The sequence below is a fragment of the Trichosurus vulpecula genome, chromosome 2 (assembly GCF_011100635.1).
Source record: "Trichosurus vulpecula isolate mTriVul1 chromosome 2, mTriVul1.pri, whole genome shotgun sequence".
In the NCBI taxonomy this organism is placed as follows: domain Eukaryota; kingdom Metazoa; phylum Chordata; class Mammalia; order Diprotodontia; family Phalangeridae; genus Trichosurus; species Trichosurus vulpecula.
In genome coordinates, this window is record NC_050574.1 from 165,622,319 (window position 1) to 165,744,214 (window position 121,896).

At 39.4% G+C, this 121,896-nt stretch overlaps 4 protein-coding genes across 10 annotated transcripts; 3 read left to right on the top strand and 1 right to left on the bottom strand.

Annotated features, from left to right (window-relative positions):
• Window positions 1-22,058: 22,058 nt before the first annotated feature.
• Window positions 22,059-82,435, top strand: FAM118B (family with sequence similarity 118 member B). Of its 3 annotated transcripts, none has more exons than XM_036742480.1 (9): window positions 22,059-22,130; window positions 22,281-22,334; window positions 34,148-34,240; window positions 43,285-43,537; window positions 55,380-55,607; window positions 59,999-60,127; window positions 68,994-69,279; window positions 81,504-81,560; window positions 81,911-82,435. In XM_036742480.1, exons 2-9 carry the CDS (start codon window positions 22,312-22,314, stop codon window positions 81,922-81,924), a joined length of 1,083 nt encoding a protein of 360 aa, XP_036598375.1. In that variant the 5' UTR covers window positions 22,059-22,130; window positions 22,281-22,311; the 3' UTR covers window positions 81,925-82,435. The 3 variants fall into 3 exon arrangements, with proteins under 3 accessions (XP_036598375.1, XP_036598377.1, XP_036598376.1); XM_036742482.1 differs by lacking the exon at window positions 22,059-22,130 and adding an exon at window positions 24,417-24,460 and having other exon boundaries at window positions 22,299-22,334; XM_036742481.1 differs by lacking the exons at window positions 22,059-22,130; window positions 22,281-22,334 and adding an exon at window positions 24,241-24,460.
• Window positions 82,436-82,909: 474 nt separating this feature from the next.
• SRPRA (SRP receptor subunit alpha) lies at window positions 82,910-89,904 on the bottom strand. Its single transcript, XM_036745434.1, has 14 exons — window positions 89,661-89,904; window positions 89,131-89,214; window positions 88,674-88,837; window positions 88,228-88,391; window positions 87,610-87,769; window positions 87,292-87,445; window positions 86,430-86,521; window positions 86,166-86,284; window positions 85,874-85,960; window positions 85,446-85,618; window positions 85,096-85,309; window positions 84,480-84,643; window positions 84,305-84,403; window positions 82,910-84,119 (listed from the first exon to the last, which is right to left on the bottom strand). The coding sequence occupies exons 1-14, from the start codon at window positions 89,775-89,777 to the stop codon at window positions 83,991-83,993; spliced, it is 1,920 nt and encodes a 639-aa protein (XP_036601329.1). The 5' UTR covers window positions 89,778-89,904; the 3' UTR covers window positions 82,910-83,990.
• Window positions 89,905-90,095: 191 nt separating this feature from the next.
• FOXRED1 (FAD dependent oxidoreductase domain containing 1) lies at window positions 90,096-96,831 on the top strand. Of its 3 annotated transcripts, XM_036746675.1 has the most exons (12): window positions 90,096-90,245; window positions 91,670-91,890; window positions 93,118-93,228; window positions 93,519-93,637; window positions 93,904-93,998; window positions 94,181-94,282; window positions 94,633-94,709; window positions 94,935-95,095; window positions 95,200-95,329; window positions 95,628-95,732; window positions 95,971-96,240; window positions 96,424-96,831. In XM_036746675.1, the coding sequence occupies exons 1-11, from the start codon at window positions 90,161-90,163 to the stop codon at window positions 96,223-96,225; spliced, it is 1,461 nt and encodes a 486-aa protein (XP_036602570.1). In that variant the 5' UTR covers window positions 90,096-90,160; the 3' UTR covers window positions 96,226-96,240; window positions 96,424-96,831. The 3 variants fall into 3 exon arrangements, 2 of the variants coding, with proteins under 2 accessions (XP_036602570.1, XP_036602569.1); XM_036746674.1 differs by lacking the exon at window positions 94,633-94,709 and having other exon boundaries at window positions 90,129-90,245; window positions 94,935-95,329; XR_005009615.1 differs by lacking the exon at window positions 90,096-90,245 and adding an exon at window positions 90,661-90,801 and having other exon boundaries at window positions 94,935-95,732.
• Window positions 96,832-105,620: 8,789 nt separating this feature from the next.
• Window positions 105,621-109,581, top strand: LOC118838587 (TIR domain containing adaptor protein). 3 transcript variants are annotated; one of them, XM_036745929.1, is made up of 4 exons: window positions 105,621-105,691; window positions 107,097-107,250; window positions 108,078-108,656; window positions 108,962-109,581. In XM_036745929.1, exons 2-4 carry the CDS (start codon window positions 107,244-107,246, stop codon window positions 108,979-108,981), a joined length of 606 nt encoding a protein of 201 aa, XP_036601824.1. In that variant the 5' UTR covers window positions 105,621-105,691; window positions 107,097-107,243; the 3' UTR covers window positions 108,982-109,581. The 3 variants fall into 3 exon arrangements, with proteins under 3 accessions (XP_036601824.1, XP_036601825.1, XP_036601826.1); XM_036745930.1 differs by lacking the exon at window positions 105,621-105,691 and adding an exon at window positions 105,746-106,302; XM_036745931.1 differs by lacking the exon at window positions 105,621-105,691 and adding an exon at window positions 106,431-106,448 and having other exon boundaries at window positions 107,167-107,250.
• The last annotated feature ends 12,315 nt before the right edge of the window (window positions 109,582-121,896 follow it).

The window sequence follows — 121,896 nt, forward strand, 5'->3', positions numbered from 1 at the left end:
GTCAGAGTTAGGATTTGAAAGTATCACTTCAAGGATATGTACTACTTGTTCTGTAGCTTATTAATATCAATCTTAGGAAGAAGACTGAAAATAGATGCTTGGGCTTACTATTTGTTTGTTTTGCTCTAGTTGAGAAAGAGGAAACTTAAGGGAGAAAGAAAGACACCTCTTCAAGAAAAGGTAAGAAAAATTGGTTATTTGGGAGGATTTAAATCTAATTTGAATAAATAGCACATGTGTTAATACTAAGACCCTTTTTATTATATGACTTCAGAGGGGAACAACTACCGTCTGATAATTTATCCATTCTTATATCTGCCATCTGAAAGTCAAGATTAAAGATTGAGAAATCCTTGTGCATGTACTCTTTAAATAGCTTATTATGGTTGTGTGACAGCTTTTTGCCGTGTCTTATGACTGAAAAATACTTTTCAGAAGGATATTCTGTCTTGTTGGGTTTTTGCACATATACAACAGAGGTAGGTATTAGACTTCTGAAAAACTCCATCTACTAATGCAGCTTGGCACCTTCTTTATAATGTATAGTTGTACAGAGTTCCCTTGAGCACTGAGAGTTTAAGTAACTTGCCTAGGGTTACACAGCTCGTATATGGTAGAGGTGGTTCATCAACCCAGGTCCAATCTTCTGGAATTTATTTAAAAAAAAAAAAGCAAAAAAAAATTGAAAATTATCAATGAAACTGACTTTGGAGTTCCAAAGATTGATATTCTTTGTTTTTCAAAATTTTATTAATTTTTTTTATATTCTAAATTTTGAACTATCTTCCTCCCCACGCTGCATTAGAGAGGACCACCATTTGACACAAATATATAGATAAAGATATATGTAAAACCATGCTATGCATACTTAAGTTTATTGCTTTGTTCTCTGGAGGTGGCTAGCATCTTCCTTCTTAGGTCCTTTGTAGTTGATTTGAGTATTCATAATACTCAGAATAACTTAGTTGTTCAGTTATTCTTTGAATGATATTGCTGTTACTATATACAACGTTCTCTTGGTTCTGCTCACTTCACTCTTCATTATTTCATGCAAGTCTTTCCATGTTTTTCTAAAAATCAGCCGCTCGTCATTTCTTACAGCATAGTAGTATTCCATCATAATCATATACCATGATTTGTTTAACCATTCGTCTCAACTTCTAATTCTTTGCAACTGCAAAGACAGATGCTATAAATATTTTATCTAGAACATATAAATTCTTTTTGTTTTTCTTCTATCTCCTTGGGATACAGACCTGATAGTGATATTACTGGGTCAAAGTATATACACAGTTTTATAATTCTTTAGGCATATTTCCAGATTGTTCTCCAAAATGTTTTGATCAGTTCACAATTCCACCAACAGTGTATTAGTGACCCAGTTTTTCCACATCCCCTCCAACGTTTGTCACTTTCCTCTTCAATCATTTTAGCCAATCTGATAGGTGTGAGATGATCTCTCAAAGTTGTTTTAATTTGCATTTCTCTAACCAATAATGATATAGAGCATTTTTTACATATGACTATATAGAGCTTTGATTTTTTTTTTATTGAAAAACTGCCTGTTCATATTCTTTGACCATTTATCAATTAGGGAATTGCTGATATCCTTATAAATTTGACTCTGAGATGTGAGACTTTTATCCAATAAACTGTCTATACAATTTTTTCCCCAATTTTCTGCTTTCCTTCTAATCCTGGCTACATTGGTTTTATTGATACAAAACCTTTTTAATTTAATGTAATCAAAATTATCCATTTCATATCTCACAGTACTCTCTATTTCTTGTTTATTCATAAATTCTTCTCCTATCTATAAGTCTGATAGGTAATGTGTTCTATATTCTCCTAATTTACTTATGATCTCTCTCTTTATATCGAGGTCATATACTCATTTTGACCTTGTCTTGGTAAATGGTGTAAGGTATTGATCTATATCCAATTTTTGCCAGACTGCTTTCTAGTTTTCTCAACAATTTTTATCAAACAATGAATTCTCATCTCACAGGCTTAAATCTTTACATTCATCAAACATAAGATTACTATAATTATTTATTACTGTGGGTTATATGTCTATGCTGTTCCACTGATCCACTTTTCTTTTTCTTAGCAAGTACCAGATAGTTTTGATAATTACCATCTTATAATACAGTTTAAGATCTGGTACTGCTAAAACTTCCTTCCTTTACTTTTTTTTTTTTCATTTAATTCCTTTGACCTTTGGTTTTCCAAATGAATTTTATCATCTTTTCTAGCTCAATAAAATAACTTTTGGGTAATTTAACTGGGATGTTGTTGTTCATCGTTTCTTCTTGAAGAGGGCCAATGACATCATGAGCATAAGGTCTTGACTTGCATGTGAGTTGGATTTGAGTGAGGTAGAGCTGCGCAGAATTATCAGCCTCACTTTCTCCTCCAGAGTCATTGAAGTCCAGTGGCAAGACAAAGATCAAGATGACTGGTGATGGCCCCAGGATGTAGTGGGTGACCTTGGCTTTTTTAAACTAAGACCTTTTGCAGATCTCAATTTGTCTGAGGCCATACGGGTTAAGTAAGAATTGAGATAAAAGATGGCCCAATTTGCATAATTGAGATGGCATTGAATAAGTAGATTAGGTAGAATTGTGATTTTTATTGTATTGGCCCTGCCCACCTGTGAACAATTAACATTTCTCCAATTATTTAAATCGGAATTTATTTAAAAAGTGTTTTATAATTATGTTCATGTAGTTCCTGTTATCTTGGTGGATATACTTCCAGGTATTTTATGCTGCCTATGATTATTTTAAATGTGGTATCTCTTACTATCTCTTCTTACAGGGTTTTGTTGGTGATATATAGAAATACTGATAATTTATGTGGGTTTATTTTATATCCTGCTACTTTGCTAAACTTATTGTTTCAACTAGCTTTTATTGGTAGTAACTATAATCTTTAAGATTTTCTAAGTATATCATCATATCATCTTGCAAAAAAGAGGTAGTTTTATTACTTCATTGCCCATTCTAATTCTTTTACTTTCTTTTTCTTATTGCTATTGCTAGCATTTCTAATACAATATTGAATAATATTGGTGGTAATGGGCATCATTGTTTCACCCCTGATCTTATTGGGAAGGCTTCTAACATCCCTATTTCAAATAATGGTTACTGATGGTTTTAGTAGATGCATCTTATCATTTTAATGAAAAAGCCATTTATTCTTATGCTTTCAAGAGTTTTTTAATAGGAATGAATGTCACATTTTGTCAAAAGCTTTTTCTGTATCTATTAATATAATCATTTTTTTACCTTTGTTATTGATATAATCAATTATGTTAATAGTTTTCCTCATGTTAAATTACCTCTTCATTCCTGGTATAAATCTTACTTGATAACAAGGTGATGATATATTGTATATTTTTTTGTGATACATTGTTGTAGTTTCCTAGTAAGTATTTTCTTTAGAATTTTTGCATCCATATTCATTAATGAAATTGGTCTATAATTTTCTTTCAGTTTTTGCTCTTCCTGTTTTAGGTATCAGCAGCATATTTGTTTCATAAAAGGGGTTTGTTAGGACTCTTTCTTTGCCTATTATTCTAAATAATTTATTTAATATTAGAATTAGTTGATCTTTAAAAGTTTGGTAAAATTCACTGGTAAATCCATCTGTTCCTGTGGCTTTTTCCTTAGGAAACTCATTGAGGGCCTGTTCAAATTTTTTTTTTCAAGATAGGTTTATTTAGATATTCTGTTTCTTCTTCTGTTAATCTACGCCATAGGTTCTCAAAGTAGGTAGTACCACCCCCTGGAGGACACTGGAATGATGGGGGGGTGCACAGTAGTAGCCTCTGGCACAATTGGGGGGCATTAAATAAAAATAAGGGGGTGATAAGACAAGAAGAGAAAATAAGAAAATTTTGAAAAACCATTTGTAGCATGTTTCATCTGTTGTGTAACAGAGGTAAAGTCATAGTGATTACATTATTTTCCAAATAAACACACAAAACCCACAAATTTACAATAAATTATTAAATTTAGGATGTGTCATTTTTAAAAAGAATTTTTTTTTGAAATGATGCAGTTAAAAAATACCATTAAAGAGGTAGATTTCCAGGGGGTGTTGAGTAATTTTTTTTTTTTTTGAAATGGGGTGGTAGGCCAAATAAGTTTGGGAACCTCTGATCTAGGCAGTTTATGTTTTTGTAAGTATTCTTCCATTTCACTTAAATTGTTAAATTTATGGGCAAATAATTGGGCATAATAATTCCTAATAATTGTTCTGATTTCATCTTTATTAGTGGTATAGTCACCATTTTCATTTTTTATACTACTGATTTGGTTTTCCTCTCTTTTTTAATCAGGTTAAACAATGTTTTATCTATTTTATTGGGGTTTTTTTTTTCATAAGACCAACTCTTAGTTTTATTTATTAATTCAGTGGTTTTCTTATATTCAGTTTTATTAATCTCACCTTTAATTTTTAGGATTTCCAATTCTGTGTTGAATTAGGGATTTTTAATTTGTGCTTTTTCTCATTTTTTTAATCTGTACTTTTTCTAGTTTTTTTTTAACTGCATACCCAATTCATTGGTTTGTTCTTTCTCTATTTTATTGATGTAAGCATTTGGAAATAGAGATTTTCCTCTAATTACTGCTTTTGCTGCATCCCATAGGTTTTGGTATGTTATCTCATTATCATTCTCTTTAATAAGATGATTGTTTCTGTGACTTAATTCTTTAACCTATGCCTTCTTTAAGATTAAGATATTTAGTCTTCAGTTAATTTTTAATCCTGATTTCCATGGTCCCTTATTAAATATAATTTTTATTGCATTAAAATCTAAAAAGGATGCATTTAATTTTTCTGCATCTAACTATAAATTTTTTTATGGTTAATTTTTGTAAAGGTACCATATACCCCTGAGAAAAAGTCATATTCCTTTGTATTCTCATTCAGTTCTCTCAAGTATCTATCAGATCTACCTTATATAAGATTCTATTCATCTCCTTCCTTGTTTATTTTTTGGTTAGATTTATCTGGTACTGAGAGTCCCCCACTATTATAGTTTTGCTATCTGTTTCTACCAGTAATTCATTTAGCTTTTCCTTTGAAAGTTTGGATACTATAGCATTTGGTACATATACGTTTAGTATTGATATTATTTCATTGTCTATGGCTCCTTTTATCATAATGTAGTTTCCCTGTTTGTCTCTTTTAATTAAACCTATTTTAGCTTTATTTTGTCTGTGATCACGTCTACCACTTTTTTTTTTGCATCAGCTGAAGGAAATAAATTCTTTTGTTTTTTTCTTTTGTTTTTTTTTTTGAAGGAAATAAATTCTTTTCCAACCCTTTATTTTTACTCTGTGTCTGTCTCTTATTTTTAAATGTTTTTATTTTAAATTTTATTTTTTAAAACAATTTATTTTTCATTTTCAGCCTTCATTTTTATAAGATTTTGAGTTATAATTTTTCCCCTCCCTCCTTTCTCCCTTCCCCAGACAGCATGCAATCTAATATAGACTATACATGTACAATCATATTAAACATATTTTCATATTAGTCATGTTGTGAAAGAAGAATCAGAACAAAAGGAAAAAACCACTAGAAAGAAAAAAAGAGAAAAAATAGTATGATTTGATCTGCATTCAGACGCCATAGTTCTTTCTCTGGGTGTAGATAGATTTTCCATCATGGGTCTTTTGAAATTGTCTTGGATCATCATATTGCTGAGAAGAGCTAACTAAATCAGTTGATCATCCCACAATGATGCTATTACTATGTACAATGTTCTTCTGTTTCTGCTCACTTCACTCAGCATTAGTTCATGTAAGTTTTTCCGGATTTAAATGTATTTCTTGTAAACAACATATTGTTGGGTTCTGGTATTTAATCCATTCTGCTATTTGTTTCTGTCACATTCAAAGTTATATTTTTCCCTCCATCCTATTTTTTCTGACTTTCATCCTTCTCTTTTTACCCTATCCCTCCTCAGATTTCTAATTTATTTCTGACCACTGCCTCCCTAATCCGTACTCCTTCTGAGAATCCCTCCCTTATTCTTTCTCTTTGCCTTCCTATTCCTTAATCTACATATCCTTATAAGATTCCCTCCATTATCCTGTCCCCTTATGCTCCTATTTCTAAATCTGTAAACCCTTCTGAGAGTGCCTTTCTTATCCTATCCTGTTACCCTCCTATTTCTCTGTAAATTAAGACTTTTGTTCCCTTCTAGATGTATATGTTATTTCCTCTTTAACCCAGTTCTGATGAAGATAAGGTTTCCGTGCTGCCTGCCTTCCACCCCACCCTGCCCTCCACTGTAACATTTCTTTCATTCATTCCTTGTTGGGTGATAGAATTGTTCCATTTTACTTTTTCCTATCCAGTTTTATTTTTTAGGATCCACCCATCATATTCACCCCAACCCCAAGCTTTCTATCTATGTGTGCTCTTTCAAAATACCCTAGTAATGATAACATTCTTAAGAGTTACAGATAACATAGTTCTCACATGAGAAGTAAATAGTTTGATCTTATTAAATCATTTATGATTAGTTTTCCATGGTGTTTGCCTTCTTATGTTTTTCTTGATCCTCGTGGGTCAAATTTTCTGTTCAGTTCTGGTCTTTTCCTCACCAGTATCTCAAAATCTTTTGGTTCATTAAATAGTCATTTTTTTTCCATGCAGGATTATACTCAGCTTTGCTGGGTAAGTGATTTATAGTTGCAAATCCAGCTCCTTTGTTCAGAATATTTTATTCCATGCCTTTTAGTATTTTAACGTATCAGCTGCTAAATCTTGTGTTATCCTGACTCTAGCTCCACAGTATTTAAATTGTTTCTTTCTAGTTGCTTGTAATATTTTTTCCTTGACCTGGAATCTTCAAAACTTAGCAATAAGTTCCAATAAGTTTTCATCTTGGGATCTGTTTCAGTTGGTGATTGATATATTTTTTTCCATATCTGTTTTAGTCTCATGTTCTAAAACTTTAGGGCAATTTTCCTTAATAATTTCTTGAAGTATAGTGTCTAGACACTTTTTTCGTCATAACTTGCAGGTAATCCAACAATTCTTTTTTTAAAAAATTATTTATTTAATATTTTAGTTTTCAACATTGATTTCCACAAGATTTTGAGTTACAAATTTTCTCCCCATTTCTACCCTTCCCCCCATTCCAAGATGTCATATATTCTGATTGCCCTGTTCCCCAGTCAATCCTCCTTTCTGTCACCCCACTTCCCTCCCATCCCCTTTCCTCTTACTTTCTTGTAGGGCAGGATAGATTTCTATGCCCCATTCTCTATATATCTTTTTTCTCAGTTGCATGCAAAAACAACTTTTTCTTTTGAGCCTTTGATTTTAAAACTTTGAGTTCCAAATTCTCTCCCCTCTTCCCTCCCCACCCACCCTCCCTAAGAAGGCAAGCAATTCAACATAGGCCACACATGTATCTTTATGTAAAACAATACTCGTGTTGTGAAACACTAACTATATTTCATTCCATCCTATCCTATCCCCCTTAATTCAGTTTTCTCCCTTAACCCTGTCCCTTCTCAAAAGTGTTTACTTTTGGTTACCTCTTCTCCCAATCTGCCCTCGCTTCTATCATCCTCCCTTTTTATCCCCTTCCACCTACTTTCCTGTGGGGTAAGATACCCAATCGAGTATACATGTTATTCCCTCCCCAAGTCAAATCCAAGTAGAGCAAGATTCACTCATTCCCCCTCATCTGCCCCCCCCTTCTCTTCCAACAGAACTCCTTTTTTTGCCACTTTCATGTGAGATCATTTACCCCATTCTATCTCTCCATTTCTCTCTCTCTCAATATATTCCTCTCTCACCCCTTAATTTAATTTTACTTTTTTAGATATCATCTGTCTATATATATATATACATATATATACACACACATATATATATATTTGTGTGTATATATATATATATGTATATTCCCTTCAACTATGCTAATGCTGAGAAAGTTCTCATGAATTACACACATCAGCTTTCCATGTAGGAATGTACACAAAACAGTTCAACTTTAGTAAGGCCTTTATGATTTCTCTTTCTTGTTTACCTTTTCATTCTTCTCTTGATTCTTGTGTTTGAAAGTCAAATGATCTATACAATAAGGGACATAAGAAAATTTCTACTAAAATTTCTATGGAAATACTTCTGTCCTGTCTTTCGAGAGTGAGACACAACAATGAAAGGAGGCCAGGGAAATTAAGTCACTAACAGAACCTTTAGAGGAGAAATCTCAAAATAAGTACCTTAGAGGCTTCAATTCTATAAGGAATACAGAGGATAAAGAAAAAATAAAAAAGTATAAGGACCCTGAATCAAAGAATAAAAGTCTAAGATAGAAAGGGATGAGAAATAAGACAAAGAGGAAAAGAAAACTTTTTCAGATAAAGGTACAGAAAATGAAATGTCGAACTAATAAAACAAGTTGGAAGGGGCTTTTACTTAACTACTTAACCAAGAAAAAAATAAAGGAGAATTAGGTAACTAGTCACTAGGAAGAAAGAAAAAAGGAATTAATATATTTTGTAAAACTCCAAAGCTATGGAAGGGGGTGATAAATGGGGCAGGACAAGGGAGAGGAGTGCTTCAGAGTGAGGGAGAAAGAACCAGTTTAAATAGGGTTGCCTTGAAGTAGATCACACTAAAGTAACTGAACCAAAATAGTGAGAAGAAAAAAATCCTAATTAAATAATTTGAGATAAATGGAGGAAAATAAAAACCTAACCCATAATTTTAAGCGGGAATGGATTAAACAATTCAATAAAATGAAGAAGAGTGACAGATTGGATAAGAAAAAAAGACCACATAATCTGTTGCTTATAAGACACACATTTAAAAAAAAAAGTGTAGAGAAAAAATAAAGAGCTGAAACAAAATTTACTATGCTAGTTCACTGTCAGGTGAATTCAGAAAAATAGATGTTGTGATCATGCCACCGTGCAAATCAAAAGCAAACATTCAAAACACAAAAAGAGATAAACAAGGAAACTACATTATTATATTGAAAGAAACCATAGACAGCAAAGCAATATCAGTAATAAAATTATACTGCAAGTGCCTTAGCATCTATATTCATAAAGCAAAAATTAACCAAATTATCAGAAGACAAGACATTATTAATATAATAATGGTAGGAGAGTTTAATGTCCCTCTCAATTTTGCATAAATCTAACAAAGATAACTAGAAGGGAAAAAAATGACATTGAATAAATTGTTGGAGAAACTACAGCTAAAAAATTTATACAGCGTCTTCTAAATGGGACTGCTAAAAATATCCCCTTTTTTCCAGCACTACCACAGTTTGCAAAAATTGACCATGTATTAGAGCAAAAGTACTGTCAATAAATGTGAAAAAGAAAGAGTAAATATATCCTTTACAAACCATAACACAATAAAAATAATAACTAGCTCAGGATGCATAAAAGAGATTCAGAGCCAAATCGTGACTTAACAGTGAAATCCTAAGTAATAGTCCAGGTCCAAAAGTCCAAGTCCAAGAATAAATCATAGAAACATTAATTATGTGAAAGAAGATGATGATGAAACAACATGCCAAAATTTCTTGGTCACAGCTAAAGTAGTCTGGGGAGAGGGGAAGGAATTCTATCCCTAAAAACATACATTAAAATTAGAGGAAGGGGCAGAGCAAAGATGGTGGCTGGAAAGCAGGGACTTGCTTAAGCCCTCCCCCAGGTCCCTCCAAACATCTGTAAAAAATGGCTCCGAACAAATTCTAGAGCTGCAGAACACACGGAATAACAAAGGGAAGCAGGGCTCCAGCCCAGGACAGCCTGGATGATCACTGGGAAGGGTCTATTGCACAGAGCTGGGAGCAGAGCACAGCCCAGAGTGGGCTGCGCCAGGACCCACCAGACCAGGAGCCCGGCAGAACAGGCCATAGTGCCCTGAATCATTGAGCTGTGGCAGTTACCAGATTTCTCAACTCACAAATGCCAAAAAAACCAGAGTAGGTTAGTGGAAAAACTGCTAGATGGGAGTAAGAGGAGTGTGCAATCGGCCCCGGTCTGGGATGGCGGTGGAGATGGTGCAGCTGCAGTTGCTTCTGGTCCCAGTCGCACCTGGTGGGAGGAATTAAGCGGCCGATCAGAGTGGGAGTGCAGAGCCTGTTTGGATCTGGGTCACGGTCCTGGTTGGTGGTTCTTGGGAGAGGAGGAGCGCTGCTGTGGCAGAGCTTGCTGTGTAGAAGTAGCTTTGAAAACAGCAGCACAGCCCCTAAAGCTTGGGACAGGGTACTCTCTACTCTACAAGCAGTTATACCCCCATGAAAAACTCAAGGGTCAAGTAGTTGGCTGGGGACATGGCCAGGCAGCGAAAACGGACTCAGATTCAGACTCACACTCTAGAATCTTTTTTTGGTGACAAAGAAGATTAAAACATACAGCCAGAAGAAGTCAACAGAGTCAAAGAGCCTACATCAAATGCTTCCAAGAAAAATATGAATTGGTCTCAGGCCATGAAAGAGCTCAAAAAGGATTTGGAAAAGCAAGTAAGAGAAGTAGAGGAAAAATTGGGAAGAGAAATGAAAGAGATGCAAGAAAATCATGAAAAACAAGTCAATGACTTGCTAAAGGAGACCCAAAAAAAATACTGAAGAAATTAAAACCTTAAAAAATAGACTAACTCAAAAAGCAAAAGAACTCCAAAAAGCCAGTGAGGAGAAGAATGCCTTGAAAGGCAGAATTAGCCAAATGGAAAAGGAGGTCCAAAAGACCACTGAAGGAAATATCACCTTAAAAATTAGATTGGAGCAAGTGGAAGGTAGTGACTTTATGAGAAATCAAGATATTATAAAACAGAACCAAAGGAATGAAAAAGTGGAAGATAATGTGAAATATCTCATTGGAAAAACCACTGACCTGGAAATTAGATCCAGGAGAGATAATTTCAAAATTATTGGACTGCCTGAAAGCCATGATCAAAAAAAGAACCTAAATATCATCTTTCAAGAAATTATCAAGGAGAACTGCCCTGATGTTCTAGAGCTAGAGGGTGAAATAGAAATTGAAAGAAGTCACTGATTGCCTCTCAAGAAAGATCCCAAAAAGAAAATTCCTAGGAATATTGTCGCCAAATTGCAGAGTTCCCAGGTCAAGGAGAAAATACTGCAAGCAGCCAGAAAGCAACCATTTGAGTATTGTGGAAACACAATCAGGATAACACAAGATCTACAGCTTCTACGTTAAGGGATCAAAGGGCTTGGAATATGATATTCTGGAGGTCAGTGGAGCTAGGATTCAAACCAAGAATCACCTACCCTGCAAAACTGAGTTTAATGCTCCAAGGCAAAATATGGATTTTCAATAAAGTAGAGGACTTCCAAGCTTTCTCAGTAAAAAGACCAGAGCTGAATAGAAAATTTGACTTTCAAACACAAGAATCAAGAAAAGCATGAAAAGGTAAACAAGAAAGAGAAATCATGAGGGACTTACTAAAGTTGAACTGTTTTGTTTACATTGCTTCATGGAAAGATAATGTGTGCAATTCATGAGACCTCTCTTAGTATTAGGGGAATTGAAGAGAATATAGATAGAGGGCGCAGGATGAGTTGAATATGAGATGATATCTGAAAAAATGAAATAAATTGAAGGGGTGAGAGAGGAATATATTGAGAGAGGGAGAAAGGGAGAGATAGAATGGGGTAAATTATCTCACATAAAAGTGGCAAGAAAAAGCAGTTCTGTTGGAAGAGAAGAGGCGGCAGGTGAGGGGGAATGAGTGAATCTTACTGTCATTGGATTCAGCTTGAGGGGGGAATAACATATACACTCAATTGCATATCTTACTCCATATGAAACTAAGGGGAAGGGAATAAAAACTGGGAGGGCAGATCGGGGGGGAGGTAATCAAACGCAAACACTTTTGAAAAGGGACAGGGTCAAGGGAGAAAATTGAATAAAGGGGGACAGGTTAGGATGGAGTAAAATATAGTTAGTCTTTCACAACATGAGTGTTGTGGAAGTGTCTTACATGATACATGTGTGGCCTCCATTGAATTGCTTGCCTTCTTAGGGAGGGTGGGGGGGGGAAGAGGGGAGAGAATTTGGAACTCAAAGTTTTAAAAGCAGATGAGATGCTCAAAAAAAAAAGTTGTTTTTGCATGCAGCTGAGGCATAGATAGATATCTTGCCCTACAAGAAAGTAAGGGGAAATGGGATGGGGGGAAGTGGGGTGACAGAAAGGAGTATTGACTGGGGAAGGGGGCAATCAGAATATATGCCATCTTGGAGTGGGGGGGAGGGTAGAAATGGGGAGAAAATTTGTAACTCAAAATCTTGTGGAAATCAATGCTAAAAACTAAAAAATATTAAATAATAAAATCTGGAATTAAAAAAATTTAGAGGAAAACTAGATAAACTGGAAAATCTTTAAAGGAACTATTAAAATGATAAATAAAACTAAAAGTTGGTCCTTTGAAAAAACTGATAAAATCGATAAACCTTTAGCCAACCTGACTAATAATAGCCTAGCATTTATCTATGTGCTTTAGTGTTTAGAAAGCATTTTACAAATGTTAGCTCATTTCATCTTTGCAACAGCCCTTTGAGGTAGGTTCTATTATCCACATTTTATATGTGATGAAATGGAGGTCCAGTGAATTTAAGTCATTTGTTCAAAGTCACATGTCTAGGGAATGACTTAGACAAGATTCTGACTCAGGTCTTTCTGATTCCAAGTCTTGAGCCCTGTGTTCTGTCTACTGTGACACTTCAGTACATCATTAAAAAGGGGAGGGTGGAAAAATCATATAAACAGAAAACAAGCAATGTGAAATCACAGTAAAACCAAAAGAAATAAAAAGAATGATTAGAACCTACTTTGCACAGATGTTTGCTCCCAAAACTGGGAATACAAATAAAATAAGTAAATGTATGCAAAAATGTTAAATACTCAAACTAACAGGGGACTAAATAGTGATCTTAAATAATTCAATCCCAAAAAGAAATAGAGCTAGCTCTGCAGAAATTAGCAAAGGAAAAACTCCTGGTTCTGATGAGTCATTTGAGAATTCTGTCAACTTTTAAAGAACAAATATCACCAGTTATTTTCACTACATAAATTATTTTCAGAAATTAAGAAAGCATTTTACCACATTCCTTTTATAAGACAAATATAATTCTGAAAGCACAAAGGCTAAACCACAGAATTATAGACTCAAATAAGTATCAATTAAAAAATTTAGGTTGTGTCAGGCTTCAGCAAGTCATTCAAGAAATCATTCACTGTGACTAAATTGGATATATACAGAGAAGCAAGTATAGTTCAACATTAGGACAACAGTCATAATTAATCACATTAAAAATAAATATCCATAGCAACATAACTATCTCAGGTGATTCATAAAAGACATTTCATAAAGTATAACACTCATTTAGGATTGAAACCCTACAAAATATAAGCATTTTTTTAACATAATAAAAAGTATCTAAAACCAAAAGGAAGCATCATATGCATTGCGGTTAGAACAGAAGCTCTGTCAGTTAGCTACAGGAGTAAAACAAGGATGCCTATTTTCCCCACTATTATTTTATATTGTTCAGAAAATGATAGCAGTAGAAATCAGACAAGAGAAAGAAATCAAAGGCATAAAGATAAACAAAGAGGAGAAAAAAACTTTGCTGATGATATTATGGTTTATTTTGATGATCTAGGGGATCTGCAAAAATCCTCATTGAGAGAATAGTTTCATCAAAATTGCCAGCTACAAAATAAACCCTCAACAACAACAACATTCAGCAGCATCTCTAGGGAATGTGACAAGAATAAAAGAATGAACTTTTATTCAGCATCTAGTATGTGCTAGATGTTGTGTTAAGCAATTTACAAATATTGCCTCATTTGAGCCTCACATTAATTTGATGCTGTTTTCCTCTCCATTTTACTGTTGAGAAAACTGAGGCAAAAAGAGCATAAATGACTCACCCAGGGTCATATATTTGTAAGTGTACGAGGCTGGATTTGAATTCATATATTCATGACTCTAGGCCCAGCACCCTATCTACTGTACCACATAGCGGCCTCTTACAATATATACAACATATTATAATAAAATATTATGTATAATAATAATAACAAAATCCAAAAAGTAATTTATTAAAAGTATTTGGTGATCATTTCACCAAAGCACAGAAAATATTTGTATAAGTTCAATTACAATATATTCCTTAATGAAATAAAGAATAAGTTAAATAGCTATAGGAATACTCAATTCTCGTGGCTGGGCTGTGTCAGTATAATTTTAAAAACAATACTACCAAAGTTGATTTATAGTTTTAATGCTATACTAATGATATTGCCAAAGAAATGCTTTACAGAACTCAAAATAATATCAAAATTTATTTGAAAAAATAAAATATCTAAAATATCACACAAAGGTTCACTAGCACTTCGAGACTTCAAAATGTATTATCAATCAATGGTTATCAAAACCATCTGATATTATTTTAAAAAAGCTAATGAAACAGACTAAACATTGGAGAATCAGAAAGAAAACTCAACATTCTAATGTTCACTAAGTCAGAATGTATAATTACTTAGCTAAAACTCCCTATTTGAGGAAAAACTGCTAGGAAAACAGTCTGGCAGAAATTAGGTTTAGATAAACACCTTACACCATATTTGACAGCACATTCTAAGTGGACATGGAGTTACGAATATTAAAGCTCATACCACAGAAAAATTAGAAGGGAAATGGATCTTATACCTTTCATAGTCATGGGTAAGAGGTATATACTTAAACCAAATGAGAGAGAATCAGTTATCAAAGATAAAATGTATAACTTCGATCACATGAAACCGAAGAGCTCCTGTAAAACAAAGTTAATGCACCTAGGATAAACAGGAAGTCAAATGGAAGAAACCTTAATGTCAAATTTCTGTAATAAGTTTTCAGAATCCAAAATAAGCCATTAAAAGACATGTCTAAGACCAAAAGCCATTCCCCAATAAATAAGTGGCCAAAATATGAACAAACAGTTCTCAATATAATTGTAAACTACTAACAGCTCTATGAAAGAGTGCTCCATGTCATTAGTAATAAGAAAAATGCAAATCAAAACAACCGTGAGATTTCACTTTATAAACCCTGCAACTTGGCAAAGATGATGAGAGATGCAAATATTTAGTGTTGGAGGGGATAATGATGATGATGATAACAAGTAGCATTTATATCATGCCTACTGTGTGCCAGGAACTTTGCTAAGCATTTTATGAATATCTCATATCCTTACAGCAATGCTGGGAGGTAGGTGCCATTATTATCTTCATTTTATAGTTGAAGAAACTGAGGCAAGCGGTTAAGTGGACTTACCCAAGGTCACACTGGGAAGATAGTACAAGAAAAAAGAAAAACAGTCCTGTCTTCAAGGAACTTACATTCTAATAGGGGAGGCTGCACATGGAGGGGAGGGAGGTTTGGGGATAGAGAGGTATGTGGTATAAGGATATGGTAAAGAAAGAAGTCTAGAGAACAGCCTGGTGGGAAGTGAAGAGGTGGTTGTCCAGGGTACTCCAGGTATGAATTCCAGAGCTGAAATGATCTTACAGGTTAAAAGGTTTCTGGGGCATGTTCCAGAAGTCTGGATTGCAGCTATAATATCCCTAAAATACTGTGTACTTAATTTGTCTACTAATAATATTGTTAACCCAGTCGTTAAATGTAATATTTTGACTTTTCATATCAGCAACCTAAAAAATATTTCCTGGCAGAAGTGCCGATGTATTCAATTGTTAGGGGAAAAATTGCTGATATAAGGGAGACATTCTCATCAACTGTGGTGTTTTTGAACATGTATCTAGCAGAATGCCAAAATTTCCTGATAGACACACAAGTGTATTATTGATAGAGCTGTGAATCATTACAACCTTTTAGGGTTTTTTTCTTTTTTATTTAATGAAATAATATTTTATTTTTTTCCCCAATTAAGTAAAGACAGTTTTTAACATTCATTTTTTTCAAAAATTTTGAGTTTCAAATTTCCTTTCTCACCTTCTCCATCCTTAAGATGGTAACCAAATTGATTTAGGTTATACATATGCCATCATACAAAATATATTTCCATATTAGTCATATTGTGAAAGAAAACACAGACCTAAAAGGGGGAAAAAAACCTGTTAAAAAATAAAGAAAATGAAAAATCATATGCTTTGATCTGTGTTCAGACTCCATCAGTATTTCTCTGGATGTGGATAGCATTTTCATCTTGAGTCCTTTGAAGTTGTCTTGGATCATTAAATTGCTGAGAAAGTACTAAGTCAGTCATAGTTGATCATCACACTATGCTGCTATTACTGTATACAATGTCCTCCTGGTTCTTTTCACTTCACTTTGCATTAGTTCATGTTGAGTCTTTACAAGTTTTCAGAAAGCAGCCTGCTCATCATTTCTTATAGCACAATATTATTCCATTACAATCATATGGCACAACTTGTTCAGCCACTTCCCAGTTGATGGACATCCCATCAATTTCCAATTCGTTGCTACTACAAATAGAGCTGGTATTAATATTTTTGTAAAAACAGGTCCTTCTCCTCCTCCCCCTTTAAAAAAAAATCTCTTTGGGATATAGACCTAGTAGTGGTATTGCTCTATCAAAGAGTATGTACAGTTTTATAGCCCTTTGGGCATAGTTCCTCATTGCTCTCCAGAGTGGTTGGATCAGTTCACAACTCCACCAACAATGCATTAGTATTACAATTTTCCGTGTCTCCTCCAACATTTATCATTTTCTTTTTCTGTCATATTAGCCAATCCAGTAGGTGTGAGGTGGTACCTCTGAGTTGTTTTAATTTGTGTTTCTCTAATCAGTAGCGATTTAGAGCATTTTTTCATATCACTGTAGATAGCCTTGATTTCTTCATCTGAAAACTGCCTGTTCCTATCCTTTGACCATTTATCAATTGGGGAATGACTTGTATTCTTAGATATTTCACTCACTTCTCTATACATTTAAGAACTGAGGCCTTTGTCCGAGACTTGCTATAAAAAATTTTCCCAAACATCTTTCCAATTTTGGTTGCATTGGTTTTGTTTATGCAAAAACTGTTTTTCTTTTTTACTAAATTTATTTATTTATTTTTCATTTTCAACATTCACTTCCATAAGATTTTGAGTTCCAAATTTACCCCCCCCTCCTCCCACCCCAAGATAGTGTGTAATTTGATATAGGCTCTACATATACATTCATATTGAGCCTGTTTTCACATTAGCCGTGTTGTAAAGAATTAGAACCAATGGGAGAAACCATGAGAAAGAAGAAACAAACAAAAAAAAAGAGACTCCATGGTTCTTTTTCTGGATGTGGACGGCATTTTCCATCATGAGTTTTTTGGAGTTATCTTAGATCCTTTCATTGCTAAGAAGGGATAAGTCTATCAAAGTTAGTCATTGCACAATGTGGCTGTTACCATATACGATATTCTCCTGGTTCTGCTCACTTCACTCAGCATTATTTCATATAAGTCTTTCCAGGTTTTTTTGAAGTCAGCCTGCTCATCATTTCTTATAGCACAATATGGTATTCCATTATATTCACATAACACAACTTGTTCAGCCATTCCCCAACTCAATTTCCAATTCTTTGCCACCACAAAAAGAGGTACTATAAATATTTTTGTATATTTGGGTCCTTTTCCCATCTGTATGATGTTTTTGGGATATAGACCTATTGCTGGGTCATAGGGTATGCACATTTTTATAGTACTTTGGACATAATTCCAAATTGCTCTCCAGAATGGTTGGATAAGTTCACAACTCCATAAACATTTTCCTTTTCTGTTACTTTAGCCAATCTGATAGGTGTGATGTGGTACCTCAGAATTGTTTTGATTTCCATTTTTCTAATCAATAGTGGCTTAGAGCATTTTTTCATATGACTATAGATAGCTTTAATTTCGTCATCTGAAAACTGCCTGTTCATATCCTTTGACCATTTATGAATTGAGGAATGACTTGTATTCTTATAAATTTCACCCACTTCTCTATGCAATTGAGAAATGAGGCCTTTATCAGAGACATTTGCTATAAAAAAGATTGTCCCAGTCTTCTTTCCTTCTAATCTTGGTTGCATTGATTTTGTTTGTGCAAAACCTTTTGAATTTAATATAATCAAAATTATCCATCTTACATTTCATAGTGTACTCTGTCTCTTGTTTAGTCATAAATTCTTTCCTTTTCCATAAATCTGACAGATAAACTATTCTTTGCTCTCCTAACTTGCTTAAGGTATCACCCTTTATGTTTAAATCACATACCCATTTTGACCTTGCCTTGGTAAACAGTGTGAGATGTTGATCTTTACTTAGTTTCTGCCATACTGTTTTCCAGTTTTCCCAGCAATTTTTGTCAAATAGTGAATTCTTGTCCCAAAAGCTGGAGTCTTTGGATCTATTAAACACTAAAGTATTATGGTCATTTACTACTGTGTCTTGTGTACCTAATGTACCCCACTGATCCAACACTTTATTTCTTAGCCATTACCAGATAAGTTTTGATTATCACCACTTTATAATACAGTTTTAAATCTGGTTTGGCTGCTCCTCTTCTTTCACATTTGTTTTCATTAATTCCCTTGATATTCTTGACCTTTTGTCCTTCCAGATGAATTTATTACAACCTTTTTGGAAAGCCATTTGGAATTAAGCAAAGAAAGGAATTAAACTGTTCTCATTCTTTCACCAGGGATTCTACTACTAGACTTATACCACAAAGAGACAATTGATAAGAAGAAATCCCTATGTAAACCAAAATATAGCAGCATTTTTTGTGATAGATACCCATAGATTGAGGAATGGCTAAACATATTGCAGTCTATGCATGTGATTAAATATTATTGTGCAACAAGAAGTGATGAATATGACACACATAGAGAATCATGGGAGGATTTACATGAATTACTACAATGAAGTCAGCAGACAAGAAAATTATACACATATTGACTACAACGATGTAAAAGAAACCAAAAAAAATCAGAAGTGTATGCTGGAAAATTTCATAGAACAAGTATGGCTACAAAAGAAAGATATGGGAAGATATTACCTCCTTACTCCTTTGCAGAGAAAGTTCTGATATTGTTTTAAAAAAACCTAAGAATATAAATAAAAACTTATTTGCAAAAAAAAAGGAGGGAGGGGATGGGGTGCCTTAGCTTTTGCCCCTTAGATAATTGTGGAGTGACTGAATAAACTGTATATGGATGCAGTGGAATATTTTTGTGCCTTAAGAAATTACTAAAAGATGTATTCTCAAAGATTCCTTAGTATCATGAAGTGATATAGAGTGAAGTGAACAGAACCAGGAAAACAATTTATACAGGGACAACAATATTGTAAAGAAGACAACATTGAAAGACAAGAACTCTGATCAAAGCACTGAATGTTTCCAAAGGACCTATGATGAAGCATTTTACCCACCTTCTCACAGAGCTGTTGCGGGCCGCGTTAGAGCTGAGCCCTGTCCTCCTCGGACCTCCAGGCCCAGGGGCCTGCTGAGATAAACTCAGGGCTTTGGGATGTGGGTGGAGCCAGAAGGAGGGGTCTCGCCTTTGTTGCCTCCCTAGCAATCCCAGGTCTTTGCCCGGGCCTGCCTGACCACGTGGAACTTCCAGCTCTCCGGCAGAGCATGTGGAACTTCCGGTTCTTTTCCGGTTACTGCCTGACCGCAGGGAGCTTCGGGTAGCCAGGGAAGAGAAGGGGAGGAGAGTAGGCGGAGTTGGGGCGGTCCTAGTTACCCAGGTGTATAGAGTTTTACCTGTCCTTCACCCACATAACCAAAGATTGTACCTACGTCACTAAAGATATAAATGTGCTGCTTGCTGAAATAATAAATGGAGTCCTTCACCATCTTCTCGGCTCCCGCCCCGTTCATTGTCCGCGAGATCAGGTCCTTTGCTTAGGCAGAGGCCTGGGGCTTGGGGGAAACCCCGAGCATAGTTACGAGGCTTCGGCAGCCCGTAACACAGAGCAGTAGCAATAATGGACACAAATTGCAGGGGCTTATGTTTTGGGACATAACCACTGTATAGATTCATTTTGCTTGACTATGCTTGTTTGTTAAAAAAGGTTTTTAATTTTCCTTTTTTTGTTCTCAATTAATGTGAAGAATGTGAGAAGTGGGAAATTAGCAATGATGATGCAAAAAAAAAATTAACATTTTTAAATGCAGAGAAGAGAATAGAAAGAAATTTATAAGGAAGCACAAACAGAATATTTTTGAAAGCAATGGGAAGGATAGATAGACTATGTGTGTGTGTGTACACACACACACACACATAAATGGTATGAAATAGATTCATGGTATCATAAAAAGTCCTTCTGTGTGTGTAAATGGAAATGATGAGGGTTTGGGGTGAGAGGTGCTTGACACCCCAAAGTACCGACACGCCGGGTCCTGCCGAAAGAATTCGACTCAAGCCTTCTCAGCCAAGGGAAGGGATAAAGTTTATTAAGAGTTAGCCAAATAAGCCTGCCCCAAGAGATCCCACCCCTTGCGACGCCTGTAAGGAAAAAGGGCCAGACCCATCTGAGCTAGATTGGTTCTGACCACCCTCATGGAGGCAAGATGGAGATTATATACACAAAGGTTGTGGGAGGGATTAAGGGGTGGTCTGGGGTGATCAGAAGAGGGGTCTAGGGAGGGACTTAAGGACGAGGTCAGACTCCAGGGTGGGGGAAATAGCTGAAGGCCATATGGAAATGACAACCCATCAAGGGCTGGGGTAACAGAGCTAGGGTATAGATATTTTGATCAGGATTAAGGATGGGAAACAGGATTAAGGGTGGGAAACACCTGGACAATAGAGGACTGGGCAAGGTAGGCATTTGGGCTTAATGGTTATAGCCTCAGGCCAAGGCCAGGTCGAGTGGCAAGATTCAAGGAGAGTTCAAGGGTTCAAGGGGTTCCCAGAGACTGTGCCCTCATCAGAAATACTCTCTAGTTAGTATTTAAGTGCAGAATAAAAGTAACATTTTTTAAAAGCTGAAAAAACTCTAAGCATTAAAACTAAGTAATAAAAGTATAAATTGGTATAGCAGTAATTCACTTACAAAAAGAATTTTAATTACTACTGCATAAATTAATATTGCCAAATATTTGTCTTTCTTTTTTTTGGTTACAATTTTGATAAAATACGAAGCTGATCTACTGTGTATCTTTCTAAGATTCAAAAACTTTAGTATTCTGCCTTTTGAAATTAATGGTATTAAGCCTCCAGCCATTTGAGAATTTGGTTTATATGTACACTCTGTGGGGAGAAGTTTCTCTTGGTGAAAAATGTGGCTTGTGTCTTTGTCAGGGTGAATTTTAAATATGTTACTTTTGATTCTGCAGTTTACACCTGTTTCTTCTTTAGTCCCAAAAATAATTCAGGGTGCTACTAACTGTCAATTCTAATGTTACTTATACTGAATGTAATTTAAGGCAGCAATAGAAGGCTGAAATTGGGTTTGATATTCTGGCTAAATGAAACCATTTTGACTTGCAAGATAGCTAAAAAGTCTTCCCTTCCATCTTCAAATTCTGCTTATACAAGGACGTTTAAGAAGGAAGAAGTCTTCCCATATATCTCTCCAAAAATTGCTATTTCCTATATTGGCTGGTAATCACTTTTAAGTTTATCAGATTTAATTGTTGAAATTAGAATTAGAAGATCATAGAAATATGGAAAGTTTCATATTAAGTGATGTAAAGTAAAATAAACATAACGAAAACCACAGTATTTTTACAACCATGTAAACAAAAAGATTACTAAAAAAGGGATTGAATTCTTGAGTATTGGGAAACTCAGTTAAAGTTCCAGAGAAGAGTATCATGATTCCACCTTCACGGAAGAAAGTTGGGGGAACCAGTAGTGTAAACTATTGTATACATTTTCAGATGCAGTTATTTTTGCTTAATTATTTTTCTTTGTCACAAGGGAAAGTTCAGTCTGAGCCAAGGCTGAAAAATTATTTATATAAAGACAGAAGATATTAATAAAGAAGGTTTTTTTTTTTGTTAAAAGTCTGCTTCCTTAGCAACATATCTTATTTTTAGGAAATACCCTCTCTGAAGGAATGTAGGAGGGGAAGCAGTGACAAAGAGGGAAGTGATCACTTTTCTTAAGGTAAAATCACCAACTCCTATCCCAAGTCATATTTGAATTTGGGTACTTTATGCTTCCTTTTAGAAACAAGCTATCTCTGTGAGCATGGTTTTTCAGTTTATCTTTGCAACTTATAATTCACGTTTACAAACTATATCTGTTCTCTGACAGGAGGCAGATACAGTATTACACCAATGGAAGAATGGGGTCTCAGGACTTTGGACTGTAAGTTTCTTATAGCAATTTGTAGAGACATGCTCCTTTTCTCTCTAGGTCATTCTTTTTCATCATTTTGATCAGATCTTTCCAGTCTTTGCTGCAGCAATACCAGAAACCAGTAGAATCATTCCCTGGCATTTGTGTTATTAGAGAATTGTTGAAACATCTTTTTAGGAATCTAGAGTATGACTTAGGGACCTAGCATGAGTGAGGACCCTGGTAAGACTAGAAAACTTGAAGACGAAACTAGGAAAAATCTTTCTCAATGACTAGAAATATGCGGGGATTGTTCCCAGGCATAAGACCCAGTGAAGTTAAAATACGGGTATCTTTTTATTTAGAAACAATTCTTAATGTGGTTGGGGTGGAATAGGAGGGATGGGGTGGGGGGAAGGGTGGATGCAAAAGCTAAAATAGACCATTTTAACACATACAGGTATCTGTTGTGTAAAACCAAATGGAATTTGTCCAGTTACTAAAATAGAATGTTTCCTACAATTTACTAGTTATAAACAAACTTGCTGAGTCCTGAGAGTATATAGCACCCTATCCTAGGTGCCCACCCCAAGTAAACAGGAACTCCTGAGAGCAGTTTAATCTCATTCTAAATTGGAAGGTGATCATTCTCTTCCTTGATGCTTAACTCCTATTGTAGTATTTATGCAGGTCAAACAAACCACTTTTTTAATTAATTATTTTTAGTATGCCTTTTTTTGGAAATTTGCCCTTTGTCCATATGTTCCCTATAAAGCAGGATGTATAGCACGTTTCCAAGGTGTTTGTCCTTCCTGGAAAAATGCCATCACTGTGAACTTTTTTCCCCATTTAAATTATTCTGCTCTCTCAAAACAAAACAAAAAAAAAACTTGTGCTTTAATTCATTTTTTACATCTTAATTACTTGTTTAATTGAAAATATAAATATAGCATAAACAAGTTCAGAGGAATATAGCTAAAGATAAGAAAAGCAGGCTAGTCGTAGTCCTTGCTCCCTCAAAGTGGAAAGAGAAGCCAGATTCTGCTTTCTTAGAATTGAGCCCACATTGTTCAAGCCATTTCACATGTGTAATCTATATCAGTGGGGTCAAACTCAAATAGGGATGGAACTTTGCAGGCCCACCTGTTGACTTAGGAACCCACAAATTAATATTATCTTTGTTGTACCATTGTTTTATTTAGTTAAACATTTCCCAATTACATTTTAATCTGATTTAGGTTATGCCAAGAGTTTGTCAGCTCTTGTGTATGTGTATGTGCATAATCACAATATAGATAGGACTTAGAACGACATATTTTAAAATTTGCATTATCCCCAGCTTGCAGGTAAAATATAATTTCATCTACTCACATAACTAGCCTTTACTTTCTTTTTTTTAAAATTAGTTAATTAATTGATTGATTTTTAGTTTTAGTTTACTACATTCAGTTCCTCACATTTTTGAGTTTCAAATTTTCTCCCCCTCCCCTCCAAGATGGCATGCAATCCAAAATAGGTTCTACATATACCTTCACACTAAACATATTTTCACAATAGTCAAGTTGTAAAGGAGAACTATAATCAATGGAATGAACCATGAGAAAGAAGAAACAAAAACAAACAGCAAATAGTTTGCTTCAATCTGCATTCAGATTCCATAATTCTTTCTCTGGATGTGAATCACTTTTTCCATCATGAGTCTTTTGGAGTTGTGCCAGAACTTTGCATTGCCAAGAAGAGCCAAGTCTATCAAAGTTAGTCATTGGAGATACCGTATGTCTGTAATCGTGTATAATGTTCTCCTGGTTCTATTCCCTTCACTCAACATCAGATCATGTAAGTCTTTCCATAGCCTTTTCTTTCTTATCTAATTCCTGAATTTATTAGTATGTTATTCCTGAAAGACTCTCCTTGATTTCTCCCTTTCCCTCATCAGATATGTGAGTTTCATTTCCTACCAAGTAGATGAATTTTAAAATACAAAAACACCAACTTGTGTAAAATCTGAGACCTTTAAAAAGAAAAGGAAAATATGTAAATGAAGTTGCTGCTCTTTTTCTTGGGATTTACCAAGTGTCTGGCTTATTTATAATCTTGTACTTCCCTTTGAAGGATTTCTCAGTGGCTTAGTAGTAATTGGAAATATATAGCCATAGGTAAGTTTTTGTTTTATTTTTATTAGTTTTTATTGATGTTATTTATATATTTATAATATTTATTATATTATGGTATTGATGTAATATCCCATGTATCTTTCCCTCCTGCCCCCACCCCAAAGAACCATCCCATATAACAAATAGTACTTTTAGAGAGGAAAAAAAAGTCAACACAGCTGATTGATACATTGAAAAAGTCTAAAAACACATGTAACATGTAACTTCTGTGGACCTTTCATCTCCTTTGATTTGAGTTCCACTTGAGCCTTTTAATTTTGTTACATTTACTTTTGATTTTTTGGTATGTCATTCCATTTACATTGTGTATATTGTTTTCTTGGCTCTACTTAATTTGCATCAGTTCGTATGGATCTTCATCACACACATCATTTCTTATAGCACAGTAGTATTCCATTACATTCTTGTATCACAATTTGTTTTACCACTCACCAATCAATGGGTATCTATTTTGTTTCTTATTTAGCTATCACAAGAAGTGATGCTATAAATATTTTGGAGTATGTGGGGACTTTTTTTTCCTCATTGATAGATTCCTTGGAGTATAAGCCCAGTAATAAAGTCTCATCTTCGAAGGTATGAACATTTAGTCACTTTATTTGTATACTTCCAAATTGCTTTCCAAAGTCATGGTGCCATTTCACAGCTCCACCAATAATTTATCAATGTTCCTGTCTTCCCACACCTCTTCCAACAATGATTGTTGCTGTTTTTGCCAGTTTGTAAGGTATGCAGCAAAACCTCAGTGTTATCTTGATTTGCATTTTTTTAATGTGGTTGGAACACTTTGCAGTTCATCTTTTCAGAAATATTTGTTTATGTCCTTAGACCATTTATCTATTGGAAATGGCTATTCATCTTATCTAGCTAGCTAGCTATTAATTATTTATATATCTTAGATACCAGACCCTTATGAGAGAAATTTGACATAAAAGTTTTTTCCCCATTCAACCACTTCCTTTCTTTTCCTAGAAGCATTAAGTTTCAAGTAATCAAAGTTATCTGTTTGATCTTTTTGTAATGCCTCTATTTCTTGTTTAGTTAAGAATATATCTCTTACCTGTAGCTGCCAGAGATACATGATCTAATTTCTTAATAGTGTGATCTTTTATATTAAAGTCTCGTGTCTGTTTACAGTGTATTGTGGAATGTGGTGTGAGGTGTTATTCCATGCCTAATTTCTGCCAGACTCCCATCCAGTTGTCCCAGTAGTTTTTATCAAATAGGGAATTTTTCCCTAGGTAATTTATGTTTTCTACTTTATCAAATAGTTGGTTATTGAGTTGTGTTTTTTCTCAGTCTCCTTTGTCTGGTCTGTTCCCATTAATCAATCTCTATTCTTTTACCAATACCAGATAGTTTTGATAACTGCTTCTGTACACATAACATAGTTTGAAGTATGGAAGTGCTGTTCTCCCTTTTTACTTAACTTTTCACCATTTCCCTTAACATTCTAGATCTTTTGTTTTTCCAAGTGAATTTTGTTTTTTCTTATCAAGCTCTGTGAAGTTTCCTCTTGGTAATTTGATTGATACAGCATTAAAAGTGTAAATTAATTTTGGTAGCACTGTCATTTTCATTATATTGGCATGGCTTAGCCATGAGCGCTGAATATTCCTTCAGCTATTTAGGTTATTTAATTCTTTAAGGAGCACTTTGTAATTGAATCTATTCATGTCTTTTGTGTGCTTTGGGAGATTGATCCCCAGATAATTTTATGTATTTTGTAGTTGTTTGGAATGGGATTTCACTTTTTATTATTTCTTCTTGTCTTTTCTTGTTATCTAGAAATGCCGTTGAATTTTACTTTAGTTACACAAAAACAAAACTTCTCAAAGGCAGAATCAAGTATTGCAATAGGAATGCTAATAGTTACTCCCAGTGAAATCTAAATATAATTTTCCTGATTAGCTCTGAGGTTGTTCAGGAATAATTGCAGTATTTTTTTAAGGTGAAATCTTTAACAGGGAAGGAAGGAGAAAAAAGCACATGACATTATTTCTGAAAACAGAAACACAATGAAAGAAATAAAATATGATCTAATCTTAGTTGCCATTAGGAATATATTTGAGTTTGTATAACTGTTCTGGGAGTTATTCAGTTAGCTGAAGGAGAGGTGTTGTCTGAACATCTAGAATGGGTATGTGGGTGTGGGTGTTTGAATGTAGTATTGGCACATTGAAATAGTTCTGATAAACAGCGTAAATGAGGAGACATGAAACATCCTAACTTTGAAGTTTGTCAGAAAATATAAACCAAACTAAATTTTCTTAGTCTGTAGCAAATTATTGTGCTGGTTAGCTGTTAATGACAAATGACACCATATTAGCGGTTCTGAAATGCAATTTTGTATCCTCTAAGGTTACTAAACTGCATGCCGTTTGACTCACTCATACCACAGCTATCTACTATTTAATATAGGCTATGGCTTCAACTAAGATGTAAATTATATAAAGTTAGTTGAGTAGTGGATGTTGAGAAGACACTGATGCTGATAGCCAAAAGAAAAAAGGGAAAGAACTCATGTACAAAAATATTTAGAGCAGCTCTTTTTGTGGTGTCAAAAAACTAGAAACTAAGGAAGTAGGTATCCACCAATTGGGGACTGAACAAATTATGCCATATGTGTATAATGGAATTCTTTTGTTCCATAAGAAATAAGAGAAAGCATAGTTTCAGAAGAACCTGAGACAGCCTGTATGGAATAATGTGTAGAGTGAAGTGAGCAGAATCAGGAAAACAACATTATAAAGAAAGTATTGGAAGACTTAAGAATGCTGGTGAATGTAATGAACAGCTATGATTCCAGAAGACTGAAGATGAAGTATGCTATCCCCCTCCTGACATGTGATAGATTCATGATGAAGAATGAGATTATTTTTTTCTTGAAACTACTAGTGTAGGAATTTGTTTTGTTTTGCCAATTTATTACCAGGGTTTTGTTTTGCCTTTCTTTTTCCCCCTAAAAGTCAGGGAGGAGGCCAGATGTGCTAGTCCATACCTGTAGTCCCTGCTGCTGCTACTAGAGAGGCTGAGGCTGGTTCACTTGAGTTTGGGAGTTCTGAATTACAGTAGGGTTAAAGTCAATCAGGTGACCACACCAAGTCCAGCACCAGTGTGGTGAATCTTCCAATAGTGAAGGGGTAGGCCAGCAAGCTGCTTAAGGAAAGGCAATGAAGGAAAAGGAAATGAAGCAGATCAGCATTTCCATGCTTAGCAGTAGGATTGAGCCTGTGAGTAGTCGCTGCATTTCCACTCTGGGCAAGAGAGACATAGTCACAAACAAAACATATGTAACACAAACACATGCAAGGTAGGCAGAACAGAGGTGGGAAGAAGGGAAAATGGATACTTGTTAACTGAAAAACAACCTTTTTTAACCAAATGGCACAACAAAAAGAAAGATCAGGCAGCATAAGTGCAGTAATAGATTTCAAATACTTTGGCCATCTATCAGGAATGGACTCCAGCAAAGGAGCCTTATATCTTCACTGGAAGTGCTGCAAGCTGGGTCTGGATGTTGGTAGATTCGTAGTGATTGATAGAATATGACAGGGATAAATGCAAGAGATTATCATCAAGAGAATAAAAATAGTTCATCCAATCTTCCTAAATGATTGACCACCATTATAAAATGATCTTAGCTCTCAGTTGTGTATGATCTAAGTACAAAGCACTGTGTAGAAGTAATCCAAAGACATCAGTCCTGGCATTCCCATCTAGATATGCATAGAAGAACAAAAGAAAAGAATAATAGTGTGTCATTTGTCAAGATTCTAAATCTTTTAAAAATAACTTAGAAACTAAGAGCATACTTTGAAGTAGCAAAATGCTATTATCTGTTTAAAAGAATCAAGGTCAGTGACTGCGAAGCCTTTTTAAAGTAGTAGATGGGCAGGGAACTCAGCCTGGTTTCAGGTAATGAGTTTTTACAATATTTTAAAGGAAGAAAAAATTAACAATATACATGTGTATACTAGCTAAGTGTACTTAGGTTGGTTTTTTTTAAAGTATCCCACTCAAAAAAAGTTGATGTACTATTTTGTAACAGATTATCAGTCATCATATTTCTCCACTCTAAAGCGCATATTTTAAATATAGGCTGTGGCTTCAACTAAGATATATCATATAAAGTTAGTTGAGTAGTGGTTATAACTATTGGGAAGATTCTGCTATGTGGTAAATAACACATTTTGAAGAGAAAAATATTACTGAATAGTTTACCTCACTCAGCAGAACGTTTTGTTGGAATAAATCTATACTTAGTGAGTATGTATGATTTCTCTGGGCCTCAGTTTGTTTATCTCTAAAATGAATGGGTTGGACTTAAGGCTCATTCCAGCTTTAAAATTCTCTGATTTTGTGAATTCTATGTTCCTATTGACTTTCAGTATAATATTAGAGAAACATTCTAATCACTTCCTGGTAAAACAGTACATCTTTGAACTTCAAAACATCTTTGATTTCATTGGTTTGACTAGTCTCTCCACTAATAGAGATTGCCACCTCTTCATCTACTCCACTTAAACCTAGTAACCTATTTCTTGGACACAACATACCATTTCCAGTCTTCACACAGCCTATCTCTGATGCCCTTAAAGTGCTGCCACCTGGCTTCAGTCTCTCAGAATACCTAATTTGTTTCAAGACTGATGGCACCTGCTAGGCTAAATCTTTGTGACTCTTCTACCCCAGTTATTAGTATTTTTTCCCTTCTCAAATTCTTTAGCATTTACTTATCTGTGTACATGTCCTATCCTCTAGTAAAATATAAATTCCTTGTAACCAAGTCAAGTCAGCAAATTTTTAAGTGCTTGCTATGTGCCAGGTGGGAGGAGAAAGTGAGGCTGGTGACCTTGCACAGCCCTCCCTCCCTCCCTCCCTCAAATCAAAATCAACTGCAAGTCATGTCATCATTTCCCTGATGTCATGGTCCTCTTCAAGAACAAAGGACAAACACAACCTGTGGGTAGCCTCTTCCCTCCCCTGCCCTCCCCTACCTGGAAGGTACATTTTGACAAAGGCTGCCTCTTTTACTTTGGGTTTATGGGCTAGATTTCTTTCTCAAAAACCAAGCCTTAAACCCACCTCACTCTGGAGCTCATAGATTGGACAATAGGTCCCTGCCCTCCTAGAACAGAGTGAATGTAAATACTGTGTAGTAACTGTTTCTCTTTTGGCCAGGAACCCTGAGGGTCTTCCCCTCCCAGTTTGATTTTTTTTTTATGAGTTTTTGATTAAAGGGGCCATCCCTTGGTTAACTTCTTAAAGAGGCCTATTCACTGAATGGGTGTTACCTCACTCACAGTGAGTGTGTCCTGGTGAATATCAGGCCACTGGACCCTGATGGCTCGGGAGGAGAAAGTGAGGCTGGTGGCCTTGCACAGTCCTCCCTCACTCAAATCAAAGTCGACCGCAAGTCATGTCATCATTTTCCTGATGTCATGGTCCTCTTCAAGAACAAAGGACAAACAACCTATGAATAGCCTTTCTTTTCCTCTTCCTCCCCTTCTTTCCCCTTCCACAGGATAAATTGGAGATAATCAGAGGGAAGGCACTAGAATTAAGGATTAGGAAAGACTTCTTGTAAAAGTGGGATTTTGGCTGGCATTTGAAGAAAGCCAGGGAAGCTGGAAGACTTAAATGGGGAGGCAGAGAATTCCAGGCATGAGGGACAGCCAGTAAAAATGACCAGAGTTTGGAGATGGAGTGTCATGTGTAAGGAACAGCAAGGAGGCCAGTGTGGCTGTATCCTAGAGACTGTGTAGAAGACTGGAAAGCAGCCAGGTTATAAAGCTCTTTAAAAGCCAGATGGAGGGTTTTTATATTTGATCCTGAAGGTAACAGGGAGCCACTGAACTTAATTGTACAAGGAGGGGATAGCATGGCCATATCTTGTAGGATTTTAGGATCATCAATAAGTATTGATCAAATTTAATCAGTTGCTATGATCAAAACAAAAATTGATCACCTCTTAGGTAATCTTCCACAGATGAAACTTTTTGAGTGTAAGTAGGGTGGTCTTCAAGTGATCATCTGTCACCAAGCCCTCTTCCTATTATCTGATTCCTTATTGAATGCCTTCAGACTTGCCTAAGTTTTCCCCATCAAAAAAATCCTCACTATACCTTTCCATTCCCTCAAGCTACCATAGATCTCTAACCTTTCTCAGCCAAACTCCTTGAAACTTGTCTAAACTTGCTGTCTTTATTTCCTGTCCTCTCACTTCTCACCCACCTGAATTGAAACTACTCTTTCCAAAGTTTCCAGTAATATCCTAATTGCCAGATGTGAAGGTCCTTTCTCAGGCCTCATCCTTCTTGACCTCTTTGCTGCATTTGACACTGTTGACCACCTTTTCCTGGACACTCCCTTCTCAGGGACACTCCTCTATTCTGTTCTTTTCTCATCTATGACCAATCCTCAGGCTAACCATTCCCTAACAGTAGGTATTCCCCCAAGGTTTTAACCCATGCCTTCTTCTCTTCTGCTCTATCTCTCCTTTGTGACTTCCTCAGCTCCCATGGGTTTAACTATCATCTCTATGCAGATGACTGTCAGAGAGAGGAGATAAGTAAGTAGATCAATATCTGGCCTTAGTGCCTCTCCTGAGCTTCAGTCCCCCATCACCCACTGCATGTTGGACATTTCAAACTGGATGGCCTAGAGACACTACAAACCCAACATGTCCAAAATGAACTCATTTTTCCCTGTAAAAACTCCACCCCTTCCAGATTTCCCTATTTCTGTTGAGGGTGTTACTCACTCTCAGTTCCTAGTTCATGACCTATGTCTATTGTCCTATCTTGCTTTTTCTACCTCCATACCTTTCACATCCAATCTCTTCATTCACATAAGTACCACCCTAGTTTGAGTCCTCATCACCTCTCACCTAGATTATTGCAACAGTGCCTTTTAATCATTCTTTTTTGCCTTAATTCTCCCACCACTCTAGTCTATCACATACACTGTAGCCAAAGTAATTTTCCTAAGTGATAAATCTCACTGTGTGATTCCGCTACCCAGTCACTGGGTTCCAGTGGCTTCCTATTGATTCTAGGATAAAATATGAACTTTTCTTTTTAACTAAAAAGCCATTTGCAACCTGGCCCCAACCTCTTTTCAACATCATTGGACATAATCTCCCTCCTGTATTCAGCAGTTTAGTCAAATTGCCTTTTCTGTGTTCCTTGCTCACGACACTTCACCTCTCCTCACTTTGTCTTTGCACCGGCTGTTCCTCACACTTGGAATGCATTCCTACCTTTCCTCCACTTCAAAATATCTGTCTTTAAAATGCAACTAAGGCAACGATGGTGATGCACTAGAACAAGGGTGGGGCACCTATAGCCTTGAGGCCACGTGTGGCCTTCTAGGTCCTTGGGTACAACTTTTTGACTGAATCCAACTTTTATAAATCCTTTTATTAAGGGGATTTGTTCTGTGAAGTTTGGATTCAGTCAGATGGCTGCACTTGAGTACCTAGAGGGCCATATGTGGCCTCGAGGCCACAGGCTCCCCACCCCTGCACTAGAACCTTTTCTAATAAATACTCCCTCTCTCAGCTCCTGGCATTCTGTCAGGCTGTCCATTACGTCTAGAGCTCTCTTCCCTCTTCCACTCCAACTACTGACCTCCTTGGCTTAAGTCCCAACTAAAATCCCACCTACTACTACTTCTTCAATCCCTCTTAATTCCAATGCCTTCCATCTGTTAATTATTTCCTATTTATCATATATATAGCTTGCTTTGTATATATTTATTTTGAATGTTGTAAGGTCTTCGAGGGAAGGAACTATCTTTGTCCTCTTTTTGTATCCCCAGCTCTTAGCACAGTGCCTGGCACGTAGTAGGCTTTTAATAAATTGATGCAGAGTAAAGTAAGGAGAGCCAAGAAAACAACATACACAATAATTACAACAATGTAAATGGAAAGAACAACACACCAAAAAATTTAAAAGTAAATGTAACAAAAATTATAAAGTTCAATTAACAGTCAAATGAAGAGTTTTGAGAAGATATCCCCAACCTACCCCTTCTAGGAGGTGGGAGAGCCACAGATGTTACATATTATACATATTTTCAGACTTTCTTGATGTGTTGATCAGTTGTGCTGCCTTTTTTTTTCTCTCCCTCCAAAAAAAGTACTATTTGTCATATGAGATGGCTTTTAGAGAAGGGGAGATATACATGGGATACTGTAGTGATACAAGAAACAGAAAAACAGTGATAACATTTTTTTTAAAAGATGCAGCTGAAGCACAATCTTTTTCATGAAGCCTTTCTTTATCCCCACCAATTCCTAGTGAGTACTCTCCAAACTACCTTATGCTGAACTAATTTGTTATTCACTTTTTATCTATACTATATATGGTTTTTATATGCAGTTGTTTTCTCCCTCCTTATAATATAAGCTGATTGTGAATATGAGTTGTATCATTCTTTGTACTTGTATCCCCAGGACCTGGCACAGTGCTTGGCATATAATAGTAGGTGATTAATAAATGTATTGATTGATGTGGTTTGATAGGGCCTAATTAGCTTTTACTCCACTGCTTTCAGTAACCCAGAAGCATAAAGTAATGTTATTTAAAAGATTAACAATAACATAATGGTCTTAAAAATATTAAAAGGGTTAATGTACTATGGCCTAGATTGTCTATATTTTGTATGTTTCAGCAAAAATATTGTTCCCATTGTGTAAGTATCAACCCCTAACATGTTAGCAATTTGCCTAAGTTGTTATTGTTGTTATTATTTTAATCAACTTTAAACTATTTTAATATATCCAAATTTTGCTTCTTTGGTGATTTTTCATACCTGTTTTTTCTACTTACCTCATTATGTAAATTACTGATTTGTTTCTGCAATTTGTACTTGACAACATCTGTATAGTATACTACAGAGGAAGGAAGAGCATATGAAACCAACTAAATATTCAGTCTTTTCTTTTCTTTTCTTTTCTTTTTTTTTTCTTTTTGGCAGGGCAATTGGGGTTAAATGACTTGCCCAAGGTCACACAGCTAGTACATGTGTGAAGTGTCTGAGGCCGATTTGAACTCGGGTCCTCCTGACTCCAGGGCTGGTGCTCTACTCACTGCACCACCTAGCTGCCCCAGTCTTTTTTTTTTTTTTAAGGAGACTTATCCCTGGGTCTGTATAGTCATGTAACTATCTAGCAACTGGGTATTGTCTTAGGAGTAACCAATTTGTATATTGTGACCATTCTATTCCTGACCTACTGGTTTCTTTAACTGTTAACAGATGGCCTGATTGGGGACTTTTAGCATATCCAGAAGTCTTAAGGTTGGCAGAATGTTGAATATTTGTGGATCCTGGCCATTTGCCAGAATTTAATTGGGCCCTTAAGTAACAGAGATAAGTTGGTATCATGAGACTCAAAAATTCTATAGTTTCAAAGAAGTCTATTCCTTTCAATGAATTTGTGGTGTAATTTATGCATTTTTTCATTTGGAATATTTGAGGCAATTTTGGTTCAGAAAAAGATCTGACCTAATCTACCAAAAGTTTATGGGTAGACCCAGTAAAACCTCCAAAATAGTAACACTTCTGAAATCTGGCATATGTTTATCCCTGGATTTCTCAGTGGCGTGCTTTTGGGTTGATCTGATCCTTCATGTCTTAGTTCCTATGTTTAATCTATTTTAGAAACTGGATGGCTTCTACAGGGAGCCAGCCCTCTGATATAGACAATATTTTTGGATTCTTCAATGATGGAGCACCCCCCACCAAAAAACCCAGGTAAGGAAGAGAATAGAACCTCGAGAACAAAGGTAATGGTTATTGTTGTCTGATGCAGAAGAGCAACCTGTTCATGTTGCATCTACTTGGCATGTTTGATTTTTCATCCAGTTCATGTTGTCAAAAGCTATCAAAGCAGAGATGATTCCTCAACTTGACCCTTATTTTGGTACTGTGTTTTACATGACCAGGTAAAGGGAGAGAAGGAGCTAGTGACAGTAGTAGTTGATTTTTACCCCAGCACCACACTTCTCAAGACTAAAAGGAATGTGCTCGCCTTCTTGATGTTTCACTAAATCAGGGAGAAAGGCAATAGAGGCAGGGACAGTAGAGAAAGCTCAGTTCTTTTCCCCAAACTCTAGGTGATACGCCCAAAACCAGACCACTGTGAGACCATTTGAGAACACCCCACTTGTTAGAACCTTAGAGAAATTCTAGGGAATTCCAGCTTGTTTTGCCAGGCTCCCTTATTAATTTAGTCAATCATTGTTTTTCCAAAAATTACAGTGTCCTCAGCACTGTATTAAATGTTGCAGTTTCTTGGGTAGGCAAGCATTTCTTCTGTAGGGTAAAAAAAAAATTATTAGTATACCAGGTACTTAACTTACACTTTGGAAGAGAACTCAGCAACATCTCCTTTGAGGTTCATTTCATCACAATATATCATCCTATCTAAACCTTCGTGGCAGATACCTACTGGACCTTTAATGATTGGCCCTCTTTTCTCAAGAATCAGTCTTTCTCTACCCCAATCCTTGTCCTTTACATAAGGACTTCAATATGTATGTTGATGTTCTCTCAAATACCCTGGCTTCCCAATACATCAACCTTAACTCAGGTAGTTACAGAATTGAGTGTTGGGAGGGACCTCTGTGGACATCTAAAACAACTCATATCAGAATAATCTCCACTTTAAGATTCTCAACAGGTAGTTGTCCAGCCTTTCCTTAAACCACCAAGAAGGGGGAACCCACAGCCTCTTGAGGCAAACCATTCCAATTTTAGACAGCTCTGATTGTTAGAAAGGTTTTCCTGACATTAAACCTAAATTTACCACTTTGCAACTTACAGCTATTGCTATCAGTTCTGCTGCCCTGGAGCCAGATGGAACAAGTTTATCCCTGGTCACATGACAGCCAGCCCTTCAGATACTTGAAGACAGGTCCCTAGGTCTTATTTTCTGCAGACTAAACATTCCCAATTCTTCACCTGATCCTCATATCATGGACTTGTCCTTCACCATCCTGGTTGCCCTCTTCTGAATACTCTTCTGTCATATCAGTGTCCTTAAATTGTGATTCCTATGACTAAACACAGTACTCAAGATGAGATCTGAAAGTCAGTGAGCAGTAGAACTATCATTTCTCTATTCATGGAAGCCCTATCCCCTTTGTAATGAAGCTCAAGAATTCATTAGCTTTTTTGGCTGCTACTTCACTTTGTTAACTCACATTGAGTCTGCTATCCACCAAAACCCCAGATCTTTTCTGAAACAACTTCTGTCTTTCTATGCCTCCTCCTCCTTCTTGTGCTCCTAGAGCTTATTTTTTGTACACAAGAATAAAGCTTTACATTTAGCCCTACTGAATTTCATCTCACTGGATTCAGCCCAATGCTAGCCTGTTATCCTTTTGGATCCCAATTCTGTCATCCACTGTCTTAGCTATCCCACCCAGTTTTGTGCCATCTGCAAATTTGATGAACATATCTTCTATGCCTTTACTCAAGTCATTAAGATCTCTGTGATATTCTACTAGAGACCTCTTGCCATAGTTTGAATCCATCTGATTGTACTATCATCTAATCCACATTTCTCCATCTTCTCCACAAGAATAGTACAACATAATTTTATAAATCTAATTTACTTAAAACTTAAGTAAACTATATTCATACCATTCCCCTCATTTACTGGTTTAGTAATCCTATCAAAAAAAGAAATGAAGTTAGTCTGGCATGACCTGTTCTTTATGAAGCCATGGTGGCCCTTTATCATTACCACTTCCCTTCCAAATTTTCACCAGCCATCTCTTTAATGACCCTCCAAGAATCTAAGTGAAGTTCAGTGAGTGACCTTTAGTTGGCAGATTCTTTCTCTTCCCTTTTTTAAAAATTGGGCCAATGTTTGCCCTTCTCCAATTATGTTGTACTTCTGATTTCTGTGATCTTTCATATATCACTAATAGTGGCTCAATAATCATCTCTACCAGTTTTCAGGACTAGAAGATGTAGTTCATCTAGAACAACTGACTTGAACTCACCAGGGTAGCTAGTAAGGTATCTCCTTACTTTCAGATACCAACTCCCTAATAGAAATGTTTTGTTCTGTCATTTCCAGTGCAAAAGTCATCTTAGAAGAGAAATATTCAAATAGATCTATGATCTTATCACTTTAGGAATTCCTTTCAGTATCAGCTCACTGTTAGTCATTTTTGTTCTGTCATTTCCAGTGTAAAGGTCATTCTCCTTGGAAGAGAAAACAGATTCTCTCTTTTGTCAGTTATCATCAGCCTGTCCACCCCAAGCAAAGGTCCTATCCTTTCTTTAATCCTCCTTTCCCTCCCAACAGAGCTTTAAAAAACAAAACAAAACCTTTTTGCCATCCATAACTTCCCTTACAAGCCTGAACTTATTCTGATTTTTATCATTCCTGATACTATTTTTACTAGATTCTGTCATGCATTTATGCTACTCGTCTTCCGTTACCAAATGTTGTTTCCGTCTTCTTTATATTTTTTCTTTTTTTTTTTTTACAACATTCATTTTTTATAAGATTTTGAGTTTCAAATTTTTCTCCCTCCCTCTGTCTCATCTTCCCTCCCCAAGATGGCAAGCAGTCTGATATAGGTTATACATGTGGAATCATGTAAACATTTCCACATTAGTTATGTTGTGAAAGAAGAAACAAAACAAAAGTGAAAAACCACCAAAAAAAAAGTGAAAATAGTATGCTTCAATGTGCATTCAGACTCCATAGTTCATTCTCTGAATGTGGATAACATTTTCTGTCATGAGTCTTCTGTAATTGTCTTAGATCATTGTATTGCTGAGAAGAGTTAAGTCAGTCATAGTTGATCATTGCACAGTGTTGCTGTTACTGTGTACGATGTTCTCCTGGTTCTTCTCTCTTCACTCAGCATCAGTTCATGTAAGTCTTTCAGGTTTTTCTGAACTCTTCCTGCTCATAATTCCTTATTGCACAATAGTGTTCCATTACCTTCTTATACCACAACTCTACCAACAGTGCATTAGTGGCCCAATTTTCCCACATCTTCTCCAACATTTATCATTTTCCTTTTGTTACTTTAGCCAACCTGATAGGTGTGAAGTAGTACCTCAGAGCTGTTTTCATTTCCATTTCTCTAATCAGTAATGACTTAGATAATTTTTTCATATGACTATAGATAGCTTTAATTTCTTCATCTGAAAACTGCCTGTTCGTATCCTTTGACCATTTATCAATTGGGAAATGACTTGTATTCTTATAAATTTGACTAAGTTCTGTATTTATTTGAGAAATGAGGCCTTTATTAGAAATACTTATTGTAAAAATGGCTTCCCATTTTTCTGCTTTCCTTCTAATCTTGGTTGCATTGGCTTTGTTTGTGCAAAACCTTTTTAATTTAATGTCATCAAAATTATCCATTTTGCATTTCATAATGTTTTCTATCTCTCATTTGGTCATAAATTCTTCCCTTCTCTATAGATCTGACAGGTAAACCATTCTTTATTTTCCTAATTTGCTTAAGGTATCACCCTTTATGTTTAAATCATGTACCTATTTTGACTTTATTTTGATATACAGTGTGAGATGTTGGTCTATGTTTAGTTTCTGTCATGCTGTTTTCCAGTTTTCCCAACAGTTTTTGTCAAATAGTGAGTTCTTATCCCAGAAGCTAAAGTCTTTGGGTTTATCAAACACTAGATTACTGTGGTCATTAACTATTGTGTCTTAAGTACCTAATCTATCCCACCAATGCACCACTCTTTTTCTTAGCCAGTACCAAATAGTTTTGATGATTGCCAATTTGTAATATAGTTTTAGATCTGGTACAGCTAGGCCACCTTCCTTTGCAATTTTTTTCATTATTCCTCTTGATATTCTTGATCTTTTGTTCTTCCAGATGAATTTTGTTATTTTTTTCTACCTCTATAAAATAATTTTTGCTAGTTTGATATATGTCTTTTAAAATCCAAGTTGGTTAGTGAGTTTTCTGTTTGTTCACATTGGTATCTTTACATAAATCCTATATTTCCTTCACATTGGAATTCTTTTCCTTTATGTCTTCAGAATTTAATTTTCAAGCATCCCTCATCTCTCTTGGGCTGACTTCCTCTAAAGCATTTTAGTCCCTGGGAACCTACCTTCCTTCCTCTGAGCCTCGTTAAAATCTGCTTTCCCAGTATATAGAATACATGTCAGACTATGTCTGGCTTTCTTCTTCTCTGTCACAAACTCTAGAAGAAGTGATCTCTTCCCATGCCCTCCCTCTCCCTGCCCCAAGATTCTCATTCTTTCTACCCCAACATCCTTATTGGTGAGAATAAGATCCAAAATAGAATTTTCTGTTGTTGCTTCCTCCACCTTCTGAAGAACAACATAACCACTAAGGCAAGTCAAGAAGTTATTAGCTCCTTTGCTTTTGGCAGAGAGAAAAAGCCACAGCAGATAATCTGGATATAATTGAACTCCCTCATCACTACTGTGTTATACCTCCATGCCAGAATTGTGATCTGATTCCAAATCACTTCACCTAATTCTTCTTTCTATCCAGGTCTCCTGTAATGTACAGGACAATTTTGTTGTTACAGTGACAAAATTATTTTTTGTTTCTTCTCCTTTTAACCACTCCAAAACTTCTGTGTCATACTTCCTGGCCTATTTCCTCATATGACTATACTTTGTTAATATCCATACAATACCCCTATTTTTACCCATCTTGTTTCTTTTGAGTAAGATATACCCATCGAGATGCATAGTCTCATCTTGGGTTACATCTCACCAGCTTTAACTGTGAAGTCAAATTGCCCTCTTGTATTAGGAATTTGGCTTCTCCCATTTGTTGCCTAATTTTTAGATATTTGTGAACAGGCACTTGAGACTATGGGTTTGAGTTCCCTTCTTGTATCATATTTTCTATGAACTTCTAGATTCCTTATTTGTTATTCTTCCTTTGTAACTATTCGTTATAATATGTAACTTAGGGAATATACATAAGCAATCTTCTTCCTCGTCTTTTTTAGTTTAAAGCCCTTTTGACTAGATTTATATAACACTTGGAAAATTCTTACCGGCCTGTGTTAGGTTAATTTCTTCTCTGGCCAGGAATCTCTGCCAGTCCTATATTGTAAGCCATGATCTAAATCCTATTTTTAGATACTACCTTATTAGCCAGCTGTTCACTTTCCGACTTAATTTTTCTCTTCTGCATCCCTTGTCTTCGCTGGAACAGTGTTGAATACAACCTGTGCCCCATGGTCTTTGATTTCTTCCCAAAAGCTTTATAATCATTGGCAGTACCTTTTACATTCATTCTGGAAGTATCATTTGTGACAACATGAATCAGCCAAAAGTTGAAGGATTGTCATCTGTTTAGAGCAACGTTTTGGGAGATTTTCTGTTATCTCTCGTGCATATGCCCCAAAAAGACAACAGACATTTCTATTGTTATCAGGTTAACAGATACCTGCTTCTCTACCCCTAAACAGGGAATCACCGACTACTATTCCTCTTCTGCTTTTCCTCTGACTCTTACTGAATCATCTCTTACCTGATAGCTTCTCTGGCTCTGTTATATCGTTGTTGGTATCACAAGCAACTTCTTTCTCCTCAGAAGATCCAACTCTCTCTTCTGAAAGAAGAGTCTCAAATCTGTTTTTAAGCTCTAATTATACAGCTGTCCTTTTCATTCACTTTCTCCTCTGTGTAACCCTTTCCACTCTCTCATTTTGATAAAGGTCAAGTCTTCTTTTGTCCATCTCAGGACCCTTTTTCCCCATCAAAGTTTTACTTCTGTTTCCTTTAGGAATCCTTTATTCTTCCTCACAGCTTGCAATATAGAAAGGTATTCTTCAAGTCCCTTCACCTTCTCCTCCAGAAAGATCACCGTACATCTGGAACATATAACAGTCATTTAACAGAAATACAACACTTGTAATTGCACAAGTTCTTTTATTCTCTATAATGGTTGAGATTTTAATTTTGTTTTTGGAATCTGTTATTTAAAAAATCTGTTATTTAAAAAGATATTTACCCCTTCAACCCTAAACACCTAGCTAAAATATTTATATCCATTTATCACTTCTTAATAACTTGACAGCCATTCAGATCCCTTTCCTTCATCTCAACAGTTTATAAGACCACATCCACCTTACAGTAGTCTCTGATCTGTTTCAGCAGTTTGCCCTACCTCACTCACTGGTGGGGTTACCCAGAGTGGGATGAGACTGACTTCACAACAACAACAAAACCCACCAATTCATGCTGTCAATTAATTAGTTTAACCCTCTGAGTCTTCCATTTACCTTTTCTTATTTACCTTGCCTTCTCTTCATGACTCCATTTGGGGTTTTCTGGGCAAAAATACTAGAATGGTTTGACATTTCCTTCTCTAGCTCATTTTACAGATGCAGAAACTGAGGCAAACAGGGTTAAGTGACTTGCCTAGGGTCACATAGCTGGTAAGTGTGTGAGGCCAGATTTGAATTCAGGTCTTCCTGACTCTAGGCCCACCACTCTGTCTATTGTACCTTCAATCTGCATTATCTTTGCCAAATACTTTATCCTCATCATTCTTGAGCCTACCTCTTCGGGTTCTATCCCGTAATCCTCATTGCTTTTCCTTAATTGACCTTGAATATAGTTTTCTCATAACCTAGAATCTTTAGCCATATATGGTCCTGGGTATTGTTCTTCAGATTTTACTTAATTTCTCACCCTCAAATTCAACCACTGACATACTTTACTAGTACACATCTCTCCCCATCACCTACAAGATTTTCTTATAATTTTCTGACTTATACCCTTATATCTTTTTCCTTTCCTTCTCCCATGGAAGTTCCTCCCATAACCTTCTCCCAGGTTATCCCTTGACTCCATCACATACAGCAGTGATCATACCAAGTTAATCTCAATACCAAGTTGTTCACCGCTATTATCCTTAACTCTGAAATTAGTTTATCAGACCATATCACACTATGCTCCCATCTCTCCCTATGCAGTGTGAGATAGTAGATAGAGAGCTGGACTAGGAGTCAGAAAACCCTGCTTCTGATGCTTATTAGCTATGTGACTATGGATAAGATACTTAAACTCACTGCGTTTTCTCATCCGTAAAGAGAGGATTGGATAGTCTCTAAAGTCCCTTCTAGCTCAAAATCTATAATTCTATAACTTATGTATGTAGTCGTTGTTTAAGTTCTAATTCTGTTCATTTCTTATAATTTAGGAAAAGATGTGGGAGAAGACCTCTTGGATAAAAGTGCCTTTACCAAAAATTAAGTGGCAAGTTGGCCTTTAGAGAGTTTTTAGCCTTGTATATTTGAGATCCTAGAGTAAGAAGTGTATTGCAATGTAACTAGGGTCCTAATCTGCCCAGCTAAAAAGCTGTTATTCTTATGTTTAGTAAATTGGTTTGTTGTATGTTTCAAGGCAGATTCTGCCTGCTTTCCCTAGAAAAAATGTATTGTTATGCAGCACATATTTTTTGATCAGATGTGTGAGTCCTCAGTTCTTTCAGAGCCTTAGTAATTCCCATTCCTTCTCAGCCTCCATTCTGGATTCCATAAACACAGTAGAGGCAAATTTATTCTCATCTTTATCCTAAGGTTAATTATTTTTTCCTTCAAGATCCTTATAACATAATATGGGTTAAAATCCCCATGACTTTATCAGTCTGGTGTCTAATAAGGAACTAGGTCACAGGGTTGGTTTTTTTTTCTCTTGAAATTTAATTTTTTCTTTTGTGTTACTTTTTTTCTGTTTATTAAAAGTCATATATTCCTATATTACCCTACTGAACTATAATTTTGAGATCTTTATCCTTTTTGTTTTGTCTAAAGTATGAATGATATAAAGGAGAGAGTCAACTTCAGGATTACTTTTAATTCCTAAAGCTGGGTCTTTGTTGCTATGTTTTTTAGCAGACACTTTTCCTGATATTCCGCTCTGCCTCATGTACTTTGGAGTGAAATGTTTTAGAAATTAGTATTTATCATCTTTAGCTTATGTGAAAGTTGTACTCTTAGTAGTTCATTTTTTCCATCTGACCAAGGTCTTTTCAATCCAACAAAAATGTATTAAGTGTTTAATATCAAGGTACTGCTATGTCAGACATAGTATGGCATGGTGGAGAGAATGTGAACTTGGAGTCAGGAGAAAACTAATTCAAAGCCAGTCAGTGGCTCTGTGACCAGGAACAAATCATTTAATCTCACTGAACCTTAATTCCCTCATCTATAAATTGAGGATAATAATACTGTAGTTCTTCCCTCATGGGACTTTCAGGATGATCAAATGAGATAAATCATGTAAAATGCTTTGTAACCCTAAAGGAGCATGAACCTAATGGGGGCATGTAACATGTGCAGGAATACTAGAATGCAGGGTAGAATGAGATAAGGGCAAAAGAGAGAGCCAGACAAAATTCCCTATGAAAATTTGAGGAGAGAGAAATCACTTTCACTTTGAGGATAATGTAGATTAGGGCAACCTCATGGAGAGTGTGGAGCTGGGCCTTGAAAGCCAAGAATTTCAGCAGGCAGAGATGTGAAAGGTGTTGAGTGAACAGCTGACACATCCTGAGAGTTAGGCAGAATATAGGATATAGTTGGGGAACAGCTAGTACTCCAGTTTGGCATAAAGGGGAATAGTGTAAGATCAATTAAAATAGGTAAATTGGAGCCAGAGCGAGGAGGGCCTGAAGTACCGAAAGAATTTGTATTTTATACTTTGGGCAAAAACTCCTGAGGATTTTTGCCTAGAGGAGTAACACTCTCAGGCCAGTGCATTAGGAAAACAAATTTCTCAAATGTGCTTTTTTCTACAGGAAGCTGCTCCCAAGTTTAAAATCCAAGAAACCCCGGGAACTTGTGCTTGTGATTGGAACAGGCATCAGTGCTGCAGTTGCACCTCAAGTTCCAGCTCTGAAATCATGGAAGGGACTAATTCAGGCCCTGCTAGATGCTGCTATTGATTTTGATCTCCTTGAAGATGAAGAGAGCAAAAAGTTTCAGAAGTGTCTCCATGAAGACAAGAACCTCGTCCATGTTGCACATGACCTTATCCAGAAACTGTCTCCTGTGAGTGTCCCTATCCTTGGACATTCTGCACTTCTCAAAACCCTTAGTGGTACTCTCACTAGAGAGCAAAGCTGTCCAGTTGCAACTGATAAAGCTTAATCACATCAATAGCCACTAGATTCTTAAAGATATCAAGAAGCTAAAATGTTGAGGCAAATATAATTAGATGGAATAAATATAAGTATTACCTTTGAGTGATAAAGAATCAGCTTTAGAAGTGTAATATGTAGGAGGCATGACTAGATAGTTTATGTGAAAATTATCTGATGGTTTTAAGTAAATTGTGAGTTCAATATGAGTTTATAGTATAACCCAGCCAAATTAACTGATGTAATCTTAGGTTTCATTAATAGATATAGTATAAAATTAGAGAGGTAACAGTTGATGTAGTCTGCCTTCTTCAGACCACATCTGTTCATTTCTGGGCCTCAAATTTTAGGAAAGACATTGATAAATTGGAGGTTATCCAAAGGAAGATGACTAAAATGTTCAAGAAACTCAAGGAAGGAACCAGAGATGTTTAGCCTCAGGAGATAGTGGATTCCCTTCACCAGAGGTCTTCAAACAAAGAATGGTTGGCTACGTTTTGTAGAGGAGATTCTTGCTCAGGTGCAATTTGGATTAGGTGGCTTTTGGGAGCCCTTCTAACTCTGAGATTCTGAGATTATTCAGTAAGTTACTACATATAGAACTTCTATAATAGTTTATCTTGACCCCATTTTGGTTTGCGTAGTCTTGAAAATGCATGGTCTTTTATATATTAAAATCACTTTACTGATATCAATGCAGTGACTGCTTTGGGTTTTTCCAGTAGTAGTGATGATTCGTATTGATTTTTCAGCACTCAATATAAACTGTATACCTCTTTCACCCAAGCCAAAATCTCTTTAGGAAGCCCTAATACAGGGGCAGCTAGGCGGCACAGTGAGTAGAGCACTGGCCCTGGAGTTAGGAGGACCTGAGTTCAAATCCGGCCTCAGACACTTGACACATTTACTAACTGTGACTTGGGCAAGTCACTTAACCGCAATTGCCCTGCTTTCCCCACTCCAAAAAAAAAAAAAGAACCATACAAAAGAAGTCTTAATACAGAGAGATTCTCACCATTTTACAGGTGAGGAAGAACCATGTTTGTTTTTTGTTTTGTTTTTTTCTGCTTAATGAGCACCTTTTCACAACTTTAGAGGTAATGTGATTTGCTTTTTTTTGTTTTGTTTTGGCTAGTACTGAGTTTACTAACTCCAGAAATGAGTGATGGAGTGTCATCTTCAAGAAAACAACTAAGACTAGTGTCCCTGGATGACCAAGTATGTGGGGTAGTATGAGATTTAAAAAGACTGGAAAGATAGAAAGGGACTAGGTTCTGAAGGACTTTTATAAGCCAAACAGAGGATTTTATATTTTATACTGGAGGTCATAAGGAGCTATTAGAATTGATTGCCTTGCTTTCCTGAAAATCAGGACTCACTTGCGTAGAAATGCGGAATATCTGGAAGAAGCAAAAGATATAGAATGTGTTATTTTTCACTTTGTCAGATGGATTTATAAATGAGAAAATACAGCCCCTTTTTCCTTGTAAAATTAGTTGCCAGCGAAAAACCTTTTTGAAAATCTGTGGCAGAGAGGTTGTGTTGATTTTAAGTTTAACCTAAAAGAGAAGCACATAAAGTTATTTACTCTTACTTTATTATTCATTGACTGTGCTTTTGGGCCTTTTTCACTTCTTTATTCATTTTCTTTTTTAAAAATGAGGATAGTCTTTACTGGCATTGAGATGATATAAAGACTAAGGTTTGTAAAGAGTCATACCTGCTATGTGCGAGGCACTATGCTAAACTCTGGGGTTACAAAGAAAGGAAAAGATAGTCTCTGTGAGCTTGCATTCTAATGAAGAGGCAACCTCACAGTACTATGTATAAGCAAGATATGTACAAGATAAATTAAAGATAACCAGCTATAGGAAGGCACTAGCCCTAAGGGAGATTGAGAAAAGCTTCTCTTAGAAGGCAGGACTTTAGCTAAGACTTGAAGGCAGGCAGGGAAGCCAGGAGGCAGAGATGAAGAACGAGAGAGTTCCAGGCATGGGGGACAGACATGGAAAATGATCAGAGTGACTGATGGAGTGTCATCTTCAAGAAAACAACTAAGACTAGTGTCCCTGGATCACCGAGTATGTGGGGTGGTATGAGATTTAAGAAGACTGGAAAGATAGAAAGGGACTAGGTTCTGAAGGACTTTTATAAGCCATCAGAGGATTTTCTATTTTATACTGGAGGCCATAAGGAACTATTGGAATTGATTGAATTGGGGGGAGAGGGCAGAAACATGGTCAGACTTGTACTTTACAAAGATCACTTTGGCAGTTGAATGATGGATGGACTGGAATGGAGAGACTTAGGCAGTAAGACCTACTGGTAGAGTGTTGCAGTAGTCCAGGTGTGAGATGATGAGGGCTTGCCCGGTGGTAGTAACAGTATCACAAAAGAGAAGGGGACAATAGAAAAGGTGTTACAAATGATTGGATTTGGCAACTGGTTGGGTATGGTGAGTGAAAGCTTTTACGAGAGCAGAATACTATTAATTTGGTAAATGTAGCTGGATGGATCAGAGAAGGCATATTTTAGGTTGAGATCCACAATATTGTCTTAGCTGTGACACTCCCAATAGTATTAAAGAATATGGCTTGGAAGAGACCTCAAAAACCATCCAGTCCAATTTGTTCCTGAACAGAAATCCCTTCTATAATATCCTAGAGAAGTGGTCATCTAGCCTTTGCTTGAAGGCCCACTATTTAAGGGAGAACTCACAATTTCTCAGGGCAGTCCATTCTACTTTCAGATAGCTCTCTGATGGATTAGGTTGCTTGGGGAGATAGTGGATTCTCCCTCCTGTAAAAATCTGAAACGTACTAAAGTGCCCTTTTGGCAACATTAAACTATGACTGGATGGGCTCATTGGGTTTGTTGTGCTTCAGAGTGAAGAGAGAAACTTATTTCTTAAAGCCACTAACAGTATATTCAATCCACTTTTCTAAGAAAATACATCCAAATAAAACCAGTATCCCCTTGCACTGAGTGAATAAGGACTTGCAGACTGCCTTTATATAAAGCTTATATAAATCTTTAGCCTAGACAGAGAAAAAAAATTTTAAGAAAAATCACAGGTTTTTTTGTTTGTTGGGGGATTTTTTTGAACAGTAACCAGTAGAATATAGGTGATAAAATACAAGTTTAAAGAAAATGTAAAATTGGATTTAGTGTGACATACTAAATGAATGAGGAAATGTAAAAAAAAAAAAAGTTGCGTGGGAGTTTGGTATTTCTGTTTCTTTGACCATTTAAACATCTGTGTTTGTATTCCTAAATCCCCTCATATAAAGGCCATTGGTGGGAAATTAAATCGGTTCCAGTGTCACCAGCTTTAGGGGAGGAAAAACATTTTTTGATTCTGAAGAAATCATTCCAACTTACAAAAAAAAGGCCACTTTCCTTTCCTTACATATTCATACTCACAGAAATCACAACTCAAGGAGATTTGGACTAAATAGTAATTAGTTGTGAATGGATGAATCAGAGCATTTGTTTCTAGTTTTTAGCCTTTACCCTCTGTCTCTTGGAAGCAAGAACAGGTATTCCACAGCCTAGTGTCTTTACCTGATTAGCCACAGGGTACTATCACCTTTTAGCAGGGTAATAAAACTAGATAGCATAAAATGAATAAGTAGTGTCTGTATGTGATGAGTCCAAATACACTGTGACTATAAAACTCAAGAAGGAAGTGTTATGTGTGTTTTTAAGAGTTATTTACATGCTTGTCTGATAAAGTTGGATGATAGCCATTCTAAATACTGCTATGTCTGTTGCTGTTGAGATTGTTCCTTTTGATTAGACATTGTTTCCTCTTAGCTATTGTGTGTACAGCTTTTGGGTCTCAAAAATATCTATATTTTGTTGCTGTATGCAAGGAACAGGAGTTTAAAAATTGGTATACATAACCAGCAGTGGAAGAATATATTAACTAGAGCTTCACTTAGCCTTGACCCTCTGGTAAGATCTGATGTTAAAGTGGGATAATAAATAAGAAAATCCAATTCATTTCATAGCTGCTTGTCACCAGCTGAACATGTGACCTTTGACAATATTTCATCTCTTTACTATAGCTTATCTATAGATCACTTATCCTTTTCATAAAGAATAATGGTGTTTTGTTTTTTAATTTTGAAAATCCAAGAAAAAAGTGATTAGGCAAATAAAAATTTCCCTTTGAATCTACTGAGGTGATACCATGGCAACTGAGCTACTTCTGAGAAATACAGTATCAAGAAAATATGGAGAAGGGATCTGGTAATTTTTTTTGAGGAAAGACTAAAGAAGCTAAATATTGATCATCCATCTACCTAGTTCAGAGACATGAAGTTTAAGCAGGAAAACTTGAGGCCATTAGGAAATAATTCTTGACCCTGACATGTTAAGTTGAATGCTACTGGAATGGAAGGTACAAATGACTTATTTGTTTTAGGACATCATCCCCCATACACATTCTAACATTTCCATTTTCCTTACCCTCTCCATTCAGCAAATATTAAGCTCCTCCAAAGTGTACTACATCACTGTGCAAGGCACTGAGGGAGACTGAAAAATAAGACACAACTTCTGCCCTTAAGGGGCTTATAGTTGAGTGCGGGGGGGGGGGGGGGGGGGGGGGGCGGTGATTGGGTGATTAAATGCATACCCAAAGAATTAGAATTGGGGGAAAATAGACTATTAGTACCTGACAGGTGCAAAGTGCTATGTTATGAAAGTAACTTTTCAAAAATTAATGTTCATAATAATAACATTTCTTTCCTTCACATCACATATTCCAGATGGATTTGATAAAGTTACTAGTTTAATAAACATTATTTTAAGACTTAGGGAAGTCCTTAAATATTTAGAACTAAGGATTAGTGATATTATTATTTAAACTATAGGCTGGTGACCAAATGTTTTATTTACCAAGAATTTACATAAATTTTGGCTTCACTTTAGTGTTTCAAGATCCTATCTTAAAGCATAAGTTTAAATACTGTTGCACGTTTACAGAATTGTAAGTTTTTCGAGGGAGGAACTCTCATGTTCATCATTATATTTCTCATAGCCTCTATCTAGTACAGTATGTTGTATGTAGTGCTTAATAGATATCTGTCAAATAGCAATAAATCCAGTTCAGACACTTATCAGGTGCAGATTGTGCTATATGCTATGCTGAGCATGGAGATAAAAAATTTAGATAAGATATGGTTTTCATAGACCTTAAAGTCTACATGCTCTAATTAACCTAATGCAAGTATAAAAACTGCTTTGTGCATTCTAAGTAAGGGAAGATAAAACTTTTGACTGAGAAGATCAGAGGTGCAAAAAAGTGGCATTTGAGTTAGTCTGTAAAAGATAAGTAGGAATTATGATGGAGAGTGAACAGGGATCAGGGAGCTACCCCTGGCATCAGGAACAAAATAAGCAAAGACAGGGGCAGCTAGGTGGCACAGTGAGTAGAGCACTGGCCCTGGAGTCAGGAGGACCTGAGTTCAAATGCGGTCTCAGACACTTGACACACTTACTGGCTGTGTGACCTTGGGCAAGTCACGTAACCCCAATTGCCCTGCCTTCCTCCCTCCAAAAAACAAACAAACAAAAAAAACCTACCAAAATAAGCAAAGACAGGGAAGTAGGAAAGTGCAAGAAGTATATTGGGAGATGGTGAAAAGTATGATTTTAGCCAGAGTCTAGATTATATGGAAGGGAATAGTATTGAATCATAGAAGTTGAGAGTTAGAAGGGACCTGAGCAGTTATCTAGTCCAGTCCATAAATGAAAGGAATCCCCATTCTTACATACCCAATATTTGATTATCTGTCCTCTACTTAAAGATGTGTAAGGAAAGGAAACCCACTACCTTGGAAGACTGAAGAACTATAATGGTACCAGATTGTGGAAGGTCTTGAATGCTAAAGTTGTATTAGATTGGGGGAGGGCGAAGAGAGAGATTAAAACTTTATGAGAACTCATTGAAGGGTTTGGAGCAGAGCATTGAAGTGACCAGATCTGTATAAAATAGGATCTTGTATTTAAAGCTTGAAAGGACCTTCGATGTCATCTAGTCCAGCCCTGTCTTTTACATATGAGGAAACCAAGGCCCATAAAGATTATCTAATTTGCCCAAAGTCATACAAGTTGTATGTGGTAGAGCTAGGCAAATCTTACTCCTCTGATTTTAACACTCTCCGAATCCAGCACCTACTATGTCCCAGGTAGTATACTAAGCACTGGGGTTGCAAAGAAAGGTCAGAGTCTTCCTGCTCTCAAGGACCGTACAGTCTAATGGGGGAGACAGCATTCACATAACTATGTACAGACAGGCTATATACAGAATAAGTCAGAAATCATCATCAGAACGGAGGCACTAGAATTAAGAGGGATTGGGAAAGGATATTCCCTTCCTTACTTCCTGTAGAGAGTGGGATTTTAGTTGGGTCTTGAAGGAAGAGAATCCAGGACACAAAGATGAGAAGGAAAAGCATTCCATGGTTAGGGGATAGCAGTGAAAATGCCCAAAATTGGAAGATGGGGGTGTTCTTGTTTAAGAAGGCAAGAAGGCCAGTGTCACTGGATTGAAGAGAACATGACAGGATATGAAGTGTAAGAAGACCAGAAAGGTAGAGAGGCCTTGGTATGACAAGGTGGTTGCTGAGTCAGGAAGAACTAGATTCATGTCCTGCCTCTGACACACACTGGCTCTGTGACTCTGGGCAAGTTATTTAACCTCAGTGTCCCAGGTACCTCTCTGAGATTATAAACTACAAAGCAAGAGCTAGTTTGTACTTGTAGAAGTTCCTCACTGGTTGCAGGAGTTCCTACACCAAAAAAGAGCCCTTGGTAACTGATTGAATCTAAGAAATGAGGGAAAAGGAATTGTCTAAGGGGTAAGCCAGTGTTTCAAATTGGGGAGACTGAGTGATTGACAAAGATACAAAGTAAAAAGGACCAACAGGTTTTGGGGAAATGGAATAAATTTAGTTTTGAACATTGTGAGTTTGGGGGCCTATTTGCAAAGGTGTTTTTGATTTACTGTAAAGAAAAAAACTTCATAACAAGGCTCTCCAAAAGTAGAATGACTTGCCTCTACAGATAGTGAGTCCCCTCCATGCTATAGGTCTTCAAACAAAGGCTAGATTGCCACTTGTCTAATGTGTTGTAGGTAGGTCTCCTGTTGAGGTACAGATAAGGACTACCTAGTCTCTGAGGCTTCTTCCAATTCTGATTCCATGAGATGCTGTTGAGACAGATGTCCTTTAAACATTTGGAGTTGTGGTTCTGGAAAGAGCTGGAGATGTAGCTGTGGGAAGCATCTGTATAGGTGGCACAGTGGACAAAGTGCCTGGAGTCAGGAAGACCTGAGTTCAAATCCAGCCTCAGATACTTATTAGCTGTGTGACCTTGGGCAAGTCACTTAACCCTGTTTGCCTCGGTTTCCTCATCTGTAAAAAATGAGCTGGAGAAGGAAATGGCAAATCACTCTAGTATCTTTACTAAGAAAATCCCAAATGGAGTTCATGAAGAGTCGAACACGACTGAAACAAATGAACAACAAAATGGTTGAAGCAATAGTGGTGAAGAAATGTGCCAAGAGAGTAGGGAGAAAAAAACCAAGGACAGAAGAGAATACATAAAAGTTAGAAAAGATTATAACAAAGCAGCAAAAGAAACATAAATAGAATATCCAAGAGAATGTGGTGTCAAGGGAGGAGTGAATATCAGTGTCAGCTGCTTGAGAGAGGTGCAGGAGTATAAGAATGACTGGACAAGGGGTAAACTACTAAATTTGGCACTTGCAGTCATTGGCAACTTCTGAGAGAGCAGTTTCATTTGAATATTGGGAATTGAAGCATAACTTAAGGGATTGAGGGGACAGTAAGTAGTGAGGAGGCATTGACTTCAGTTGTAAACAACTTTTTCAAGGAGAAGGAAGATACTGTACAGTAATGGGATGGAGTAGGTCAAGAGAAGGCTTTTTTAAAAAAAAGGATTTCAGACACCTGAATGTGTTTTTAGGTAGTTGGAAATCAGTCAATGAGACATTAATTCAGCATTTACTATGTACTAGGCACAGTGCTTAGCACTAGAGACACACAGAAAGGCAAAAATAATCCCTGCCCTAAAGGAGTTTATAAGCTAGTGAGGAAGAAATATATAAATTCATATGTGTATATACTGAAGGTAGGGAGCCTGTGATGACTTTGGTTTTAGTGACTAGGGGAAGCCTTTCTGTGAAAGTGGCATTTGAGTTGAGTCTTGAAAGAAGACAGGGATGTGGAGGGGCAGAGATGAAGAGAAAGATCATTACAGACATGGGAGGTAGCCAGTATAAAGGCATGAAGACCAGGAGTATGAAATAAATGTCTTTGGCAAGGAACAACCAAGTAAGTGAGTCTCCCTATATCATGTGTGGAGTATGGAAAGGGAGTAGGAAGAGGCCAGATTGTGAAGAGTGCCAGACAACTGCATATTTGATCTTAGAGGTCATAGGGAGCTAGTAGAGTTGGAGCTAGAACAGGGGGTGACATTGTCAGACCTACTTTTTAGGTCTCTCTACTTTGGCAACTGAGTGAAGGGTGGTCTGGAGTGGATAAAGATTTGAGACAGGGAGACCAATCAGATGGCCACAGTCCAGGTGAGAGATGAGGGCCTGAATTCAGATGCCACATAAGTGGAGAGAAGGAAACACACACAAGAGATTGTAAAGAGAGAGATAACAAGATTTGGCAACTGATTGGCTATGTGGAGTGAAAGTAGGAGCCAAGGAGCTTTCAAAACTGGCAGATTAGGAGGGTAGGTGGTAGGCCCACCTACCCACCAGGGAAGTTCAAAAGAGTAACTAGGCAGTTTACCAGACTGGTAGTCATGAAGACCTAAATTCAAATCCTGTCACAGACATTTTATAATTGTGTAGCCCCGAGCAAGTCACTTAACTTCTCATGTAATATTACTTGTCTCACAAGGTTGTTGTGAGAATCGAATGATACAACATGTAAAGCACTTTGCAAACCTTAAAATACTATATAAATGCTAGCTTCCATTCTTATCATTATTACCAAAAGAATATGAGGGGGAAAGACAGTGAGTTCTGTTTTGGAAATGTTGAGATGCCTGTGGGTTAGCTATAGTAGTTCATGGAGTTGGTGATGAGTGCCTGGAGTTTAGGGAAAAAGAGAGAAGGTAGGACTGGTATGTAGATCTAGGAAACATCAGTGTAAAGATGATTATCGAACCCACAGAATTTGATGAGATCAACAATAGAGATAGTATAGAGAAAAAAGAGAAGAGGGCCCAAAACAGTCTTGGAGAATATCCACAGTTAGGGGATGGAGGGAAGAGAGCAAGCATTTATTAAGCACCTACTATTTATCAGACATTGTGTTAAGCACTTTTTACAAATATTAACTCATTTGATCCTCATAACAGTCCTGGAAGGTAGGTACTTTTATTCCCATTTTTCAAATGTGGAAACAGGCAAACAGAAGTTAAATGACTTGCCTTGGGTCACACATCTAGTAAGCGTCTGAGGCCACATTTGAACCCAGATCTTCCTGACTCCAGACCTGGCACTCTTATCTGTGCACTATCTAGCTGTCCCAGGGCCTATTGGATGTGATTGCTGAGGTCTCAGTTTCTTCATTTGCAAAATGGGGATAGTAATAGTACCTACATCACCAAATTATTTAAGGATCAAATGAGATAATATGTAAAGCACTTTGCAAAAACTGTATAACCTTGGTTATTATTGTTGTTGTTACTATTATTAAAAGCTTAGGAATTTTTAATTGGGGATAAGAAGATGATCAAAGAAGTAGGGCTGCTGTTGTTATGGTAGGATGATAATAACTGACCTGGGAGAAGGCAGAACTGTTCAGATTTTATTTTGCTTATTTTCTCTGCCAAGGAGAATTATCTCTGGACTGGACAAGTAAGAACAAATATAACTAATGGGGAGTTTTGACCCAGTAATAAGTAAAGAACTAGTGAAGGACTATCTAGCTGCCCTTGATGACTCAGGTACTAAGCCGAGCTGAACTACATCCTTCGGTACTAAAATCCATGGCAGACATGATTACTGAACCACCATTTGTGATATCCGAAAGATGATGACAGATGGAAAAGGTATAGCAGATTAGGGAAAGGGCAAATGTGTGCCAGTTTTTCAGAAAGGAGAAGAGTGAAGCCTGCAAACAAAATCCTTTTTTATTGTTCAGTTGTTTTCAGTTCAACTCTTCATGTCCCCATTTGGGATTTTCTTGGCAGAGATACTGAAGTGGTTTGCCCCTTTGCTTCTCCAGCTCATTTTATAGATGAGGAAACTGAGGCAAACAGGGTTAAGTGATTGCCTAGGGTCACACAACTAGTAAGTGTCTGAGGTCAGATTTGAACTGAGTCTTCCTGATTCCAAGCCAGACACTCTATCCACTGCACCATCTAGCTGTCTCAAAACTCTGCCAAAGTATTAAAGGGATCATTAATGACCCTCTAGAAAAGGAAGTCATGATCACAAAGAACAAACACAGCTTCATTAAGAACAGACTAAACTTTTTTTCTTTTTTAGGCAGGGTTATCAAACTGGTAAATCAGGGGAATACCACAGATACAGTTTACTACAAAAACATTTTTGATGTCTCATGCTATTTCTGAAGAAAGGATGGAGAGATGTAGGCTAGATAAAAGTACAATAAAGTAGATTTAGACTTGGTTGAATGGCTAGGCCCAAACAATAACTATTAATACTTCGATTTTAGTTTGAAAAGAGGTTTCCAATAAAAGGCTCTAGGAATGTTCATTTGGTCTTATGTTTAACATATTTTATCAATGATTTGGATTAAAAAATAGATGTCATGTTTACCAAATTTTCAAATCATGCCAAGTAGATAAAGATAATACACTGGATGAGTAAATCTAAGTTCAAAAATTATCTTGACAGGTTAAAACATTGGAGCGAATCCAGTAAGATGAAATCTAGTAGGATTAAATGCAAATTTTTATACCTGGGTTCAAAAAATCAGCTTCACCAGTTCAAGATGGGGGACATATGGCTAGATAGCAGTTTGTCCAAAAAGATCTGGGTCCACTGGTCCCCAGCTACAAGCTTACTATGAGTTAACAGTATATTCTGGCAGCCAAGATAGCAGTCTGGAATCTGGGCACCCCGTTTTAGGACAGACGTTAATAAGCTATAAAGCTTTCACAGAAGGGCAACTAGGATAATGAAGAACCTCTACTTCATGTCATATGAGGAACAATTAAAAGAACTAAGGTGTTTAGTCTTGAGAAGAGATGACTTAGGCAACAGCTGATAGTTGTCTTCAAATATTGAAGAACTGTCACACAAGAGCGATTAGGCTTGTTCTAGTTGGCTCCAGAGTTCAGAATTAGGAGCAGTGCTTGGAAGTTCTAAAGAAGCAAATTTAAGCTTGATATTAGGAAAAAATTCCTAGCAGTTGGAGCTATTAAGAAATGGAATGGGCTACCTTTAGAAGCTGCAGGCTTTCGTTCACTGTAGATCTTTCAAGCAAAGCCTGGCTAAGAATTTGTCAGCTATATTATAAAGTGAATCTTTTTTCAGTACAGCTTAGGCTAGATATTATCCCAAAACCTTTCTAACTCTGAAATTCTTGGGTCATTTAGAAATTTTAAGTAAAAAGCTTTATGCATAAATAACAAGTTTTTTTTAGAGAAATATTACAATGGTAACAGGTGACTTGCCAACATAGACTTGATCTGTTATTACCTATTCTTTTTTTTTTTTAATCCTTCTATAGCGTACCAGCAACGTCCGTTCTACATTTTTCAAGGACTGTTTGTATGAAGTATTTGATGACTTGGAGTCAAAGATGGAAGATTCAGGAAAACAATTGCTTCAGTCAGTCCTCCACCTGATGGAGAATGGAGCCTTGGTATTAACCACAAACTTTGATAATCTCTTAGAACTATATGCTGCAGACCAAGGAAAACAACTTGAGTCCCTTGACCTTACTGATGAGAAAAAGGTAAAGAATAAAAAGTAGTAAAGTACTACTCTCTAGGGCAAAGGATTATTTCTTGATCATTGACAAATACCCCTATTTCTTTAATAATGTATCCAGCATTGGTACTTCTGCAGAGATGAAGAGATAGCATCTGGACACCTCATTCTACATTATTGAGTATTACAATAAATCTTTTTGAATTGTAGTGGGATTTTTTTCATTCATTATTTAAATACTAGGTGAGTATGACACTGAATCAGAATCAGCTCCAAAGATTTAACTCCAAAAAATATTTATTACATACCTATCTGTGTAGGGTACTGTGGCAGGACCTCGGGGTACAAAGAAATATATGAAAATTGCCTCATTTTGTCTCAAGACAGATTTTTTAATATTTATACTAAATTAACCCTCCACAGAGATGCATGCCTCATTGTGACCAACATGAAACCCTGGCTTTTCAAAGGCTATGTCAGTGGAGCACAAGCTCTGATACGAAAGTAAAAGACTTTGTGTTTTGGTCCAACCAGGCCCCATGTGTTGGGCTTCAACCTAGCCAAGTCTTGAAGTGGAGCAACCATCACTAAGGGTGTTGAATTTTTCTATCACAGTAACTCACAAAGATAATCCACTGAATGGTTGCCTACCCCGTCAGGAGGGAATGTTCATACTGACAAGAAATATTAAAGAAATTGAATAACAGTAGGTTAGATAGAAATGTGTAAATATGTAAATTTGTATAAATATGCATAAGTGGAAAGATAGAACTAAAAGAGTCACATCTTAGAATCTTAAGAGTTGGAAGGGGCCTTGAGGTCCAAGTAGTCTCAACACATCCTTGGACAGGAATGCTTTCTATAATATATCCAACAAGTAGTTGACTTATCACATGACTCACATATCACATAGTAGAATTCATAAGACATCATATGGTAGAATTCATGATAATATTCTGGGTAATACACAAAAAACTTTCTAAATGTAGTCTTCTACCTTCTGGCAGGAGTACACTTAAATTAGCTACTAGAATTTAACAACCAAGAGAGGGTGTGGAACCATGGTTCTTTTGAAGTTTTGAAAATAAGACTGTACCTTGAACATTTCTGTGAATTCAGAAAACTGATTGGATGAGGTCCTAAAACCCCATTTATCCCACTGTATGATTCTGTGACTTTACATCCTCATTTTGCTCTTCTAAGGAACCTCAGTCACTCAGTAAGCATTTTTAAATGCTTATTATGTGCCCTAGATTTTCCTGAGTGATGGGGATACAAATCCAATTTAGCAATTATGCTAATATGTCCAAATTAGGGAATTACAAAGTCTCTTCCATGACCTTGCTCCATCAGTCATTCTCTTTTTCTCTTATCTTGATACTCTCAGTGTACCTTCAAATATAAGTAAACAATAAAACAAACCCCAAAAACCACCCTTCCCTTGACGCAGCTACATGTACCTTAGGGTATAATTTTTTATCTCCTTCCCTTCACTGCTAAACTTAAAGAAAAGAATAACTTAGCTTTCTCTTTCTGTTTCCTCACCACCCACTTTTCAGTTCCAGCGGTTTAATTTTTATACCCATCATTCTTCTGGCTCTACCTTCCCTAAGGAGTCCAGTGATGTCTTGTCAAATCCAATGGCCTTTTCTAAGTCCTCACCCTTCTTTTACCTTCTGTAACATTACATACTTTTGACCAACCCTTCTTCATTATGCTCTTTCTTCCCTTGGATTCCATGATACTGTCTTCTTATCACACCATCTTCATCTCCTTCACTCGTTTTTCACCACACTACCTGCCAAATGTAAGCAGCTCCCTAGGGCTCAGCCCTCTTCTCTTTCTACACTTCTTCCTTTATCTGTTTCATGTAATTAAAAAAAAATTTCCATGCGCATTGCAGCACACAAAAAATGATTCCATATGAGTCTTGAATCTCCATTTCATACCACTTCCTTAAAAAAAGTATATAATTCTACATGTTATTTTCAAAACTACCCTGCTTGTCTCTGCTTTTTTCTGAACTCTTTTTCTCTTCTCTGCATTTGAAAAAAAAAATGTTACAGTGGCCCTCTTTTGGGGGACATCACTATTGTTTACCTCCCTTCCCCCCCAAACAGACTATTGATATAATCACTGTGGGGCTTTTATGGCAGCTAAAAACAAAACAGACAGATTGACAGTAGCTTCAGCTGATTATATGCTATAGCTATAGATGTAACATCATTCTTATAGTTTACCAGCTTAGTAAATAAGTTTAAAAAAAAGAAAAAGTCACTTTGGAGAGATGGTGGTACCAAGAGATCCTCAAATGCAGGACAAATTGATGCTTAAAAAAGATTTTCTATTTTATGTGATACCTCTGAATATTATGGTATAATACAAGTGTCTACTTGTATGTTCAAGGCACTGATTGCAAAGACAAAAATAAAATGGTTCCAGAGTATACATAAATTTAATAATAATTGAGGAGAAAAAGGAGGGAGAACTATAAAAATGGAGGAGGCAATGGTGAGGATTAGGGAAGACTTCATGGGGGAAATCATATCTTTGATGACCTTTGAAGAAAGATAAAGATTCTGAAGAGGCAGACATAAGGAGAAAGTTCATGGGGTTGGGGTTGGAGTTGGGGAGGCAGGGTCTGGCAGAAAAGAACCCTGGAGCCATAGAACCAAAGACTTAGAGAGGGAAGGGATTTAGGAAATTATCTAGTCCAACTCCTTTATTTTACAGATGAAGAAACTTAGGCCCAAAGGTTGAGTGACTTACCCCAAATCACTATACAGTAAATGTCAGGACTGGAACTTGGATCAAGGTTTTGTGACTCCAAATATAATTTTTTTTCTAGTATTCTACACTATCACTGACCCTTAATATTGTCTTAATGCAATTTTTTTTTCTGCCTCAATTATGAAGCCTATCTACAGTAGCCTTTATAAAAAATCATGCAATCTCCATCTAAGTATCTCCACTTAAAAGGAACTCACTATCCCACTACTTTAATACCAGTCCTCCAATTCCATTTTTGGATGACTTTAATTGTTCGAAAGTTTTTTCTTATATTGAGCTGAAATTAACTTCCTATAAACTCCATATATTGATCCTTAGGTCTGCCCTCTTGACCCAGGTATGTGTAACAAGTCTAATCCTTTTTCCACATGACAGTCTCTCAAATATTTGAAGAGTCATCTTGTCTCCTTTAACCGTCTCTTGTCCAGGTTAAACATGCACAGTTCTTTCAACTGATATATGATGTTTTGTGTACCCACCCACTTCCCCCCCCGCAAACCCCCGCCACCCTGGTAACCCTCTTCTAGACGTGTTCTATCTTTCTATGTCCCTGCTAAGATGTGGCACCCAGAATTGGAGCCACTATGCCTCTTATGGTCCAATCAGGACAGACCGGGGAACTGTAATCACTACCTTCATCCTGACCCACATCATAAGAGCAAGGTAGCTCTTTTCTCTATTACATTATGGTGCTAATTCATTTTGAGTTTTGGGTTGGCCAGAATCACTAGGTCTGTTTCACATTAACTGCTTTCTGTACACATTTCCTTTATCTTGTACTTATACAATTTATTTTTTTAACTTAAGTAGGCATTTTAGATATAAATGGTTCCTGTGTTTGAGATCTGCAATATTCCTGAGAACAGTACTATAAAAGTTCAGAGTTGGATTTTTTAAATTGGTGTAGAAAAGTACTTATTTGGAGTTACCTTCAAAAACTTACTTGTACTTAGGGCTAGACTTAAAATAATAATTTTTTTTTTTAGATCTGTAAGGTGACCTTCAAGATTATCTAGTCCAGAGATGTCAAACATGCAAGCCACATGTAGCCCACAACACTCCAGAGTACAGCCCAAACGAGATGAAAATGTAGTTCCTATCTGATTCCAATGTGTTCATTTATATATGTGTGTGTATGTATGTGTATGTATATGTATACATACATATACATATATATGCACATATATGCATGTGTGGTTTTCTGCATCAGTATGTGGCCCACAGGGATCCATACGTATCCTTATAAATCCCCATTTCTGTTTCGTTTTGACACCATCATTCTTATCCAACCTTATCATTTTATAGATTGGTAAGCTGAGACTCAAGGGGGTAAAGTGACTTGACCAGTCATACACCTAGTAAGTGGCAAAACCAAGATTTAAACCTAGGTCTCTTGTCTCCACATTCATTATTATTCCTAATATACCAGATTTGTTGATATTTAGCCAGACAGGGAGATGTAAAATAGAAACTTTTGTCCTACATTACTGCCTTTAGAGGTCAAGAAACTGGAAAGATGCAAATATCTGGAAGCCAAGCCTTACAAAACAACCTCTTGCCCAGTTATGGCCTCTGAACAAATGCTGGCCTTTACTATCCCTACTGAGCTGTATTTGTGTTGTATAGGTCATGGAATGGGCTCAGGAGAAGAGAAAGCTGAGTGTATTACACATCCATGGAGTCTATACCAATCCTAGTGGAATTGTACTTCATCCAGCTGGCTATCAGAATGTACTGCGTAATACTGAAGTCATGGTGAGTGCTTGGGGTCCTGCTTGGCATGTTGAGAACTGTTTTCTGAGAAACTTCTCTGAACATGAGTCACAGGTTTTAGAAAAGGGAGTGTTATTTCCTCTGGCAGTAGGAAAATGTTGGAAGGTCAAGCATTCCTCTTCTCTTCTTCACAGCTGGTGGTGTCAGCATTGTCCTGGGAAACTTAAAGCTTCTCTTGGGATACCAAATTAGAGGGGTTTTCTCAGCTTCATTTTGGAGACATTTAAGACCCAAGTAGAATATTTTGTACTTGGTTGCCATCTGTTGGTTGTATAAATAATACCATTTATCTATACAAAATGCATTATTAAATATTATCTTCAGTAGAAACATGTGCTTTGAGGAATTTTTTGGTTAATAATGATGGGTTTGTATGGAGTCATCCTCACTTATTTACCTGGGCCACCTTTTAGAGAGTATTAGAAGACTGCTTCCCCCAACATTTCAGAAATAACTTACTAGAACTAGGCAGTGCAGTCTCTAGATATAGAATAGAGTTTTCCCTATACCTGAAACTAACCTTTTCTGGGATGTGGCTTATAGCCTTGACCCCATTAGCCATTTTCTGAACTCACGATCAGCTCTATTCTCTAAATAAAGCAAGTCATTGACAATAGATATAAAAGAAATAATACTGTATCTCCTCCAACCCAGAGACTGGAATTAATTGACTTGTCCCAGGATCAGAAAGACAGAATTATAATACCTTTTTTATGGTGCTTTCTTAAAATCAAATTTCCCAAAAGGTAGAAAATATTTGTATACTTTTCCTTGACACAGTCTTTAATTCTGTTATGTTCCATCATAATTTGTGGGGAATGATACCTTAGAGTCACTCCCCCTTTTCTGTATTTCATTTCCTCTTTGTATATATGACTGAGGTATGTTCAGTAACTCATATGGATGTGGGAGAGAGAGTAGATTTTCTTTTAGCCAGTTAGGAGCAAGTAAGCCTAGTAGCAGTATCATTTGTAATTCTTTAACTATTAGATCAGAATTCAGAAGTATGAATGGGGAGTTTCTTAGTCAAAAAAGATAAAAGTGATCAAGAAAATTTAAAGTAGAATGCAACTTTTTAAAAGATAAACTATCTAACAAGTTCATCATTTCTTATGTATTATCTTTTTTTGTATATATAAATGTGTTTAATAAATTCATAAGAAAAAAATTTATTTAAGAAAAAAGAGTACAAGACTGTGTGACAGGTATACTTACTTGAAGTTTCCCCCTTGAATTCTACAAATATTCTGTAAGCAGATGGATATGGATGCTGTTATCCAAACTATTAGTATTCAAACTTACCTTCTCTAGGACCAATAGAAAAGATCTAGTCAGGGCAGAGCCAAGATAGCAGCTAGAAAGCAGGGACTTCCGTGAGCTCCCCACCAGGTCCCTCCAAAAACCTATAAAAAATGGCTCTGAACAAATTCTAGAGCGGCAGAACCCACGAAATAACAGAGGGAAGCAGGGCTCCAGCCCAGGAAAGCCTGGATGGTTGCGGGGAAGGGTCTATCACCCAGAGCTGGGAGCAGAGCCCAGCGTGGGCTGCACCAGAACCAACCACACCGGGAGCCAGGCGGAACAGGCCCTAGCACCCTGAATCAGAGAGCTGTGGCAGTTACCAGACTTCTCAACCCATAAACACCACAGACAACAAAGAAGGTTAGTGGGAAAAGCTGCGGGGGCAGAGTGAAAGAAGTTCAAGGTTCAGCCACCACCCTGGGGGCAGCAGAGGTGGTGCAGCTCTGGGAACAGAACTACAGCTGCATTTGCTTCTGGCTCCAAGCCCACCTGGTGGGAAGAATTAAGTGGAGGATCAGAGGGGGAGCCTGCTTAAGATCTTGAGTCGAGGTCTGGGTTGGCGGTTCTTGGGGGAGGAGGGGCGCTGGTGTGGCAGAGCTTGCTGTGTAGCAATAGCTCTGAAAACAACAGTGCAGCCCCTCAAGCTTGGGACAAAGTACTCTCTACTCTACAAGCAGTCATACCCCCACGAAAAACTCAAGGGTCAAGTAGTTGGCTGGGAACATGGCCAGGCAGTGAAAATGGACTCAGATTCAGACTCAGACTTTGGAATCTTTTTTGGTGACAAAGAAGACCAAAACATACAGCCACAAGAAGTCAACAGAGTCAAAGAGCCTACATCAAAAAGCTCCAAGAAAAACATGAACTGATCTCAGGCCATGGAAGAGCTCAAAAAGGATTTGGAAAAGCAGGTTAGAGAAGTAGAGGAAAAATTGGGAAGAGAAATGAGAACAATGCGAGAAAACCATGAAAAGCAAGTCAATGACTTGCTGAAGGAGACCCCAAAAAATACTGAAGAAAATAATACCTTAAAAAATAGACTAACTCAAATGGCAAAAGAGCTTCAAAAAACCAATGAGGAGAAGAATGCCTTGAAAGGCAGAATTAGCCAAGTGGAAAAGGAGGTCCAAAAGACCACTGAGGAAAATACTACCTTAAAAATAGGATTGGAGCAAGTGGAAGCTTTATGAGAAATCAAGATATTATAAAACAGAACCAAAGGAATGAAAAAATGGAAGACAATGTGAAATATCTCATTGGAAAAACCACTGACCTGGAAAATAGATCCAGGAGAGATAATTTAAAAATTATTGGACCACCTGAAAGCCATGATCAAAAAAAAGAACCTAAATATCATCTTTCAAAAAATTAGCAAGGAGAATTGCCCTGATATTCTAGAGCCAGAGGGTAAAATAGAAATTGAAAGAATCTACAGATCGCCTCCTCAAAAAGATCCCAGAAAGAAAACTCCTAGGAATATTGTTGCCAAATTCCCGAGCTCCCAGATCAAGGAGAAAATATTGCAAGCAGCCAGAAAGAAACAATTTGAGTATTGTGGAAACACAATCAGGATAACACAAGATCTAGCAGCTTCTACATTAAGGGATCAAAGGGCTTGGAATATGATATTCCGGAGGTCAATGGAGCTAGGATTAAAACCAAGAATCACCTACCCAGCAAAACTGAGTATCGTGCTCCTGGGCAAAATATAGACTTTCAATAAAATAGAGGACTTTCAAGCTTTCTCAGTGAAAAGACCAGAGCTGAATAGAAAATTTGACTTTCAAACACAAGAATCAAGGGAAGCATGAAAAAGTAAACAAGAAAGAGAAATCATAAGGGACTTACTAAAGTTGAACTGTTTTGTTTACATTCCTATGTGGAAAGACAATGTGTATAATTCATGAGACCTCAGTATTAGGGTAGCTGAAGGGAATATACATAGGGGTGGGTGGGTGTGTGTGTGTGTGTGTGTGTGTGTAGACAGAGGGCACAGGGTGAGTTGAATATGAAGGGATGACATGATATCTAAAAAAAAAAACAAAATTAAGGGATGAGAGAGGAATATATTGAAAGAGGGAGAAAGGGAGAGATAGAATGGGGTAAATTATCTCCATAAAAGTGGCAAGAAAAAGCAGTTCTGTTGGGAGGGAAGAGGGGGCAGGTGAGGGGTAATGCTCTCAGCAGATTTGACCTGAGGAGGGAATAACACACACTCAATTGGATATCTTACCCCACAGGAAAGAAGGAGGAAGGAGATAAAAAAGGGGGGACAATGGAAGGGAGGGCAGATAGGGGGAAGAAGTAATCAAAAGCAAACACTTTTGAAAAGGGACAGGGTCAAGGGAGAAAATTGGATAAAGGGGACTAGGATAGGAAGGAGCAAAATATAGTTAGTCTTTCACAACATGAGTATTGTGGAAGGGTTTTACATAATGATACACATGTGGCCTATGTTGAATTGCTTGCCTTCTTAGCTAGGGTGGGTGGGGAGGGAGAGGGGAGAGAATATGGAACTCAAGGTTTTAAAAGCAGATGTTCAAAAAAAAAAAAGATTTTGCATGCAACTAGGAAATAAGATACACAGGCAATGGGGCATAAAAATCTATCTTGCCCTACAAGAAAGTAAGGGAAAAGGGGATGGGGGGAAGTGGGGTGACAGAAGGGAGGGTTGACTGGGGAACAGGGCAGTCAGAATATATGCCATCTTGGAGTGCGGGGAGGGTAGAAATGGAGAGAAAATTTGTAATTCAAACTCTTGTGAAAATTAATGCTGAAAAGTAAATATTAAACAAATAATGATTTAAAAAAAAAAAAGAAAAGATCTAGTCAGTCAATCAACAAGCATTTATTAAGCTCCTGTTCTTTGCCAGGCATTGTACTAGGCACTTATGATACAAAGATACAAACAAAGCCGTCGCCTGTCCCCAGAGAGCATATATTCTCTCAAGGGAGACAATCTGTACCCATATAAATTTATACAAAATACATATGAGTTAATTCTAAGGTAGAGACACTAGTGGTTGGGAGGATCAAGAAAGGCCTTATATAGGAAGTTGTATTTGAGTCGGGCTTTGAAGTAAACCAGGGATTCTCAGAGATGAGGGTTAGGAGGGAGTATATTCCAGGCACAGGGAAGTGAGAGATGAAGTGTTATCTGTAAGGAATAGCAAAAAGGCCATTTTTGGTTGGATCAAAAAGTACATGAAAGGGAGTGATGTATGTGGTCACCACCTGCTGGGAATATTTGGTACTTGGTACTATGGCCATTGCTTTCTATTCCAAATTAACTAAGTGTATGAACACTCCAGAGGCTCCAGATAATGAGAATGGATTATTGCATGTTTTCTCTGCCTGATCAGTATTTGTCAAACACCACTTGGAATTAAGTAGTACTTTCTTTTTATCCCTGTAACCCCAAAATTTTAGAATCTCAAAATGGGAAAGAGGCTTTCCAATCCATCCTTGCCTGGAAGAAGGAGGTCCCTTCCAACATCCTTAGTAAATGGTCATCCAGGCTGCCTGAAGACCTCTAGAAAGGAGAAACCCTCTGCTTCCTCAGCCTTAGGAAATTATTCCTGATGGCAAGCTTACATTTGCCTCTTTACAACTTTCACACACGTTGTTCCTTTAGTTCTGCCTGGAGTCTAATCCTTCCTCTATATAATAGCCCTTCAGATATTTGAAAACAGCTTATTATATCTCCCCATGACTTCTCTTCTCTAGACTAAATATCCCCAGTCCCCTCAGCTGATCTTCATATTGCATCGTCTTGATTTCCTTATCATCCTGGTTTCCCTTCTCTGGACACTTTTCCAGTTCATCAATGTTCTTCTTAAAATATAACACTCAAAACTGAACACAAGACATGAGATGTAATCTAACTAAGGCAGAAGAAAACAGGGCTTATAACTCTCTAGGCCAGGATACCATACCATTCATGTAGCTCAGGTCACAGTAGCTTTTTGAGTTGCCACATCACATTGTTGATTTCATTGAACTTGTGAGCCACTGATACTCCTCAGATCTTTTTTTTTTTAAATATACTAACTGCTGCCTATAACTTCCCCATCTTATATTTAAAGATTTGGTTTAGTTTAACCCAAATGCAAGCCTTTACCTTTGTCATTATATATTGGCAATCAAAATGGGCTCTTAGCACTTAATTCAACCAAGTGCACTTGAAGAGTTTGGCCTTTGTTTCCCTTGATTAATTCAGTGTCTTTGATTGAGTCTTACTAGGTGCTAAGCCTATGTGAGTGTGAATTGGTAACTAAGGTGGAGCCAATGAAGGGAGGTGCTAACTCCAGAGCCAATAGTAAGAGCCTAAGTTCTGGTCACTCAGATAATGTTTGATGACGTCTGAAGCTGTATAAAAAGAGAGAAGAGAGTTATTTGCTTAAGGCTCTCACTCCTGGAGGCGTGGGACTCTGGGCAGCCGCTCTAAGGGCCTTCTGGTTGAACTCAGATGTTGATGGTTTTCTTGGTAACTATGAATTATATTTGGTCTGTTTGTAATTTGATTGTATTTGCTTTGAAGTTCAGGGTGCTGGCTTTTCCCCCTGAACTAAGCGAATGATATTTGTATGCTGGGTTAAAGTAAGATTGTTAACCCCTTAACGTTGCTTTGCTTAGTAAAGCAGATCAAAAGAATCTGAGCTTGCAGCATTCTGTGAGGTGGTTGTTGTTGGTTTTACACCCCCACAGCAGCTGCTAGCCGGATTGTTGAAACACATTATTAAGTTTAATTTTACTAGATTTGGCCAAGCATGTCCATATATTCTTTGGATCTTGTCTCTGTCATCTCTCCCATCTTTGTGTCATTTGCAAATTTGACAAAACATGCCATTTATGCCTTTGCTGAAGTTACTGATAAGAATGTTAAATAGAACAACCTAAGCACAGCTCCCTAGAGCACTCCACTCGAGACTTTATTCATTGACTTTGAACCTATTAATGACTATTTTCGTAACCAGCCAGGGAGTTCTGAGTCTGATGAACTGTACAGTTGTCCAGCCCAAATCTCTCCATCTTGTCCATGAAAAAGGCATGAGAAACCTTGTCAATGCTTTGCTAAAATCTAGCTAAAGTATACAATATCCTCTTGATCTACCAATCTAACATTATTTTAAAAAGGAAATGAGGTTAGACTGACATAGCTTGTTCTTGAAAAACTCATACTGGTTCTTTGTGAGCACTGCTTCTTTTGTTACCATCCCTTTATTTACTATCTCTTAATTATGTTTTATAATTCTGCTAGAAACTTTGTCAAATCCATTGACTTGTAGTTTGCACACTCTGTTCTCTTCCCTCTTTTGGAAATGGGGACATTTGCCCTCTGCAGTGCCCCTGCTGTACCTCACCTGGTCTCTGCCATCTATCAGAGATCACTCACAAAGGCTGCATAGCCTAATGTTTGCTACACATGGAGTCAGATGTTTTCCAGCTGTGTGACTGTAGGTAAGTCATTGAATCCCTCAACCAGTATCAAATGAGATAACATCTGTGAAGCACTTTGCATATCTCAAGGTACAGTATAGTTATTTTAAAAACTCACTGATATTCGCGTAGTGGTAACATCTGCCTGTTCTTTTAGTACCCTGAGATGCAGTTCATTTGGTCTAGAGACTTGAACTCATCAAGAATAAGTAATGCTCTCTTGCTATCCCCCAACTCAATTTCAATACTAGCTCCCTGCTGACCATTTTTATTCTGTCCTTTCCTGACCAAAGATCATTCATTCTCCTTGGCAGAGAAAACAGATTCAAAATAAGAGTTCAGTAGCTGCCCCTTTTTTATGGTTCAGTATCATCCAATGTACTCAAATTATGTCCTCCCACATAGCTTTCAAAAACAAAAAAAAATTCTTGTTTATTGTTCTTATTCCTTACTAGTATCAGCTCCTCCTGCACTTTAGCATTCCTGAAACTGTCCTGTCAGGACCATGCCGTACTTTTCCATTTGTCCTCCATTAACTGCCTTTGATTTCATCTTTTATATGTATCTTTTAAAAATATAAAATGGTTAATAAGTCCCTAGGACATCTACATTAGTCTCTTTACACAACTTCCTCTTTCTTTCTCATTAAATTCGTTTCTTTTTGTCTTCAAAATTTCTTTTCTGAGCCGACTTCCCCCATAGAATTTTAGTCCATGAACCTATCTTGTCTCTGAAACCTTGGAATCTGTTCTCCTGAAATCCAGGGTACATGTCAGACTATGTCCACTTTACTTCTCTTCTGTCACAAAACCTGGGCAAGCAGTCACTTCCTACCAAGGTTCCCCTCTGTCATATTCATACCAACAACCAGATTAGCCCTTTATTGTAGGTAAGGTCCATATACAAAATAGAATTTACTCCTTCTGAATCATGTATTTAAAGCCTGAAATTTTTAAGGCAAATCAAGAGATTATTAGCTGTTTTGAGCAGAAAAAGGGCTTCAGCAGGCATCTAAATAAATGAAGTGCTTCTTCACTACTCTAGCATGATTTCATAATAGTGATCTCTTTCCTAAACTTCTTATCTATGTCCTCTTTACATCCAGGTAGTTTATTGTATGGTCTGATCCCACTGATCTTCACCTAAATGCTCTCGACCATGTTCCCTTCCTTATGATTCCTGAATTTTCCTCACATGAGAAAATTTTCCAAATTTACAGTGCTACTCAGTTCCACTCCCTTTTACCTATTCTGTTCATTTTGAATCAGATATACCCTTCCAAAGCTACAATTTAGACCTGATTGTTATTCTACCAAATCTAGGGCTTATTAGGTCAAATTTTTTCATCTTGGATTAGCTCTTTACCCCTATTTTATGTATTTCTATATAGTACTTCTCTCACCAGAAGTTATATTACTGGCTCCTTTCTTAGAAATTTTTCTTCTGTAAATTTTTGGTTATATTTACTGCTGTTTATCTTCTTACATTATAGTTACTTTCTATGGTCCAGCTTGCTGTATATAAGTAACCCCTTTTCTTCTTCTCTTTTCCATTTCAGTTTATAGCCATTTTGATTAGATTTGCTAGAATCATGGCAAATACATTCTTACCAGCACTTGTTAGGTGTATTCTGACCCTAGCCAGGAGTACAGCATTTGAGAAATCCTTATCCTATTTTCAGACATTATCTTCTTAACCAGTTGTTCAGTTCCCAAAACAACTAGCTTCTTATCTTTTTTTATGCATTTATTACCTGAAGACTTCTGTGTACACAGCCTTAGAATATAAAATAAAAGATCTATGCAATGACACATGCTAGACAAACCCTGGTAAGAGAGTCTATGGGGAAGGTCAGTTAAAGAGAAAACCTTATACTAGCAAAACAAAAACAAAAAAACAAAAAACTTTGCTCTGAATAACCAGGAGGTAAAGATCTTTCACGGAAAACCAATCCTCTTAGCTTTGTGAGGTTTTATGCCTGGTCTTATTTAATAAACTATGTAAGTTTTCTGATCAGTCTGAACACATGCGTCACAGATTGTTTTTAGCATGAGATGTGTTTTCCCAGCTGTCATCAGACACTCACTGATATCTGTCTTCCTTCTAGAGAGAGATTCAGAAACTCTATGAAACCAAATCATTCCTTTTCTTGGGTTGTGGCTGGACTGTAGATGACACCACCTTCCAGGCCCTGTTCCTGGAGGCTGTCAAGCACAAATCTGACCTAGAACATTTCATGCTGGTTCGGAGGGGAGATGTAGATGAATTCAAGAAGCTCCGGGAAAACATGCTGGACAAAGGGATCAAAGTGATATCCTATGGAAATGAATATGCTGATCTTCCTGAATATTTCAAACGTCTGACCTATGAGATCTCAACCCGGGGCAGAACAGGTAAGAAGCATTTGAGATTGAAGACACAGACAATGTAACTGGATAGGATCCCACAGCTTTTAAATCAGGATTATTGCAGAGATTGTGTGGTAGCCTAGCCCAGCTTCCAGGTTAGATTGGAGCTGCCCTCAAAATGAGATTAAAATTCCATTTAGGATACATTATTATTTTAGAAGAATCAATAATTGCTGATATGTGTGATTTTTGTTGTCATGGGACATTTTTAATCCAAGGTGTAGATAATAGAAAATAATAGGAACTTTGGAATACTTTGATATTGAGTTAGGGAAAAAGTATTGCATAGAGATCCAACTCATTTGAAAGGTTTGAGAAATGCAAAAGGATCTTGATTTACACAGTAAACATGCCTCTAAAAAGTTGTGTATAAATTCAGTGCTTGTAAATTAAATCATTTAAGATGCACTAGTGTAATTGGCAAGAACTTTTAGTAGTAAGGATTTTTATGACTTAATCACCTCATGGTTTCTTATGAAAATCTAGATTTTTTGCAATTCAGACTTAATTAAAGTACAGGTAATATACTATATAATATACTATACTGATGAAAGATGATCCATGAATTTTGTTATCCACAACTGTACTTTGGTATAAAGTGATAAAGCACAATACTTTTCAAGAAGTGCTTCCATAACTGACTTGAAAGCTCATTGGTTTAGTGGATAGAGTGAGTTCAAATCTAGCCTCAGACAATAACTAGCTGTGTGACTCTGGACAAGTCACTTAAATTCCATCTGCCTCAGCTTCCTCATCTGTAAAGTGGGATTGATAATAGCACCTGCCTCTCAGAGTTGTTGTGAGGATCAAATGAGATAATATTTGTAATTGTTTAGTACAGTGCCCTGCACATAGTAGGTGCTTTAAAATGCTTGTTTCCCTCTCTTCTTTACCTATAAGACATGTACAAAACAATCTTACAGACACCTTGAAGAACCAGATTCAGTGAGACAGGCTGTCATAGTGGAATGAGCTCTGGACTGGGAATCAGGAGACCTGAGTTCTTAGTGTTGACTCTGTTACTAGCTACACCTGTGAGAATAGGCAAGTCACTTCTTTATTCTGGGGCTCAAATTTCTTTAACTTTAGAAGACGAAATTGAACTAGACAGTTTCTCAGCTGCTTTAAAGTCTATGGGGAAGGTCCTAGCCTAACAGTCTTCTTCAGAATTCTTGGGCTTCTGAAAAAATAACTAGTTAAAATTAATTAAATTGCTTTAAGATTTTTATCTTTTGTTGATATTAAGCTTTTAATGAATTTATTGCTTCTCAGATTTTTCCCATAGCTTAAACTATCTTAACCAAAAAGTGATTAGAGTTGGAAGGAATGTCAGGGATAATGTAGTTCAACTTGTACTTAAATAGAAACCCATCTGCAAAATCTCCACAGTCATCCATGACTTCTACTGGTAGAATATTCAATATCACTATTTCCTAAGGTACAGCCTGTTCTTTTAGGTAGCTTGGATAATTAGGAAATTCTTCTGAACAGAGCCAAAGTCTGCCTCTCTGAAACTTCCACACATTGATTGCTTCTGTTTCTAACCTTTCCCTCTTAATCCCTCTTTCTAATAATAGGCTTCCATATACTTGAATGCAGTATCAGGGCCCCCTAGGTCTTTTCTTCTTTGGGCTTAACATACCCCAGTTTCTTTAGCAGATTGTCCTGCTCTGGATATATTGCAGCTAATCAAAGTTCTCCCTAAAATGTGATACAGGAGGAAATCTAAGCAATGTACAAACAAAAGATATCAATTAAAATCTATTTTTAAGCAATTAGATATAATTAAAAACTTAAAGTTTTTTTAATATAATACTCAAAACTGAACCCACTAATTTCTAGTGTGTGGTCTGACAAAGGCAGAGTATATTCATCTCTTTCATTCTTGACTTTGCTTCTATTAAGGAACATAATTTCAACTGAACAAGCATTTTTTTATGCATCTACTTTGTGCTCACCACTAAAGTTAATGACACACTAATAAAACAATCCCAACTAGCAGGGAGCTTACAGTCTACTGGAGTACATACATAGATAAGATAAGAGGAGAAAAGAGATCACAAAGACGTGAGGGGATTGTGCAAGGCATCGTGGAGATCATGAATGGGAGGGCTTGGCAGGAATGTAGAGTTCTTAGATGATATGAACATGAAATAAAGCTAAAAAGGTAGTTTAGAGCCAGACCATCCATGATCTGAGGAATCCGGTGAGTGATATGGTCAGCCTTAAGAAAATTATTTTACCATCCAAGTGAACGATGGATTGGAGAGGGGAAAACTTGGAGGAAGGGCAACTACTTAAGGGGCTATTATAATATTCCAGATGAGAGGTGATGGTCTTCTGAACTAAGATTAAGTTGAATAAACATGGATGATGATCCAGCAAAGGAGACAGAGTCATAGAAGAAATAGAAGAGAAATGTACCTGAAGCCAGTGGTCACTGACTTTTAGGGAGAATAGTTTCAGTTGAGTAGTAGGAATGAAAGCCAAATTTTAAGAGAGTGAGAGATTAATTGAACATAAGGAAATAGAAGCAAGATGACTTGCTAGGAGTTTAGCTATGAAAGTGAGAAGATATATAGGATCCTCAAGTTAAATGAAGTTGTTTTTTTTAAAGGATGAGGAAAACCCAGGCAGGTTTGTAAGCATGGAAAAGAACCAGTAGATAAAGATTGAAAATAAGAGAGAGGTGCAGTGAGGTACAGTGGAAAGAACACTGACTTTGAAGTCAATAGACTCTGGTCACTTAATCAGCAAGTGGTTTATTAAGCACCTACTATGTGCTTAATTATTGTGCTGGAGATACCAAAAAAAAAAAAAAGGCAAAAACTAGTTCCTGTTCTCAAGGAATTCAGTCTAATGATGAAAACAACTTTGTAAAAACTATGTACAAACATGTATAGGGGACAGCCAGTAAAAATGCATAGTCAAGAGATGGAGAGTCTTGTGCAAGGAATTGCAGGGAATCCAGTGTCACTGGATTATAAAGTATATGGAAGGTAGAAGAAGATTGGAAAGGTAGGAAGGGACCAGGTTATGAAGGGCTTTAAAACCCAAACACAGGATTTTATATTTGATTCTGGAGGTGATGGGAAACCATTCCGTGAACAATGGAGTTTACTGAATAGAAGAGTGATAGTCTGACCTGCAATTTAAAGCTGAATGGAAGACTGTCTAGAGTTGAGAGAAACATGAAGCAAGGAGACCAAGCAGCAGACTATTGCAATAATCCAGGTGTGAAATAATGAGGGCCTGCACCAGGGTGGTGACAGTGTAAGAAACGTGAAGGGAATTCATAAGAGAAATACTACGAAAGTAGAAATGACAGGCCTTGGTCATTTTGAGAAGAAGAACAGGGTTTGGGGTTGCAAGACAGAGGAAGAGATGAAACAACATTAGACTGTGATCAGATAAAGGAATTTCACAGTTATTAGCATGGAAGTGGAAAGTAGATAAACAGTAGACTGAAGGATGAGAAAAAAGTTAGTGTGGTACAGTGTAAAAGAGCACAGTGGTTTTTGAGTCAGTGGAACTAGGTTCACTTTTATCATTACTAGTATGACTTTGAGCAAATCATGTAACCTCTCTGGAGCTCAGTTTCCTCATCTTGAAAATTATGGGGAGGTGAGCCATATGAGCTTCCAAGGTCTCTTCCAGCTCTAAATCTGTGATTTTGTGATCAAAGGGACAAGCTCCCCAAGAGGATGGGATCAAATGTACAAAAAAGGAAAAGACATTAGCAAATGTCACGTGTTCCTTGGTGACTGAAGCAAAGGAAAGAATAGGGGACCAGATAGGGAAGAGGCTTTGAGGTGTAGAGTATGGGAGAAGCCCATACTCTTAATGACTGGCCTTAGTTTTTTCTTGGATCAAAGTAAAGGGTAAGCTCTGCTGAGAGGAAAAGAGATAGGGATGATTTAGGAGTGAAGATCATAGGAGGATTGGAATAGCTGCTGCAAGAAATGTTAGCTTTTTTTTTTTTGGCTGCCTTACCCATGTTGCACTTGAAGTCAGCTGAAACTCCCAGGTGCTTTTCACAAGAACTTCATTCTAGCTAATCTCCCTTATCCTATACTTGTATAGTTGATGGTTTTTTTTTTGTTTTGTTTTGTTTTTTTACTAAATACTAGGTTCTGTGCTATGTGCTCCCACAAGGAGCTTATATTCTGTTAGGGGAAACAAATATACATAAAAGTAAATACAGAGAGGTAAAACCAAGATGACGGAATAGCAGGAAGAAATATAGCAAGTTCCCCCCAAAACTCCTTCATACATCTAGAAAATATACCAGACTGAATGAGATTGGGAAATCAAAGAAAAAAATTCACAGGGGGGCTGAGCCAAGATGGCAGAGTAAAAGTAGGGACTTGTTTGAGCTCTCCCCCAAATCCCTCCAAATACCTGTAAAAAATGACTCTAAACAAATTCTAGAGCTACAGAACCCATGAAATGACAGAGTGAAACAAGTCTCCAGCCCAAGACGGCCTGGATGGTTGCTGGGAAGGGTCTACCACACAGTACTGGGAGCAGAATACAGCCTAATGTGGGCTGCACTAGCACAGACCAGGCCAGAGCAGACTGGGTAGAGCAGGCCTCAGGACACTGAATCACTGAGCTGTGGTGGTTTCCAGACTTCTCAACAGACAAATGCCGAAGATAATTTAGCAGGTCAATGGGAAAACTCTACTGGACCTGGGTGTGAGAAGGGTGTGGTCCTCTGGCAGCAGCAGCAGCAGCAAGAGCAGAGGCTGCTTCTGGAGCTCCAGGCCCACAGACAGTGGAGGGAATCGAGAGGCTGATCAGAGTTCAGGGATCTCTTTGCTGGTGCTGAGGCAGCATTCTCTTGCTTTGCCCTGCTTGAATCTGGGTCACAGTCCTGGGTGGCTGTCCTGGGGTAAGGAAGAGCTCTGGTGTGGCAGAGCTTGTGGTGGCTGTGGAGAGGCAATCCTCCTAGCAGTTCCAAGACAGAAAACAGTGCTTGAGGTCACGAACAGAACAGTAGAGGAGTGAACACTTCTCCTTGGATCATACCACCTCAGAAGAACTGACAATTTACAGGTGCCTACAAGTAGCTCAGAAAACACCTGTGCACAACCCCAAATGCTTGGGACAGAGCACTCTCCACTCTGGGAGCAGAGACATACCTTGACAAAGAGCTCAAAAGGCAAATAATTGGCTGAGAAAATGAGCAGACAGCATAAAAAACTCAGATTATAGAATCTTACTTTGGTGACAAAGAAGATCAAAACATACAACCAGAAGACAACAACAAAGTCAAGGATCCTACATCAAAAGCCTTCAAGAAAAATATGAATTGGTCGCAGGCTGTGGAAGAGCTCAAAAAGGATCTTGAAAATCAAGTAAGAGAAATAGAGGAAAAATTGGGGAAAAAAATGAGAGGGATGCAAGAAAATCATGAAAAACAAGTCAACAGCTTGCTAAAGGAGACCCAAGAAAATACTGAAAAAAATATTGAAGAAACAACACCTTAAAAAATAGACTAACCCAAATGGCAAAATAGGTTCCAAAAGCCAATGAGAAGGATGCCTTAAAAAAGCAGAAATTAGCCAAATGGAAAAGGAGGTACAAAAGCTCACTGAAGAAAATCATTCTGGAGAAAATGGAAGTTAATGCCTTTATGAGAAATCAAGAAATTATAAAACAGAAACAAAAGAATGAGAAAATAGAAAACAATGTGAAATATCTAATTGGAAAAACCACTGACTTGGAAAATAGATCCAGGAGAGATAATTTTAAAATTATTGGACTACCCTAAAGCCATGATCAAAAAAAGAGCCTAGACATCATCTTTCAAGAAATTTTCAAGGAAAATTGCCCTGATATTCTAGAACCAGAGTGTAAAAGAGAAATTGAAAGAACCCACCAATCACCCCTTTAAAAAGATCCCAAAAGGAAAACTCCTACGAGTATTGTAGCCAAATTCAAGAGTTCCCAGGTCAACAAGAAAATATTGCAAGCAGCTAGAAAGAAACAATTTGAGTACTGTGGAAACACAATCAGGATAACACAAGATCTAGCAGCTTCTACATGAAGATGGGCTTGGAATACGATATTCCGGAGATCAAAGGAGCTAAGATTAAAACCAAGAATCATCTACCCAGCAAAACTGAGTATAATACTTCAGGGGGGAAAATGGACTTTCAATGAAATAGAGGACTTTAAAGCATTCTTGATGAAAAGACCAGAGTTGAATAGAAAATTTGACTTTCAAATACAAGAATAAAGAGAAGCATGAAAAGATAAACAGGAAAGAGAAATCATAAGGGACTTATTAAAGTTGAACTGTTTACATTCCTACATGGAAAGATGATATTTGTAATTCATGAGACCTTTCTCAATATTAGGGTAGTTGGAGGGAATATACATACATATAGAAAGAGGGCATAGGGTGAGTTGAATATGAAGTGATATCTAAAAAATAAGATTAAGGGGTGAGAGAGGAATATATTGGGAGGAAAAAGGAAGAGATAGAATAGGATAAATTATCTCACATAAAAGAGGCAGGAGCTGTTATGATGGAAGGGAAGAGGGGGTAGGTGAAAGGGAATGAGTGAACTTTACTCTCATCAGATTTGGCTTAAGGAGGGAATAAACATACACACTCAATTGGGAATCTTACTCTACTTACTTACAGGAAAGTAGTGGGGGAGGGGATGATAGAAGGGAGGACAGATTGGATAAAGGGGTAGTCAGTAGCAAACACTTTGGAAAAGGGACAGAGTCAAAGGAGAAAATTAAATAAGTGGGGGTGGGAATAGGATGGAGGAAAACATAGTCTTTCACAACATGACTATTATATAAGTGTTTTGCATAATGATACCTGTATAACATATATTGAATTGCTTGCCTTTGCAAGGAAGGGGGTGGAGAGGGAAGAAGGAAGAGAATTTGGAACTCACAGTTCTAAGACAAATGTTAAAATTTGTTTCTACATGCAACTGGGAAATAAGATATACAGGTCATGGAGTATAGAAATCTATCTTGCCTTACAAGAAAGTAAGGGGGAAGTGGATAATGGAGGAGGGGAGGGAGGTGATAGAAGGGAGGGCAGACTAGGAAAAGGGGCAATCAGAACACATGCCATCTGGTGGGGGGAGGGTAGAGATGGGGAGAAAGTTTGTAACTCAAAATCATGTGGAAATAAATGTTGAAAACTAAAAATAAATAATTTTTTTAAAAAGAAAAGAAAAAAATTCACAGCAGTCATTTTTCCAACACAGGTAGGCATAGGGAGACAGAACTAAAGGCCTATGGACACTGGGGACAGGGTCTGGCCAGGAGCAAAGCATTCTGGTACCTAGGAACTGTGTCCATACAGGGGCACTGCACCATCATATAGGGAAAGGGAACAGTTGCCATCTGGCAACTGTCATTCATTACCCACTTCCAGCTCACAGATTCAGGGAGCAGACTGAGGAATGGACCTGCACATAGGGGTGGCTTTCCAGGAATGGATCTAGTTATTCTGTGTACCCAGTAAAGAAGTTCGGAAACAAGCAACAGCAATGTGGCTTGGACCCTAGGAGCAGAGAGGGGTCTCAGTTCCAGCTTCTGAATCCTACAAGGAATAATCAGGCCAGAAATCCCAGATCAAAGAGAAGCCTATAGTTCTGTCACTCTGAACCAGCAGAGCTGATTGGGGCTGAATCCAGCTGCAGTATATTGTTACTCGAAATGAAAGATGGGAATGGGGAACGTGGCGAGCAGACTTTACCCTGGATTAGAACACTTTGGGAGCTCTGAAGGCTTTCAGTTCTTCAAACTGTCACTGAGAACCAACCCAGACCTTCCCTCCAGAAGTACACACAGCCTGGCTCTAGTATCAAGTATGAAGTGGGGAAGTAAGCTGAAAGAATGAACAAACAAAAAAGAATCCCAGTATTAAAAGCTATTATGTTGACAGGAACACTTAAGACACAAACCCAAAAAAAGAGAATGACTCCAAAATATCTACAAGCTGTGCCTCAGAGAAAGACACTGCTTGTGTATGAATTCAACTAGAATTCCTGGAAGAGATGAAGTATTTTTAAAAAACAAACAACTTTTTATAAATGAAATAAGCTAGAGGAAAAAATTGGAAGAGGAATTATCTATGGAATAGAGAATTGGAAAGAGAATGAATAGCTTGGCACAAGAAGTACAAATCCTTGCCCAAACAACAAAATCCGTGAAAATTGGCATGAACCAAATAAAGTCAGTGACTCCCTGTGGTAATAAGAAATAATGAAACCAAGTCAAAAGACTGAAAAATAGAAGAAAATGTAAGGAATGTTATAACAAAAACTACTGACCTGGAAAACAAATTGAGGAGAAAAAAAGTTTGAGAATAATTGGACTGCCTGAAAACCATGACAAAAAAAAAGAGCCTAGACATCATATTTAAAGAGATCATAAGATAAAACTGTTCAGGTCTCTTGGAACCAGAGCGCAGCATGAAAATACAAAAAATCCTTTGGTCACCTCCTGAAAGAAACGTCAAAATGAAAAATCCCAGGAACATTCTAGCCAAAAACCAGAGCTTCCAGGTTAAAGAAAAACACTACAGTCAAAAAGAAAGAATTGAGGTACCAAGGTGCCACAATCAGAATCACACAGTTTAGCAACCACCACTTTAAAGAAGTGGAGAGCTTGGAATATGATATTTAGCAGGGAAAGGAAATTAGCTTACAGCCAAGAATAACTTGGCCAAAAGAACTGAATATAATCCTACAAGAGGGAAAATGGCCTTTTAAATGAAATAGAGGACTTCCAAACATTCCTATGAAAAGACTAGAGCTGTGTAGAAACTTTAAAGTTCAAACACAGGAGTTGAAACATAAAAAGGTAAACACAAAAATTGATAAAGGACAAAACAAAGATAAATTACTTATATTCTAATATGGAGAGATGATAAAATGTGTCCCTCTGCACCATATCATCATCAGAGGTCATAAAGGTAGTATAATGAGACAGAAGGCCTGGAAGTGGTTCTGTCATATCTCTATCTTAAAAGAAAAAGGAAAGAGAAGGAAAGAAGAAAAAACTGGAGGGGAAGGAAGTCTAGGAAGGTTAAGAGAAATTATTTCATATAATTGGAATGGGAAAGTAGGAGTCTTGTCTAAACAAAGAGGAAGAGGTTTGGGCAGTGGCTAACATTTGAACCTCATTTTTGTCTGGAGGAAAAAATCTACACACAGAGAATAGAGTATAGAATACATCTCACTCAAGAGAAAAATAGATAGGGAAGGAGAGAAGAGGGAATTAAAGGCAGGGCAGGTTAAGGTAGGGATTGGTCCTAAGCAAAACAAACTCTAAGGATGTACAAAAATGTTTATAGCCCTTTTTGAGGTGGCAAAGAGTTGGAATCAGGGTATCCATCAATTGAACAAGTTATGGTATGTAAATAGGATAGTTTTGTGCTGTAAGAAAAGATAAAGGGAATGGTTTCAGAGAAACCTGGGAAGATTTTTATGAAACAATGTATTGTGCAGTGAACAGAACCAGGAAAAAATTCACACAATGACAGTACTGTAAAGACAAAGAACTTCATAAGATTTAGGAACTCAGATCAGCATAATGGCCATCCACAGTTCCAGAGGACAAATGATGAAACATATTCCCCACGTCCTCCTGATAGAAATATGAAAGATTCAGAATGCAGAATGACCCTTGTGTGTATATATACATGCATATGTTATATACATAAACACATATTTTAGATGTGACCAATGTGGAAATCTGTTTTGCTTAACTATACATGTTTATAATGAGGGTTTTGTTTTTATTTCATTCTCAATCAGAGGAGAGTAGGAAGGAGAGAAGGCATGTTTTTGATGCTTGTGGGAAAAAAATTAACTCAGAAAAATAAAATATTTTTAAAAGTAAATACAAAACATATACAGAGTAAACACAAGATAATTTTTGGGGGGTACTAAGAGGGAGAAGAGGGACAGTCAGTCAACAAGCATCTATTAAGCACTTACCATGTGCTGGGCAGTGTGCTAAGCTCTGGGGATATAAAGAAAGGCTTAAAACATGGTACCTGCCCTCAAGGTGCTCAGATTCTAATGAGAAACAATATGCAACATCTATATATGTTACAAGATATATACAGAGTAGATTGAAGGTAATCTCAAAGGGAAGGCAATAGTAGTGGAGGGATTGGGACTGGCCTCTAGTAGGTGAGGGATTTGAGTTGTCACCAAGGAAGCCACTAGGCATAGGTGAAGAGGGAGGGCATTCCAGGCATGGGAGAAAGCCAGTAAAAAGACATGGAGTCAGGAGATGAGGTGTCAAGTGCCAGGCCAGCATTGAGGAATCTAGAGTATCTAGAGAGGAATGAAGTATAAGAAGACTGGAAAGAGAAAGGGGTCTGGTTGTGAAGGTTTTAAATGTCAAACAGAGCATTTTATATTTGATCCTGGGGAGTCACTGTAGTTGCACTTACAGGAAATTACTTTGGCAGCTGTGTGAAGGATGAATTGGAGTAGACAAGACAAGGCAGTGAAGCTAAGCAGAAAAGGAAGGCTTCATGTAGGAAGTGGCTTTTGAATTGAGCTTAGAAGGAAGCTAGGGATTCTAAAAGGCAGGATGAGGAAGGCACAGGGATATTCTATGCAGAGGAACATTGTGTGGGAGAAAAACCAAACCAGTTACGTTAACCATCCAACTTCATGCCATCTTCAAACTTGATAAATGTTTTGTCTGTACCTTTTACAAGTCTTGAATAGTACCAAGGACAGAATCTCCTGATACACCACTAGAGGTCTCTCTCTAGGTTGACATCAATTCATTATTGGATCTATTTGTTCAAATATTTACAAATTCTGTCCATTCCAGGTCTCCATCTATTCTCCAGTGATACTCTGATCCTTGTCAAATCCCTTGCTAAAATCCTGTTGTATAATGCCCATAGAATTCTCCTAATTTAACATATTAACAGCACTTGCAAAAAAGCGAGTAAATTTCAACTTGGCATTTCAATTCAGTAAATATTTATTAAGCACCAACTGTGTGCCAGGCATTTGCTAAGCTCTGGGGATACAAACAAGAAAAAAAAGACAGCCCATGCTAATGGAGGAAAAAAAGAGATAAAAGAAAGCTGGAAAGGGGGGATACCTGGAAGAGGTCCATCTTGTTCTATGGAATTGAAACCACATAGAGCTGCAGATGGATACCTGTACTTAATGAAACCATGCTGGCTTTATGTAATTATATAAATTATATAATTTATATAATGCTCTTAAGAATGTGCTCTAATTTAGTGACTAGAATGGACAGGAGGTATCACCAAGTTTTAGATAACTTTTATAAGGTTTCCAGATTTGTTGCCTATACAATGCCCCATCTAATACTTCTGCTTTGTGAGGTTAGAGAAGCAGGGTCAAAGAATGGCTGTATGGGACTTGGACTCAAGTCCAGCCTCTGACACTGTGTGACCAAAGGTGAGTCACTAAACCTCTCCAAGCTTCAGTTTTCTCATCTGCAGAACGGAGGTAATATCTGCATTCTTCCCATACATCATATGTTTATTTTGAAACAAAGACTTGATAAACTAAAGCCCCATATGAATGTGAATTACATCTCTTGATAGCCCAGGCAATTCTCTAAGTTGTGGAGAAAGTTCAGTCTGGATTGATGAAAGTACCTCACCAGGAGTAATCTGAAAAGTAGTGCCCACTTTACCAGGCTTTTGTGAGGCTCAAATAAGATAATGCAATAAAATGAGCTTTTCTAATTTAAATGTACTATGTGAAATCATGGGGTTTTTGTTTGTTTTCATACATATTCGTGATTCCAGTACTGATGTGGGATTCCTAACCTTTTTTGCATCATGGACTCCTCTGACAGTGTTGAAATTCCTTCTAATTATTCTAAAATTCCAAAGTTATTCTAATTTTTGAAAACTCATAATTGAAGGATATACTAAATTTCAGTTGAAGGGCAGTGAAAATAAATTAATTTTTTTCCCATCCAAGGTCACGGAGCCCCTGAAAGTTATCCACAGACTCCTGGAGGGATCCTAGGTTAAGAACCCAAGGATATAGTTGATACTTTTACTCTAGGACTCTAGTATTGATTTGGGACTCCTTAGTTACTCACCACTTCCTTGCAGCCACTGAATGTTAATCTAGATAGATTCCTGATTGTTTTTCTAAAATCTTAACCATGGACTCTACAATTATTAACCAGATTCCTTTGTTTGACAGGGTTGGCAAGAGAAGGTCAGCTAAATGGCTCATCTGCAGCACACAACGAAATAAGAGGTACAAAATACTTTCTCCTCTACATGGACTCTGAAGGTAGCAGACAAATTTAAGTCTTAAACACTGTGTGCTTCCACCTATAAGGGGAAGTCTTTTTAGGGCTTAGGAAAATATTTGTGAAAGGAAGACTCCATGTACTGCAGGATTTGACTGCTTTAGTTACAATTAAATTTAAGATCTGCATGCCAGGCACAAAGATATCTCAAGCAACTAATAATTATATGGCTATGTTATATGATCCCAAGACTTAGCTAAGGTCCTAAATTGCTACAGCTATAGACTGGTATGCCCACCTTTTTTCCAAAGTGACATTTTAGTATCATTTACCTCTTTTTCTCTCCCCCCAACAGGGTGTAGCACATGAGGAGCTAAAAAAAACCCAACACAATTAGAGCAAAAGCCACAGCTCTCAGGCCCCATCACAGACAGTGTTTAACAAGCAATCTTACAAGAATCCAGCAGCTCCCGGAAAACACAGAAGAAATTGAAGGTTCAGGGGAGAAAGTGAAAAGGGGCCTACCTTGTTCCTTTTGTGTTTGGTTCCTGCTGGGCTTGGTTATCCTGCTGCCTGTTCCACTTCCAAGAATACCTGAGTGACCACTGGGCCCTTCATGGGTTGGACATGCTTGTGTCCACTGAATAGATCAATGTGATACCTCTCCTGGTTGTCATAGCATCTCTGCATGAAGGACTTTGGGATCTAGATGCCATGTTGCTGCCATGGTCCCTGCTGCAGTTTTGTACTCTGTACTTTGGTTTTTCAATTAAGCTTAATGGCTTTTTTTTAAACATGACTTGAAGCTCTAGTTTTCTAGACCTTTTACAATGTACAGTATTTTGCATATCTGAGCTGTAATAAAAAGGCTGTTCATTTATTTTGTCAGACCCTAGCTTTAATTGTAAGGTCACCTCATACATTCAGTAGACCATCTTATCCTGGGTCAATTCATCAATAAGTTAGGATTTACACTGGTCCTGGTTTCTTTCAATAAAAAGGGGTTTATAATATTTGGCAATCAGAAATCTCCAGCACCTCCCTGGGTGCAAAGCTGATGGAGACTTGGAGTGAAGACTATGGAGACTTGACAGTGAAATTTGCCCTTCAAATATAGGTTTTGGGGGCTCTTTTTCCACCAACAAGCATCCCTTCCCAAGGTTAATGGGAATCATCTCATGGCTGCTTGCTTTCACTATATACCTAGAGAAGCTTCCATCCAGTGTTTACTTGGAGATCCCAAGTTGATATTGTTTCCTTTCCAAGACACCAAGATTACTTGGCAGCCTAACACCCAAATGTCAGGATTTATAGCCAATATGAAATCCAAGAATGCGACGCTCAGATACTACCATTGCAAACAGAAAAAAGCAGCATTATTTATGAAATTTATTTTCTTTATATAAATTATGTATTTCTCTGGGCAGACAGCCTTTACCTTATTGCACTAACAGCACATCTGCAATACCAAGCTACAAGACAAATCTTAACAAGAGTTTGTATTCTTCAACGTAGCACTTGTATACCAGGCACTCTGGAGAGGATAGGGGCAAGGAAGCCGCCAGCCTCCCTCAACAGGGTCTGCTGGGAAGGGTAAAAAGTGGGAGTGGGGAAAGGTATGCCTTTCCAACAGGACTCCCAGGAAGGGCAACATGCAAAGCTCACAAATGAACTCTAGGGAAAGGCTGGGAGGGTGTGTTAAAAGGCCAACAAGCCTAATGCACACTGCAGCTTCACTCCCCTTATTTGGGAAGTTTAGCTCTGAAGGAAGCAGGGACTTATCACTGCCTCTTCACTTGTAACAGGTCACCCTGGCCTAGCTGTATGTTTTAAAGTTATGGGTGAGCTACAGTTGTCAGAATTAGCAGCAATTAAGAAAATGTCATACACTGACTGAGGTGGATTCTATCCTGTGCCACAGCACATAAATAGGGAATGAAAGCCATGTATGTCTCAGTGATTAGTGCCAAATCAAGACCTAGGGCTGCTTTGGTAGAAGTCCCAAATCAAGCTTGAATCTGAAGCTGCTTATTAGGCACAGAGGTCCCTTGGACCACACTCACAGTGTGGACAAATAGAAAGCTCTGGTGTCAGGGTCTTCCAGCCATTGGTCAAAGCTGTAATGAGACAGTACAGTACAGGCAGAGTGAAGGGGACCCCTGAGTTGGGTGGGGGAGGACCACAGGGCTGCACTGAGGGTCAACGGGCAGTGATTGAAACATGATTGGGCCCTCCTTGCAGATGGAGAATCTAGGTTGGGTGGGGAGGCTGGCTGGGACAAGGTTCTAGGAAAATTGCAAGCCCCTGGAGCTCCCTTTATTCTGTGTTTGCAATACATTCACGACAAGCTGATCTCATACTCCAAAGAACATTCTAGACACAGGGGTGGAAAGGGTAGAGGAAAGCAGTGATTTGGTATGGGGTGCTGCACCATGTTAGGCCTTCATGAGGGCAGCCACCACAGCCTTGGCATTGAGGCTACGCAGGTCACTATAGGTCTGGCCAGTCCCAACAAAGACAATGGGTTTGCTTGTGATGTAAGTCATAGAAATGGCAGCACCCACCTGCAACAGGGAAAGGAAACACCCCAGTCAGTTCTAGCCCATCTCTTCTTTTACCCAATCCACTGAGAACAAGATCGGGAAGACAGGACTAAAAAAGTCTACTGGCTTTATGGCTTCCCATTTCTTTGGATTCCTGGCCTTAAGATTTACTTTGTTCCATGTTCCCTGCCCTTTGGCCTTTTTACCTTGTCATCAATGGTATCAAATTTGGTGAGAACAATGCCATCAATGAGCCGGGGTGTTTGAGCCATAGAGTGATCAGCCAGAGCTTTGTTGAATTTTACCTGCAAGAGGGAAAAGGGAGCGTTAAGAGCCATACCATGAAAGTGATAGGAAAGAAATAAGCAAAAAGGCCCTTACCAGCTGATCTACAGCTTCATTTCCCACCAAGGCCTCCCCAACAAACAGCACCAGGTCGGGTGTGTTGACAGCAATGAGTTTGGCCAGAGCAGTCATCAAGGGTGCATTGTCTTGCATTCGGCCAGCTGTATCCACCAAGACTACATCAAAGGCCTGATTCCGGGCTGCAGAGAGAACACTTGTCATGTCATATGGATCTGGCGGTGGCAAAAGCTGACTGCAAGGTTTGGCCTCTTGTCAGTCATATTAGGGCTGTATTAAAAGCCTGTTAATTAACTTTCTCAAGCCTGGGTTCTAATTACAAATATGGGAAAAACCAAGTGGAAGAATTTTGCCTCAGGTTAGGCTACCACCACTAGAAAGACAGAGGATGTGGCAAGAATATGCTACTTAAAGACTAGGGCTGTCAGGTAACAAGAGCTGAGATTTGGTATAATTAGTCATAAAGCTAGACACAAGGTCTAGCTCTGACCTTTATTAAGGTGGCACCCTTGGGGCTTTGCCAACCCACTGGAAAGAGCCCCCAGGAAAAATGAAGCATAGTAGTGTGAAACCAGGAAAAAGCCAGAGACAAGCCCTCGGTTCCATCCTGCCCTCTTGCCCGCAAGAACTGTACCAAAAGAAATGGCCTCCATGGCAATGCCAGCAGCATCTTTGCCATAGCCCTTCTCAAACAGGTGCACCATGGTTCGGCCACCATGGTTCTCTGGAGGGTGCAGAGCACTAAGACGCCGGGTGTGCGTGCGCAGTTGCTCCACCGCCCCTGCCCTAAATGTGTCACAGGCAGCAATGAGGACACTGAAGTTATTCTCCAACAGCCAGAAGGAGATCTGTAGGAGGAAAAGACGACCTTGTGAGAAGATGGCCCTAGGTTGAGATTATCTAAGACAGGCAGCAACAGATAATGGCAGCTTAAGGTAGGACAGGATAGCAAGGGGCAGACAGCAGCTGGGGAACAGCCCTTACCTTGGCTAGATTTGTGGACTTGCCTACTCCATTGACCCCACAGAAAGTAACAACATAAGGACGCTGACGACGCTGAGCATCCATGATATCTCGGAGCATGTCTACGCGCCGCTGTGGCTGTAAGATCTGTACCAATGACTCCTGTAATGCCTGCTTTACTGTTGAAGTCACAGCTGGAAGCAGAAGGGGGAAAAGAGGAACAAAGACATAGCACTCAAAGAGAGAAAGAACCCTGGAATACTAATGCCACCAGCCCCTGCAATTATTTGGGCAAACAATCCTGTATTGCTGTTACCTCTCCTCTTTTCTAGCAACCCCAAGCTAAGTGTCTTCCAATTCCATCCCAGCATATCCTCTGACAAATGCCAAAGAACGAGAACAGTAAGCAGAGGAGCAACAGACAATGCTTAGGACAGGGTGATACTTACTGCTAAATGTGCCCATCACCTTCCCCTCCAGTTTGTTGGCGACAGACTCACAAAGCTGGAGAGCGATATCTGCAGCCACATTCTTAGCTGAGGGCACAGAACAAAGCAGGTACACGTAAGAACCATTATCAGCAGTACTTGTTCTGACCCTTAACAATGAGGCAACCAGGGGGCCCTCCCCTATCATGGCTCACAGAATGATACTGTGGCAGAACTGTAAGTTAATGGACTCTGCTCCCCAGGAATGCCCACCCTCACAAACACAGCCCTTCTCCAGCTCTGTGGGCCTCACCAATTAGGTGGTCTCTCATCTTGTCCAGCACAGATTCCATGTCTTCACGACTTAAGCTCTTAGAGCCAACCAAGCCTTTCAGCATCCCAAACATGCCACCTAGGGCTCCCTTTGTAGTACTGAAGAAAGAAGAAGCTATTAAGTACCCACTAATCCAAAACCCTCTAAAATGAGGAGCTCCCAACATCTGATCACTTCCATTCATCTTCCTCCAGCCTTCTCTATGGACTATTTGACTTGCTCCTACCCCAAACCACTCTGTACCTGGGTTTGGCTGAGTTCTGAGTGATTCCCTCATCATCTGAACTGCTGCAATCTAGATCTTGTAGCTGCCCTCCCGCCTGAGTTCCTCGGATCTAGAGATTGTAAAGGAGAGATAAAGAGAAGGCATAATTAGCAACAGCAGGATTGAGATTTATTGCCTCAAGATTCCCCAAACCAGGAACCAGGGTTATGATGACCCCAGTGTCCTAGATCAACAGTTCTCAAAGTGTGATCTAGGGTCCCTAAACCTTTGAAGGGAGTCCACAAGGTCAAAATTATTTTCGTAATACTAATTTCTATTATGGTAAATAGTGATAGTTCACATAAATAAAAAGTTTAAGGTCCTCAAAACATTTTAAGAGTGTCCTGGGGGTGAAAAGAGGGGACAGTGTTATTAATACCTAAAAAGTTTGAAAGCCACTGTTCCATATATTTCTTTATTTTAAAGGTTTCCAAGTACCTACTACTTTCTTACACCCACCAAAAAGTGGACCTAGAAGCCTTGGTGGTGTTCAGTCATTTCAGCCATGTCTGACTCTCCATGATACTCTCCAAAAATACTGGAGTAGTTTGCCATTTCCTTTTCCAGCTCATTTTACAGATGAAGAAACTGAGGCAAACAGGTTGAAATGACTTACCCAGGGTCACACAGCTACGAAGTATCTGAAGCCAGATTTGAACTCAGGAAGATGAGTCTTCCTGACTCCAGGTCTGGCGCTCTGTCCACTGTGCCACCTAACTGCCCAGAAGCTGTGGTGCCCAGTCCCATTCCTCTTCCTAGTTTAATCTGCTGGTAATGAAATCCTGTCCTTCGTAGTCTCTTCTACCCTTCCCACACCCACAACCATCATCTTCCTCTTACCAGATTGATGTCCTCTTGTAAGGTAGTCTCAGGGGTTCCATTGGTGGTAGGTGGGCTATAGTCCAAAACTTCTTTGTTGGCACAGCCACCCAGTGCCCACACCCGAGGCGCCTTTTTGCCTTTCTGCTTTGGTGCATCTGACTTTGAGGACTTACTGACAAGGGGTTGGGGGTGGCAGGGAAAATAAATAGTAGATGAAAAAAGGATAAGTATATCCACCCATCCAGGGCATAGTCCTAAGTCCTCCCTCCCAAGTAAGCATAGCTAAACCATGACTACCTGGGGGTAGAGAAATAGAGAGTGAGAAGATCAGCTCACCTGGACTTCTCAGCACCTCTCCCATGCTTCTGCATAAATTCCTCACGCTTCTTGCGCATTAGCTCTTCTTTGGACAGTTCTACCCCATCCCCGGGGCCAGTTGGGACATCAGGCTTTCCTACAGGGGCCCCTTTGCTGGCAGGTGAGGAGCCTTCAGGACCTGGGGAGAGAGACTTCATTAAGCTAGGCAGCACAGTGTAATGGAGAGACTACTGTTGGGAGTCAGAAAGAACTGAGGTCACATGCTGTCTCTGACAGTAGCAGTACGCCTGTTGTGAATGTTGTGAAGCTCAATGAGTATATAAAGCACTTTACCTTTAAAAGTTTTTTTTTAAACTGTATAAATGCCAGTAATTACTATATGAAGCTTTGATTAGGCCCCAGCCAAGTTTAATTTGGGGGAAAAGTCTCTCATTTCCAAAGGGGGAAGACACCTAGGAGTACTCAGAATCTCTTGAGAGTCACTGGGGCTCCAAAGCAGGAATGAGAAGTGATGATGAGAGCTACCAGGTTAGCTGCTAAGGGAAATTCTTAAGAAGTACCTGAACATACAGGTCCCTAAGTTGGTTCATTCTCAACAGCCCAATACCTCCAAGCACTCCTGAATCCCAGCCTTACCCTCTTTCTTAGCCCCTTTATTTTTCTTGCTGCTCTTAGCTTTCTCCTTGGGCTTCTCCCCACGTATCTCAATCATGGACCTCACAGTTTTCTTGGCCTTTTCAGAATCTTCAAACTTCTTCATGGCAGTGGGAGCACGAATCTTACTGCTCTCCTCTGCTTCCCTACAGGTTGATAAGGGAGGATGGTTATTTTTTTCTCCCCACACAAAAGAAAACAAAGGAAACCCAAGGCTAAGTAATCCAGAATTTCCAGGACCCCACCTCATACTTAATTCAGAGATCTGTGATTTTGTTACACAGATTGAAATCTTTCTACGTGGTAGGTCTTCAAGGGTTGTTGCAGTAAAAATTTCCAATTCACATCATACACTGCCCATAAGCCTGCCCCTGTGATGTCCTGTTCAGTTGTGCCAGCCGGTGGCAAGGCATGGGGGGCCCCCTTACCGAAGGAGACGCATGAAGTCACTGTGGAAGTCAAAGGTGCCATTTAGTAGACTCATGGCATTATGCTGTTGGATTTCTGTGCGATACTTGTCTCGGAACAGCCGATGCACGTCATCTATCAATTTGTCTACATACGTTAGTGTTAAGATTTTCTGAAAACCAACCTGTGTCAAGGAAGAGAGAGCCAGAACAAGAAGATGTGTTTTTAGCTCCAATCTCCAAAGGAGGAAGCCAAATGAATAATGAATTGCCCCTGGTACTTCACCCAGACATCTGGCAGGTTTCCTTGTCTATGAGAGGGCCAAGTTGCCTGACTGGTCCAGAAGCGCTTCCTTCTCTACCCCTCCCCTATTAACCAAGTCACCATCTATATACCAAACCGAGTCCTCCTAACAAAAAGGAAGCTGTCTAAGCTCCGTTACAAATACAATCTGCTTTGGCCCCCCGCCCCACTTACCACAAACACCAGTTCAAACTGGTTGTCCAGCTTGTATTTGAGGGTGAGCGCCTCATGGTTAAAGGAGTTGTTGCCTCCCCGCTCCTAGAGAGAAAGAGTCCCAGTGGTGAGACTGGTCGCAGACACGAAAACCCAAATGTGGAGTCCGGGGTGCTGGGAGGCCACGGGAATAAGAGCTGCCACCGGCTTCGGAAGCTCAGTGCTGCCCTCCCGGCATCCTAGCAGTGCCGGCTTGGGGTACGAGAGATGGGAAGGAGAGGAAAAGAAAGGAGGACGGGAAGCCCTCCGGAGAGATGCGTACTACCCCCGAAGGGCACCCGCCAGCTGCTCCGGCCTGGGATCCCCGAAGCCGGGGTGGGGGGAGCGGGGGAGCCCTCCCAGGGCGCGGGAGAAGGGGGAGTCCGAGGAGGTGGCGGTTGACGTTCCCCGGGGAGGAGGCTCAGGGCAGGTATCCCCTAGGGCTGCGGTCCGGGAAAGGAAGAGGGGCCCGAAGGAAGGGCGGGGGGTGGGGTGCGGCTGGGGAACGGCACCTGCAGCAGCACGGAGCGGATCAGCGCGTTGACGGGCCCGGTGCACGAGTCACTCACGCCCTGGAAGCACCAGAGCACGAGCCCGCCCTTGGAGAAGATGGTGAAGAAGTCGAGCATGGCGGCGGCGGGGCGGGGAGGGGAGGGGAGCGGGCCGCAGCCGGGGGACTCGGGCCGCGATCGCCGCCGCTTCCTGCTGCGCCAGGCGCGGGACACGTCACACCAGAGGCCCCGGAAACCTGACAGCCGCACTTCCGTTTCAGGTCTCTAGGGGTTTTTTCCTCTCCCCTCCCCCAACCCTGCTGCGTAAGGCTGGCGTATACCGAAACTGGCCAATGAACGTCGGGGGCGGAGCCAGAACTAGTTGGAAGTTGCGTGGTGATTCTGGCCAATGACGTAGGGGGAGTGTCCCGGAGTAAGCCAATGAGAATTGGCTGCGGGAGGCGCGGGGCGATGACTCGAAGGCGTCGATACCGGAGCTGGTTCTTCTGCTCTAGGGTGCAATGCTCCGCCTGGCACTGCAGTTGGGACTCTCCCGTGGATTGCTGAGCCGGGGCCTGCGCACGCGCAGTAGAGGCCCCTTCGAAGGTAAAGTGGGGACAATTGGGATGCGGAACTGTGAGCCGCGTCGCGGTCTGGGAGTGCTACCCTGGGAACCCTGCGCGCCTTGACCTGTCCCCCCTCCCTTCCAGGAAGGGCCCCAGCCCAGGGCCGGGGAGAAGGGTGGCCCCCCTTAGGAACTGCCTTCCCGCAGAGGCTGAAGGGGCGGGGCTGGAGGCAGCCTGGCCCTGCCCATGTGCGCCTAGCTGGCGCCACTGTGCCTCAGTTTACCCACCTGAGTGAGCGAAAATTCAGCAAGAATTAGGAGAAACCTTCCAGCATTCAAGAGGGGCAGTTATATCATTTATGGGTTGAGCACCCCTAAGTCTAGAACATGGCACGTGCACTATGCTTAGCACTTTAAAGTTGGCAGGCAGGTGCCATTATTATTCCCATTTTACAGTTGGAGAAACTGAGGCAGGCAGAGACATGCCCGGTAACACAGCTAGTAAGTGTCTGAGGCTGGATTTGAACTCCGGTCTTCCTGACTCCAGGCCCACCGTTCTGTCCACACCAGCAGCTTCCCTATGAGTCAGTGAATGTGGTAAGAGATTGGGGGGGACCTGGGAGATTGGGGTGAATATGGCTAGATCCTAGACTGGGGGTTAGATGGGTCTTCGACATCATGTAGGCTACTCCCCTCATCTGAATTTGAAGAAACATCCCCAGGGAGGGGAAGTCGATTCCCCTACAGCAGGGGCTTCTTAGTTCTTTGTATGTGCCACAGGACCCCCCCACCTTCGCCCCGGCAGTCTAGTGAAGCCTATGGACCCGCCTCACAATGATGTTTTTAAATGATTGAAAGAAACGCTAAACTTCAGTTAGATTTTAATGAAACTAAAGACAATTATTTTTTCCCATTCCAAGTCCAGACTCCCTTGATCGATCTGTGGCTAGATTGAGAACCCATGCCCTAATAAGACAAAATAGCAGAACAAGATTCAAACCCAGGCCCTCTGACTCTGAGGAGAAACTTTAATACCAGGTTAATGGGTTTGGACTTCATCCTTTAGACCTTGGATTCTTTGCTTGCTCAGGTGGATCTAAAAGGATAAAAGGCTTAGAATCATTGGATGTTATCAAAAAAGGGACTTTGATTTTACAGATGAGGAAACTGAGGCCCAGAGTAGATAAGTGACTTGCCCAAGGGACCCCAGCTAGTAGAGGTATTGTTTCGAGGTGATGGGCCTGGTATCACTGTTGAGGATTTTTTAGGAGAGTGGGGTAGATGCACTAGGAGCCCGCTTAGGAGACTAATTACAGTGAAGCAGTGAGAAGCTCTTGAGAAGTGGAGTTGAGGTGGGAAAGCCAATCCCATGTCTTAGTCAGCCTAGCCTGAGAGTTCTCACTTCCAGGGTGAGAAAGGAAGAGAGTGTAGCAGAGCTGTCTGTAACCATAGCCTCTCCCTATAGACAAAGATGGGAAATGGGCAGAGTTTAAGAAGAAACTTCAAGTGGCCTGGCCTGGAGGATCCTGGGAGCCATTTGCTGACACGAGCCACCTGCCCCCAGAACATGCAGACGTGGTGATCGTAGGGGGTGGTGTCATCGGTTGGTCTGTGGCCTATTGGCTGAAGCGGCTGGAGGCACGGAAAAATGCCATACGGGTACTGGTGGTGGAACGAGATCCTACGGTGAGGACTGGATGGGCAAAAGAGGGGCAGGGAGGTCAGATTTTACCCTACCTGGGAGGGTGTTTTTAGAGAGAGGGAAAGGCATTCCTCAGTGCTAACTAGGACAAAATGTAAAAGATTGTTGTTTGTGCCTAGTTGCCTTGGAACCAGTTATCCCTGGGCTACTACCCTGAGAGGCAGCTCACAGTAATTCAAGTGTTTAAAAGATGGCACTCCCCAGTCCCATTTCTAAGAATGAGCTTTCCCAGCTCTGGCCCTCAAACTCCTCAATTCAAACTGGTTAAGGCAGTCAGACACCACAGCCTCCTGTTTTCTAGAATCTTCCAGGATCTCCTCCCTTCCCTTAGCCAAATCTTTGCAGGTCATCGTATATGCATGCCAATTTGGGCATGTCCCTCCCCTTGCTAAATCTCTCCAGTAGCTCCCATTACCCCATGCATTAAATGTTATTGTTTAAATCATGTATTTTTAACTTAATATTAAACATAAGTATCATCAATGTAACTTTCCTTGTAACTGTTTACATTTTAAAAAATGAATTCCAGTGTCTACAGTATCATACCAACCTTTCCCATATTCTCTTTAAGTCTCTTAGGAATTTTTTGAAAATTCATTCCAATTCAGTTTTCCTTTTATTAGATAATAGTATATATTCTGGTTATGCTTTTTCACTTTTCATCATTTCTTAAAGGTATTTCAAGATTTCTCATCTTTGTCAATGTATATTTCATTATGGTATTACATTCATTACATTAACATAACACAATTAAACCATTCCCGTTTGAATATTTAATAATCTAATTTTCTGCAATTTCAAATAATGCTGCTTTAAAAAAATCTGAATAATTTTTTTTCTTTTTGGAAAATAGTAAGGGTAAATTCCCGATAACAAAAATGAGTAAAAGGGTATGATTATTTTTACAACTTTTACTATGTACTATCAGATTGCTTTCCAAAAAGACTACTCGTTTGCAGTTCCACCAGGAAAGGATTAAATTTCAAACTTCCATCCTTGGATCCCCATTACACCCCTCCTTTTTCTGTACATCTGCTGATCTGAGTTGATTTGTGCACTGATAAAAGGTTCCCTACTGATTGGCTTTCACATTTACCCATTTTGAGGGCATGACTCTCCTCCAGCTCAAACTGACACCTCTAGTTCAGCACTCCACCTATGATGTTTATCCCTATGGCTGATCAGACTCTGTCCCATATTGTGTCTTGCAGTACTCTCGGGCCTCCACCGGACTTTCCATAGGAGGCATTTGGCAGCAGTTCTCGGTCCCTCAGAACATCCAGTTATCCCTCTTCTCCATCGAATTCCTCCGTAACATCAATGTATATGAGGGCTTGGGGAAAAGGTGGGGAAGTAATTGGGCAATTAGCCCAGGAAGAGAAGGGCCTAGCCAGCTGAGGCAACCAAGGTTTATATTTAGAGTCAGGAGACCTGATTCTTTCTTCCCAGTAATGGTGATTGGGTGGCTTCTAGGTTTGGAAATTTCCTAGGTCGCTAATGGGAAACCAGGGGGCCCCTACCCGGTCCTTCTAAGGACCTCCCTTGTATTGCAGTCAGTGGTCTACCATGGGGCATAATGGGGCATCCCACCCATATTCTCTACGTCCCACAGGAATACCTAGCTGTTCCTGATGAGCCTCCCCTAGATATCCGGTTCAGTCCCTCAGGCTGCCTGCTGCTGGCTTCAGAAGAAAATGCCTCACTGATGGAACACAATGTAAAAGTGCAGAGGTTGGTGCCCAGCAGGGACTATGATCAGCACCTTCCAGGTATTTCTCCATGCCCACTCAGTTCTATGTACTCTTCTTTGCAAGTCATTTAAGATGGAAGTCTTAGGCCTCTCCATCCCATACCTAGAGACTGCTTCCTGCTGAGAGTGTCACAAAGATAGAACCAGTCCGCTCTCTCATGAAAACAGAAATTTTTCTAGTTCAGTTCCTCCATATTTTCTCCATCTCTCCTTTCTTCCTAAGCTTTCCCCCTTCCATTTTTCTTAGGCAAGAAGGAGCCAAAGTTTGTCTGCTCTCCCCTGAACAACTTAAAAACAAATTTCCCTGGATCAACACAGAGGGTATAGCCTTGGCATCTTATGGTGAGACTTCCCAAGGGAAGAAGGAAAGGTCCATCCATTTCTAAAGAACAGGACTTGAGTGAGAGCCCTGGGGTGGTAGTCTCTCTATATATAGTCACTCTGCACTTCATCTGGCTTTGACTTGTCTACTTGGATAGGTAAAGACACCCTCTTCTCACTGTCTCACTGTCTTCCCTGCCCAGGGCTGGAGAATGAAGGCTGGTTTGATCCATGGTGTCTGCTTCAGGGACTACGCCGAAAGGCTCTGTCTATGGGGGTCTATCATAGCCATGGGGAGGTCACAGGTGAGTCTCTTATCTTGTCCTTGTACTTTTCACAAAACAAGCCCTGAATGGAGGTTTTCATTTTTATCCCTAGGCTAAGCAAGGTAGGCAGTGGTCCTAGGTATCTTCTCTCTTGCCCTAGCTAATGACCAGGCTCTTCTATAGCCTGGGTTCTCTGAGGATGTCAGTCCTCTTCAGGTTGTGCTTAGTCCCATTCTTCCTGATTACATGATCTCAGCCTTCCCTGATACTTATGAGAAGCCCTGGTCTTCACCCTACTTCTAGACTGCCCCTCTTCATGGGCCAGGCCTGGGCTCCCTTTCAGCTTCCTTCCCTGGGACACAAGAAGCCATTTTCTCTCTCTTCTCCAGAGTTAGTCTCTTCAATAAGGCCCATGGTGACTTCCAGAGGGGAACATGTAGACATTAAAAGAATTTATGAGGTCCATGTAAGTACCCAAAGCAGTGAACAGTGACTATCTTTATTTTAACCTTCCATTCTCACATCCATCTCACTTTCTTGCCTGTTTTTATGGGAACTAATCTTTTGCCCACTGTCTGTGATGCAAAAGTCAAGGACTCAGAAAGGAATGAATGTTTTATGGTGCCTGGTGCTAGATAAAAACTGCCTCCTTTCCTATCTAGACCAACCCTCATCCCCCTGATGCCCACAGGTGAAGATGAACAACAGCCTGGAATACCAACCTGTGGAATGTGCTATAGTGATCAATGCTGCTGGGGCCTGGTCTGGGCAGTTAGCAGAGCTGGCTGGAATTGGCATTGGGCCCCCAGGCACTTTGCAAGGCACCAGGCTTCCTGTGGAGCCAAGAAAAAGGTGATAGGGTTCTGGGTTGGGGCCAGAGGAAGGGGGCCAAAGATTGCAAGTTGGAGGAAGGGGTGCATGACTTACCTGACTGTACTCTCCCTGAAATGTGGCAGGTATATGTATGTTTGGCATTGCCCACAGGGGCCTGGCTTGGAGGCCCCATTACTTACAGACATCAGTGGAGCCTATTTCAGACGAGAAGGACTAGGTGGCCACTATGTAGGTGGCTGTAGCCCCACAGAGGTAAGCTGAAGGTTCCAAATGAAACCTTTGGGTGGCAAGGGGAAGAGCTTAGATAATACACTTTTGTGGTTATCATTTAACCAATTATTTAGGGACTTTCCACCGTGTGCCCAGCACAGTTGGTACTACAGTCTCCTTGAGGTTTGAAATAGAGGAAAGGGAAGCTGGCTGTCTCCAAAAAGGAATGAAGAAAAGGAATTGGTTTCCCCTGCCGAGCCTGAAGTGTGATCTGTGGGGCAAAAGGGGTCTCATCTTCTTTCCCCAATACCCCAGAGCTCACACCCGGCTTTCACCTTAGGAAGAAGAGCCAGATACTCAAGATCCAGAAGCAGACCACAGCTTCTTTCAGGAAAAGGTGTGGCCCCATCTGGCCCAGAGAGTGCCATCTTTCAGTTCCCTGAAGGTGAGTGACAGAATTCTTTGTTAGGGGACAGCGGGGAATAGCTTTGGGGGCATTCTGGTACCAGTGGAAGGTCTCTGACTCTACTTCTGTCACAGGGGAGGCTGTTAAGGTGGTCCTAAGAATACTTTTGGTCCTTTACGTTATCAGGGAACTGGGGCTAATGGGGTAGAGAGGTGGGTACTGTTTGCCAAGCATAGGGGGGTCAGAATGTTAAAATACTTTCCTTAACTCCATGCAGCTACAGAGAGCCTGGGCTGGCTACGATGATTACAACACATTTGACCAGAATGGCATATTGGGATCTCATCCACTGGTCTCCAACATGTACTTTGCCACGGGCTTCAGTGGCCATGGGCTACAACATGCCCCTGGTGTGGGACGAGCTGTGGCAGAAGTACTGCTGAATGGAAATTTCAACACTATTGACCTGAACCTATTCTCCTTCAACCGATTCTACCTGGGAGAAAAGGTCCTGGAGGACAACATCATCTAAGGGCAATATCATCTTGTAAGCATCACTTGCCAGCCAGGCCCCATCCCTCACCCATATCTGCAGTCCCTTCCTGTAACCACAGCCCTCTTCCTGTCTTGTACCAGCATAGCCATGCTGGAGGTTCCTTTTCCCAGGCAGGAATGAGGTTGAATTTAGCTAGACTTGACCTAAGTGTCCTAATCTCCTCTCTTTCTTTAGGTCTGTCTACCCCCTTTGTCTATGAGGAAGAAGCTACCAAGAGCAACATTCTCAGAAAGTCAAGGACCAGCATGCAAGTCTTCTATAATACCCAAGTCCCCTGCACTGCTGCCTCTGAGCCATGCTACCCAAGCACTGGGAGGACACAGACGATTGAGGCTGCTTCTCAGGATCGCTTCCTGATCATAGCTGGAGCTTACTCACAACAGGAAAGCAGATTGGTCATAGTGCATTAAGAGTGCTGAAGTGCCCAGTGCCAGCTCTTCACTTGGCACCTGTCCAAGGAGCCTCTCAACTACTTAGCTGTCAAGGTCTAAGCACTCTGGGACAGCCTGAACCCAAGCCTACTGACTTATTACTTTACCCTGTTTATCAGTCAATAAACCTAATTGACTCCTTCCCCACCAACACACTGTACCCTCTTCTTTAAAGCCAGGGGGAGGTACCTTTGGTAACCACTAACTATACCTGACTTTTCAGGACACGGGAAACTGAGCTTCTCCTCAAGAGCATTCCTGTGTCATAGTTCCTGATTCCTGATCCAGTCATCATTGCTATGGCTGCCAGCCAGGAACCCATAATCCTTAGTAAACAGGGTGAGGGTAGCAGGCTGTTGTTGTTTGTCCTTGTTCTTGTAGAGGACCATGACATCAGGGAGGTGATGCCATGACATGCAAATGAATTGGATTTAAGTGAGGGAGGGCTGTGCAAAGTCACCAGCCTCACTTTCTCCTTCGGAGCCATCTGGGTTCAGGGGCGAGATGTAGATCCAGACAACTAGAAATGGCCCTTGGGTAGCAGGCAAGGAGGAATTGGAGAGCGAGCAAAAATAGGTTAAATTTGCCACCAACATTACCCATTGACCACAGCCCAATATTTACAGGTGAAATACTTTGGGGAAAAGCCTTAATTGTAAAGCCCAATTTTCAACTAGCGAATACTTGACTAGTTTTTGTCCAGTAAAAGTTGTCATATAGTAAATAGTTACAAGAAACTGCATGCCTTACTTTTAAAAATGCCTGAATTAGGCCAGAGGACTTTTATGTAATGCTCCACTGGTTGGCTTATTCACCCTTCCCCTCAGAGGCAGCTCCAAGAGTCTCAGTGGGTGGCGTTGTGATGTATGGAAAAGGAACTGAATCTGAACTCAGAGGACTTGGGTTCAAAGCTCTGCTTTTTAATATTTGTGTCACCTTAGCCAAGTCACTTAATCTTTTGGGTCTGTTTCCTTACCTGAAAGGCAGTGTATAGTGGAAAGAACACTGGACTTGACACCAGGAAGGACCTGGCTCTGACATGAGTTGTGTGACATTGGGAGGAGAAAGGAAAGAAATAAACCATTTATATGGTACCTACTTTGTGCACTGTACTAAGCACTTTGTAAATATAATCTCATCTGATCCTCACCACAATTCTGTCTGATGGATGATATTATCATCATCTCCAGTTCACAGTTGAGGAAACTGAGGCAGAAAGATTAAAAGTATCTTGTCCAGAGTCTGGTTTTGAGCTCAGGTCTTCCTGGCTCCAGGCCTAGCACTCCATTCATTGTGCCGCCAGCTACCTCACCCATTATACCTACTATGGCATAGCTATAAAGAAAACCCTTTACAAACAAACCTTAAAGGTCAGGATTCCAGAAAAGCCATGACTTTCATTCAACAAGTATTTAAGTGCTTATTATTCACTAGAAGGCAGCTAGGTGGCGCAACGGATAGAGGGTGAGACCTGGCATCAGGAGTTCAAATTTGGCCGCAGACACTTAGGCTATGTGATCCTGGGGAAGTCACTTCACTCCGTTTGCCTCAGTTCCCTCATCTGAAAAATGAGCCGGAGAAGGAAATGGCAAACCACTCCAGTATCTTTGCCAAGAAAACCCCAAATGGAGTCACAGAGTAAGCTGAATAACAAATCATATACCAGGCATTGTACTAGGTCCTAGGAATGCAAATTTAAAAAAAAAAACAGTCCCTGTTATCTAGGGGTTCGTTTGGGGGAGACAACACACAAAAATTTAAATACCAACTCTATATTAAGGAACTTCTGGGATTGTGGAGGAGGGCACTCACAACTACATATGGGGGGATTAGCTGAACTTTGAAGGAAGAGAGCATTCCAGGCACGGGGGCAGCCTGGGCAAAGGCACAGAGATAAAAATATTGAACGTCATTCGTGGGAAACAGCAAAGCAGACGTTTTGCGTGGGCTGTATAGTGTGTGAGGGAAAGTAACGATAACATGCCTGGTAAGGTAAACTGGAACAATTCCAAAGGGCCTTAACTGCCCAGCAGAGACCTTTGTGTTTTATCCTAGAGCTGCTGGGATGAAGGGAGCCATTGGAGCAAGGTAGTGATGTGCTCATACTTTAGGAACATTAATGTGGCAGCTGCGTGGAGGGTAGATTGGAGAGGGGTTAGGAGACAACTGCAACAGTCCAGGCCGGGTGATCAGGGTCTGAACTAGGCTGTGTGAATGAATCAGGATCAGATTTAAGATTTACCAGGGGTGGAACTAGAATTGAAAAGGCTCATCAGTTGAGTAAATATAAGGGAAAAGGAAGGACCAGGATGATTCTTATAGTTTCCAATCTAGGTTACTGAGGATGGTGGTGCCTTCGAAGAAATTGGGAAGTTACAGTAGAAAGGGGGAGTATTTAGGGAGAAAGTGAGTTGTGGGACTGTGGGGGTGGAGATGGGGCACAGTGTTAATACAAATAAAATCTGAAGATTGTCTGCACAGAGGTGATCATTGAACTTGAGAGCCCAATAGAAGAGGGACACACCCAAGGCACACCAACAGATATGGAGGGTGATCATCCCTTGTTCAATTCTGCATTGCAAATCACTTCAACATCATCCCCTACTCTTCCCTCCTTCGTTCCATTCTCAGAAAAAGAGGTGACCTTTCAGCAAAGAGACTGAAAAGAAGCTTCCAAGGAAGGAGAACCAGAAGAGAACAACGTCACATACACACACACAAAAAAAAAAATCCTTGGAAGAGAGTGTCTAGGTGAAGGTGTGGTAGTTGACAATGCCAAATGTTGCAGAAATGCAAAGTTAAGTGAACAGAACTGAGCGAACAATTTATACAGTAACAACAATGTTGTAAAGGTAAATTACATTGAAAGACTTAAGAATTCTGATCAACATAATGGCCAACCACAATCCCAGAGTACTTATGATGAAACATGTTACCAGAGAGGTGGTGGACACTGGGTACAAATTGAGGAATATATTTTTAGGATGTGGCCAATACAAAAATTCATTTTGCTTGACTATACAAATTTATTACAAGGTGTTTTTTCTTCCTCAATGAGCAGGGGAAAAAAGAAGGAACCGAATGTAGATTTTCATCAACTGAAAAAAAAATTATTTTTAAAAATGCTACAAAAAAAGATCAAGAATAAACACTAAGACAAGGCCACCAGATTTGGCAAACAATAAATCACTGTAAACTTGGAGAGTAGTTTGAGTCGAATGAGGAGGTCAGAAGCCAGATTGTAAGGAGTTAAGAAGTGAAGTAGGGTGTGAGAAAGTGGGAGCAAAGAGCATACATAGCTCATTTCCTAGGAGTGTAGATCTGAAATAGAGGGTGACAAAGTTAAGTAAAGCCTTTTCAAGGATGAGAGAGCTCTACATTTGTGAGCCACGGAGAAGGAGCCAACAGACAAAGAGAAGTACAAGATTAGAGGGAAGTGATCATCTAATGAGTAGTCTCTAAGGCGGGACGGAATCAAGGGCACACTGGCAAGGAGAAGAGCCACCTCTTCCCGTGAGAATGGAGCAAGGGAGGGAAAGGTCAGGGATAAGGTTGAGGTGACTTGCAATGTAGAATTGAGAAGAGGCCTTGGTGTTTTCAGTGAAGTATTTGGTGTATTTGGGAAGTATTTTAGTGAAGTTCTCTGCTAAGAGGCAGGAAGTAGAGAGGTGGGGCAGTGGAGAGAAGGTTTGGAGGAGACAGAATTCGAGAGAGAGTCAAGGAAGAGTAAATGGATGGATGGGTGGTAGAAAATGCCCCATTTTAGACTATATAACAAAAATGGGGAGGGAATCCACTGAATTACCTCTTTTCCCTGTCCTTACACACAGTATTTTAACTGAATGGGATGTCTTTCTCCCTCCATATGAATGAGAGTGAACTTGGAAGCTGGGTTCAAGTGTGGGTTTCCAGGCCAAAGAATATGGAATTGGGACAACATAGTTATGCCCCACCAACAGCTCCATCCCCACCTATCCCTGCCCTTAGTTTGCTCCCAGCCCCTCCTGTGCTTAGCTTCCCATTGCTCTACCTTGGCAAGTGTCCCTGAGGGTTTACTCAATAGCAGAGACAGCCCCTGCTCTGCCCTCATTTATCAGTAATTAAGGTGGGACTTTTTTTTTTTAATGTTTTCTCTTTTGGAGCACTTGTTTAATCAAGTGCCCTTGAAGAGTCTGGCCTTTGTTTCTTTGATTAAATCAGGAGTCTTTGACCTCCCTGCCACAAGGGAAAGCCTAGTTTACACGGGTTTGAGTCGAATATTGTGATGCCCTTTGACCCTGTACAGGATATATAAACTCAGAAGTTGGCGTTTTGCCTTGGGGCACTCACTCACTGGAAGAGTGGGTGTGACTCTGGGCAAGCCATTGTACCTGCCCTCAGACTTTGCTAACCCAGATATTGGTTTGTATTTGTTTTGTTTACATTCTATGTTTGTAATTTGTTTGTATTTGCTCTGAAGTTCAGGTTGCTAGCTTTTCCTCCTGAACTAAGTGAGTGATATTTGTATGTGTGATTAACAGTGAGAGTGTTAACCCCTTAAAGTTACTTTCCTTAGTAAAGCCACATTGCTGTTATACCTCACTAATGAATGCTGGAGTTCATTGAGAAAGCATATATTAAGCATCTAATTTGTGCTAGGTACTGAGGGTGACAGAAAGTCAAATAATACGCAATTCCTGTCCTTGACTCCACAGTCTAGCATGGGGAAAATAAAACAATACACCAATAAGCCTAACACAAATGAGGATATGATAAATGCATAAGAATTACAAATAAAATGCTTCAGGAAAGGGAGTGATAATATTAGCAAAGGAAATCAAGGAAGGCTTCACAGAAGAGGCAGAGACAATGCTCAAAGGTTAAATGGGATTTCAGTGGGTAGAGATGGAAGAATGCAGGATTGAGCAAATAATGGTGATGGAAGTGCAGGTCATGTTCAGAAAACGATCGATTCAATGAAGAATAGCTTCCGAGGAGCTAGAAAGGTTGGAGTTGGATCCTGAAGGGCTTTGAAGACTAGGCTAAAGAGGCAAGGGGGATCCATTAAGGTTTGTGAACAGTTTGTGAGGGGATCTAGCTGTATCTGAGGAGGAAGAACCTGCTGGCGAGTGTGTACAACAGATTGGAAGAGGGAAGGTACTTGAGAGAGGTGGGCTCACTAGGTGGACATTGCAGGAGTTCAGTCCACAATGAAATAAGTGCCTGAACTCGAGCGATGACAGCAGAAATGGTAAGGAGGGGATTGGTGGAAGAGAGATTTTGAAACTTGACTGCTGGGTACGTGGGAGGCTGAGGATCAGGGAGGGATCAAAGTGGATTTTACACAGTTAGAATGACTGGATAGTGAAATAGGGAGGTCACAAAGATGGATAGGTTTAGGGAAGAATTAAGTTCAGTTTGAGATGGAATAGGTTACTGGTGAGACAGGGGCAAAGAGCCGGTAAACTTCTGGAAATGTTAGTCTGGATTTCAGGTGAAAGGTGAAAGTTGGAGATGTATTTGAAAGCCATCTGCAAAGAGGTGATATTTGAAACTGAAGGAGCAGAAAAGGCCCCCAGAAGAAAAGAGGGACAAAAAGGACCTTAGAGGTCCAACTCCCTCTTTTTTCAGATTAGGAAATTGAAACCTTAAGGGCCTGAATGACTTGTTTAAAGTCAGGTAGCTAAGTGACAAAGCCAAGATTTAAACCCAGTGTTATTTCCACTACAGCAGGGGAAAGAAAGAAGACCGGACAGAGCGGAAGCCGTTAGGGAGATAAGGGGAGAACGGAGAGAGAAGTGTCATCACAAAAACCAAGAAAGTAGCAAGAAGAATCCTTCTGCAGAGAGGGTAAAGAGGATGAAGACTAAGAAAATGCCTTTGGCATTTCTGACAACTTGACAATTAGGAGGCTGTCGGTGTCTAACTCAACTGACTTAGCACACCTAGACTCCCTTCCCAGGCCAATGAACTGCCTGGGGCTGATCAGACTTGGTCCCTCCCTGCCACTGATTATTTTACAAATCTCCCAAATTCTCCCCTCCCCGAGATTCGCAAGCTTTCTCTCTGGGCTTTTGCTTGTTATGCAAAACAATTTAAGATAAGAAATTGTGAGAGGCCCCTAACCTCTCCCATCTGCAGCCTGACCAATCCCTCTACCTAAACCTCTCCCACCTGCTTGGCTATTCCCTCTGCCTTAGGACCTGTATAAACCCTCTTCCCAGCTCCCTCTTCGGGTACCCCAGTACTTGCTGTGTGGCACCTTGAGCTGAAGCTCATTTGCCCTGGTGAAAGACCTCTATTTTGCTATGTTGGCTATTTTCTCTTGAATTTGGGTTGACACAGGTCACCTTGGAGGGAAATTTCAATAGAATGAAGCCATGTTACAACAAGTTGAGGAATGAGGTGGGAGTGATATAGGAATCGAGACAACTAAAGTAGATTTCTCATGCCACAAATGTTGTGATGAAAAGAATGAAAAAGATGAGACTGTTGCTCGAGAAAAGAGAGAAATAGAGCAAAGGGGAGGGATTTTGTTTGTTTTAGCTAGGGGAGAGCCGTATGGCTATACAGGCAGAGGGGAACAGACTAAGCAGATTGGAAATTAAAAATAAAAGGAATGATGAACAGAATGAGGTACTGGAAGATGAAGAAGAGATGAAAGTAAGAGCACAGGTTAGCCTTAATAGGGAGTTGATTCACGTCTTTACATGAGAGAGAAGGGAAGACATCGTAAAGAGGTTATGATACAGATATTTTAAGGTGGAGGAGGGTTGTTGAGGAAACTCACCATTAGATAACATCAATCTTCTCTGTAAAGTAGGAAGCACAGTCGTTGGATGAAAATTTGGAGTGTGGAGGCAAGGTTTGGTGTATTGGAGGAGAGAGGTGTGGAGAATGAGGGAGGTAATTTAAAAGAAAACAAATAACTACTGCATAAAGGATCCAACTGAGTTTATAGAGTATAAACTTATAATGGATGAAATAAATAAGGCTGTACTACTTTCTCCATCAGGACTGGGCACCTCTGGAATGGAAGTGGTTAAAGCAGAGAGTAGGCCTTACTAAGGGGATAAAGTAGAGGTGATGGAAGGTCAAAGTATCCTAAGGTGGTGAGAAGAGCATCCCTGAAATGCCTGACCAACAGAATGGAAGCAGGCTGAGTAGGGAGGTCATAGATTCCACGGCAGGGATGAGGGACTGATAGAATAAGTAGGACTTGGGGCAGCATAATACCATGGCCATGGGAGACTGGTCTTGGAATTATAATTCTACCTGACACTTACAGGGTATAGTAATGTACACTGACGATAATCATTATGGGGTATCCATGGTTGGGGAGGTGGCTGAAATCCTATGATGGAGATGATTGGTTAAGGAAATTGAGGAACCTTGTAAAGTCTCCAAGGATAGAAAGAATTGGGGATGGAGAAAGAAAATTGTGAGATAGGTGCTGAAATAACTGAAGGAGGATTTCCTGGAGGTTGGTAGATGACTTCAACAAGGATGAGGAAGGGGTAGTTTAACCTGATGGCATGGACTTCAAAGGATGAGAGGTTGTTGGGTAATGGTTGCAAAAGGTCTAGAAGTAGGGGGAGGAGAGGTGAAGGTATGCCATGCCCACTGACATCCTGAATGTTGGAGGGGAGAAGGTTCAGCCTCTTTGGGAAGAGATTAGGAAGGACGTGGTACCTTCAAAAAAACAGCCAGGTTCCAGTTAGTGCTAAAAGGTGTTAGAAGTAATTAAGGAAAAAGCCAAGGATCTGGAGATTATAATAAATGGGGGGGGGGGGGGGCACATCATGGATAGAAGAGGACACGGGGAGAGGTAGGGATGAGAATCTAGGAGGAGGGTATAAGGGCTTTCTTCTGATTGGACCTACTAAGACATAGACGGAAGAGAGAAACATAGAAAAGTAGGGCTTGAGACGGGAGAGGGAGCCATGGCTCAAGTCCAAACCAGACAAAAAAAAGTTACATAAAGATGCTTAAGTTTAGCTGAGAGGGGTGGGTCACGTGAGCTCCAACACACTTTTACTTTGCTAAACATCTCAGACTTATTGCTGATTGCCTTCCGCTCCCCCCCACCAAGTCTACAGAATGGAAGCAAAGGGGTAGAGGACCTTTGTGAAGAACAATTTGGAACTAAGCCCAAAGGGCTATCAAACTGTGCACGCCCTTTGATCCAGCAGTAACCACTGCTAGGTCTATAGCCCAAATACATCCCCCCAAAAGAGAGAAGGTCCTATTTGTGCAAAAAATATTTATAACAGCTCTTTTTGTAGTGGCTAAGAATTAGAAATTAAAGAGATGGCCATCAATTGGGGAATGGATAAACAAGCTGTGGCATATGATTGTAAAGGAATATTATTGTGCTATAAGAAATGACAAACAGGATGATTTCAGAAAAACCCAGACTTACATGAACTGATGCATAGTGGAGTTAGCAGAACCAGGAGAATGTTGTACACAGTAACAGCAATATTGTAGGATGAAGAACTATGAGTGACTTAGCTATTCTCAGCAATTCAATGATCCAAGACAATCCCAAAGGACTAATAATAAAGCAGACTATCCGCCTCCAAAGAACTGATATTGTTTGAATACAGACTGAAGCATACAATTTTTCGCTTTCTTTCATTTTTTTCTTTTAATCGCATCTTCTTATACAAAACGGCTAACATGGAAATGTTTTACACAATTACACATGTATAATATAATGGATTGCTTATCTCAGGGAGACGGGAGGGAGGGATAGAATTTGGAACTCAAAACTTTAAAACTGTTAAAAATTGGAAAATAAATAATTGAAGGAAATTCTGAATTTAATTAAAAAAAAGAGGTTGAGGGTTTAAGCCTTGCAGGGAAAGATTCAGGAGGCCACAAGGTCCTTTACTTCCGTCTGGAACTACTTCTGCCTGAAAACGCCCTCCTCTGACCACTCAACTTCCTTTCAGAGCCAAAGGCGGAGCCAGAGAAACTACCACAGCCTTGAGTCTAAGTGGGTGCCCTCCTACCTCTTCCCCTCCCTGGTGAGTCGTTGGGTTGGGGGAAGAGAAGTGGTGGGTTGTGGAGGAGGGGACACCATGATATCTCCTACGGAAGGACTAGGCTCGACAGCCTCCAGACCTCTAAGATGGGGAGGCAGGGACGATACCTGGAAAGAAAACCTTTGAAACTCACCAGGGCGGGGCAGAACCGTACTGGAGGAGTTCCCTGGGAGGAGTACGGAACAGTAGCACTGAGTCAGAAATGGGAAGCCTGAGCTCCAGCTGTGCTTTTGATCAGAAAGGACCCTTTCTGCCACCCCACCCCACCCCGTCTGTCCCCTCGGCTGCGTGTCTCCGCTTTGGTGTCCTGTCCCATTCCACCTTCTTCCTCTTCCCCTCTCCTTTCAACCACTCTCTTGCACCTTAAAAAAATAAAAGTGCAATCTGATTTCCGTCTTGAGAAAGATGTCATTCTAACGTTGTGTAAAAAAAAAAAAAAAGCCTGCAGCCGCCAAGTCTCTCCCATAGTCCCATATTGCTCTTTCTGTGTGTCACTGTGTTCCTGTCTCACTGTCTGCCTCAAGGGCTCTCTACCTGCCTCATGTCAACCTCTGCCTGTGTCTGTCTACACAGGAAGAGCCACATGACTGAAGGTAAGATGCCCCTATCTATTCTTCGCCTCTTGAAATGACTTTGTATTATATTGTGTATATTTTGTATTTGCTTAGTTTGGACGTTTTATATACTATCAGTGGAACACAAGCTCCTTGAGAGGGACAAATCCAGTGCTTTATACCTAGTAGGTATTTAATAAATATTTGTTGAACTGAATCTCTAGCTTTTTTAAAAAAAATACAGTAACTTTCCCCTTACCTCTCTTATAATCACTTATTCCTTTCAAAGTATAACCTTCTACATGAGACCTTTCCGATCATCCCCCCAACTACTAGTGCTTCGCCCTGAAAATTACCTAGTATTTATTTTGTATTTATAGATATGTACATGTTGTCTCACCCAATAGAATATAAGCTTTTTGAAGACAAGGGCTGTTTTTTTTTCTTTGTATACACAGTGCCTAGCACATAATAGGCTCTTTAAAAATGTCTGTTGATTGACCTACCCATCTGTTTCATCATCCATGCTTAATGGGCTTAGACAGTCCTGATTTCCTCACTACGGTGGTTCCAGGACTAGTGACCATCATGACCAACTAGGCCATGCTGAGTTTGTTAGCCCCTGGATCTTGCAAACTCACAGCCTTTGCTATACTGATCTAGGTTTAATGAAAAATGAATTCTAGTAACTGAACCGGTCCTATGGAGAAATCAAGAGACAGAACCCATATGGGCCCTTAGGACAGAAAGGGGGCCTTTAAGAGCCCAGTCACCCTCTGAGGCTAAGGACTGTCCTATTTTGACATGATGGTATCTGTAACTATCCCTCACAGGATGGCTATTCCATGATGCCTGACCTGGACTGAGGCTTCCCCTGTCCAACCAGTGTTCTGCTTCCCACAGATAAGTTGCAAGTCCAAGTCAAGTGGCATCAACCTCACCTTCATTTCCTTGCTCCTGAAGCAGGAGGCCTGGACAGGATGGCTGGTGAGTAGAACTAAACTGCTTCAAGGAAAGGGCTGGGTATAGGCTAATTCCTTATTATCCAGATATAATTCTCATATCTGTGGGGAGGAAGGGAAGGGGAAAAGCTAGGGAAGGCTCCTGGGTAGAAGTCCCAGGGAAATTGGGAAGTGAGAGGCCAATGAACCAGCTTGGCCTAAAACTCCAGACTAAGAAACAGAAAGATCTGTTCTGTTCCTGACTTTGCAATAATTTGCTGTGTGACCTTTTGGGCCTCATTTCCCTATTTGTAAAATAAGGGGTTTGGATTAGATGATCTCTAGCCTTACAACTACCTCCTACAAGTGTAAATTCTGTAATAAAGTTTTTATACCTCCTAGAAAAAAAAAGATTGCTTGGGTATTGTCCAACCAGTTTCTTTTCTAGGATTTTTCCTGATTCTAGATGGCCTTCTTGAGCTAGGGGTCCCTCAGTTGCATGCCTAGAGCACAGAGACTGCTTCTATTTCAATGCTTGCCCCAGCCATCCTCATTCTGCACTGAGAAGAGAGCATCTAGCTCAGGGAAGTACCAGATTCCAACAGTTCCAAACCCTTCTGGCCCTAGAAAGAGCCTCATACTGGTCTTGTGGGAGAAAAAAAAAAATTCCTAGTGGGCTGTGTCCATCTAAACCTTGGGAGTTTTGCTGCTGCCTTGTTTCATTCCTGTTTCTTCCGTTCCCAATGATGACCCAAGCTTTACTAGGATCATACCATGTTCTTCCCTTTGTTCTGTCTTTTCAATATAAATTCTCCCTCCCTCACTGTCAAGATTACCCCCATTCCTTGTTGCTCTGCTCTCTCACTCCTTCAGGCTGGTTCCGACAGATCCTGCGTAAGCCCAAGAAACGCCGTTTGCAGCCAGACCCCAACACCAAGGATGTCCTGGAGCTACCCTCCCAAAGCAGTTCTCTGCCTGAAACTGAGGAATCCACCAAGGTTCCCACCCCAAACCCAGCAGACTCAGAGAGCACGAGCAGCAGCTCTCGTTGGAGTAAAACTTATGACGTGTGTGTGTGCCACAGTGAGCAAGACCTGATACCTGTCCAGGAATTGGTTTCCTATCTGGAAGGTGAGCCCGATGGACTTCGATGCTTCCTGCAGCTTCGGGACGCAGCCCCAGGGGGTGCCATCATGTCCGAACTGTGCCAGGCAATGGGCAACAGCCATTGCCGTGTACTGTTTATCACCCCCCATTTCCTTCAGGACCCCTGGTGCAAGTATCAAATGTTACAAGCACTAAGTGAGGCCCCTGGGTCTGAGGGCCACACCATACCCCTGGTGTCTGGCCTGGCCCGAAGAGATTACCCCCCTGAGCTCCGATTCATGTTCTACGTGGATGGCAATGGCCTTGACAATGGATTTGGGAAGGTCAAGAACACAGTCTGGCGTTGTAAGCATCATGGTGGTGTTGGTGGGGGAGACACAAAAGGCCTTTGATCCATCTGAAAAGTTACTTTGGTTTCTTTTAGATAGGGATGGAGACCTGTTTGGGAAGGGGCCAGGGAGGGACCCCAAGGGTGAAGGACACTGGTCTGCAAGGGAAAAAAGGTACAGAAAGGGAAGCGGAGGATTGTAATATTGCCATGGGTTTGGGAACAGAGAATGGGAATAGAGAAAGTGGTAGTGACCGACTTGGAGAGAGGGACCTCATTTGCAAGGAAACTGAGTCCCATGACTCTGCTCCATCTTTTCCAGATCTGCAAAAATTTAGCTGAAATGTATACCTCCTCACCTTGGAGCCCAGGATGTTGGAGCAAGACTGGACTTGAAGCTAGAGGGGACACTGAAGGTCTCCAGAAAGCTTTGCTGGAGATCCAGACAAGTGCTATAAGGATTCATGGCCTCAACAACGTTTCTGTTCTGCCTCTGAGATAGCCGATAGCTGGCTTCTCCAGTACTTGGGGTTTTCCTTCCCAAGAACTCAACTCTGGCCATGGGAGAATTTGGGATCCGAGAAATTCAGGTTGCTGCTAACGTCACTCCCTTAGAGTATTTCTTAGGCAGAATGAATGTGTTGTTTTGTTTTCTATCCAAAAGGGAGTCTTGCCTCTGTAATTTTGCATGAAGCCTATCAGGTGCCTGTGTGTTCCTCCTTCTCGTGCATAGACACATTTTTGTAACACTGTGTCTAGTTCAGGGAGAGAGCTACTGATCTGCTCCACTGGGCAGAGTTACTGAACCCACTAATGGCCTCTGTGTAAACTAAGGAATTCTAGCTCAATTGGAGGAATGTAACTGGTGCCAACTCCCCGTATGCAGCTCTTCTCTTTCCTCTACCTTCTCCAACCCATCTTCATAAAGCTCTTTAAATAGAAGAGTCCTATACCACTTTTTTTTAATGATTTATAATTTACTGACTACTTTGGAATTATAAAGTCAGTTGGTCAATAAGCATTTATTAAGCACATCATGTCAGACACTACACTAAGCACTGGGGATACAAATGTATGGGACAGAATTTTTAAATAATAGGAGAGACATCTTTAAGAGAAACAAAGTAAATTTATTCTACAAACCTTGCAAGATTTGGGCACACCTCCGTAATGGAGGAGGCGAAGTAAAAGGGAATCTGCCTTAATTGATAGTCTTAATGAAAAAGATTCCCACCCACCTCTATCCCTTCTCACCATTGGCTGGAGGGGTGGGCTTACAGTCTAGGCGCGAAAACTACACAGAGGACCAAGATTGATCCGGTTCGTTCAGGTTTTTCCCTATCAGAACTCAACTGCCAGGGTGGCGTCTGAAAGTCTAGGAGAAGAAATGGGGTGGGGGAAGGAGAGACCCTTCCCGGAGCAGAGAACCAACAGCTCACAGGAAGTTCATTATCTTCTAACATCTGAGGGAGAGGGGGAAGGGCACGCCCACAGTTCCAACCCCTCACCTTCCAAAATCACAAAATCAAATCAAATCCCAAAACCTCTCCGTTAGACATACCCTGTGAAGTCTTCACAATTATCCATCCCATGCTCAAAGAAAGCCAAAAGCCAGTCCCAGCCCTCAAGGGGCTCACAATCTAATGGGAAGAAATTATATAGATATTATTTAAAGAAATTAAAGCTCTAAACAGAAAAAATCATTTTGAGTGGGAAAAGGGAAGGGACCGGATCATGATTAAGGAGGAGGACAGAAAAGTGGGATATATAGAGAGAAATTTCTAGAGCCTCAGAAGTACAACCAATTTGATCATCCGAACTCAAGACACCTAGGCAACTTTAATGGGGTACCAGCAAATTTAACCGTGATTAATGACTTCCAACCTAGGAGATGCCGCTTGTTGTGAGGGGCATTTTTGTTTTTAAAATCTTTACTTAGTTCTAATAAGAAGGTACTAGAAAGTTTTTTACATTAAAAAAAGTTCCCTATATTTGAAAAGATGGGAAGCCTCTGGCTTAGAAAAGAATTTGATTTTCAGGGTGTACAATCTCAGATTGTGGAGTTGGAAGAACTATTGCTTTTCACAGAATTTAATCTACTTCCCTCTGTGCCCGGCACCCCAGCCCCTTCCCATTTTTGCCTTGATTCCTTGTCTGCTTCCTCCTCCTCTCCCCTACTATTATTCCAGATTATTCTTTATACCAAAGGGATTTGAATAGAATGAGTTTATAGACATTTGGTGATCTGTATAAGAGGAGGTAATTTCTACACCAGAAGTTCCCAACTCTGATGAAGTCATAGGTCCGGACCCCCTAAAATGCCCTAGCTCTTGTTCCGGGATTAATAAATACTTGTTGAATTGATATGAATTACTCTCAGGATTTTTATAGGTACAATAACAAAATGCTCTTTAACGAAATAATGAATTAAGTAGAGAAATATTCATTATTCTTGGATGAGTCACACCAATATAATAAAAATGATAATACTACCTCAATTAACTTACAGTGCTACACTAATTAAACTACGAAGAGAATACTTTATAGAGCTAGACAAAATGGTAACAAAATTCGTTTGGAAGAACAAAAGGGCTAGAATTTCAAGGGAAATATTGAAACAGGGAAACGGATCTCACATGTTTTGAATAGTATTACAAAGCAGTCCTCATCAAAACTATTTGGTACTAGTTAAAAAAACAGAAAATGGATTATGGAACAAAGGAGTCAGAAACAAAGGCACTTAAAAGTGTGGTGTTCAATAAGTCTGAGAGCATAAATTACTTGGGGAGAAACCTCCTATTTGATAAGAACTGCTGGGAAACTGAAAAGCAGTTTGGCAGATACTGGATTTTGACCACACTGTTTGGCATAATAAACTCAGAATTGGTTATACTACCGGAACATTAAAGATTGCATCTTTTTTCACAATAAGGAGAAAACCAGATTAGATAGATACCTTTCACAGCTTTGGCTAGGAGAAGACTTCTCACCTAAACAAGGAGCAAGAGGCAATTCCAGAAGAGAGAACAGATTGTTTTGATTACATGAAGTTGAAAAACTTCTGTGTGAATCGATCTGAATTGGAGAAATGAGGATGAAAGGTAAGCACATTGTTCGGGTGCTACTTTTTGGTCGAGCCCATCTCTGAAGCTATCTATAGCTGATGGAAAAGGAAGGGTACTTTCCTGAGAAGGACCTACTGCCTGAGCACATATCCAGTCCCTCCTTTCTCTCTAAGACTTTATTACTGAAAGGATGATGGGACTCCCAGCTGAAAAGAACCTTTGACAAGCTCTAGCATCAGCTCTGGGGATCCAAAGATAAACACGTTGCTTGCAAGCTGTTCACAATCTAATGGGGGAAAAGGTATACATACAAATAACTGTCATACTGGGGGGATGTGTGCAAAGGAAAAGTCCTGGCAAAATGCCATGCTAAACTGGAGAGGGTAAAAATATCTTTGACTCAGGATGAAGAGGGAGGTCAAGGAAGTATTCTCGGAGGGTATAGTGCCTAAATTGGGCCTTGAAGGAAGGAAGGGACTTTGATGGATAGAAATGAAGTGGGATCATACCCCATTCCAAGCACACAGATGGGAGAAGGTAGGATGGGAACAGGAATGAAGATTAGTCTGCTTTGTCTAAAAAGCAGAATAAATTTTTTTCATTTTGGTTGAGTAAGGGTGTGGTAAGACTAGGGCTCTTTATCTTGCCCAGACTGGAAATTTAACAGGCACTCATGGGCCTGATTCCTACTGCTGAGCTACATGGAAACTTTGACATATTCCTTTTCCTACCTAGGTCCCTCCTTAGGCAGCCTGATAGCAGCCTGCTCTTGGGAGCTCACCTTATCAGTGCCAGAATTAGCATGGACAATCAATTCACTTTATCCCTACTGCAGTTCAAAACTCCTGAGCTCAATTGATCCACCAGCCTCAGGCTCCCTAGTATCAGGAACTACAGATGAGGGCTTACCACATCTGCCAAGGGCAGGAAAAATGAAGGAGATCATTATGAAATAAGACTGGAAAAGTAGATTGAAGCCAGATTGTAAAAGATTTTGCAGGTCAGGATTAGTAATTTGTTATACTTAATTCAAAAGGCAATGAAAAACCATTGAAAATTTTTTGTTAGAGGACCATGATCAGATCAGTACATTAAAAAGATTGCTTGGGAAAGCAAATGAAAGATAGGGTAGAAAGCAGAGAAGCTATGGACTGGAAGACTAGTTAGGTGGCTATTATTATAGACTGGGCAAAAAGAAATAAAAATTAGAATCTAGATGGTTGTGAGAGGAAGAGAGAACTTGGAAAGTAGAATTTATACACATAAGAAAATACAAGATAATCTGACGAACTAGAGAGACCTAACAATTCAGTGAGACCAGGAAAGGCTTCATTCAGGCCTTGGTGGTGGCACCCAAACTGAGCCTGGGAGGAAACAGGGGGTTCTACGTTTCCAAGGAGAGGAAGGAACTCATTCCAGGAATGGGGAACTTCTTCTATTAAGACCAAAAAGCAGGAGAAGGAATTCTGAGTTTGAAGTACAATGAGCAGGTCTACTGGGCTGGAATGTAAGCTATATGAAGGGGGGTAATATGAAATAACTCTGAAAAGATAAGCAGGGATAAAATTGTAATGGGCTACGAATGTTGAGGTTAAAAGTTTGTGTTTTTTGCTGACAGCAGTATGATCAATTTCATTCCTACTAAATTCAAACAAACATCAGCATTTTATGGGGCGCAATGTCTTAAATAACAGGGTTAACCACTTCTTGCCAAGATGGCTGCCCGAACAGGAGGCAGGCTGCCCTGCTCCCACATACCTACAAAGCAAGTCCCCAAACTTCACACCAGGGTAATGACCAAGAAATCCAATAAGAAACTACAGCAAGTGATTTCTTACACCCCAGAACTGTGCATAAAAGGTCAGCTAGAGGTCCAGGGTGAATAGGAAAGGAGACTCGTCAAGCAAAGTTAGCACCAACAGGAGCAGAAATAGTACACATGCAGCCTGAAAGGCTCTGTGTCTGGGGGCAGCAACAGCAGAGGACTCACCTGAAAAAGCCCCAGGGTGGGACCCTTGAAAGCCACAGTGACCACCACAATGCCAACCAGCATGGAAATCATAAACGAAAATTACCCAGAACCAGAAAGTAACTTACAGACACTAAGAATCCATCAGTCATCTCCTAAAAGAGCCGCAAAAGGAAAAGTCTCAGGAAGGTCAATCTGAATCTAGATCTCTAACAAAGAAAAAATACTATAAACATCCAGAAAGAAACAGATAAAATACCAAGGAACTTCATTCAGTTAGGATCATGTGAAACCTGGCAGCTTTTACCATAAATGAAAAGAGATCTTGAAACACAAAATTCCAAAAGGCAAAAGAGATAGAAATACGATCAATAATAACTTAACATGCAAAGCTGAATATCATCCTACAAGAGAAAATGGATCATTACTGTAGTACAGTTATCCTTTCCACATCCCAGGGGTTGAGGGTGTGGTACCACCTCAATCTGGAAAATCCACATAAAAATTTTTGGCCCTCCATTTGTACTAGAGAAGAAATCTGAATTTTTTCTTTTTATTTTATGGGGTGTTTATAGTACCTTATTGTAAAATTTGGGTTAAGCATCTGGTCATAGGCTCTGTGTCATCTGCTAGCCTTTGTGTGTTGTCTGTGGCTTTCACAAAACTCCCCCCAAATTCCCATTTAATTTCTTATGCCCACCCATGATATATGGAAACCATGATGGAGAAAGTCTCAATGTGAAAGGGAAAACTGTAGATAATTTTCAAGCATTTCTGATGAAAAGACAAAAGTTGAATGACAACTTTGAAATACAAATACAAAAATCCAGAGAAATATGGGTAAACTTATTTGAGCAATTAGAAAGAACTACATGATGATGGCGAGAAGAAATAAGCATTCCTTGAGAATCTTGTCTTCAAAGGGTATTGAGGAAGTGGAACAGGGAAAGCAGAGACCTCTGGGGGATAGATTGGTTCTGTTCTGAGAGTCTGAAGAGGAGAAAGAGAAAGGAGGGCAAAAAGGAATACGACAGATAAATGGTGCAGCTGATAGAGTACCTGGCCTGGAGCCAGGAGGACCTGAATTCAAATCTGACCTCAGACACTCACTGTGTGACCTTGGGCAAGTCATTTAACCCCAATTGCCCTACCAAAAAAAAAAAAAAAGGAATACAACACATAATACCAAAACCATTCCTATAAATGATCAAATGAGGCAGCTTTGTGTCACAGTAGATAAACTGTTAGACCTGTAGTTAGGAAGACCAGGCTCTGATACATAGTAGTTGTGTAACCTAAAGCAACTCATTTAATCTGCCTCAGATTCCATATCTATAAAATGGGGATGATAATATCGACTGCTTCCCAGGGTTGTTGTGAGGCAATATTTATATAGCACTTTTCAAAGCTTAATATAAGTGCTATTACTATTATTACTAAGTATAGGTACAAACACTTCTCAAAACTATTGCAGAGTATTAACGAACATATGAAAGAATGCTACAAATCACTAATAAGAGAAAAAGTAAATGAAAACAAGCCTGAGCTTTCACCTCACCCCCACTGGCAAAGGTGATGAAAATCAGAAAAAGTCTATGTTGGGGGGGCGGGGCGGGGTATGTGTGTAAAGACAGATAGATTCATTGTTGGTGGAGGTGTGAATTAATAAAAACATTTTGGAAAGCAATGTAGAATTATGCCAATAGATCTTGCTGATAGGCATTCACCTCAAGATCATTGATAATAAGAAAGGCCCTCACATACACCAAAATATTTATATCAGCATTTTGTGGGAACAAAAAAATGGAAACAAAGTCAATGCCCATCAATTGGGGAATGACTGAACAAATTATGGTACATAGACGTAACACAATATTACAGTATGAACTACAAGAAATGACAAATATGAATACAAAGAAGTATGGACTTAAATAAATTGATAAAAAGTGAAGCAAATAAGGCCAGGAAAACAATACGTACAATAACTGCAAAAATGTAGATGGAAAGAAAACTCACCACAAAATAATGGTGAATGAACGTTGCAAAAATGTTTGCCTCAAAGAAAAAGTATGAGAAGGCACCTTCCCCTTCCACTCCTTCACAGACATGGAAGTGAGACAGGGTGCACAAGTATGGAACACTGCATACATTCTAAGATTTTTTCCAAGTATTGATTGATTTTGCTGATTTTCCCCCTTCTTCCTTTCTTTAAAAATATGGGATGGTTATCTAAGAGGGGAAAGGGGGAGAGATAAGAGAATGTAGACAATGTACAAAAGACATCAACAAAATGTATGTTAAAAATAAGGAATACACTAAATCAATAAACATTTATCAAGTACTTACTGTGTGCCAGGAACTGTCATGAATGCTAGGGCAGCAAATATGAGAAAGAAATGCAGTCCTTACTCTCAAGCAGCTTACAATCTAACGGGGAAGACAACACACCAAAGGAAGCTGAGAAAGGGAAGAGGAGAAGGGTAGGTACCCAGCATGAAGGTATGATGGAGAAATCAAAGAAATCCAAAATAAATGAAGGTGGAGGAAAATGAGATGTTGAGGAGTATATAAAGGAGGAAGAATGGAGTGAAACTTGCCATTTCTCATCATTGAAATGCATGAAAAGACTAAACAAGAAAGGGGTAGGGGGGAGTAGATATCACCTGAACTTCATTTATCTGAAATGGATAAAGAGAGGGTTCAACACACAGACACAGACACACACACAGACACACACACACACACACACACCCTAAATGGTTTAAGGAGGCATTAAGATGAAGGATATTAATATGAATGAAATAGTCAAAAGGGAAACAAATTTCCTGATCCTGAAGGGAGTAGTACTAAAAGGGGGGGAAAGAAAAGAACTAGAAATTAAGGCAGTCCCTTAGCTTGCATGTTAAGACAATTGAGGAATGGCTGAAAGAACTGTGGCATATGAATAATAGAATGTCACCATGTTGAAAGAAATGAAGGAAAAGATTATTTCAGAGATTCCTGGGTAGTCTGACCTGATGCAGAGTGAAGTGAGCAGAACCAGGAAATGATATATACAAAGACTGTGACATTGTAAAGAAAAACAGGTTGGAAAGATTTAAGTTCTGTGGTCCATGCAATAATCTATCATGTCTCCAGAGGACCTGTGATGGAGCATATTTCCTACCTATTGAGAGTAAGGTGACCGACACAAGATAAAGAGATAAGGTTTTGGACACAGCCATTGGACAGATCTGTTTTGCTTGATACTGTTGATTGGTCACAGAGGAGGTTTTTCCCCCTCTTTTTTTCTTAGTTTTTAATTGGGGGAGGTCAGAAAGAAGGTTTTCAATAGTAATCTCTTCCCACCAAAAGAAGGACCAAAATAACATTTTCACAAAGTGTACAGAAAAGAACAGAAGGAATTTCAGAAGGAAGCAAGATAAACAGGACAGTTTTTAAAGTAACATGAACTTTTTTTTTTAAAGAAAACAATATGAAATGGAAATTTATGATTTCCTACAGAATCTTCTGCATTCTGCTGCATGAACGGAAATGCTCTTTTTGGAATTTAAGTTCAGAATAAAAAAATTATGCTAATCAAATAAAAGGCAACCATTTTAAAAAGAAAGCAAAGAATTAATGGTAATCTGTTCTCATTTTCATTTTGTCAGGAATAGAGCAAGTGCCAAGTGCCTGTAAATACTTGGAAAATATTTAATATTTCCCTACATTGAAACCTGTATGTAGCCTGATTTATACATCTGACCTCTCATTTCCTATGTGTCCTCACCTAGCCTATTCTGTGTTTTAAAGAATTTTTTTATTTTTATATTCCATTTTGTTTTACTTTTAGTTCTGAATTTTCTCTCTCCTCTCTCCCCTTCCCACTGAGAAGTTAAGAAAAAAAAAACATTACAAATATGTATAGTCAAGCAATTCCCCACGTGAGCTAGATACCTCCCCAACCCCACAAGAAAAGAAAAAGAACAGAAAGATAACATGCTTCACACATTTGCATTCTTGAGTCTATACTGGGTCATCACTAGTCATCTTGACTTATATCTTGCCACTGGACTCCAAGAATTCTGGAGAAGAGAATGAGGCTGACGACTTTTGCACAGCACTTGCAAGTCAAGACATCACCCTCCTGATGTCATTGGTCCGCTTCAAAAATGAAAGATGAACATTAATCTTGAGTCCATAGCTCTCTAACTTGAGGTGAGTTGCATGTTTTAACATGAGTCCTTTGGAATTGTTCACCTAGTTTATTCTGGATACCAGGGTGTAAGTGAGGGTGGTGATGAGTAATTATTTTTACAGTATTTGTTAAGAATCTAATTATCCCAGGCATTATATTAAGTACCACAGATATTTAGACAGATTTCCCACTTTGGAGCTACAATGAAGAATAAAATTCAACTGATTGTCCCCTAAGAAATTGACCAATAAATGCATCATCAGTTGGGGAAAAGTCTCATCTTGTCCAAATTACCTAAGAGGGAGGGCTGTACATTCCATAGGATGACTGTGGTGTAGTGGAAGGAGCATTGGGTTTAAAGCCTTAGCTGTGTGACCATGGACAAGTCTCTTAACTCCTCTGAGCTTCAGTTTCTCATCTATAAAATGAAAAGGGTAGACTAACATCTCTCAGGTCCCAGCAGTCAAATTTTCTGATTCATAGAATGGACAGGATCTATATAAACAAAATTCCTTGTAAGTCTACAGTTTGTGCTCTCTAGAACCACAGCCCAATTCAATACAGTTAAAGTTTGCTTAAACACCTGCTGTGTACAGAGTAATACACTAGTATCAGAGGTGGGGACAAATTTTTCCTTTAAAAGCAGATCAAAGAACCTGTGCTAGAAGGCCATCCTGGGTATGCCAGGGTGCTCACTGTGACAGCCCTCGCCTCTCTTGTTCAATCATATTGTAGGCTAATCCCCACAGCGGTTGGTCTGATGGTTCATATTTGAGACTGGAATAAAATGAGACACTCATAGACCATCTGACAGTTAACAGAAGGAAGTTTCCTGAGCAATGGCATGAAAACAACTTTTAGCAAGAATACAGTATTGATCTGATGATGAGTGAAGGGAGCAGAACCAGGACAACATTGTACACAACCACAGACACATTGCTTCTGTGATGACTAACTTTGACAGACTTGGCTCTTCTCAAAAATGCAAGGTTCTAAGACAGTTGCAAAAGACTCATGATGGAAAAGGCTATCCACATCCAGAGGAAGAATTGTGGAATCTGGATGCAGATTGAAGCAAACTATTTGCTCTCTCTTTTTTAATTTTATTTTTGGTTTTGTTACATCTTTCTCATGGTTCATTTCATTAGTTATAATTCTTCTTTACGATTTGATTATTGGAAAAGAAGTTTAACGTGAAGGTATATGTAGAACTTATATCAGATTATACGCCATCTCAGTGAGGGGAGGGGGCAGGAGAGGAAGGGGGAGAAAATTTGGAACTCAAAAACTTGTGGAACTAAGTGTTGTAAACTTAAAATAATTAATTAATTAAAATAAATAAATAAATAAATAAGAAAAAAAAGAATATAGTATTGATTTACCTCTGTATTGGATAAGCTAGAGCTCAGATCAGAAGCATGTGTCAAGCCTGATTTTTTTCATTTGTCTGTTTTGCTTTCTTTCTGATTTTTTCTTTCACATGCACTGAGCTCCTCCTCCAATGCTGTCCACTCCAAGCTTCTCTTATCCTGAGATTAGGGTTGTCAGGTAATGGCCTTAAAGTCATTTTAAGTGGCAGAAGGTTCTCTAAAAGACCTTTAAGATTTTGCCACCATGGACTGGAGTGCGATAGGAGCAATATATTAAAGCACTATTCCCCAGAAGGTTAGGCTAGTTTTTCCTTAAAAGAGACTAAAACTATCCTCTGGACTTAATTGGTCCAGGGAACTAAGGCTTGAAACAGTGACCAGGCCATCCCAGGAAATATCACAGGCTATTTCTTCAGGCTTGAAGGAAAAATAGCTTTTAAAGGGGTCAACAATCCTACTTTAATTACATTCACTAGTTCAGGGGAAAGGTCAGCACCCTGAACATCAGAGAAAAGACAAGCTGAGAAATTAGCACAAAGACCAACAGAGAGGGCTCCAGTTGCCTGAATCAAAGCAAGATTGCTATACACTACATATATCACTGGATCAAGAGAACCTTTACATCTGAGTAGTCGAGGGGCTCTGAACATATAGCTACTCAGAGTCTCAACCAGGAAATCAAAAGATCCTTCTCATAAGTGAACCCCCAAAGCAAAATACCAACTCAGAGTATATATACACTTCTCAGAGCCAGAAGGCATCACAACCCTCATAACTCAGTGCCTAGTTACCTTAGTACCTAAAGGTGTGAAAGCCTTCCTACAAGCAAATCTCCCTTAAGCAAGCTCCTGCTTGGGCAAGTCCCTCCCCCAATGGGCTCTATGTGACTCAGGATGTATCACAGCTGGTCCTGAGCTTAAAGCAGTAAGACATCCTTGATTGAACACATGTGGTCACATAGGCCTTTCAATGGACTGGGAAGATCTTCCTATTCCATTAACATTACAAGGGCAAGGGAGAATTTTTAGAAGGTGGTTCTCTGATGGTTCTGATTGTTGCTCCTAAAGACCTACTAATCCTCCTCTTTATACCACTTGTCCTTCCTCCTGTGGCACTTCAGGGCTACCTCCCAATACATTAAGAGTCAGAGGGCTACCCAGAGACCATGGACAGGCTGGGGAGAGAAGGGATTCCTTGAGCCATGATTAGTTCCTGCCACCTCTCCAGCTCCGGAATGGGGAAGGGGGGATAGCATAGGGACCCTGCCTTCCTGAGGTGTCTGGAAATTGTTCTTTGACTCCAAATTTTTCAAGACTCTCAGAGCCTGGACCAGGCTGAACTAGGAGGATTGTAGTGCCAATGCAGTATCCACAGCAGCTGTGGCTGCTATGAATATGCTGACCTAGTTCTGAATTACAAAATATAACAGACTCTCTTCATTGAAGGCGAAACCAAAACATTTACTCAAACACCAGAAAGCCAAATCCCTCATAGCAACAAAGAAATCTATACACATTATCAATGCAGGGAGCCCTGTCAACACCAAGCCTTCTCTGCATTAGGACCCTCCCACAAACAAACTCCCTTAAGCAAAATCCCTCTCTCTCTCTCTCTCTCTCTCTCTCTCTCTCCCAGCTCTAAGCTGCAGCTCCCACCATCTCTCTCCCAGCTCTGACTTCCTGCTTCACCAACTTCCTGCTCTACTATTCATCAAGCTCCTCCCACCACAGGCTCCTGTGACTCAGGCTTCCATGTGACTCAGACTTTCATGTGACTCAGGCAGGTCATATGGGCCTATTAATGGACAGGAAATATCTTCCCATTTTCATTAACATAACAAAGATCAACTTGAAAAAAGAAAGAAAGAAAATCAAAAGAGGAACAAGATCACTTTTAATCTCATCACTGTGATGCTAATTCAAGTCCTGGATACCACCTCCCTCAGCCTCCTCTACCCTCTGATCTGAGGGCTAGAGGGTGAAGTACTAAATTCCTTCCAAAACTTTCCTTTATAAGGGGCAGAAATTGGATTTCCAGCTCACTCCCTCTCCATCTGTAGTCTCCCTAGTTATACCTACACAGAACAAGATGCCCGGGTATCCCATGGTGTTCCTTACTTTCTTACCTTCCAGTTTCCTTTTGTGTGTTGTCTTCCCCCATTAGATAATAAGCTCTTTGAGGGTAGTGACTGTCTTTGTTTTTTCTCATTTGCATCCCCAGCTTTTAGCATAGTGCCTGACACATAGTAGGTGGGTGATGAAGGTTTATTGAATTGAATATACAACATTCTCTTCTATTGGGCAGTTAGGTAGTAGAGTAGATAAAGTGCTGGGCCTGAAGTTAGGAAGATGTATTTTCCTGAGTTCAAATTGGTCTCAGACACTTACTAGCTGTGTGACCTGGGCAAGTCACTTCACCCTGTTTGCCCCAGTTTTCTCATCTGTAAAATGAATTGGGGAAGGAAATGATAAACCACTCCAGTATCTTTGCCAAGAAAACTCCAAATGGGGTCTCTGAAGGCCCTAGCAGAGGGGAAGGTTACAGGATGACTTGGTTCCTTGCTATAATAATGTGCTATAATTTCATTGTTAATACACTGAGGTGGGCTTACTGGTTTTGTAATAGAATTACTGCTATATTGAATTGGAGTTCTTCATCTTGGGATTTTGTCCT

Excerpts from the sequence above, each read along its gene's own strand:
- FAM118B (XM_036742480.1), top strand. The coding sequence starts at position 22,312 with ATGGGGTCTCAGGACTTTGGACT. Across the intron at positions 43,538-55,379 it reads TTATCCAGAAACTGTCTCCT|CGTACCAGCAACGTCCGTTC; the intron begins GTGAGTGTCCCT and ends ATCCTTCTATAG. Across the intron at positions 60,128-68,993 it reads TGCGTAATACTGAAGTCATG|AGAGAGATTCAGAAACTCTA; the intron begins GTGAGTGCTTGG and ends TCTTCCTTCTAG.
- SRPRA (XM_036745434.1), bottom strand. The coding sequence starts at position 89,777 with ATGCTCGACTTCTTCACCATCTTCTCCAAGGGCGGGCTCGTGCTCTGG. Across the intron at positions 85,619-85,873 it reads GGTGATGGGCACATTTAGCA|CTGTGACTTCAACAGTAAAG; the intron begins GTAAGTATCACC and ends TTCTGCTTCCAG. Across the intron at positions 85,310-85,445 it reads AGTCCACAAATCTAGCCAAG|ATCTCCTTCTGGCTGTTGGA; the intron begins GTAAGGGCTGTT and ends TTCCTCCTACAG.
- FOXRED1 (XM_036746674.1), top strand. The coding sequence starts at position 90,161 with ATGCTCCGCCTGGCACTGCAGTTGGGACTCTCCCGTGGATTGCTGAGC. Across the intron at positions 93,638-93,903 it reads CACAATGTAAAAGTGCAGAG|GCAAGAAGGAGCCAAAGTTT; the intron begins GTTGGTGCCCAG and ends CATTTTTCTTAG. Across the intron at positions 95,733-95,970 it reads CATCTTTCAGTTCCCTGAAG|CTACAGAGAGCCTGGGCTGG; the intron begins GTGAGTGACAGA and ends AACTCCATGCAG.
- LOC118838587 (XM_036745929.1), top strand. Across the intron at positions 108,657-108,961 it reads CAAGAACACAGTCTGGCGTT|ATCTGCAAAAATTTAGCTGA; the intron begins GTAAGCATCATG and ends CATCTTTTCCAG.